Genomic DNA, 144179 nt, shown 5'->3' with positions numbered 1-144179 from the left:
ACACTGAATCAACACGACACTGATCAACCCTCTGCCTTTTAATCATGTTCACTTCTCCCTATTTCTGTCTGTCTGTCCTCAGTCTACAGCCAGGGTGCTGTGTGTGTGTGGCTTCCTCACCGCTGAAGTTGAGCTGGGAGCAGGTACAGAGGGAGTGGATTATGTTGATGACCAGGCCGTGTGTGGAGGCTCGTAGGGACAGGGGACCGGTGGCCACCAGCAGCGTGACCACATGGAACAGGTAGGGCAGGTGAGTGGCCACGTCCAGAGAGTTGTTGAAGGACAGCATGAGCATGTAACGGGCCAGGATGGCGATGTCATCCCACATCAGGTGCTGCTCCAGGGTGGGCGTGGGAGACAGACACGTCTTATCGATGATCTTACACATGCGGATGATCACCTGCCAGACAAACACAGGTCGGGGTTAAGGTTACATCAAAGGTCGGGTATGTTACCACATTTTACATCCTATCTATTATCTGTCCCTTCCACCCAAGGGAAAGAACAGAATGACTCAGGACTCTCATGTCACCTAGCATCTCTGGGAAGATCCATTATCCCTCCTGTTTTTAAAGGTTACAGGCAGAACTGGGAATGCATCAAGTAATGCTTTATATCCCAGTCTGGTGTTGATCCATTGTACAATCACAATATCTAAACGTGTGTTCAGCTTTTTGCCTTGACATATGAGAATAGATAGAAGAGAAAAGAGACGTCACCCCGACAGACTGGCCTTTGTATTCAGAGGCTATACTCTTCCTGGCACTAGATCACATGATCAGCATTGTACATTTTTTTAAATTATTTCACCTTTATTTAACCAGGTAGGCCAGTTGAGAATAAGTTCTTATTTCCAACTGCGACCTGGCAAGACTACTTCATTGGGCAATACATTAAACTCCCTCTTTCTTTCTGAGAAATCAGCTCAACAGTCAAAAGGAAATGATAAATAACGCAGACCACCAAATGACAGAAATAGTTGTGACACAAACAGCACTGTTGTTGAGAGGTACTGTGGTCATGTTAACTGGAAGAGTTGTTCAATGTCAGCGTGACAGGGTAGGCACTTGGAGATGTGTCTGCCTGCATGTGCAGTTTGTGAGATTTAAAAACAGGCTTCATTCATACTGTAGGAGTACAAATCCTAATCTGTAACAATATGTAATATCATCTATAACATTGGATACTGTATTAGCTACTATTAATTTAGTGACATTACAAGATCACAACTTGCCATAAAGAAGTATAAGGAATGCACAGAACAGACTTTTCATGGCATTTGATAGGAAAACGGACATCCGGAAATCCTTTATTCATCTGTAGAGGATCTGTATTGATGCTTGCAGCAGATATTCTTGTCTAGACTCAAGTCACAGAATCAACCTTTGAAGGGAATAGCCTGTGCAGGGTTCAAACTATGAAGGGAATAGCCACAGTGGTAATTCCTGAGGTGTGTGTGTTGCTTACCTTGCTGGACACCAACTTGACATTCCCTGAGGCCAGAGCCACAGCCGTGTCGGCCATCACCTCAGCCTTGATAGATCCCAGGCCTCCTGTAGCGCTGGTCTTGATGAAGCTGTCCAGCACCACGTCCAGCAGGTCCGTTATCTACAGAACAAGGATGCAACAGGACCTCAGCTCAGAGACTAAATCAATTCCCCTCCATTACTAACTAGTGTATTTGTCTCAAGTCATTTCTATTTCAGAATGCCAGCATCTTTTTCAGTCAGACCACAACATCCCGCTCAACAGAAACACGCAAAGATACGCGTTTCATGATTTTCAGGTGGCTAGCATGATAACAGGTTGAGATCTGAAAAGTACAGGGACGCTGACAAAGAGAGTTATTTGTAATACCTACATAAGGGGATAACACACTCTCATAATATCTGATAAGGCCTCTATAACATCCTGAACAGTGAGTCCACTGAATCCTTCAACCATTTTCCAGATCCTAAATCAGCAGTAAAATAAAGCCAACAGCAGACTGGGCTGATGGATGGAGTACTGTACGGCCTCAATAACAGCAGACTGGGCTGATGGGTGGAGTACTGTACGGACTCAATAACAGCAGACTGGGCTGATGGATGGAGTACTGTACGGACTCAATAACAGCAGACTGGGCTGATGGGTGGAGTACTGTACGGCCTCAATAACAGCAGACTGGGCTGATGGGTGGAGTACTGTACGGCCTCAATAACAGCAGACTGGGCTGATGGGTGGAGTACTGTACGGACTCAATAACAGCAGACTGGGCTGATGGATGGAGTACTGTACGGCCTCAATAACAGCAGACTGGGCTGATGGGTGGAGTACTGTATGCCCTCAATAACATCCAATATACTGGTTGGCTGATACATGGGCCAACACCCACACAGAGCAGAGAAGAGAGATCCCCACCTGTCCCAGACTACCCCAGATCTTAGCCTGGATAGAGGGGTACATCTGCTTCTCGTTGATGGTCATGGTGATGAGCTTGTCCAGGATGGCAGTGACCCGCTGGCGCTTGGCGTCGTCGTTGTGCTTACAGAACCTCACCAGGTTGAGCAGCCAGGGGGTCATGTACTCCAGACACAGGTGCTTCAGCTCAATACCTACACACATCAGAGAGGATGTTACAACGTGTGCGTGTGTGAGCACACACACACACACGTGTGTGTGGAGGGCAGGAACAAGGATACTGACTGGATTTGCTGAAGCCAGAGATGCACTCCTCCAGGAACTCCAGGGTGAGGTGTGGTTCGTTGGCGGCCAGCGTCTTGCTGATGGACACTATGAAAAGCGTGTTGTTGGCAGGGATACACAGCCCTGAGGTCTCCAGCAGCTGGCCTTCTATCTTCAGGTTGAAGGTGCAGGTTAAGGCACACAGCAGGTTGTAGGCTGCAGACCTGCACACAGCAGACAGAGAGAGAGAGGGAAGGAGAAGAAAAGGGTTATTAGTAAGCATAATCCATGTATGATTCAAATATCCCTAAGAAGACTGTCAGCTCTCATAGTCCCACCAAAATCTAAACATGTATGACTATTTTCCTCAGCTGTGTCTGACCTGAGGCTGGGGTCAGAGCTGCCCAGGTTGAGCAGGGCGATGTTGAGCAGGGTGCCTGGCACGTCTTTGGGCCTGATCTTGGTGTGCTGGGGGATGGAGTCTGGCTGGGACAGCTCCCAGCGCGTCCTGATGTGGATGATGGAGTGGACGATGGCCTCACACTCCTGGTGCATGAAGGTGAGCGGTGTGCCTTGGTTGGCAATGGTCAGGGTGAACTGGTTCTCGTCCACCAGGCAGATCTCCTCGATCTCCGAGGCGTAGTAGATGTCGTTCAGGAAGACCGACTGGCCCAGGACCCGGGTCCGCTCTGCTGATGTCACCTGGACCGCTGTGGAACCCACCTGGGTACATAAACACAGAGACATTGAGAGGGAGTTACTATGCTAGCTGGCACACAAAATGGTACCACTGTTCAAAAACGTTGACGCTCCCGACTCCAGACCACATATGCCTCCTGGGGACAAGGATTCAATCTGTCTCAGCCATTTCTGTCATTCTTGTCTGTGTCTGACTTACTTTCAATGATGTCCCACAGCCCCAAGAATATGTAAGAAATGCATTACATTCTGAATCTACTGACTCCCTCATGTCCTAACCTTGATGGAGACCTTGGTATCCTTGTGGGCCAGTTTGAGGGCGTTGTGGAACACCTTGAGGTCCTCCTCCAGGGCTAGCGTGGCCGCAGGCAGCTTCTGCTGGTCAGGCTCAACGTGCTCCGCAAGCCGCGCTGGTGAATCAATGAACAGCAGCTTCTTGCTCCCCTTCAGGCCTGTCAGCAGTCTCTCGTGATACTTGGTGTACTCCCTCACCCACGTGTTGCAGTTGTAGATGTAGATGGCCGCCACGTTCTCGTAGGCGAAGCCCGGGAACACCACGAACCACTTGGACAGGAAGTCGGTCTTGAAGCGGTTGCTGGGTCCGGCGTGGGTCAGGTCCACAACGATCTCATAGGGCTTGGCGTAGTAGGGCTTCAGGGTCAGCAGCACGTGGTAGATGAGGAGATCACCATTGATCTGGCCAGTCTTAAATCTGGGAGGGTGAGGAGGGAGAGAGGGAGGCAGAAAGGGACATCACAGAAGCATTTTTAAGTCCTTGTAAATTGAATAGGGTGCAGGGGACAGGAAATGTGTGTGAGTCATGCCAACCTGATTGAGTCACAGTTCAACACTTGACTCGGTTGGAAAATTACACACTGACAGTGTGGGCTAATAAGCAGACAGCCAGCATGTTTTCACTTCCTCTCAACCCCCCACCTGTTGTTGTGTGTTAACCATAGTAATACTGTACCATAGTGCTAACCATAGTACTACTGTACCATAGTGCTAACCTAACATAGTAGGCGTAAAAAGACACCTGAGCGTAGTCCCCACATCTGTTTTTCAGGGGAAACAGAAATTTGGTTGAAAATATTGGATCCCTGAAAAATGGAAACATCCACTTTCTTCCAAACCCACGGAGAGTGCCATAGTGCTACCCCTCTGAGTGACCAAGCTAAACATCACACAGGAAATCAAGTAACTAGCTTCAAATAAATCAGCAAAGGAGAAGTGAGAGAGGAACAGGAAACTGGTCATTACTGAATGAGTATGCTGACGTCGAGGGTGTCTTTCACACCTCTCTTCTCATTAGGCATTTCTCGTTTCTGAAACTGGTCACACATACGACTGGGCTTTTTGAATCTCTGCCTGGATTCTCTCGTGTTAGGAAGTACCACACAGACTGGTCAACTCCATCAAGGTAAGTGATATCAACATGTTCAAGAAAATAAACAAAGTTTGAAAATAGTCTACCTTCACAGGGTGGAGGGTACTGTGTTGAACTGAAGGACAAGTATCCCTGAGGGAAGTGGTTTTTTGTAGTGTATTATTTTGAGATCCTAACAATAAGGAGATTCAGTCTTGAGATTTTGTACATCATACATTATAAAATCCAGTTTATATTGACCAGAATCACTTGATTTACATTTCTGGGAGATGGAAATTGCACAATGAAATACAATTGTATTTGTCACATGTTCCAAATACAACAGGTGTAGACCTTACCGTGAAATGCTTACTTACAAGCCCTTAACCAACAATGCAGTTAAGTAAATAGAGTTAAGAAAAGATTTACTAAATGTTTTAGTTTTTAAAAGTAACACAATAAAAACAATAAATGAGGGGGTACCGAGTACAGAGTCAATGTGCGGGGTACAGGTTAGTCGAGGTAATTTGTACATGTAGGTAAGGGTAAAGTGACTATGCATAGACAATAAACAGAAGTAGCAGCAGTGTAAAAACAAAGGGGTAGTCAATGCAAATAGTCCGGGTGGCCATTTGATTAATTGTTCAGCAAAGGCAGTTTTTTTTAAATTAATTTAAAAAAAATAAAATGTATGTACTGGCGTAAATTGGAAGTGAATATTGATCATCAACTCTCAAATGCATTCTGGGCAAAACAAATTAATAAATGGTTTAACAAGAAAGCTAATTCAATGAATTAATATATTTTAAATCTCAGATTAATACCAATCATCATTGTCACTCAGATCTCGGACTGCTGATCAAATGACATCAGACAGTATGGAAACTGACACTCACACATGAAACCACAAAGGAACTCAATGTGTAAGAAAAAGCAGAACTTGAGACGCTATAATACTTAGAGGGTCACCAGTAAACCTCACTATGATCTCTTTTTTCCCCTTTTCCCATAGAAATATGAATGGCTCCCGGGTCTGCCTCTTGCTGTACTATGTGGTACTCATGGGAACATCAGTACTTGCTAATGACGGTAATATTACTTCTGATAAAATCTTCACAAGGGAGCTTGAAAAGGGAGCTGAGGCTAACCCTAACGCAACCATGGGACCTTCTGGAACTACACATTTACCACAATTCAACAGTTCAACAATTTTTCAGGCAGAATCAACAACGCCAGCTACACTCAACACCAGAGAAACATCTGGAACCAATAGCCCAGTGAACACCAACAACACACCATCCAGAGCCAACACCAAACCTAGTGCCTACCCTCCACTTAAGGCCCAAACCAGCCCCACGTCCAGCCCCTGCATTGACTGTCTGTTGGATAAGAAGGAGGCCACCATCCTGCTGATGGTGGCAGGTGGCCTGGTGGTCCTGTGTACCATCCTGCTAGTCTCCACCGTGGTGCTGTCATGCCAGGTGTGCCACCTGAAGCGCCAGCCCCGCATCAGCAGCCGCCCCACCCGCAGCAACGTAGACCTGGTGAGTGGTACTGGGTACTGGGGCACTGGCCAGAAGACCAAGGAGAGACCTGACTCTGAGCCCAGTGAGACCAGCCTGATGATGGCAGAGCTCAGACAGACCCAGGAGGGGGAGAACGGCAAGACAGACAAGGGGCAAGGGAAAAATGAGATGGCGAAAGACACACCCAAGAAGGAAGAGAAGAAGGAAGCCACGGAAAATGGGGTGGCAGCAGCTGCAAACCCTAGCCAGGGGAGCCCAGTCACTACCACCACCAAACAGCCTGCAGAGCCTGCAGAGCCCTCTGACCCCACAGCCACAGCAGTCTCTCCCCAATCACAAGCCTCTAGCGACGTTGTTGTGGTGGTGGGGTGAGGGCTCTCACATGGTGACCTCCTCCTCAGACCTTGGACCAGAAACAAGCTCAAACCACTGGCCAAACTGTCCTCAGCTGCCTACTGATGATGGGAACAGCACAGTTTTATACAACAGCTTCTATTGGCATGCTGTAGAGATTTGCTTTTGCACTGAGTGTTTGCTTAGAGTGATTGTTTGGTTTTGTATTTTATGCTCGCATTCTCATTCAAAACGTATGAAATAATTACCATTATGATCATGTCTATACAAATGAATGTACCACAAGAAGTTGAATATCATGTGAATGTTTAATATTTGTATGAATGTATTTTTGTGTAACAAAAATAGTTATTAGTTAAAATGTATAGCCATCATCAGTGTCACTGATAAGAGGAAATGACTCCTGTTTTGTCTAGTGGTTGTATCACAGCTTGCTTGTTGTCACAACTCATCTGACATTTCCCTCACTTCTCCATTTTTAGACATTCTAAATTCTGCAAAATTACAAAACAGAACCAACCAGCACTAAACTGTAGTATCAGCTTAAGTAGACAATTTAAAAGGAACTGTTTTTAAGCCACAAACCTCTTCCAGAAACACTCTCACAATGTTTTCCTACAAGTCAACATCACTTCCTTGGTCTTTTCGATACAGTAAAGAAGAGTTCAAATGTTTCTGCTCTAGCTTTATCTGCCCTTCCGTTTCCAAGCCTTTCTAACAATAAAGACTTAGGACACTTCCTGAGTGTTTCTCTGCTACTGTGTGTCTGAGAGACAGCTAATTGCATGCAAGTGTGCATGTGGATTAATTACAGCGAGAGGGCGAGAGAGGCTGGGCATTAGTAAGCAGTGTGTCTGTGGGGCAGTAACACCTGTTTTCACTGACCAGAGAGGGGAACTACAACAAAGCAGCATAACACCACATTCAAAACTGCTGCACCGCCACCGATCCGTTTTATGTTCCCATCCTCTTTCTCAGATATTTATTCATCTACTTATGGCTGACAGCATGATGAACGTGTGGATTTATTGCATGTCAAGTCTAAAACGGGTTGTCCGTGAAGAGGGCATAATAATGACTACTAACAATTTCAAACCAAAATCAAATGTTATCCATTACTGCAATACGTATATGGGGTACATAACTATTATAGCAAAATATGAACATCTTTGTGCCAGAAAATAAATTCCCTTCCGTGGTGCATTGAGTCAGTGGATTTTCATTGACAGTCCTAGCTAAATCCAGATACATGGAAAGAGGATTGTGTTGGGAGAGAGAGAGATTGAAGACATTTCTTTGAATGATAGTGATTATGAAACATTGGAGTCAGCAGCCCCCCCCCCTCGCTCCTCGTCATCAGTAGCTACGGGCCGCTCTGCACTGCATCCCTACTCCTCTCCTACACCCCTCCCACTTTCCCCTCTAACTCCCTCCCTAACACACACACACACACACTCTCCCAGTGTTAAAATGCAGAGCCTGCAGTGGATGCTCAAGCAGTAGGAGCTTATACCATTTAATGCTACCTGCATCACTGGACCTAAAAGGGCAGACTAAGAGACATATACTCTTAATGGTCCATCCTTCAGAGGAAAACAAGAGGGATCAACGACAAAACCAGGGGGAACAGAACAGCCTCAGAAGGTAGGAAAGGAAAAGCAAGAGGGCGTTAAAAACAGTGAATGAGCAAAAGAAACATCAAACCCTAGAAAATCCCTCTTCAGCAAAGCAGCTGCCACTCCAGTGTTTTAGGAGACAGAGGATAGAAAGCAGCCTTGGGCTGAGGACCATAGAGAGGAGACAAGTGACTGGAAAGCAAAGATGAGGAAAAGGTGAGTGTGTCTATTCTCTCTCACACACACGACACCCCCCCCCCCCATGGAATCCAAGACAAGAAAGCAACAATGCACACACACACAAACATACATGACTAGTTGCTACAGTAATTGAATCTTTGCACTACTCCCTGTGCATCATTTCTCTGACTCCGCTTGCTACGGGACTGGACGGTGTCCCAGTCCTCTCCTTGGTCATTAACAAAACCAATCTATTCAGCCAGTTCTAGTAGGAACAACTCCCTGCTCAATAGCTGACACTCACTGATTGGGCTATATATCGAACAGGCTAATTAACATCAGTGAAATGGGACAGCAGGGAAGTCGCACCTCTAGTGATGTACAACCATCTTCTAAAAGGTATCCTCTACAGCCTAATAGCCCAAGCCAATCAGAACATCCTCTTCAAAACAGACTACAAGCCATTCTAGTCAAAGCATCACACTGCCCACTAGTCTGTTGCTAGGGAGGTTAGGGGAACTCCCTTCCTAAATAAATAGGACTGGCTGTAGGGGTTAACGCCAAACGTTTAAACCCTACTCACATACTCTATTGTATGCATAATCATGCTGGAGAAGGCACATCTGCAGCACTGTGACGAGTGTATATCTACACATGCTTGATAACTATACCTGCATATTTATGGGGGTCACATTTGCAGGTGTGTGTAAGTACTACGGTCGTGAGCCAGATGTTAGAGAGCCTCCATGGGGGAGAAAGAGGGCGAGGGTGGAGCAGAATGGGGGAGAATGAGTTCTTAACCGTTGTCTCCAGTGTGTTCAGCACAGCTCACTGCAGTAACACAGCCTCTCCTCCACTACTGGTGCAGAGAGGATAGTCTCAATCTGCATCTCATTCACCGTGCTCTTTGTCTACTACCTATGTGGACTATAAGCTTTTACTAATACATGTTACTGCTTTGATATGTAGCCTAGCTAATAGTGGGTTTGCTATCATGTTTCTAACTCATTTATCCTGGCATTTCCCCTGTGTTTCAAGGCGTGTGTTACTGATGCCCCCCAGCGTCCCTCCCCACTGTGTGGCCGTGCTATGGCTGTTGATGCTGCTGGGTCTCCAGGCCCTGGCTGTCTGCCCCCCAATGTGCACCTGTAACCACAGCCACAGGGAGGTGGACTGTTCCTGGAGGGGCCTGAGGACGCTGCCCCTGGGCCTGCAGCACAACCTGCACTCCCTCAACCTGTCTCACAACCGCATCCACGACCTGGACGGCCAGCTGAGTACCTTCGTCCACCTCCGCACCCTGGACCTGTCCCACAACAGGCTGGTCCGCCTGCCCACCGCTCTGCCCAGAGCCCTGTGGGAGCTCCACACTGCAGCCAACGGCATCCACCTGCTGGACAAGAACGACACAGCCTACCAGTGGAACCTGCGGGTCCTCGACCTGTCCAATAACAAGCTGGAACGGGCCGTGTTCATCAACAACACCTTGACCAGCCTGCGCCTGCTCAACCTCAGCCACAACCGCTTCTGGACCGTGCCTACCAACATGCCTGTCAGCCTGGAGACCGTGGACCTTTCACACAACTCCCTGGTGCAGATGCTGCCTGGCACTCTGGCACGGCTGTTCAGGCTGACCACATTCTACCTGCACTCCAACCGCTTCTCCTCTGTGGGCCCCGGGGCCTTCAGCCAGCTGGGCAGCCTGCGGCTCCTCTCCCTGGGGGACAACCCCTGGGCCTGTGAGCACCAGACCAACATCACCCACCTGCTGGCCTGGCTCAAGCATACCTCCACCCGTGTGCTGGGCTGCCCCTGCCACACTCACTCTGTCTGTGGAGAGCATCCTCTGGCCAGGACTGGAGGGTGGCACTTTGCCTCCTACACTCAGCCTCCCCTGGCTGCTGGTACTCAGGAGGAGCGGAGCCACCCTCCTCCTCCAGAGTCCCTCACCAGGTGGCCTTGGTACCTGTCCGAGTCTGCCCTGCTCAACACTCAGCTCCACAGCAGGAAATCCCCAGGACACCCCAGTGGATCAGAGGACCACGACCTCTTCACAGACCAATACCCATTCACCTCCACCCCTCTAGCCATTTCCACCGTGCCCACTGACAGGTCCCACACAGACAACAGCTTGACAAGCACAGGCGACCCCTTCCTAACAGACACTGCATTTACTACTGACAGCTTCTATACCACTGACAACCCCTCTACCATCACAAGGAGAACAGCCACCCTCCGCACCAGGAGTGTCAAGAGGCCTAACCAGGGTGGCTCCCCGGTACGCAACACCAGCCCAGGCCCCAGCCCCAGGTCTACACTCCCACTACTACTGAAACTGTGGTTCTTCCTGACTCACACCCGGTATGTCCTCTGAAAATTGAAGGAAATGTCTGGAGTTGGAGTAATGTCCTTGTCAGACTTTGGACATACAACTGCACAAACACACAGAAATGAGTATCATTAAACCAACTTCGTCGTTTTCTTCCCATTTTGAATACTGTAAGACACTTACTCAAACTAACTCTTCTGCATTACTTTAAATCAATAACAATATACTGTATGACATGCACAGGCAGCATCCATGTACACACCCTGCACACTAACACTACTATTCTACCACTATATGGCCAGTATCATTTTTGGGATACTGAACAAATACTTTAGTACTCACTATCTGCATAACTCTGTTTTCATCATCAACTTTTAATACTTAAAAAGGTCCAAAACAGCCGTTTTTATCTCAATATCAAATCATTTCTGGATAATAATTGAATAACTAATTGTTTTCAATTAAATTGTTCAAAAATAGCTTCTTAGCAAAGAGCAATTTCTCAAGCAAGAATGTTGCTAGGACTGTCTGGGAGTGGTCTGAGTGGGGAGAGAACAGCTGAAAACGAGCTGTTCTTTCCAGGGGAGAATGACTGCCCCCTCTCATTGAGCCACGGCAGTTCGAGGCCGACCATGGTACTGCAGGTAATGACTGGAGTGGAATAGTATCAAATACATCAAACACATGGTTTCCAGGTGTTTGATGCCATTCCATTTGCTCCTTTCTGACCATGTTTATGAGCCATCCTCCCCTCAGCAGCTTTCTGCGCTGCAGGCATTGTTTGCAGAAAACAGGATCCCCCATTATAGTGAATGGAAAAATTGGCATCTTCGTGGTCAATCTTTATGTAAATAAAAAAAGTTTTGAAGACAAACATGGTTCCAGTAATTGCTTCTAATACACCAGATGTAGGTCTTTGAAGCAATTATTTTAAAATCGCACACAGAAGTTAAGGATAATTTAGTTGCTAATGGCAGCCGGCAGTACCCTGGTCGTCCTTCAATTCAACTTGAGTTAATCAATGAGAGCGTTATTGAGTCTTCACATAGGAATGAATAGTGCCACGTGATCGATGGATTTGTCCATTCATATATACACTGCTAAAAAAAATAAAGGGAACACTAAAATAACACATCCTAGATCTGAATGAATGAAATATTCTTATTAAATACTTTTTTCTTTACATAGTTGAATGTGCTGACAACAAAATCACCAATGGAAATCAAATTTATCAACCCATGGAGGTCTGGATTTGGAGTCACACTCAAAATTAAAGTGGAAAACCACACTACAGGCTGATCCAACTTTGATGTAATGTCCTTAGAACAAGTCAAAATGAGGCTCAGTAGTGTGTGGCCTCCACGTGCCTGTATGACCTCCCTACAACGCCTGGGCATGCTCCTGGACAGTCTGTGGTGCAACGTGGCGTTGGTGGATGGAGCGAGACATGTCCCAGATGTGCTCAATTGGATTCAGGTCTGGGGAACGGGCGGGCCAGTCCATAGCATCAATGCCTTCCTCTTGCAGGAACTGCTGACACACTCCAGCCACATGAGGTCTAGTATTGTCTTGCATTAGGAGGAACCCAGGGCCAACCGCACCAGCATATGGTCTCACAAGGGGTCTGAGGATCTCATCTCGGTACCTAATGGCAGTCAGGCTACCTCTGGCGAGCACATGGAGGGCTGTGTGGACCCCCAAAGAAATGCCACCCCACAACATGACTGACCCACCGCCAAACCGGTCATGCTGGAGGATGTTGCAGGCAGCAGAACGTTCTCCACAGCGTCTCCAGACTCTGTCACGTCTGTCACATGTGCTCATGTGCTCAGTGTGAACCTGCTTTCATCTGTGAAGAGCACAGGGCGCCAGTGGCGAATTTGCCAATCTTGGTGTTCTCTGGCAAATGCCAAACGTCCTGCACGGTGTTGGGCTGTAAGCACAACCCCCACCTGTGGACGTCGGGCCCTCATACCACCCTCATGGAGTCTGTTTCTGACCGTTTGAGCAGACACATGCACATTTGTGGCCTGCTGGAGGTCATTTTGCAGGGCTCTGGCAGTGCTCCTCCTTGCACAAAGGCGGAGGTAGCGGTCCTGCTGCTGGGTTGTTGCCCTCCTACGGCCTCCTCCACGTCTCCTGATGTACTGGCCTGTCTCCTGGTAGCGCCTCCATGCTCTGGACACTACGCTGACAGACACAGCAAACCTTCTTGCCACAGCTCGCATTGATGTGCCATCCTGGATGAGCTGCACTACCTGAGCCACTTGTGTGGGTTGTAGACTCCGTCTCATGCTACCACTAGAGTGAAAGCACCGCCAGCATTCAAAAGTGACCAAAACATCAGCCAGGTAGCATAGGAACTGAGAAGTGGTCTGTGGTAACCACCTGCAGAACCACTCCTTTATTGGGGGTGTCTTGCTAATTGCCTATAATTTCCACCTGTTGTCTATTCCATTTGCACAACAGCATGTGAAATGTATTGTCAATCAGTGTTGCTTCCTAAGTGGACAGTTTGATTTCACAGAAGTGTGATTGACTTGGAGTTACATTGTGTTGTTTAAGTGTTCCCTTTATTTTTTTGAGCAGTGTATATATATATATATATATATATACACACACACACACACACACAGTCATTGGTTCTTTTACAACAATTTAGAGGCTATGACCTTGACTCAGCAGCAGGTGGCACCATACTGTACCTTTATGTTTCCTACTGGCACTACAGTGGGCTACATCACTCAATCACATCCACAAATACGTGTGTGTGTGTGTGTGTGTGTGTGTGTGTGTGTGTGTGTGTGTGTGTGTGAGAGAGTGAGTGAGAGAATGTTCATGGGCTGTAGATGGGCTGATCTCAGCTAGAGACTTGGAAACAAACAGTTTTGTGATTTTCCATGGGTACAGCTAAACAGAAACACCGGCCACCCCCGTTGTGGTGAGTTGCCAATGCCTACAGTCAACTATAACGATGTCATTAGCCAGGTGCAATAAAATACCTCCTCCCAAACTGTTGGCTTCTCACAAATCATCACCACTGAAGCTGAGAGGGTTTATCTCATAATAACCGGTAAGTGGCAGATCTTTGAATGGTGTTGGTGGTCCCGTTGTTGTTATAATTGGTCAGATGTTTATTGAGATCAATTTGCTGGCATTCATCGATCAAATCAGTTTACTAAGATTAACTTATTTAGAATGTACAGTGACCTTAATACAATACAGCTTTAATATGGAAACAGCTCATGAGAAATGTACTAGATTTACAAATGAAAGAGTGTAAAAAATGCTGTTCTACCTGGCATGCTGGTGACTGTGGCATGTTGGTTGTCTTATGTCTACATTGGCAGTTTGACCACAGAAAGAGAATGTATGTTCGTAGTGGTGTGCTGCAAATGGTTGCGATGGCCATTTTCTTGCTGGCTCAACATGGGACTGTGATCGGAACCAACTGCACCAATTCCACGCGCAGCAGCACCAACTCCTCTCCCCCACTCTCCTCTCTGTGGGGGTTTGGCCTCATGCTCCTGGCTCTGTCCCCCACTCTCCTGCAGCAGATAGCTACTCTCTGATGGCAGCAAGGCAGCTGTATTCACCATGTACTTCCTCAATCTGGGATGTCCAACTATTCTTTAACTACATATATTCTCACCCTAAGGAAGAACACGATGACCTGTACTCATTGGACACTTTATAAAAACCTTTTGTTATCTACTAAAATATAGCACACATGTTAAAACAACTATGTTTCTGAATAAAAGCATCGTGATAAACTGAATACAGCGTTTTGTGACTTACTGTTGAAATGTGACAGTCTGCATGCCTCACCTGCGTGTGATGTAGTAGAAGACAGGGTTGCCGTTCTTGGAGGTGCCAGCCTGGTAGAAGATGTTGAGGGTCTTCAGGGCTTTGAACTCATCTTTCTCATGTACCTGGTGTCTGAGGGAGCAGGAGCAGGATCAAGACAGGGAAATACTTTCAGAGTACTACTAAAACAACCTCTGCCTCAGATGCTTTCATATCCTGTTTTATGAGACCGCTTTGTGACAGTGAGATCTACAGGTAACTGCCGAAATAAAGGAAATGCTTGAGTAAATAAGGGATACAAAGTACACCGAGTGTACAAAGCATTATGAAAACCTGTTCTTTCCATGACAGACTGACCAGGTGAATCCAGGTGAAAGCTATGATCCCTTATTGATGTCACTTGTTAATTCATTGTTAGTTCTGAGGGCAAAAGGAGGGGGGAGCAACTCAATATTAGGATGGTGTTATTAATGTTTGTACACTCAGTGTATATTGAAAGCAGGTGCTTCCACATAGGTGTGGTTCCTGAGTAAATTAAGCAATTAACATCCCATGCTTAGGGTATAAAAATGCCTACCCATGTATAAAAACGCCCAGCTGCCCATTATTTTGGCTACCATGGCTAGAAGACATCTCAGTGACTTTGAAAGAGGGGTCTCAAAGGAGCATAGGGAGGTTAAAGTGTGTGTGTGTGTGTGTGTGTGTGTGTGTGTGTGTGTGTGTGTGTGTGTGTTTTGGTCCCCACAAGGATTGTAAAACAAATGTGTGTGTCAAGTCACCAGATATCAACCCAATCTTCTCCCAATTATGGGAGATTCTAGAGCAGCGCCTGAGACAGCGTTTTACTCCTCCATCAACAAAACAACAAATTAAGGAATTTCTCGAGGAAGAACAGTGCCACATCCCACCAATAGATTCTACAAGTGTCTAGAACTCTATGTGAATTGAAGCTTTTCTGGCCCAATGCCCTATTAAGCCACTATGTTAGTGTTTCCTTTATTTGGGCAGTTACCTGTATGTAATAGTAACTTGATGTATGTACCTTGTCATAAACTCCTCGAACTTGGAGCTGGTGAGGTTGAGGCTGGACCAGTGGGTGTCAGCCACAGGTTTGTGCTCTGGGGGCCCCAGGTAGGCCAGGAGGGTGGCCATCTTGTCAAAAGGCCGTCTTCCCACTGCCTTATGATCCCTGATGAAGAACAACAAAGTTAGCAATAATTTCAGAGGTTACCATAACATCCAGTCTCCTCTTTGATGCACATCTGCCACATGCAGAAGGTACAGATGTGTACAATAGTATCAAACAAAGCCTCCTGTGAGATGGGCATTTGTTTATTCTAAAGATCTGGGTTATGTGAAACATCTTCCTTATCTCTTGTAACATCTAAGCCATACATGTTCCATTCTGCCCACTCACCTGTTGCTAGAGAGGTACTGTCCTATCTTTTCCTGGTTGTTCCACAGCAGCCGGTGCAGGGCCAGAACGTTGCCATCACTGATGAAGGACAGGCTGTGGTTGACTGAGTCACTGGCAGGGCAGTCTGATGCGATGTCCAGAAAAAACCTACAACACATAGGTCAAAGGAACAAGATGTAGCTACGCCTGCTAGGGTAATTAGTATCCAGTGAAAACATCCAATACATATCAATGTATTCTCAGAGACGGAAGAGATCCTTCTGTTATCATACCTTCTAGCTGCATCAAAGTTGCTTTTGACAAAGTCATTAAAAGGCCTCATGTGCTCCTCTTTGGTGAATACAACATGGTTGGCAATGCTCTGCTGGATCTGTAAGAGAACATTAAAACCATGTTAACAACAAGGCCAGATCCTCAAATAGAATATAGCATATTATTAAAACATATCAGCTTTGTATACATGTGGCCTGGGTATCCTGTCCACTTACCTTGGACATGAGCTTAAGGCCCCTCTCAATCCTGGGAGGAGGTTTCTTATCCAGGATGCCTGCCTCATAGGGCGACACTATGGCAGGGTTGATAAAACGTAGGAACATGGCACTGCCCACCGCCCCTATGCTGTTCTGGGGGAAACGCTGGCTGACCACCTGTGTGTGAGGGTGTTGGAGGGATGGTAAGAACAGGGGATGATTCATTGTTAGAGAGAGGGAGAGGAGGCGAGGGCATGGGTTGGAGAAGATAGAAGGGTAGAAAGAGTGCATGGCGGAGAGTGGGGAGGGAGACAAAGTATTCCACAGTCTAGAGGACAAGATGGCCACATCATCACCTCCAAACCACATTCACAACGCTAGGCCCGCTTCAAAACTGAGTTAAGAGATTAAAAAGGAAAGCAAGGTACTTGGGAATCTTGAAAAAGGGGAGAGGAGAATCTTAGACCAGTCCTAACTACTAGGGTAGACGTGATACTGTACGCTTCTGAAAAAACAATGGGCGATGTTCAATTAAATCAATGTCCTAAATTGATCAAATGTTCTGCATGTCCGCATACTAAAATGGTATCAGTTGTAACACACGTGTGTTTTAAAAGGGATATTGCAGCAGTGGAATTACTAGGCTGTAAGATAATGCAACCTCATGAAAAGTCTTGTTTCATTGCTGCTGTAATAAGACAAGCTGTCATTAATGACCTGCAGTATTAGAGTACTTTGAAAGGTCAGCCAATTACCAGGCCTCCACAGCTTACCCAGTCCCATCAACACAGGATATTTATCGCTAGCAATTTTGACCATCATGCCAATATGACATCAGCCTATGATGGATGCACAACAATAAGCTGCAGATTTCAGATACGGTAAATGCAGTATAGAGAACTGAGGGTGTGGAGGTATTTCTGCACTGCGAAACTTAGCTAGTAATGAATTTCAGAGAAAGCCTTAGGACTTCACAAGTGTTACACATTCCATGAGAGCTTTCAAAAAAGCGGAGTGGATCCTGAGTCACACAGCACAACTATGTGCCAAAGTGCTCCTTGACCATCTGCAACATGAGCCTGTTTTCATCGACCCCCAAACTCCTTTCAACACCAACCAGTAACAGCAGTGTATAGGAATACTGCAGTTTCACCAGTGCCAAGAGTTTGTTTGTGGTGAGCGTAGATTAAAATCCATATAAACTCATTTGAAAGTAAAAGTATTAGTAGTGGGATTTCAGGTGAGGATTGTAAGGAGGGCAGGAGTATAAAGTAGTTTAAGGTGATAGAACAGCAAGAGGGTGAATGACCTTCCCTTTCTTTCAACAGAGTGGCCAGGGAGAACGTTCTCTGAACTTACTGCTTTTTTGCTTTCCTTTTTCTCTTTAACTGTGGCTTTATTCAGTAGAGAGTGGCAAGTTGCCTACAGAACAGAGATGGGCACAAAAAAGGTCACGGCAAACACACACACCACAAACACGCACTGCACAAATACTTCTACATTCATATACAGACACTGCACAAAAGTGCAAATCTTACCTTTTGATGTACATTTACCTAGTTCATAAAAACCCCCCTGAAAAATTATGTGAAAACATAATGGTGGCCATTGCAGAAAAAGTTAAAATATTCAAATAAATGGAACCCTGTCCGTTAAGATGGGGGTTTACAGACTGTGGAGTGGGTTGGAGTTGGCAGTAGAGGTGTGCAGTCTAATATGTACCTGGAACAGGCAGTGACAGACACTGCGCAGCTGAGGGGGGAACTCTGTGGAGGAGTTGATGATGGCCAGGAAGAAACGGTTGGTGATCTGCAGCAGGTTCCTCTGGTTCTCCTCCAGGATCTCACTCTGCTCCAGCCTGCAGCCAGAGACATGGAACCAGCCAGTCACAACCACAGACACAGTAGGAGATACTGAACCAGTCAAAACCAGAGACAGCATCGAACAATGCAACAGGTCATGTACCGTACAATTCTTCTTCCATGTTGCAAAAATAAATCTAAGATGGTAGGGAGGGGGCTGCCTTGGTTTAAATAGTACAGCTGGAAAACAAAGTGGGTGAATGAGTGAATGTGTTGTGTCTGTGGGGTCAGGGGGTAGGGTACCTGGTGGGGTCCACCTCGAAGCTGATGAGCTGCCACTCTGGGGCGGTGATGACCCCTCTGAGAAGAGGCTCTAGAAGCTTCTGCAGGTATGTGGCCCCATACACCTGAAAACAGCAGAGGGGTGGATACACAAAACACAAACTCAAAACTAACATTATAGAAAGCAGGCACCATGCTTATTTGAAAGCCAAAGACCACATACAGTTGAAGTCGGGAAGTTTACATACACCGTAGCCAAATTAATTTAAACTCAGTTTTTCACAATCCCTGACATTTAACCCTAGTAAAAATGCCCTGTCTTAGGTCAGTTAGGATCACCACTTTATTTTAAGAATGTGAAATGTCAGCATAATAGTGGAGAGAATGATTTCTTTCAGCTTTTATTGCTTTCATCACATTCCCAGTGGGTCAGAAGTTTACATACACTCAATTAGTATAAGGTAGCATTGCCTTTAAATTGGTTATCTTGGGTCAACTGTTTTAGGTACCCTTCCACAAGCTTCCCACAATAAGTTGGGTGAATTTTGACCCATTCCTCCTGACAGAGCTGGTGCAACAGTCAGGTTTGTAGGCCTCCTTGCTCGCACACGCTTTTTCAATTCTGCCCACAAATTTTCTATGGGATTGAGGTCAGGGCTTTGTGATGGCCACTCCAATACCTTGACTTTGTTGTCCTTCAGCCATTTTGCCACAACTTTGGAAGTATGCTTGGGATCATTGTCCATTTGGAAGACCCATTTGCAACCAAGCTTTAACTTCCTGACTGATGTCTTGAGATGCTGCTTCAGTATATCCACATAATTTTCCTCCTCATGAAGCCATCTATTTTGTGAAGTGCACCATTCCCTCCCTCAGCAAAACACTCCCACAACATGATGCTGCCACCCCCGTGCTTCACGGTTGGGATGGTGTTCTTCGGCTTGCAAGCATCCCCCTTTTTCCTACAAACATAACGATGGTCATTATGGTTCCAAACAGTTCCATTTTTGTTTCATCAGACCAGAGGTAGTCTGGCTTTTTTCTGGCGGTTTTCGAGCAGTGACTTCTTCCTTGCTGAGTGGCCTTTCAGGTTGTGTCGATATACACTGCTCAAAAAAATAAAGGGAACACTTAAACAACACAATGTAACTCCAAGTCAATCACACTTCTGTGAAATCAAACTGTCCACTTAGGAAGCAACACTGATTGACAATAAATTTCACATGCTGTTGTGCAAATGGAATAGACAAAAGGTGGAAATTATAGGCAATTAGCAAGACACCCCCAATAAAGGAGTGGTTCTGCAGGCGGTGACCACAGACCACTTCTCAGTTCCTATGCTTCCTGGCTGATGTTTTGGTCACTTTTGAATACTGGCGGTGCTTTCACTCTAGTGGTAGCATGAGACGGAGTCTACAACCCACACAAGTGGCTCAGGTAGTGCAGCTCATCCAGGATGGCACATCAATGCGAGCTGTGGCAAGAAGGTTTGCTGTGTCTGTCAGCGTAGTGTCCAGAGCATGGAGGCGCTACCAGGAGACAGGCCAGTACATCAGGAGACGTGGAGGAGGCCGTAGGAGGGCAACAACCCAGCAGCAGGACCGCTACCTCCGCCTTTGTGCAAGGAGGAGCACTGCCAGAGCCCTGCAAAATGACCTCAAGCAGGCCACAAATGTGCATAGTCAACTTAGTGTATGTAAACTTCTGACCCACTGGAATTGAATTATAAGTGAAATAATCTGTCTGCAAACAATTGTTGGAAAAATTACTTGTGTCATTCACAAAGTAAATGTCCTAACCGACTTGCCAAAACTATTGTTTGTGAACAAGAAATTTGTGGAGAAAACAAGTTTTAATGACTCCAACCTAAGTGTATGTAAACTTCTGACTTCAACTGTAGTGTGTCATATCCTTTGTCAGAGAGCAGGGGTATTTTGCATAGTAAAAAAAGTTTGTCCACATTTTCATGCCTGGGCACCCAGCCAGTCATGTTGTGTACCTTAAAGCAGAAGGTCATGATTTTACTGGCTAGACTGTTTCCTCTGAAAAGTGTCTGCATGGAGTCAGCAAGCTCCACCTCCTTGGAGAACATGTTCCACAGCAGCTGGTAGAGGAGGTGGCGTGAGTCAAACAGAGTCACCAGCACCCGCGCCAGCTCATCCTGACATGAGAAATTAATTGTTACTGACACAGCTCACACTCTGACACCTGCAATCTACACAACACTGGCACAGCACTGGCGCAACACTAGCGCATTCATTCATATTCATACCTCAACAATCTCAGTGTGGTACGGTTGTGTAATATAAGCTAAAACAGTGAACACTATTTGTTTTAAAAGTTATTCCATTTTCACCCCCAGGTGTAATATAAATGTAAAGATGTCAGGTCCCAGAGAAAGGACAGTGGGTGGTGAATAGACTACATACCCATTGGGAGCAGGGCACTACGTTGGCCAGAGCCATGGCAATAGGCAGCTCTCCCTGGTCTCCCATCATGGTGACCAGCTCCACCAGCCTCTCAAAACGGTCAGCAAGCACTGTCTCTGCCAGTGTGTCAAACTCTGTCCCCTGCTGCAGGATCTTAGTCAGCACCTCCATGAAGGTGGCCCTCGTCTGCAGGTCCTTATGGTAGCCCAGACCTACACACACAGAAAGAGAGAGACATGTATTGTAATCTTACCTAAGTCTGACAAGAGGGAAGAACATTGACCATGGGCAAGTATTGTTTTAACGACCCTACACTAATGATGAATTAGATGTAATGAACAGAGATCCAATTAAAGCCACTTCCACTATTACATCTTATTTCACATGTTAAGCACTTTAAACATGAAGCAGCCAACCAAAGAGTGAGCCTAAGCCTCATTCCTGATAAGTTGATATGTTAGGTTTCCAGACTGACCAATGGAGTGCATGAGGCCACTGTCCACGTTGGCGTTGAGGAGGTTGGACATGGCCAGGACGGTGCAGTGTCTGAGGGAGGCCAGGCGTCGAGACATGCCCCTCTTCCTCCCTGCCACCTGCTGCCCATCATCCTCCACCTCACTGCAGTCATTCAGCAGGTTCATGAACAGGGTGAAGTACCTGGGAGGAGGAGAAGGAGAAAGATACTCTACTCTTTCTCTTTTAGAACACTTTATGACGTAAGCCACATTGCATAAGTAATGAACTTCAATAGTAACAGTGAGTAAAGAGAGGATAGCTGACGTACTTGAGGAAGAGCTGGGACTTGGCCTCCATCAGTTCCACTCCATCTCCCTCCTCAGGCTGGAGGGGCAGGCCAGCTAGCAGAGACACCACCGCCTCCATACTGGCCTGGTCCAGGTCCCTGTATATCACACAGCACAAAGCATAGTTCAGGGGTTAGAGGTCAGATCAAATCACATTTTAATTTCACATGCTTCGTAAACAACAGGTTTAGACTAACAGTGAAATGCTTACTTCACAATGACGCAGAATACAATAAAAAAAAATTTAAGAAAGTAACATAAGGAATAAATACACAATGAGCAATGATAGCTTGGCTATATACATGGGGTAGCAGTACCGAGTCTATGTACAGGGGTACTAGGAAATTGAGGTAGATATGTACATACTGTATAGGTAGAGGTAAAGTGACTAGGCAACAGGATAGATAATAGACAGTAGCAGCAGCGTGTGTGTATATATATATATATATATATATATCTGATGGAGTGTCAGTAAGTGCAAGTGTGTGGGTAGAGTCCAGTGTGGGTGCATAGAGTCAAAGGGTCAATGCTGATAGTCCGGGTAGCTATTTGGTTAATTTAGTACAGGTAGCTATTTGGTTAATTTAGTACAGGTAGCTAGTCGGTTAACTTTTGGCTTGGAATTCAACCCCAGTTATGTACTGGGCCGTATGCACTACCCTCTATAGCATCTTGCGGTCGGATGCTCCTTTGTCTTGCCGACATTGAGGGAGAGGTTGTTGTCCTGGCACCACACTGCCAGGTCTTTGAACTCCTCCCTATAGGTGGTCTCATCGTCGATCAGGTCCACCACCATGTCATCGGCAAACTTGATGATGGTATTGGAGTCGTGGGCGGCCACGCAGTCGTGGGTGAACAGGGAGTACAGGATGGGGCTAAGCACGCACTCCTGATGGGACCCTGTGTTGAGGGTCAGTGTAGTGAATGTTTTGCTGCCTAACCTGACCACCTGGGGCGGCCCATCAGGAAGTCCAGGATCCTGTTGCAGAGGGAGGTGTTCAGTCCCAGGGTCCTTAGCTTAGTGATGAGCTTGAGGGCACTATGGTGTTGAACTTTGAGTTGTAGTCAATTAACCGCATTCTCAAGTAGGTGTTCCTTTGTCCAGGTGGGAAAGGGCAGTGTAGAGTGCAATAGAGATTGTGTCATCTGTGGATCTGTTTGGGGGGTATGCAAATTGGAGTCGGTCTAGGGTTTCTGGGATGATGGTGTTGATGTGAGCCTTTCAAAGCATTTCATGGCTACAGATGTGAGTGCTACGGGGCGGTAGTCATTTAGAAAGGTTACGTTGGCGTTCTTGGACACAGGGACTATTATTTTCTGCTTGAAACATGTGGGTATTACAGACTGGGTCAGGGAGACGTTGAAAAAGTCAGTGAAGACACTTGCCAGATGGTCAGCCTATGCTCTGACTACGCGTCCTGGTAATCCGTCTGAATGTTAACGTGTTTAAAGGTCTTACTCACATCGGCTGCAGAGAGTGTGATCACACTCATCCAGAACAGCTGGTGCTCTCATGCATGGTTCAGTGTCGCTTGCCTCGAAGCTAGCATAAAAGGCATTTAGCTCATCTGGTAGGCTTGCTTCACTGGACAGCTCTCTGCTGGGTTTCCCTTTGTAATCCGTGATAGTTTGCAAGCCCTGCCACATCCTGACGAGCGTCAGAGCCGGTGTAGTAGGATTCGATCTTAGTCCTGTATTGATACTTTGTCTGTTTGATGGTTTGTTGCAGGGCATAGCAGGATTTCTTATAAGCATCCAAATTGGTGCCTGTAATTCATGGCTTCTTGTTGGGATATGTACGTACGGTCACTGTGAGGACTGTGGCGGAAGAATCAGAATTAGTTAGGTAACATAGATAATTAAGATGTCTTATCTGCATAATATGCTTATTATAAGAATGTATCCCTTCGGACTCTGGTGTTGGCAGTTGCACTTCCTCCCTCAGCTCGGGCTTAGTAACCTGGGGCCCAGAGAGGGGAGAAGTCAGGCTCGTCTTTCACATATCTCTGGTGCTATGCAGCATATCAGAAAGATTAGAGGACAGGGGAGAACATTGTCTTCATATGTGAATGTGTCTTTACCTATTCTAAACCATGTGAAGGGATGGTGTGATTGATGGGGAACCATGTACTTGTCTCCACAATATCTGTGAGCCAGTCACTCCCTCCTTGGGGGAGATAAGGTCTGAGAAAAGATATGTGGGGTAGTGTCTGGAACCATTGTATGTCATCTCTGATGTTGCACCTAACCTGGGGGAGTGTATGACCTAGAGGCTCACTCCCCTCAGTGAGCTTGTCCAGGCTTGCAGTCAAGAAGGGGGGGGGGGGGGGGGGGGGGGGGGGCGGGGGGGTAGTAGTACAGTACCTGGTAAGACACTTGACATCATCATCAGCCGCCTGGTTTGAGGTGCCCATCACCCAGTCTGTTAGGTACTCCACCATCTTATTCCTGCCAGGGACAAATGGACATTATTTGACTGTATGTAAATGCAACGTCATGGTCTTTGTATTACTCCGTATCAGTTGATATGTTGCGGTAAACCTGGACAGTACAGAACATGTTTGACTGACAGTCTAGACTCCAGGCGGACATTCTCACCTGAACTTTATCTATTGGCAGAAGGCCAGGTCGTCTCGATCTCTCACCTGAACTTTGTCTCTTGGCAGAAGGACAGGTCGTCTCGATTGCTTACCTGAACTTCATCTCCTGGCAGAAGGACAGGTCGTCTCGTCTCTCCATCATCACCTCCACCAGCTGGCACAGCTTGGTCTTCATCTGGATGGCATGCACCATGTTGCCCAGGATACGCACGTACCTGCCAACACAACACAGGGCATGGGGAGAATGAGAGTGGGCAGTGTACTCACAGCACCAACGGTCTCATAGTCCAGGATAAGCATGCCATGGAGGAGAGGAGCGAAGGCTTTTACCTGACCAGGTTGAGCATCATGGTCTCTATGCTGGCCTGTCCCAGGTGCTCTGAGCTGCCCTCAGTGTTGTTGTCCAGTAGGTTCTTCATGATGGCAATGGTCTGCTCCACAAACTGGGTGTTAGTGTCATTGATGGGAACCTAAACAGATACAAAAAATTATACATTTTACCACACAGGTTAACAGTGTCTTTTTACAGGTACAACCCTTTTCACTGTACATGTGTATGTGTTCCTCTCACCGGCCCCTGTGCGTCGAAGAAGCGGCTGATGCTGTTCTTCAGTTTGTTGAAGAGCATGGGGTAGAGAGCTGGGCTGAGCTCCAGGCCCACCAGATCCTTAACATTGGTCCGGATCTGAACACCCTTTTCATGGCTGCAAACCATGAGGGACAGCAGGCGGTCCAGGAAGCGGCCCAGGGGCGTCTCCGTGTTCCCCTCACAGGAGCCCATGGAGATCATGGAGCCCTTCCTCTCACTGAGAGGCCCCATGGGGGGGCTGTAGGTGGCCAGGCCTGGGGCGCTGCGCTGCTGCAGACACACACCTCCCAGAGCACACAGGAAGCCAGTCATGTTGATCCACTCCTGGACACAGATAGGAGCAAGATCAATCCACAACCAAATAATTTGTGAAGTGTATTTTGATGTGCGTAAGGAGAATGCATAAGAACAGGCTCATGGATGTCTGCTTACCTGGCCATCCTCTAGCTTAGTTTTGGGATGGGTGAGGATTAATTTGGTCGCCTGCTCCCATTTTGCATGCGTGTCTTCCCATGCCTATGGGGAAGATTATAAAACAAAACAAATGTTGAGTTGATGTGAATATCGTGCTTAACAAACATCCTTCCATATTGAAGCATCTGGGTATGAACAGAAGCACAGCAGCAGGCCACTCTCACTTCTGTGTTTCCTGCAGTAGGATGTTCGATCCTCCTCAACAGAGCCATCACTCTCTTCTGCAGGGCTGACCGGCCTGAAAACACACAAACACACCATGACAGGAGCCTTGGCCTCAGACAGCCCCGACGTCATCACCTGCTGAGCTCTCATGCTGTGACTGCCCTCTAGAGGTGGTACTCTGTCTATACACCATAAGACACAGCACCGTCAACTCCAGGTTATAGGTCATTAGCACGTTCATTCACTACTAACCTGTGGACATCATGTTGCTGACGGATGCAAACTCGATGAAGGTGTTGTAGTTGGGCAGGATGGTCTGGACCGGGACCTCGTCCACTCCACAGCGGACCTCAGCCTCCTCACAGAGGTGTCTGAAGCAGGACATGGCCACCAGAACGGCCTCCATGTCAGGGCTCCACAGGAACATGTAGAGACACACCTCCAGCTTGGTCTGGGCCTGTCTGCAGATCGGGATGCCGCTGCCCACCGTGGCCCGCTCCTGGGGGAGGAAGACAGGACAGAAGGGTTAGAACAATGGAGATTAGTGAAACAAAGGTCACGTTCAGGAGGGGGTTCTGAATGTTATAGATATACAACATGTCATGCATAGAGCTACCTTTTTGCTTTACTCAAAAAGACAAATAAATATGCCTAAATATAATTCTGAACATTCTATAACCTTGTGCCCTCCTGGATGAGACCCACAGGTATAAGGACTACAAAACCCACAACACTGTGGCTCACCTTGTTCCTGAGGAGGAACTTGTTCCTGCAGATGAGGATCTCCCTCAGCCACTTAAGGATCTCTGTACTGTTGATCATCTGGTGGCCAACCAGCTTCTTACAGATGAAGAAGAGCACCTGGGAACTGTAGGGTACAACAGCCAATCACAGTCAAACTGGTGACCTCCATCTGTGCTAACCAATCAGCATCAACGAACACTCAATTTTACCTGGCATCTAAGGTAAGAGAACATCTATAAAACAAGGTAGATAAAAAGGAAGGCTGAGGCTACCTGATGTCCCAGAAGGTTTCAATGGGAGCATCTGGGTTCCACAGCTCTATGGCCTCAGGTTGATGCAGGACCAAGAGGGCCTATAAAAAGGAAGAGAACACAAGGAGTATGTTTTAGCTACTGTGGCAAAATGTAACCATAATGGAGAAAAGGAGAGCGAGAGAAAGAGAGATGGGGCTCACCTCCATGGCCTCCTGTGAACACTCTCCCATGTTGGCCAGAGGCACCAGCTGCACCAAGCCGGTGATCAGCTCTGCTGTACTGCTCTGGATCTCCTGACCCTGCTTACCCGGGTTCTGACACACACACACACACACACACACACACACACACACTAAACAAACGCGTATACAACTACACAGCAATGTACAAACATACCAAGAGTGGCTTTCCCAGTCTAGTCTGCCTAAAAGTCTTTGCAAATCCCAAACCAGTTTAAAAGGGTGGCACACATCACACCGAATGTGGATCTCCCGTTCTTCTACAGATTATTGAGTGTGCTGTTGACGTCCGACATTTTCGCACAATTCTACATGTAAAATCGGTTTGAAAGTACTCTCGGCAGGCAAACGCTATTGGTGTGTTCGAGCCCTAAGACTTTCTAACAAGTCTCTAACCTAACACTTGGCTAATTTGTCTAAATCTAACCCGGGAAGTGGAATTAACGATAAATCGCAACACAACAAATGTAGAATAAAAGGATAAGTACAACTACTGTGTTACACGGCCATCCTCAAACAGTAAAAGACCCATTATTTCTGTCCAGGAGTCCTAAAGTAAACAGAGCAAACACTAACATGTAGCATGAGTTTGGGGTCAGCATGGATGAGCTTGACGAGAGCCAGCAGAAGGTACTTGTGGCTACGCGTGTCCAGGTCTGTGGTCTTCTCCTTGAACTTCAGACTGGTCATCTTCTCCTTGAAGGTCAGACTCTGAAGGAAACAAACAGTAGAGACTAGCCATTAGCAGGAGCATTATTTTAAGATGAGTGAGAGTGATAGAAAAGAGCAAGGTAAACATTGAAAAATTAAGTAGAGGAGAGGAGAGGGAGAAACAGATGCAGAGTATCTCTACTGTAATCAGACAAACAAGTTCCCACCCTCAGAGCAACAGTGACCCAGCGCACAGGGATCAGGAGAGCCACCAGGAGAGAAGGAATCAGGGGTCAAACAGGGGGCGCGATTAGAGAGAGAGAGACACTGTTTCATAAGTGCCCTTCATTGGTGAGCCATGAAACAGGAGGTGGACAAACAGACAGGAGCCTAAGGGGCCATGCCTAAACCATCATGGGCTGGCCACCATGAGGGAGTCAGGCCCACACACAAACACCAAGACACTGCAAACAGGAATTATGGATGAGGAAATAGCATTTTAGTTTCGTTTGAAGGAAATATTCAACTATGCACCAACACAATCTATAGGTCTCTCATCCGTTCACAGGTGATAAACACAACCAAGTAGCCATCCATAGAACCTAGTTTGAAGGCATATCAACGCTGTGATTATATTAAAATCCTCCATTTAGGAGTTCAAATAAAGATGATGAACAATCCAAAGTATTTGTGAGTGTGCAAGTAGGACTCAGCCTCAACAGGCTGTAGTGCTGAGCAATTAACCAACAAGTCCGTTGTTTTTCTTTTTTAAAACAACTAATTGACCAACATTTGTTCAATTACTTTAACTTCTATTTGTTCAGTTTCAATGTGCAGTTTCTCTAGAAATAAATCAGATCAAGCCCGAACTGGGCGATTTAGTAGAGTTTAGTTTCCAACAGGCCAATGTTCCACATGGTTTAGCGCAGAAAACGTGGTAATTAACTACAATGACCATAATCCATTGCGTGCCTATTTGTCCAGTCTGTGTGGGGCAGACACTGAGGGAGAAGAGAGAAGAACGTGCGAGAGAGAGCAGTTGCTTTGTGAGTTATCTACCTGAAAATACACAATCTAAGTGATTGATAGTTGGTATTCAGCAGTAATAAAAGTATGCCTCATTGACTTTAAAGAACTACTAAAATAGTGATTTTGTCAGACAGCATAGGCAGCAGATCTATAGAGATGAGATGACTTGGAACTAAATAATAAAGTCATCACATAAAACAAACTGAAATATTTTAGTAAAGTATTGTGAATAAATTATGGTTAATAGGCAGTAATGGTCACAAACATTGGCCTTTTATTAATTGTTGTATTCTGTTTTGTTACAGCATTCAACCCACATAATGCATAGTGCATTTAATGTTGAATTATATCTTAACGAAAATCGAAAACCGTGGTTATTTTTTAATAACCGAAACGACCTCAAAAAGCACTACAAATCGCTCAGCACTAACAGACTGAGAAGCATGCTCCAGGAGCTAGCCTAGCATACAGATGAGATGGAGTGGAGGGAGGAGTTGGACGCAGGCTCACTTCAACCAGAGCACAGAGGAGGTGGAGGACGACAGGGGCTCTCTCTTATCTGTGGTAGCCTGAGGGTGGGGTCAGGGGTTAGAGGTCAGCTGCAGAGGAGTCGGAAGGAGGAAGCGTGGGGAGTGGTCGGGGTGGCAGTTATACTTACAGCAACAGACGCCCACTGCCATGCAAAACAGTGACTGTGACAGGTTGGCATCTGAGTGAGTGAGCGGCAGCAGCCAGGTCAAAGAAAATGGAGGAGAAGGAAAGAACGGGGCAATATGAAAAGAGAAAATAAGCAGAAGACAAAGAAGCACCACCGAGTCAATGATGTCAGAGAGTTCCCTCTGCCGTCCTTCACCTCCATGAGATGAGTAGACCAAACACACAGATAAGAGCGAGATGACACGCGCACACACAAAATGAGAGGGAAGTAAGTGGTTATCAAAGATGGTTATCAAGAGAGTTACTAGATTTATATACAGTACCAGTCAAAAGTTTGGACACCTACTCATTCTAGGGTTATCCTATATTTTTACTATTTTCTACATTGTATAATAATAGTGATATCAAAACTATGAAAAAACACACATGGAATCATGTAGGGGGAAAAAAAATCGAAATATATTTGAGATTCTTCAAAGTAGCCATCCTTTGCCATGATGACAGATTTGCATACTCTTGGCTTCACCTGGAATGCTTTTCCAACTCTTGAAGGAGTTCCCACATATGCTGAGCACTTGTTGGCTGCTTTTCCTTCACTCTGCGGTCCAACTCATCCCAAACCATCTCAATTGGGTTGAGTTCGGGTGATTGTGGAGGCCAGGTCATCTGATGCAGCACTCCATCACTCTCCTTCTTGGTCAAATAGCCCTTACACAGCCTGGAGGTGTGTTTTGTCATTTTCCTGTTGAAAAACAAAATGATAGTCCGACTAAGCGCAAACAAGATGGGATGGAGTATCGCTGAGGAATGCTGCGGTACCCATGCTGGTTAAGTGTGCCTTGAATTATAAATAAATCACAGACGGTGTCACCAGCAAAGCATCCTCACACCATCACACCTCCTCCTCCATGCTTCACGGTGGGAACCACACATGCAGAGATCATCCGTTCACCTACTCTGCGTCTCACAAAGATACGCCGGTTGGAACCAAAAATCTCTAATTTGGACTCATCAGACCAAAGGACAGATCTCCAACGGTCTAATGTCCATTGCTCGTGTTTCTTGTGCCAAGCAAGTCTCTTCTTATTGTTGTCCTTTAGTAGTGGTTTCTTTGCAGAAATTTGACCATGAAGGCCTGATTCATGCAACCTCCTCTGATCAGTTGATGTTGAGATGTGTTTGATACTTGAACTCTGTAAAGCATTTATTTGGGCTGCAATCTGAAGTGCAGTTAACTCTAATGAACTTATCCTCTGCAGCAGAGGTAACTCTGGGTCTTGCTTTCCTGTGGCGGTCCTCATGAGAGCCAGTTTCATCATAGCGCTTGATGGTTTTTGAGACAGCACTTGAAGACACTTTCAAAGTTCTAGAAATTTTCCAGGTTGACTGACCTTCATGTCTTAAAGTAATGATTGACTGTCATTTCTCTTTGCTTTTTTGAGCTGTTCTTGCCATAATATGGACTTGGTCTTTTACCCAATAAGGGCTATCGTCTGTATACGACCCCTACCTTGTCACAACACAACTGATTGGCTCAAACACATTAAGGAAAGAAATTCCACAAATTATTTTTTTAACAAGGCACACCTGTTAATTGAAATGCATTCCATAAATAAAAATAAGAATGGCTCAAAGGTTTTGTATTTATTTTCTGTAATACCAACTACCCCACCGAAGACATTCTTTAAAAAAGTATACTCAGTCATAAGACTTAACGTGGGCAAATAAAATTCATAGAATAAAAAGGAAAGTTTTACATCATCTAAATCTGAGGGTGGTTTGAACCTTCCAGACTTGGAACTGTATGAACTCCCTACCCAAGGCTTTTACTTGCGACATATACACTATATGGCCAAAAGTATGTGGACATCCTTTCAAATTAGTGGATCCGGCTATTTCAGCCACACCTGTTACTGACAGGTGTATAAAATCGAGCACACAGCCATACAATCTCCATAGACAAACTTTGGCAGTAGAATGGCCTGTACTGAAAAGCTCAGTGACTTTCAACGTGGCACCATCATACAATGGCACCTTTCCAACAAGTCAGTTCATCAAATTTCTGCCCTGCTAGAGCTGCCCCAGTCAACTGTAAGTGCTGTTATTGTGAAGGGGAAACGTTTAGGAGCAACAACGGCTCAGCCGCGAAGTGGTAGGCCACACAAACTCAGAACGGGACCGCCGAGTGTTGAAGCATGTAACGTTTATAAATCATCTGTCCTTGGTTGCAACACTCATTACCGAGTTCCAAACTGCTTCTGGATGCAACGTCAGCACAAGAACTGAAATGGGTTTCCATGCCCAAGCAGCAGCACACAAGCCTAAGATAACCATGCGCAATGCCAAGCATCGGCTGGAGTGATGAATCACACTTCACCATCTGGCAGTCTGACGGACTAATCTAGGTTCGGGGGATGCCAGGAGAACGCTACCTGCCCCAATGCATAATGCCAACTGTAAAGTTTGATGGAGGAGGAATACCGGTCTGGGGCTGTTTTTCATGGTTCGGGCTAGGCCCCTTAGTTCCAGTGAAGGGAAATCTTAATGCTGCAGCAAACAGTGACATTCTAGACCAGGCATTCCCAAACTGGGTATGGAGGTACGCGCAATGCCGTTGGGGGTACGCCAAATAAAAATGTAAATGTATTCACATTTTCAAACAGTCCATTTATATTCAATGTGCGGGACAAAATTGAGGCTGATTAAGAAGTTGGACAACACACAGGTCTTTCCATCATTGTATGATTTTTTTGTGTGCAAATGAACTCAAGCTTCCGGACAATGTCAAATGTGATATAGCGAAGCACCTGAGTGAGTTGGGTGTGCAGTTACGCAGGTACCTTCCCGAAACTGATGAAACAAACAACTGGATTCGTTATCCCTTTCATTCCCTGCTTCCAGTCCACTTACTGATATATGAACAAGAGAGCCTCATCGAAATTGCAATAAGCGGTTCTGTGAAAAATGTATTTAATCAGAAGCCACTGCCAGATTTCTGGATTGGGCTACGCTCAGATTATCCTGCCTTGGCAAATCGTGCTGTTAAGACACTGATGCCCTTTGTAACCACGTACCTACAGTATGTGAGAGTGGATTCTCGGCCCTCACTAGCATGAATACTAAATACAGGCACAGACTGTGTGAGGAAAATTATTTAAGTCTGAGACTCTCTCCAATACAACATTGCAGAGTTATGTGCATCCTTTCAAGCACACCCTTCTCATTAACCGGTGGTGAGTTATTCACACTTTCATTTAACAAATAAAGTTTTAAATGTAAGATGGCGAAATAAAGAGCAAAATTATTGATTATTATATTATTTGTGCCCTGGTCCTATAAGAGCTCTTTGTCACTTCCCATGAGCCGGGTTGTTACACAAACTCACACTCATTCTTATGTTCAATAAATGTATCGTATAGTGTGTGTGTGTGGCAGGCTTACAATTACAAAAAAATACATTTGAGAGTGCGCTGACCCTGGTGCTAGAGGGGGTACGCAGCTGGAGGTTGAAAGTTTGAAGGGGTACGGGACTATAAAAAAAATGTGGGAACCACTGTTCTAGACGATTCTATGCTTCCAACTTTGTGGCAACAGTTTGTGGAAGGAGCTATCCTGTTTCAGCATGACAATGCCCCCGTGGACAACGTCCATACGAAAATGGTTTGTCGAGATCGGTGTGGAAGAACTTGACTGGCCTGCACAGAGCCCTGTCCTCAACCCCATTGAACACCTTTGGGATGAATTGGAATGCCGAATGCAAGCCAGGCCTAATCGCCCAACATCAGTGCTTGACCTCACTAATGCTCTTGTGGCTGAATGGAGTCCCCGCAGCAATGTTCCAACATCTAGTGAGTGGAGGCTGTTATAGCAGCAAAGGGGTAACCAACTCCATATTAATACCCAGGATTTTGGAATGAGATGTTCGATAAGCAGGTGTTCACATACTTTTGGTCATGTAGTGTATCAAAACGTTTCGATTTTAAATATTTTCGACATCAGAGCAACCTTGAAGGAATCTTATTTGAGTTAGAGAAAAATAAACTATTGAAACCAAATGATGTTAGCACAAGATGGAGGGAAAGTTGGAGCACAAGTAACGAAATTACACTTAACGAAAATGTATGTTTAATCCAGTATAAACTAAATGTATAGAATTTATTATACACGAGAGAAAACTCAAAGTCTACAGCACAATAGCAGAGTCATGTCTTAAGTGTAAAACTAATAGCTTTCTGGGAATGCTATGAAGTCCAAAATGTTTGGACAGAGCTAGAAAGTTGGCTGTCAGAAGTATTACAATGTAAACTTACTTTTAATCTATCTGTCTGCATATTTCATGACATTGCATATAGTGGTGTAGTGAGATACCCAATGAGCTGGACGATTCATCACTCATCTTGAAAAAAACATGTACTAAAAACTTGGAAATCAATCAATCCGCCATCATGAACACAATGGAAAAATTGAATGATTTATTATTAAAATAGCATGGGAGACCACGAAAAACAAATTGGTACAATTTAAGGCCAAGTGGCAAACAATAATGCACTAAGGATGGGGGTGTGAGCATACGGGTCTGGGCAGAGGAGATGTAGTTTTTGTTTGAGTGCGTCTGTAAGTTGTTGTTTGTATGTATAAGTTTGTATTTGGAGGGGGGGAGAAAAAGAAAGTGTCTTGGGGCGCGGGGGGCTGATTTGCCTCCCGTTGCTGTGAAGCTCCTGCTCTCCACAGTAAAACCACACACAGACACTGCAGTCTGGCAGTAAATAACATCTCATCCCAACATGGCCCATTCATTAAAAAAAACAATCATGCACACTCACACACACCGGTAAGATTTTGGGTTTCTTGAGTATTATTTTTGTTTCCAAGAGTGTGTGTTTTGTTGTGTGTGTGTGTGTCTTACCGGAGTCATGCGGAGGGGAGCGTGCGTACTGCAGCCCCTCATCACGTGACCCAGCGTCTCAGAAACCATGATCCTCAGCTCTCCTGAGTAGCAGTACACCGCATCAATCTTAGGCCACCAGTCCAATGGAGACTGCAGCAAAGGAATGGACAGAGGGTTAAACTCAATCCTCTAAACAAACCTACTGTAGGCTTCATTATAAAACATTTGAAACAGAAACGTAATCCTGTAGAGAGACTTGGATAATACACGGCTTGTAGGTTAAATAGTAATAGTGGGTGTTGAGTCTTATCCCAATCGAAAGTCATTCAGAAAATGACATGGGGCCTTCAGCCCAGTAGGATTTGTTAGGGTGGAGAGATGGGACTTATCCAGTTTGCCTGGAGGGGAGAAAGATGGTGGCTGTAGTCTGCTACTCTCTGTTACCCACCCACCAACCCAGACAGACAGAGACATGCAGGAACAAAAGCAGCCTCTGACTTCTGCTCACAGACAGGAAGTGCTTTGCGTGAGGGGGGTGAGAGAGAGACCAGTCATACTCTCACTCCCTCACACACACACACAGTCTCCCAGGCACATGGAGAGCTAATAAAAGGGTCTCTGTATGAAATCTTCCCTCAGGCACTTCCTATTGAAACACACAAACACACACACACATAAACCACATGAGTGTCTGCAGCACTTCCTCTCCCTGCATGGCTCATCCAGAGTGAGATGGTAGTCCATCTAATGGCTGGGTAATAGAGCCAGCCCAGTGTATACAGTAGTGACATCATCTACACAAAGTCACCACAGATAAGGTTACCACTGGTCATTCTAGACGTGCACACAGCATTGGTCACTTCATATACTTTGAATAGTGGCACTGGACATTGGCATTTGGTGTGTTGATTGATCCCTTAACCCTATGTTGGGCCATGACAACACACACTTACATTGGTGATGATTCTGTGTAGGGAGTTGACCAGGACGAAGTGGAAGGTGGGAGGGGAGGATGACGCCAGGCAGACCTGAAATGGAGGAGAAAAATAAAGAAAGAGAGATAACCCAGAGATCACAGAGTCCTTACTTCAACACACCAGTATGTGGTTAAAAAGTGTGCATCAACAACCATTTCTATGAAATACTATACTCCAAAACTCAGCTCCATCATTCATTGAATCAGACGGCTCATTCATCACAAAACCCACTGACAATGCCAATTACTTTAATGATTTTTCCATTGGCAAGATTTGCAAACTTAGGCATGGCAGCAACGACATTACACATCCAAGTATAACTGATCAAATTATGAAAAACAAGCATTGTAATTTTGAATTCCGTAAAGTGAGTGTGGAAGAAGTGAAAAAACTATTATTGTCTTTCAACAATAAGCCACCGGGGTCTGACAACTTGGATGGAAAATTACTGAGGATAATAACGGACGATATTGGCCCTCCTCTATTTACCATATCTTCAATCTAAGCCTAGAGTGTGCCTGGAGGAAAGCAAAAGTAATTATGTTACCCAAGAATAGTAAAGCCCCCCTTTACTGGCTCAAATAGCCAACCAATCAGCTTGTTACCAACCCTTAGTAAACTTTTGGGAAAAATCGTGTTTGACCAGATACAATGGTATTTTACTGTAAGCACGCTTATAGGGAAGGACATTCAACAAGCACGGCACTTACACAAATGCCTGATGATGACTGATGATTGATTGGCTGAGAGAAATTGATGATAAAAAGATTGTGGGAGCTGTTTTGTTAGACCTCAGTGCGGCTTCTAACGTTATCGATCATAGTCTGCTGATGGAAAAACGGATGCGTTACAGCTTTACACCCCCTGCTATATTGTGGATAAAGAGTTACATGTCCCCCCCAAAAAATTTACCCCTTTTTCTCCCCGATTTCATGGTATCCAATTGGTAGTTACAGTCTTGTCTCATCGCTGCAACTCCTGTATGGACTCGGGCGAGACGATGGTCGAGAGCCATGCGTCCTCCGAAAAACGACTCAACCAAGCCACACTGCTTCTGATACAATGCCCACTTAACCCGGAAGCCAGCCACACCAATGTGTCGGAGAAAACACTGTACACCTGGCAAACGTGTCAGCGTGCATGCGCCCAGCCCGCCACAGGAGTCGCTAGAGCGTGATGGGACAAGGACATCTCTGCCGGCCAAACCCTCCCCTAACCCGGACGACACTGGGCCAATTGTGCGCCGCCCCATGGGTCTCCCGGTTGCGACAGACAGGTAACTATTTCCAGGCTCTAACAGAACACAGAGGGTGTTCTTTAATGGAAGCCTCTCCAACATAATCCGGGTAAAATCAGGAATTCCCCTGGGCAGCTGTCTAGGCCCCTTACTTTTTTCAATCTTTACTAATGACATGCCATTGGCCTTGAGTAAAGCTATGTATGCGGAGGACTCAACACTATACACGTCAGTTCTACAGCGAGTGAAATCACTGCTTAACAAAGAGCTGCAGTCAGTTTCAGAACAGGTGGCAAGGAATAAGCTGGTACTAAATATTTCAAAAACTAAAAGCATTGTAATTTGTGACAAATCATTCACTAAACCTCAACTGAATCTTGTAATGAATAATGTGGACATTGAGGTGACTAAATTGCTTGGAGTAAGCCTGGATTGTAAACTGTCATGGTCATAACATGTTGATACAACAGTAGCTAAGATGGGGAGAAGTCCGTCCATAATAAAGCACTGTGGTCTTTTTAACAACACTATCAACAAGGCAGGTCCTACAGGCTCTCGTTTTGTCGCATCTAGACTATGGTTCAGTCGTCTGGTCAGGTGCCACAAAGAGTAACCTTGGAAAATATTAATTGGCTCAGAACAGGGCAGCACGGCTGGCCCTTAAATGTACACGGAGAGCTAATATTAATCATGTGCATGTCAATCTCTCATGGCTCAAAGTGGAGGAGAGATTGACTTAATCACTATTTGTTTTTGTAAGAAGTGTTGACATGCTGAATGCATTGAGGTGTCTGTTCAAACTACTAGCACACAGCTTGGACACCCATGCATAACTCACAAGACATGTCACCAAAGGTCTCTTCACAGTCCCCAAGCCAAGAACAGACTATGGGAGACTACAGGGAACTCTATTTCACATCAGGTAAATGATGCAAGCAGATAAAAATACACCATATTGAACAGCAGGGATTGTGAAGAAACACACACAGGCACACATGATAAGACATGGACATACAGATGGATGTGGTATTGTAAATATGTGATAGTGGAGTAGCGGCCTGAGGGAACACACTAAATGCATTGGGTAAGTGTTATGTAATGTCATGTAATATTTTAAACTGTATATATAACTGACTTAATGTTGCTGGACCCCAGGAAGAGTAGCTGCAGGGATCCTTAATAAATACAAATAAAAACCTTAAAATGCTGGTTGTTGTGGGGATTGATGCGGAAACAAGAGACAAAGCAGTCGATCATGAGGTCTACGTCTGCGTTCTGGCTTCCCGCCCCTCTGGAGAAAGGCTTGGCTGGGTTGAAGAGCAGGGCCTGACAGGAGCAGGGAGAAACAAAGTCCATAGCATCAGCTGTGACTGGTTACCACTGGTGACTAATACTGGATACTATGTTTATAATACCTTCCCATAACACTGATGATCAGAGGCTGAGATCAGAGGCTCAGATCTGTGGCTGATGCTCACCTTAAGGTCCACTACGATGGACTGCACCAGGAGGAAGATGACAGAGTGGTCCTCCCAGTTGATGTAGGTGGAGGCCTTGCAGAGTTTGACACAGGCGATGGCAGCACTCTCAGTCAGCTGTTTACTGCCCCCGTGGCCGGCCAGGGCCTTCCTCAGGTTCTCCAGGAACAGTTTCTGTTAGGGACAGAGAAGAGTACTGTATGAGAGAAGAGTAGTGTACTGTAAGACATGGCTGATTAGAACCCTAGTGTGTGTGCACTGCCCCGTGGGTGGGTTGTGTCTGACCTTATTGACCTTGGTGTCCTCTACAGTCTCTCTGGAGATGTCCTGTGTGATGTCGGGACAGAGGATGAGGAGGATGATCTGCAGTGGCCACACGGCTGCCTTCCTCTTGGCACTCTCAGCAAAACTGTCCACCAGGTCAAACAGCTTCTCTGCACAGTCTGGGAGAGACCGGGTCAGGCAACAACACAGTCAGGGAGAGACACAACCAAGCAACAACACACAGGTCTGGGAGACACACAACCAAGCAACAACACAGTCAATAACACACAGTCTGGGAGAGACACAACCAAGCAACAACACAGTCAATAACATGGACATACAGTACCAGTCAAAAATTTGGACACACCTACTCATTCCAGGGTTTCTTTATTTTTACTATTTTCTACATTGTAGAATAATAAAGGCATCAAAACTATGAAATAACACATATGGAATCATGTAGTAACCAAAAAGTGTTAAATCAAAATAGATTTTATATTTGAGATTCTTCAAAGTAGCCACCCTTTGCTTTGATGACAGCTTTGCACACTCTTGGCATTCTCTCAACCAGCTTCATGCGTTTGAGCCAATCAGTTGTGCTGTGACAAGGTAGGGGTGGTATACAGAAGATAGCCCTATTTGGTAAAATACCAAATCCATATTATGGAAAGAACCGCGCTATGATGAAACTGGCTCTCATGAGGACCGCAACAGGAAGACCCAGAGTTACCTCTGCTGCAGAGGATAAGTTCATTAGAGTTACCAGCCTCAGAAATTGCAGCCAAAAAAGAAATGCTTCACAGAGTTCAAGTAACAGACATCTCAAATCAACTGTTTAGAGACAGCGTCAATCAGGCCTTCATGGTCAAATTTCTGCAAAGGAACCACTACTAAAGGACACCAATAAGAAGAAGACTAGCTTGGGCCAAGAAACACCACAATGGACATTAGACTGGTGGAAATCTGTCCTTTGGTCTGATGAGTCCAAATTTTAGATTTTTGGTTCCAACCGCCGTGTCTTTTTGAGACGCAGAGTAGGTGAATGGATGATCTCCGCATGTGTGGTTCCCACCGTGACGCATGGAGGAGGTGTGATGGTGTGGGGGTGCTTTGCTGGTGAAACTGTTGTGATTTATTTAGAATTCAAGGCACACTTAACCAGCATGGCTACCACAGCATTCTGCAGCAATGCGCCATCCAATCTGGTTTGCGCTTAGTGGGACTATAATTTGTTTTTCAACAGGACAATGACACAGCCTGGAGGTGTGTTATTTGACCAAGAAGGAGAGTGATGGAGTGCTGAATCAGATGACCTGGCCTCCATAATCACCCTCTCTCAACCCATTTGAGATGGTTTGGGTTGAGTTGGACAGCAGAGTGAAGAAAAAGCAGCCAACAAGTGCTCAGCATATGTGGGAACTCCTTCAAAACTGTTGGAAAAGCATCCCAGGTGAAGCTGGTTGAGAGAATACCAAGAGTGTGCAAAGTGGTCAAAATATATTTAGATTTGTTTAACACTTTTTTTGTTATTTCATAGTTTATGTCTTCACTATTATTCTACAATGTAGAAAATAGTAAAACAAATAATGAAAAACCCTTGAATAAGTAGGTGTCCAAACTTTTGACTGGTACTGTATGATTCATCACTAAGTGTAACATTAGAACTGCAACTGCATTCTCACCAGCCATGTCTGTCTGTGGCCTCTGGTACAGCATGGTGAACTCATCAGGGTAGTTCTCCACCCAGTTCCAGAAGGCCTGAGGGGGGAGAAAAGGGGGTCACACCACCTGCCTGGGAAGCACTGTACCCATCTTCTACTCACAAAGAAGACTATCAACAACACACCAACTTGCAACAATATTTCCAATATACACCAACAATATTTTCCAGACACTGCACTAGAGCAGGAGGAGCAGGGCAACAGAAAGTCAACAGACACTGCACTAGAGCAGGAGGAGCATGGCAACAGAAAGTCAACAGACACTGCACTAGAGCAGGAGGAGCATGGCAACAGAAAGTCAACAGACACTGCACTAGAGCAGGAGGAGCAGGGCAACAGAAAGTCAGACACTGCACTAGAGCAGGAGGAGCAGGGCAACAGAAAGTCAACAGACACTGCACTAGAGCAGGAGGAGCAGGGCAACAGAAAGTCAACAGACACTGCACTAGAGCAGGAGGAGCAGGGCAACAGAAAGTCAACAGACACTGCACTAGAGCAGGAGGAGCAGGGCAACAGAAAGTCAACAGACACTGCACTAGAGCAGGAGGAGCAGGGCAACAGAATGTCAACAGACACTGCACTAGAGCAGGAGGAGCAGGGCAACAGAAAGTCAACAGACACTGCACTATAGCAGGAGGAGCAGGGCAACAGGAGATGAGGACCAGAGACCACTAGGTGGAGAAAGTGAGTCTGTAGATAGATGCGTGAGAGAAACAGAGCGAGAGAGACAGAGTGGCAGACAGAGAGAGAGAGAGAGATACTCACCTTCTCTAAGCTGTTGATGACACTTAGCTGGGCAGGCTTCTTGAGGGCTTTGAATTTAAACACTGTCTCTGCAGGAGATGACAACCAATTGTGAGTCCACACTGAACCTCAACAACGGTGCACAACTCAAAAGAAACAGAACATCTTCGGCTCTATCAAACGGATAACTTCAAAATGGGATGACTGTAGTCCAAAATAAAGCAATGAGACTGATAAGAATATGGAAATACCTTGTAGCAGTTTCTTTAGCTTGGCACAGTCCACATTAATGTACTGGATGAGCTCGATGTCATGGACATCCACTGTGTCCTCCGAACACACGGTGAGCTCCTGCAACCTGAGGAGAAACACCGCAGAGATGGATATTTAATAAAGATGGTTATTTTAATCTCCTCGAATATTCATATTCAATAGAATCACATCATCACAAAATTGTAGAGAAGAAGCAGTAGAGCATCATAATAGATACAGTAATCAAATGGTAAGCCTAGGTCTCATTTGACTACCGGTAATAACGTGACATCAAATAGGCTAGTCTGGATGAATGGGAAATGCTTTCAAGGTAAAAGCTGAGGACAAAAAGAGAGAGAGAGAGAGAGGCAACACTGGGGAGTGGCTGAGGTCAACTCTCTCTCCCTGTTTTAACATCACATAACCAACTCCTCAGTCCTCATGATTTAATAACCAGCCACTTCATCAGTCTGGGCCTGCCAGTCACGGACCAATAAGACCACAACACAGCTCGGTTAACAAGTGCAGACTGCAACTCACAGACGAGTGGAGCAGCACTCTTCTGCCTCAGAACCAACTAGTACACCAGTGCAACGAGAAGGAAGACAAAATATGTGCTTTCTGAGCTTCAACAAATAATTAATATACCCGAGTGGTTAATATTTACAGATGTTTTCTCCCCACTCCAAACCACTCAGCTCTGACACACACAGGTCAACACACAGGTGCGCGCACACACACACACGTGAGTATGCCTCCATGTCTTGTGCAGGTCCAGGTCCTTACGGGGGTTGGTTTCACAGTGGAACATTACTCCACGAGACACAGACAAAGAGACTCTTTATGAAGGCTGCTGACAGACTCCCTTTCTCCCTCTATTTATTTCTCCATCTATCGGAGGTAGATGATAACTCCAGCTTCTTTTTTCCTCCTTGCTCTCACTGAAGCCCACAGGCCTGAACTGGTGTACACTTAAAGGTAACCCTTCCTCTACGTACAGCCTGAGGTCTACTACTGTGGCCTGTCGCTTCTCAGAGCAGTTTGGGCTGAGGGTTAGAGTTATGGGTGTTTATGATTAATGTCACCTGGTGGAGATGCGGCTGAACACGGCATTGAAGTTGTTGCAGCTGAGGGAGAAAAGGACCCCGGAGGCGGAGCTACGTAGCTCAGCGGCATGCTGGTGGCCCTCGCGGTACGTGTGGATGAAATGACAGATCTCTGGCAGCAGCTGTTTCACCAGCATGGTCTCATCCAGACGCATGCAGTCCTTCGGTTGCTGAGGGATGGAGGGAAGGAAGGAGAGACCAGGAAGGGAGGGATTAGAGGAAAGGTTAGAGGTCAAACATGAGAAAACCTTTGTCCTCACTGCCCGATTAGCCCAGAGAGGAGAGAATAGACCAGAATAAAACCCTGCCACACAGAGAGAACGGTCAGTCAGGTTCCAGTCACAAGGCGTGCATCCCTGAAGTCACACATTCCCTCTCATAGATGAAGATATAAAACATACTAGGTCTAAAACATCCTTACCAATAGGTAAGATATCACAAATCGGTAGGCTACAACTTCGCATCACATATTTTAGATACAGTGCATTCTGATGTCTCTCACAGCCATGAAACAATGCTGTAAATCTAGCTGAGATAATGGCTCTGGACAGAGCTATCCAGACTAATGATTCTACCTGCTGGATTTGGACCTGCTGCACTGCAGGCCTGGGACCTGTAATTACCCCAGCACACTGTGGAGGGACTGGGGACAGAGAGCTCTACTGCAGGCCTGGGACCTGTCATTACACCAGCACACTGTTGGGGGAGTTGGGAAAGAGAGGGCTCTACTTGGGGACAGTGGTGGATCATTAAGTGAAATATTTCATTGAAAAGAGAAGGATTTTCTGATTACTAGTACGGGTGTAATATGTCAATTTTAAATGAACTTGCAGGGACATGGGCTACTGAAAGAAAACATCAACGAGGCAAAAATAGTTAGAAAAATGCATTCAGATTTCAAGAAAAAGGATGACTTGAAGAACCAAACAGCTGTCCTCCATCCGCAAGCTCTTAGTAAAAAAATGAATACAAATGTCCATAAACTCGGGGCAATCCCATTGGAGGCTCAGAATGCAAAGTCAAGATGAGCAAGCACCTGGAAAAGAAATCTTCAGTGAGCACATCTTTACTAAGAAGAGGAGAGAAGGGAAAGGAGCCAGGGGACAACTGGCTACTAACAGAGTTCCCCAAGACTGAAAGAAAGAGACAGGACTCAAACACACAGTTCATGTGTGGGGAGGGGAAAGGGCTCAGATCCAGTCCAGAGCAAAGACCACTGTCCCCACTGAGACAAAACATCTGGACCACAGACAGCCCACCACATTCTATTGTGTTATGCTGATATGTAATGGAGATGTGCTGATAAAAACCAGAATGCTGCATGAGGAGAGCAGGGAGACAAGGAAACAAACCAGGAAAAAAACAGAGGGATGAAAGGAGAACGAAGGAGAGTGAGCGAGGAAGAGAGCCGGAGATATAAAAGCCACATGCATCCATCATTTCTGTTTTTGATGGGGAATGATCCTTACCCCAGCAAGGCACTTCTCCAGTGTGTCCAGGATGATGAGCTGAGAGAGATACAGGTTCTTCTCCGCAGCCTCCCCAAATATTCGCTAGGAGAGAAAGAGGAGAAGGAGACATGGTTGAGACATCTCCAACATTTTACCTGGCTCCATAGGCTTCAACTGACATCGTTTGCACATACAGCACACACACACACACACACTCACCATGTTGTTCACATTCTTCAGTATGTTTGTGAGGCCACTGATGACCAGTGAGAACTTGTACTTGGAGATGTGTATCAGACAGTCCTTGTTGTGCTCTGTGCTGACTTTGGTGTGAGTGTTCTGTTGGCCCACTTTGACTGGAAGCTGTAGAGGGGAAAAAGTGACAGAGTAAGGATGTTGGGTGTTGTTACATGAATCTAAGTTGGTAACTTTTCTTCGTGTCCAATACAAATAACCCTAACATACTGTCAAGAGCATTGAGTACAGGAATAGCCTTCTGTATACATTTCCTGTCAATAAGTCCATCACTATGTTTTCAAGGAGATAGCCTATTCTAGGTCTGCATGACTGAATAACAATACATTTGGTTAGCAGCGCTCCTTGAGCAGTGATCTCACAGTCTCTTTCTCTAGAGACCAACATGTCTGCCTCTAGTGAAGCCTCCTCTGCATCCTGAGCAGGGGATGTACTGTATAGTAGACTACACTACATTCAGTGGATGTGTCTGAGAGAGCCTGGCTGGCTGGGCTCTCCTCTGCCTCCGACTCCAGCTCAGACAGGATGGCTGACCCAGCCTTGCCTAGGCTCCGCTCCATCTAGCCTAATAACAGCAAATCACAGCTCCATGTGACACCCAAACACCATTAAATAACACAAACACTCAAAGCAACCCGACTCTCCCACTTCTTGGAAGAATTTTCCCATTTGGTGAGGGACAGCAGTACAGAGGCATGGGCTATTATAGAGCTAGCAGGACAAGACTCCATGCATTACGCTCAGTCTCTACCTTTCGGGCTACAGTTGCACGACCACACACACACAAGTTTACAAGTAGGACTACTAATACAAACAAATGTACTTAGTCTGCAAAGTGCAGAGGAAGTCCAACTTGACAGTTTTGTATAGCCTATGGCTTCTTATAAGTAAGCTAAACAAATAAAGGTTTGGAGATCTTTGAGGTTGACACACTCCCAGTCCCAACCATCCGACAGGTCCTGAAGAGGTTCCTCCCCCTACAGCAGGAGGATGACCTAACACCCTGAACCCCAGTACAGGCCAGGGAAGGGCCGCTCCTCTCCTGGATTAGAGACATGCGTATGTGTGAGGGGACGGAAATGAGAGTCCTGAGACTTGAGCATCTTCCCTGCAAACACACACAGAGAAACCCGCATGCAGATACGCTGGTTGACATCCATATACAGGCCAGGCAAACAGACAGGGCCACTTTTTTCACTGGCACAGTCTTCAATTCCTCTAAGGTCAATCCCTTTCCTTAGGAGTGCTTTGGCACTAGCCAACAGGGCACTGCACATAAAGAGGGGAGAAAGGAGTACACTTCTCTTGTTGACATACTGCCAGAAGACACACAAACGCCTAAGTAATGAAGTTTTTGCTGAGTGCCAACATAGAAACAATATTTAGGCGAGCACAGAAAACAAACTGGAGGTTGGGATTGTTGTGAATCATGGAGATATTTATGAGCTAACATCCAAGATTCCATCTAAAAGAAGCATGGCTCCTCTTCACGTGGATGAGCTTCTCTCTCTAGGTCAGGGCTTGTAAGCAGCATCAGGTATCAACGTCACATTTTCAATGAAAAGGTCAAAGATTTCCTCCTCTTTTCCTTAGAAGCTTTGGTTTCACAAGCTCAAGCACAATACATTCAATCACTAGTTTAAGACAATGTTAGAATAAATGATAGGGTTTAATGTTGTTTACACAAATGGGGGAAATAAATGGAATCCTATTCAAACACACTACATTATCCTTGGATGTGGCACGACGGAAGTAGCCCACCTTTCGTTGGATTTTGAAAAGGATATTCTGAATGAACTCTAGTGAGGGTTAGATTATTTGTGGGGTAATAATCTCTAATGCTCTGCTTTGACCTCAATGGGTCAAGCTCGAGGAAAGGTGATATAGCCAAACCTATAATATCACAGAGGTTGAGCTGCTAATCTCAAAGCCGATTCTGACTAAAAGCAGTCCCAATCCCACCAGAAGCCAACATACACAATCCTGTTTAATGAGTACAAAGCACTATCAATAGGCTTAACAGTCAAAAGTGGATTTAAAATTAGGCCTAATCTCCATGAAAACTTCATCAAAGTACAATGAGCCACACCCAGCCACTTCCAAGCCAGAACAGTTAGCTAACGGATAAGGGGGCACAACTTCAACTGAATATCTGCTACAAGGGACAGGTAGGCCTATCGACCTGGAATAGTCTGAACCCTTGAAGATGGAGAAAGGTTACTGGGGAGCCGGGACATTCGACTATTAATCACTATGCTACCACTGAAACTTTCAAAACTATAATAGCGGATCTCAGAAGCTAAGTGTTGTGATACAGTCTCAGTAACCTAGACATCTGGACTGTTGCATACGGTCTAGCCTCCTCATGTCATGTACTGTATGAATACTTCACTGATGTGGTTACCAACACCTTAGATGGAACTGATAAGATGAACCGGGTCCCGCCCCGCCCCCTCTCCAAATACTACTGCTGCACCATCGAGAGATCGTCATGACCGGTTGCATCACAGCCTGGTACGGGAATTGCTCCGTCCACAACCGCAAGGCCCTCCAGGTGGTGGTGAATACAGCCCAGTACATCACTGAGACCACGCTCCCACCCATCTAGGATATCTACTCAAAACAGTGCATGAAAAGGCCTCCCGGGTGGCGCAGTGGTCTAGGGCACTGCATCGCAGTGCTAACTGCGCCACCAGAGTCTCTGGGTTCGCGCCCAGGCTCTGTCGCAGCCGGCCGCGACCGGGAGGTCCGTGGGGCGACGCACAATTGGGCTAGCGTCGTCCGGGTTAGGGTGGGTTTGGCCGGTAGGGATATCCTTGTCTCATCGCGCTCCAGCGACTCCTGTGGCGGGCCGGGCGCAGTGCGTGCTAACCAAGGGGGCCAGGTGCACGGTGTTTCCTCCGACACATTGGTGCGGCTGGCTTCCGGGTTGGAGGCGCGCTGTGTTAAAGAAGCAGTGCGGCTTGGTTGGGTTGTGCTTCGGAGGACGCATGGCTTTCGACCTTCGTCTCTCCCGAGCCCGTACGGGAGTTGTAGCGATGAGACAAGATAGTAATTACTAGCGATTGGATACCACGAAAATTGGGGAGAAAAGGGGATAAAATAAAAAAAATAAAAAAACAGTGCATGAAGAAGGCACACAGCAACAAGGACCCACACACGAGCTGCTCTCTCTCTTACGGTCGGGCAGGCGGTATCGGAGCATGGTCTGATACAGTTTCAAATCTACAAGCCATAAGACTAATGAACACATGAACCACCTGCTCTGATTCTCCTCACCTCAGCAAACATGCATGCAGTCACTCACACACACACACACACCGAATCTACAAAACATTAAGAAAACCATCACCTCTTTTGCCCTCAGAACAGCCTCAATTAGTCGGGGCTGGACTTGACAAGGCATTCCACAGGGATACTATTTGCACCCAGGGGGGGGGGGCCACAGGACCGAGTTTGGTAAACCTTTTGCTAAATGACTCAAATGTAAATGTAAGTAGGGCCTAACCCAGGGCTCTCCAACCCTGTTCCTGGAGAGCTACTTTCCTGTAGGTTTTCACTCCAACTCTGTTCCTGGAGAGATTCTAATAATTAGCTGGTTGATAAGCTGAGGTTGGAGCGAAAACCTACATGAGAGTAGCTCTCCAGGAATAGGGTTGGTGAGCCCTGGCCTAACCACCTACCCAAAACAAGCCACAGTAGTCTAAACATCCACAATTACTAATCTCTCATCTCCACTGAGCTATTGGGTAAAAATGTTTAAAAAAAAAAAAAAAAAAAATGGGCTTGCTTTAGACTTAAGATATTTGATAGAAAATACATGTGTTAACAAATCATGTTAACAGTGAATGGCAATATGCCCACAAGTCATCTTTCCTCTTGCAACAATGAACAGACCCAAAAATTATTGTTTTCCGGTAATTTGATAGGATTCATTAGCCTTTATTTATTTTTACATATAAAACATGGCATTTCCCATTCCATAGGTTGATCATGTAGGCATTACATCTAGGCCTATACTGCAACATACTACAAACTTTACCGATCATAATCATACAGACTGGGCCTATAAATTTGATGACATCAATTGTATGAAAAAAGCAACACATGCAAGGGAGACACAATGAAATCACTGCTTGCATGTAAGTAAGCAATCAAGTTCAATCAATCAAGTTTATTTTATATAGCCCTTCGTACATCAGCTAATATCTCGAAGTGCTGTACAGAAACCCAGCCTAAAACCCCAAACAGCAAGCAATGCAGGTGTAGAAGCAGCAGGGTAGCCTAGTGGTTAGAGCGTTGGGACTAGTAACCGAAAGGTTGCAAGTTCAAATCCCCAAGCTGACAAGGTAAAAATATGTTGTTCTGCCCCTGAACAAGGCAGTTAACCCACTGTTCCTAGGCCGTCATTGAAAATAAGAATTTGTTCTTAACTGACTTGCCTAGTTAAATAAAGGTAAAATAAAAGTGTAAGTCGCTCTGGATAAGAGCGTCTGCTAAATGACTTAAAATGTAAAATGTAAGCACCTGTACAGTACAACCATAGCCCATACTGCATCAGGTAGGCTGGGGGCAATTCCAAGGTAACAGAATTACATTTGACTCCGTTTTTTCACATTAAAATGTATGCCAAACAAAAACCATTTATTTCAAAGTTTAACAAAACATACAAATATATGCAAAAGGACTACTTTGAACAATTTCCACTGAAAAATGTACAAAAACGAATTAAGGTGGAAGATCTGTGCAGATGCAAATTTTGGTAACAGAATTGTGGTAAAATCTCCCTCAGGTTTTTATGCCACCACGTTTACCAAAAATTCTTAAATGTCTGCTCCAAATTAAGATTCAAAGGCGTCTGCAGAAAGAATGGGGTGTCAGCTATGAGATGGCACCTTGAGTTTGGAAATAAATCTGTTTTGGTTATTGAACTAGGCCACATTAAGTGAAGTGGATTTACACCCGGTAACAGTGCAGTAGAGTTCAGGTCAGTAAAGTAGAGTATAGATCAGCACAGTACAATATACTGTAATACACTTTTCTTTACTGTAATGTGCTATCCAAACTTGTGAAAGATAGGTTCAGATTTGGTGCAGCCCAGTAGGTCTGTGAACGTTAAAGGAATAGAAAAAAAATGTCTACTTCATGTTCATCGTCTCCAGCACCACCCCAACACTTCAAAAAGGTGTGTTTCTATGTTTCGTAGTAAAAAGATGGAGGAAGACAAGTGTTTCCAATGATATCGGTGAGCATTGTGTGATTTTAACCAATTATGAGTAGGCATTGTTTACTAATTGGTTGATGATGTCATTGGATGATGTCATCATCCCTTCAACATCAAGGCCAGGGTGGACTGACCAAACTACTTTTCAACGTCCCTGGACGTCCGGTGTCAGTGGGTGCTCAGTCGGTGAGGATGCTGGTTACAGAAAATGAAAAGACAGGGGGCTCATGGTGTAGGTGTCAGTAACAGCTGGGAGAGATGACATTAACTGGAGAGAGAGAGACAAACAGAGAGACGGAGGGAGGGTTTGTCCAAACTGTTTGAACACTCTTAACACTCTTGGTTTGACCAACAGAAAGACAAAGAAAACAGTTATGAGCTCAACATAACAGTATGCAGTGGAAAGGAGTACAGTAGCAGGTGACCCAACTGTGGGTTGAAACTATTATGATTTCCCATTGTAGCCAATTCAGTTGCAGTAATTCCATTACTGATTTTTCTAATCACTTAATTCATAAACAGAATTGATATCAGTAAAATCACTATAACTAATTGGTAGGTCTACCATTACTTGTTACTTTTGTGAACTTTCATTATCCTCCCTCCTTATAAGGGAGAGACATCAGAAAATATCGTAAAGATGTGGGTTTTTGGTAATGGAATTACAAGGCACAGGGCAATATTTATTAAACTTCCAGAAGGTAAACAATTTCTCCAAAGCTATATAAAGCTTAAGTGTTGATATTGGTTGGCAGGGGTCTTTATGTCAACATTGTGTTTTGATGCATTTCTGATGCCTTTTAAGACTTTCTGGTCAATGTTTTCTAAGCCTTTAGTAATGCCTAATTATGGGAAATGGTTGATGGTATCTATGCCTTCATTTCCCAAAAATACAAACTCATAGCTTTCATTTGACACCCAATGTGATATGCTCCTATGAACTTCACATGCTGGTGCTCATGATGGGTCCTTTTCAATGGAAATGCCCCTAGCCCTGCTTTAAAGTACGACACGGATGAAGACATTTGTGAAATTGTGCTTGTCAATGACATCAGTGAGGGGATTAGAGCAGGTCAATAAAATATTCTATCTCCCATGTTTTCCAATGCAATGAATGGATGGGACGTGAATGTCAATCTGCATAGATAAATCCACACATACTGTAAACAAACTGGACGCAGCTCAAATAACACAGTATATGACTAGCTACACTAAACAAAAATATAAACATAACATGTAAAGTGTTGGTCCCATGTTTCATGATCTGAAATAAAAAAAATCCCAGAAATGTTCCATACACACAAAAAGCTTATTTCTCTCAAATTTTGTCCACAAATGTTCACATCTCTGTTAGTGTGCATTCCTCCAATACCAAGGTAATCCATCCACCTGGCAGGTGTGGCATATCAAGAAACTGATTAAACAGCATGATCATTACACAGGTGCACCTTGTGCTGGGGACAATAAAAGGCCACTTTAAAATATGCTGTATTGTCACACAACACAATACCACTGAGGTCTCAAACTCTGAGGAAACTCGCAATTGACATGCTGACTGCAGGAATGTCCACCAGAGCTGTTACCAGAGAATAGAATGTTCATTTCTCTACCATAAACTGCCTCCAATGTCATTTTAGAGAATTTGGCAGTATGTCCATCCAGCTTCACAACCGCAGACCATGTGTATCCACGCCATCCCAGGACCTCCACATCCGGCTTCCTCACCTGTGGGATTGTCTGAGGGGGTTTCTGAGGATTATTTGTGTCTGTAATAAAGCCCTTTTGTAGGAAGAAACTAATTCTGATTGGCTGGGCCTAGCTCCCCAGTGGGTGGGCCTGGTTGTCAAGTAGGTGGGCCCACCCATGGCTGCACCCCTGCTTAGTCATGCGAAATCCATAGATTAGGGCCTAATTTATTTATTTCAATTGACAGATTTCCTAATACGAACTGTAACTCAGTAAAATCTTTGAAATTGTTGCGTTTATATTTTTGTTTAGTAATAGTTAGCAGCTAGCTACTGTAGTAGCTAAGTGGCTATAAAGAAACAATGCTTTGTAGTCCAAGGTGAGGCTACTAGTTAATGGAAATGACATTAACACACTAATTACTGGACACTTGCTTCGGGTTGACAAGCTGGCTAGCAACAAGACTCGCAGGGGCTAGCTAGTTAGCACAGTGTTATTGGCAGAAGCTAAATGCATTACAGTAATAACCACGCAAGCTAGCAGCTCGCTGCCCAATTCAACATCTAGTTAGTTCCTCCTTCTTGACAGTAAGAGGCGTGTTCTGTCGATTCCTTTGTTTATATATTGAGGCTACATCCTCGTGGTTTCATCCAAAGGGATTTTAAATGTTATTTCAAATGTTAGGGACAGAATTGGTCCATGTGTTATTTCGTCCTCTCTCTCTCTCTGTCGCTGTCACTTGCTCCTGTGTGATGATGCGGCTCTGCAGGAGAACTATAAATTCTAGAACGGCTCAAAACATACCACTCATGACAGTGCAGCTTTCTTTAAATGATCCCGTCGCTAAACCCACGACCTCTGATGTTACTGGGAAAAAAGCAGCGGCACAATTTCTGATACGATGTGTTATTCTTACCTGCTCGTCGAATCTACTAATTACGGCCTGAACCCATTCCACGGGTTTATGCGCCGCCATGGCCGGCCGGGTGCGAGCCGCGATGGGCCACTTGAATTATCCGTATAAATAATGATTCCTTTGCTATTTTCAACCAGTTAATCCTCAAATTCCGATGTTGATGGGGTTATTTTTTCTTTCTTTTATCAGACACACCACAATATCCCCATGACAGAACCGGAAGTTTGAATCCTCCTCAATGAACAGTCGTCATTAGTTACCACAGCCACAAAGTCATAATTATGGATAAACCCCGCCTATTTCTACCATTTATTTTCTTAAAATCTGTTTTTGAACGTAAGCCTAACCTTAACCATACTGATAACCTTATGCTGAACCGTAACCTTACTTTAAGACCAAAAAGTGCATTTTTGTTTTCATGAATTGGTACGATAGAGCCACTTTGACTTTGTGGCTGTGGTAACTAGTAACAACCTCAATGAAGCAGGCACTGATGCTGTTTTGAGGAGCAGCTACTGCGCGTGCGTTGCAAGAATCTTTGCAGCGTCCAGTATGAATACAAAAAACTGGACATTGGACCAATGCCGTGTGTTTTCATCAATGAGAGGTTTTAGATAACAAACTGGTGAGGTCACACTGCCTTAGGATTTTAGATACAGAAGAAACAGTAGCGGTAGCTAACCTTTTTCAGGACCCTGTCTTTCAAAGATAATTTGTAAAAATCCAAATAACTAAAGGGTTTAAACACTGTTTCCCATGCTTGTTCAATGAACCATAAACAATTAATGAACATGCACCTGTGGAGCGGTCATTAAGACACTAACAGCTTACAGATGGTAGGCAATTAAGTTATGAAAACTTAGGACACTAAAGAGGCCTTTCTCCTGACTCTGAAAAACACCAAGAGAAAGATGCCCAGGGTCCCTGCTCATCTGCGTTAACGTGCCATAGGCATGCTGCAAGGAGGCATGAGGACTGCAGATGTGGCCAGGGCAATAAATTGCAATGTCTGTACTGTGAGACGCCTAAAACAGCGCTACAGGGAGACAGGACAGACCGCTGATCGCCCTCGCAGCGGCAGACCACGTGTAACAACACCTGCACAGGATCGGTACATCCAAACATCACACCTGCGGGACAGGTACAGGATGGCAACAACAACTGCCCGAGTTACACCAGGAACGCACCATCAGTGCTCAGACTGTCCACAAAGGCTGAGAGAGGCTGGACTGAGGGCTTGTAGGCCTGTTGTAAGGCAGGTCCTCACCAGACATCACTGGCAACAACGTCGCCTATGGGCACAAACCCACCGTCGCAGGACCAGACAAGACTGGCAAAAAGTGCTTTTCACTGACGAGTCGCAGTTTTGTCTCACCAGGGGTGATGGTCGGACTTGCGTTTATCGTCAAAGGAATGAACGTTACACAGAGGCCTATACTCTGAAGCGGGATTGATTTGGAGGTGGAGGGTTCGTCATGGTCTGGGGCGGTGTGTCACAGCATCATCAGACTGAGCTTGTTGTCATTGCAGGCAATCTCAACGCTGTGCGTTACAGGGAAGACATCCTCCTCCCTCATGTGGTACCATCCCTGCAGGCTCATCCTGACATGACCCTCCAGCATGACAATGCCATCAGACATATTGCTCGTTCTGTGTGTGATTTCCTGCAAGACAGGAATGTCAGTGTTCTGCCATGGCCAGCGAAGAGCCCGGATCTCAATCTCATTGAGCACGTCTGGGACCTGTTGGATCGGAGGGTGAGGGCTAGGGCCATTCCCCCCAGAAATGTCCGGGAACTTGCAGGTGCCTTGGTGGAAGAGTGGGGTAACATCTCACAGCAAGAACTGGCAAACCTGGTTCAGTCCATGAGGAGGAGATGCACTGCAGTACTTAATGCAGCTGGTGGCCACACCAGATACTGACTGTTCTTTTTGATTTTGACACATTATTCCATTTCTGTTAGTCACATGTCTGTGGAACTTGTTTAGTTTATGTCTCAGTTGTTGAATCTTGTTATGTTCATACAAATATTTACACATGTTAAGTTTGCTGAAAATAAACGCAGTTGACAGTGAGAGGACGTTTCTTTTTTTGCTGAGTTTAGATAAGTTAGCAATCCCTTATAGTGTAGGCCTACATCATCACTTGACACTTGTACAATATGATAGGACTCCAGTCCTTCATCTGGCAATATGTGCTGGTATTCTAAGCTGACAATTTATTATTGTCCCTCCCTCCCCTTTTCTCTCAGGCAAGAATTCAATATTAATAGTTAAGAAAGTAAGCCTATATAAACGGCTTACCTATAAATGATCTCTTAGCAGATTGTCCCTTTGAAAAATATTTTTCTGGATGGCCAAATAAAACCCTGGGGGAACCCTGGTGTATAAGATATCAGTCCTAATGTGCTTAAAATTGTCATCCAAATGTGTTGACATGTAAAGTTGCCATGCTTTGACCCTGTGCCACCTCAGAAAGAATTGCTGCAAAATTAACTAATTTCAATTATCAAAAGAATGTTGAACAGTTATCTTTTTTTTTGCATAGAAAGAAAGTCTAGCTTCTGCAGCACTGGTCTACATTATATTGGTACAACCAGGCAGTCATGGGCGGCTCCAGGGAGGGGCAAAACGGTGCTGAAGCCCCCTCAAGAATAGGCCTAGCACCCATTAGCACCAAGAAATAAGTTTTGCGTATATGCAATCATGTACACTGTAGATTGCAAGCACCCCTACACAACGACCAAGCTACCCCAGTGAAAAATGCTTGGTGCTGCCACTGCAGGCAGTAAGGATGGTAAGGACAGTAAGTGGAGGCCCACATGTGAAAGCAGTTGCTAAGAGGCAGTCTTAGTGAGAAAAAAATATATATCTCCAAAAGCCTAACTGATGGCTTCAGATTGCTTGTAGCAGCAAGTGAGGTGAATCTGTACCGCTTGCTTGTAGCACCAAGTGAGGTGAATCTGTACCGCTTGCTTGTAGCACCAAGTGAGGTGAATCTGTACCGCTTGCTTGTAGCACCAAGTGAGGTGAATCTGTACCGCTTGCTTGTAGCACCAAGTGAGGTGAATCTGTACCGCTTGCTTGTAGCACCAAGTGAGGTGAATCTGTACAGCCTTCTTGTAGCAGCAAGTGAGGTGAATCTGTACAGCCTTCTTGTAGCAGCAAGTGAGGTGAATCTGTAGGTGCGTATCAGTCCATACATCCGAGACCCAGTCAAAGCACTGTCGACCAGTCTACAAGCCTACTTCTAACCACCTGGAACTCCCTGAGTGCACAGTCATTCGAATGCACTTCATATAATTATAATGATCCACAACACCGTTCATGTCATCAGTATTTACTTGGTGAAAATCCTTAGAATGCTTTTAATATAAAATCTGAACCTTCCCACTACAATCTAAAACAGGGCCAAGTTATTAATTTTACCAGAACCTCTCTGCCCCCTAGGGGTGATGTAGAATTATGACAACATCTTAGTTCCAATATATTGCTGTTTATTTGCTGTGGAAACATTGTTGTGACAGAGAGCCCAGACATACAGTAGGCATCATGTGGGCTGTGTGGAATATGATCAATAGAAGACAATATTTCCTATAATTGTTTATGGAAGAGAGAAATGTAAAACGTCTCGCCATCAGCAACACAGTAAAATGCCACAGTTTTTCAATACAGAAAATGGCCACACACAGACACATAAGATATGATTTCTCACACATTGGTTCCTATAATGCACTGACTGATCAGACCCTACTATCGCTGAACTTTGACCTCAGTGTGTTTGCAACTCAGACCAGCACAGCGGACAGGCTCACGTCCCCCTCAACCTCCAGGATATCAATCTGCTGGAACAGGAAGTGGCGGTGGTTGTAGCTGAACATCAGGGCTCCATTCACCATCACCCTGTAGCACTGGGTATCACACATGATGATCATCTGAAACACAGGGCCTGACATGAGTGCTGAGCTCATCCCAGGAAAAGCTTAAGGTATCATTGAAGCTAAAACACATTCAGATGCATTTCAGCTGAAATTGTTGTCAATGCACAACACATGCAAATATCCGTTCAAATATATTTACTTGTTCCATCCTACAGTATGCAGTTAGCTATAATGGAGTTTATACCGTAAAAGGCTGGCCTCTGTAGAAGGGCATGCCACCTGTCCTTTCCTCTGGACCCCACTGTTCCTTCAGGAGACTGTTACGAACTACAACGTTCTCATTGAACCTGGGGTTGAAGTGGAACGCCACCCCCGAGTTGAAACGCAGGTTGATACAGAACCTAGAACCATTGCAACCATAATCATGGTTATAAAGCTCGACCAGGAATGTCAGGTTAGATTACCCATTAAACTAATGCTCTGTGGTAGATGGTGGAAAATGTGTACAGAGGTAAACAGTTTATAACATCAATAAGGCACCTCGGAGTTTGTGGTATTGGGCCAATATACCATGGCTAAGGACTGTGTCCAGGCACTCCACATTGCGTTGTGCACAAGAACAGCCCTATATTGGCCATATACCACACCTACTTGGGTCTTATTGCTTAAATATACCACGGCTAAGGGCTGTTCTTATGCACGATGCGAAGCAGAGTGCCTGGATACAGCCCTTAGCCGTGGTATATTGGCCATATACCACAAACCCGAGGTGCCTTATTACTATTATAAACTGGGTACTAACAAGATAGAACAGTAAACAAGTATTTTTGCCTCAAACCTGTGGTATATTGTCTGATATAAACAAGGCTGAAATGCATTTTTAGCCAATAAGCATCCAGGACCCAAACAACCTGGCTCATAATACTGTATAGCTCTGTAATGTACTGCTTGTAGAGAGGGATAACTTTTCTGGACTCTGATGGTGAGTGTTACACAATCGTGAAATAAATCATTTGGAGGGTGACAGGCTAATCAAAAGAGGACCTTTTCCTTACTATTCATTTGTATTGTCTGTAATGTACAGGTATACAATTCATAGTACCAACTCTGACCCATAGCAGGTGAAGCAAATGCATTATATAAGATGTGCTCATATTGAATAAGTTACTTACTTATCAGCGTTGTGGTTGACCACACCCTGGATGGTGATGTTTCTGCCTTGGTAAAGTCCACCTGCCATTATGTTTTTATACGGCACAACCTGAGGACAAAGGATCCATAACATCACCATGTCAACCCAATAATCTGTTTCGATACATAAATTAATGTAATTATGCAGTCTGCAATTAGTCTGTAGGTTAAAGAAGGGGTGCTTACAAAGGACGGCTTGGGGGTGTATGGAGGCTGGGCAGTGTATGGAGGGGGTGCCTATAAAATAAACATTATACATCACCACAGTCTCTACAAAAAAACGACTTTAAGCTTGTCAGAACTTAATTTTCTTAACATTCATTTATATAGAAAAAGATTTATCAAACTTCAATGCAATTCCTGATATTGGCCTCTATCTACACATTTTAAACTCTGAAAAGTTGATTCATTGGAATGCAACTGACCTGAAGAAATCCTGCAGCCGAGAAAGCCTACAAAACAGACAAACAGTTGTCAAATATATATCAACCTTAACAAGGAAAGCAAGCAAAATCTACCCTCAAAGCTAACGTTGATTGAATGGAATGAAATGCAGTCACCTTACTAAAACAACCACCACCAGAAAAAAAGCTAAATACACGAAATTAGCTGTCAACCCAGCATGGTAGAATCTACCTGTGTGGCGTTAGACCATTGAGGAGGAGTTTTGGGGCCAGTTTTGCTTTGACGAGATCTATTTCGGTTTCGTTGACCCTGTAAATAAATTGTCCAGCTTGGATTACGACCTATGCTACTGTTTTGTGAAGCCAGATATGTAGTACTGGGTTTATTACTAATTATAAGTGTTTCCAGACCTTGTTCTTGAAGTAACTCCAAATATAATATGTTTTTAACTTGTATAACTAAGAATCCTGTTCATGAGTCTGTCTGTCATATGAAGAATACTCACACTGTGTGGATGGCCAGGATATCCTGGTTGGGGAGGAGGTGACTGGAGAAAAGACAGGACATAACATTTCATTTCTATGTATAGGATATGAACAGACTCTCTTAGTCAGCACATGCAAGTCTGAATAATGATAATAACTTAATTTGAAAAAGCACTTTCAATACAGGTAACAAAGTGCTTCACATCATAAAATAAAAGTACTAACAAAGAAATAAAGACAGGAGGAAGGACAATGAAAAAAGATAGCTAATTAAAATCAAACATTAAAAGATCTTTATAAAAGTGTGTCTTCAACATGGATTTAAAAAGAGGCACTGAATCTGCAAGCCTGATCTCCTCTAGCAGACCATCCACAGTCTACATGGGCTTAAAAATTTGTTTTATTCATGATAAAATTATGAAAAATATGAGTAGCATTCCACCCATGAGGCCACTAGGTCATTTGACTGCAGGAAAGGGAACTGGGGGAACTCCGTTTTTCTGGATGCCAAAAATATGTCTACAACATCCTTTTACAATCATTACACCACCTGACCATGACCACTGCCCACTTGGTTGCATTCCAGACAACTGATTAAGATGAGCAAATCTGTCCAGTTGCTTGCTCAAAGCTGATCCTACTGAACGCGAAAATGAACTATATTCTGCCATGGGGATGACCTGTCAGATACTCACGGTGACTGCAGGGTTGGAGAAGGCAATAGACTGGACTTCCACTCCCCCATCCACAGAGATGGTGTCCACTCTGGAGAATGACAGCCGGTGCAGGTACTCCATGAAGAGGGCACCATTCACAATAATCTGTGATAAAAACAGGATTTAGGAAAGACAAAAAATTATATATAATATATGCCATTTAGCAGACGCTTTTATCCAAAGCGACTTACAGTTATGCATGCATACAATACATTTTACGTACGGTATGGGTGGCTCCAGCTGGAAACCAATGGCACATGGAGGAAAAATAATAAATAAGTGAATAGTTATGATACTTTATGCTCTAGAGAAATGTAATAAATTCATAGTCAAAAAACTGCTCTAGAGATAAGGTTCAATTCAATAGGAATGCTATGATTCCAACTGATGACTCCATGTCATATACCCGTGTAAAAGATTGTATCATGAAGGAGAGCCAATGCATGTTCGAATTTCAACAAGTAGAAAGGGAAGAGGTAGAAAGGATGCTGTTGTCTCTTTCGGATGACAAGTCACCTGGTACAGATCATCTTGACGCCAAATTGCTTACTTACAGCTAACCAAATATCTACCCCAATCTCTCATATTTTTATTAAGTGCTTGATGTATGGGGTGTGCCCAGAAGTCTGGAAAGAGTCAAAGGTTATTCCACTACCTAAGGATAAAAAAATCTGCATTCACTGGTCCTAATAGTCATCCTATAAGCTTGCTGCTTGTGTTAAGTAAATTATTGGAAAAAAATTGTATCTGTACAAATCAAGGATTATTTCTCATGTAATGGTCTGATAACGGGTTTCCAGCATGCATACAAAGAAGGGCATTCTTTGTAGCCATCTATTTACCACCACAAAGCAAAGCTGGCACTAAGACCACTCTCAACAAATTCTATAAGGTCATAAGCAAAGAAGAAAATGCTAACCCAGAAGCGGCTCTCCTAGTGGCCGGGGACATTAATGCAGGCAAACTTAAATCAGTTTTACCAAATTTTTACCAGCATGTCACATGTGCAACCAGGGGGGAAAAATCCTAGACCACCTTTACTCCACACACAGAGATGCATACAAAGCTCTCCCCCGCCCTCCATTTGGCAAATCTGACCACAATTATATCCTCCTGATTCCTGCTTACAAGAAAAAACTAAAGCAGGTAGTACCAGTGACTCGCTCAATACGGAAGTGGTCAGATGACGCGGATGCTACACTACAGGACTGTTTTGCTAGCACAGACTGGAATATGTTCCGGGATTCATCCAATGGCATTGAGGAATACACCACCTCAGTCATCGGCTTCATCAATAAGTGCATCGATGATGTCGTCCCCACAGTGACTGTACGTACATATCCCAACCAGAAGCCATGGATTACAGGCAACATCCGCATTGAGCTAAAGGCTAGAGCTGCCGCTTTCAAGAAGCGGGAGACTAATCGAGACGCTTATAAGAAATCCTGCTATGCCCTCAGACGAACCATCAAACAAGCAAAGCATCAATACAGGATTAAGATTGAATCCTACTACACCGGCTCTGATGCTCGTCGGATGTGGCAGGGCTTAAAAACTATTATGGACTACAAAGGGAAACCCAGACGCGAGCCTACCAGAGGAGCTAAATGCCTTTTGTGCTCGCTACGAGGCAAGCAACACTGAAGCATGCACGAGAGCACCAGCTGTTCTGGATGACTGTGTGATAACGCTCTAGGTAGCCGATGTGAACAAAACCTTTAAACAAGTCAACATTCACAAAGCAGCTGGGCCAGACGGATTACCAGGATGTGTACTCAAAGCATGCGCGGACGAACTGTAAAGTGTTTTCACTGACATTTTCAACCTCTCCCTGACCGAGTCTGTAATACCTACAGTCGTGGCCAAAAGTTTTGAGAATGACACAAATATTAATTTTCACAAAGTCTGCTGCCTCAGTTTGTATGATGGCAATTTGTAAATACTCCAGAATGTTATGAAGAGTGATCAGATGAATTGCAATTAATTGCAAAGTCCCTCTTTGCCATGCAAATTAACTGAATCCCCCCCCAAAATTCCACTGCATTTCAGCCCTGCCACAAAAGGACCAGCTGACATCATGTCAGTGATTCTCTTGTTAACACAGGTGTGAGTGTTGATGAGGACAAGGCTGGAGATCACTCTGTCATGCTGATTGAGTTTGAAAAACAGACTGGAAGCTTCAAAAGGAGGGTGGTGCTTGGAATCATTGTTCTTCCTCTGTCAACCGTGGTTACCTGTAAGGAAACACGTGCCGTCATCACTGCTTTGCAGAAAAAGTGCTTTACAGGCAAGGATATTGCTGCCAGTAAGATTGCACCTAAATCAACCATTTATCGGATCATCAAGAAATTCAAGGAGAGCAGTTCAAAGAAGGCTGTTGTTGTGAAGAAGGCTTCAGGGCGGCCAAGAAAGTCCAGCAAGCGCCAGGACCGTCTCCTAAAGTTGATTCAGCTGCGGGATTGAGGCGCCACCAGTACAGAGCTTGCTCAAGAATGGCAGCAGGCAGGTGTGAGTGTATCTGCACGCACAGTGAGGCGAAGACTTTTGGAGGATGACCTGGTGTCAAGAAGGGCAGCAAAGAAGCCACTTCTCTCCAGGAAAATAATCAGGGACAGACTGATATTCTGCAAAAGGTACAGGGATTGGACTGCTGAGGACTGGGGTAAAGTCATTTTCTCTGATGAATCCCCTTTCCGATTGTTGGGGCATCTGAAAAAAAGCTTGTCCGGAGAAGACAAGGTGAGCGCTACCATCAGTCCTGTGTCATGCCAACAGTAAAGCATCCTGACATCATTCATGTGTGGGGTTGCTTCTCAGCCAAGTGAGTGGGCTCATTCACAATTTTGCCTAAGAACACAGCCATGGATAAAGAATGGTACCAACACATCCTCCGAGAGCAACTTCTCCCAACCATCCAGGAACAGTTTGGTGACAAACAATGCCTTTTCCAGCATGATGGAGCACCTTGCCAAAAGGCAAAAGTGATAACTAAGTGGCTCGGGGAACAAAACATCAATATTTTGGGTCCATGGCCAGGAAACTCCCCAGACCTTAATCCCATTGCGAACTTGTGGTCAATCCTCAAGACATTGGACAAACAAAAACCCACAAATTCTGACAAACTCCAAGCATTGATTATGCAAGAATGGGCTGCCATCAGTCAGGATGTGGCCCAGAAGTTAATTGACAGCATGCCAGGGCGGATTGCAGAGGTTTTGAAAAAGAAGGGTCAACACTGCAAATATTGACTCTTTGCATCAACTTCATGTAATTGTCAATAAAAGCCTTTGAAACATGAAATGCTTGTAATTATACTTCAGTGTTCCATAGTAATATCTGACAAAAATACTGTACATGTTTCAAGCAGACCACCATTGTCCCTGTGCCCAAGGAAGCGAAAGTACGAAGCTCATCGCTAAGCTAGGGACTCTGGGACTAAACACCTCCCTCTGCAACTGGATCCTGGACTTCCTGACGGGCCTCCCCCAGGTGGTAAGAGTAGGCAACAACACGTCTGCCACATTGATCCTTAACACTGGGGCCCCTCAGGGGTGTGTACTTAGTCCCCTCCTGTAGTCCTTGTTCACTCACGACTGCGTGGCCAAACACGACAACAACACCATCATTAAGTTTGCTGACGACATAACAGTGGTAGGCCTAATCACCAACAACAATGAGACAGCTTATAGGGAGGTCAGAGAACTTTCAGTGTGGTGCCAGGACAGCAACCTCTCCCTCAATGTGAGCAATACAAAGGAGCTGATCGTGGACTACAGGAAAAGGCGGGCCGAACAGGCCCCCATTAACATAGACAGGGCTGTAGTGGAGCAGGTCGAGAGTTTCAAATTCCTTGGTGTCCACATCACCAACGAACTATCATGGTCCAAACATACCAAGACAGTCGTGAAAAGGGCACGACAAAACCTTTTCCCCCTCAGGAGATTGAAAAGATTTGGCATGGGCCCCCAGATCCTCAAAAGGTTCTACAATTGCACCATCGAGAGCATCCTGACCATTGCATCACCGCCTGGTATGGCAACTGCTCCGCATCTGACCGTAAGGCGCTACAGAGGGTAGTGCGAACAGCCCAGTACATCACTGGGGCAAGCTTCCTGCCATCCAGGACCCATATAATAGGCGGTGTCAGAGGAAAGCCCATAAAATTGTCAGAGACTCTAGGAACAAAAGGCTCCTCAACAGCTTCTACCCCCAAACCATTAGACCGCTGAACAATTCTTAAATATCACCACTGGACAATTTACATTGACCCCCCCCCCCCCCTTGTACACTGCTGCTACTCACTGTTTGTTTGTTACCTATGCATAGTCACTTTGCCCCCACCTACATGGACAGATTACCTCAACTAGCCCCTGTACCCCTGCCTCGTTATTGATATCCTTATTGTGTTACTTTTTATTATAACTTTTTATTTTAGCCTACTTGGTAAATATTTTCTTCTTCTTGAACTGCACTGTTGGTTAAGGGCTTGTAAGTAAGCATTTCACGGTAAAGTCTACACTTGCTGTATTCGGTGCATGTGGCAAATAAAGTTTGATTTGATTTGATTCTACGAGTACGGCCTTAGCACAAATGACAGATGATTGGTTAAAGAGTATGGATGACAGGAAGTTAGTTGGTGCAGTGTTGCTAGATTTCAGTGCTGCTTTTGATGTAATTGATCATGAACTGTTACTAGCTAAACACAAATGTTATGGTTTTAAGTTTGCAGCTCTATCGTGGATGGAAAGCTATCTATCCAGGAGAAGGCAAAAAGTGTTATTTAATGGTAGCCTTTCAAACAGTAAAGATATACACTGGGGTGTTCCTCAAGGACGCTGTCTAGGCCCCCTTATCTACTCTATCTTTACTAATGATTTATCTTCGGTAATGAACAAAGCAAGAGTGGTAATGTATGCTGATGACTCTACAATGTATAACGCAGCATCAGAATGTAATGAGCTAACAGATGTACTGAGCAGAAAATGGTGTCTGAGTGGGTTGATATGAACAAATTGGTGTTGAACATTTCTAAAACTAAGTGTATTGTATTTGGTTCAAGATATATGCTTGCTGATGATCCCCAATTGAATTTGTCGATGAATAGAACACATATAGAGCAAGTGACAAAAACAAAACTACAGGCGTCATGTTGGACGCAGGTTTATCATGGTCAGAACACATAGATAATATTGTTATTAAGATGGGTAAGGGAATTGCTGTTACAAGAAAATGTTCAGAGTATGTAACATCTAGCACTCTGAATCAGGTCAATCCCTGGTCCTATCACACTTAGAGTACTGTCCAGTTATATGGTCATCTGCAGCAAAGAGAGATAGAAAAAAGCTCCAAATGGCTCAGAACAGAGCTGCCAGATTAGCTCTTCATTGCTCTATCTGTATGAATATTATCCAAATGCATCAGAATCTCTCATGGCTTCACGTTAAAACAAATTACTATCTAGTCTTCTGATTTTCTTCAGGGAAAACCACAGTATTTTTCAGGCCAGTTAGTACATACTAGCAACATGCATAACCACCAAACCAGACGGGTCAATTCAGGGCATCTACTGTAAGACAACCGAAGCCAAGGACAAATCGCCTTAAATCTACAGTTTTATATAGAGCCATAGCTGAATGGAACTCTTTACCAATCCATATTTCTCAGGCAAAAAGTAAATCCAACTTTAAAAATAATAATAATGCGATAGACCATATGACTGGGCAGGAAATAGAAAACATCAACTGAATGTTAAATGTGTTTCCTGTCAGATATTTTAATTGTCTGTATTGTCTACTTGTTAAATGTTTGTGAAGTCTTAATTTGTAATTGTTTGTAATGTCTTATTAATTGGTGTTGGACCCCAGGAAGATTAGCTAACGTTACGGCGTTAGCTAATGGGGATCCAAATAAAAATGTACAATTTCACAAATAAGTCCACAGTCAAAAAACTTATCTAGAGATAAGGTTCATTCAATAAGTCAAGAGTAAAACAAATGTTGTAGCCTAAGCATCAGCAATACAAATCTCCTGACCGAATATGAATCTCTGTTGACCAGGAACATGAGGGTAAAGTTGGACCCCCGGGTCATGGTTGCAAAGTATTCACGCTCCTCTGAACCCCACTTGGAGTGCTGCATGGTGTTGCAGACCACAACGTCTAGGAAGCTGTCATATCGGGGGTTGAAGTGGAGTGCTACGTCAGGATTTCCTCTTGAGCCACATTGCAAATTCACATGAAACCTATACGGACAAAAGGAAGGGGCATATTATATTTTGATGTACAATTATGGCCTATACAATCATGTTCTGTCCTGTGTGGCTCAGTTGGTAGAGCATGCAACACCAGGGTTGTGGGTTCGATTTCCATGGGGGACTAGTATGAAAAAAATACGAAGATGTATGCACTCACTACTGTAAGTTGCTCTGGATAAGAGTGTCTGCTAAAATGTAAACGTTGCATTCAATGATTAGGTTAAACAAGATCCCTTCTGTGCTTATAGTGAGTGACAAGACTGTGCTAAAGGAGTGTGTCTCTAGGTAGGGCTACCTCTGGGCTCCTGGCAGGACTCTCCCTGTCACAGTGATGGTCTTCCCCTCATGCAGAGCTCCCTGGATACAGCCAGTGAACGGCACTCTCTAGGGGCACAGAGCACAAAAGAACATGTGACCAGGGCTGGGTAGCTAGTCTTGTTCACCATCTGTTAAGAGCCAGGCAAGCTAGGGACTTGGCAAATAGAGACTTTGAAACATTAAGCTCTCACAATGGCCACATCAAGCATTTTCTAATAACAATCTAAAAGGTTATGGTTTCCTTCCTTCTTTTCTTTCCTAGTTAAAAAATCCTTTAGGATTCATTTCCAATAGAATCATATAAGACTCTCGTAAACCTATAGGATTTTGTTTCACCTCTATCAGAATCCTATTGGACAACTTTTTTTTCCTACAGGAAACTCTTGCAGGATTTTGTCACCACAATAATTTGTTGTAATTTGTTCCAGTACAATACAACAACATTAATTACAACATTTTGGTTGATTGGAAACAGTTCTATATTAATTTCGGGTTTTATTCACCACAATATGGGAGTGAGTCAAAGCTGCAAGTTCATTTGCAGTATGACCACCATACACTACACCTTTTTCCCCCAAAAATGGGGAAATTACACCAAAAATAAGTAACAAAATGACACCCAAACATCACATATAACGGGGCCTGATGAAATAAATGATGTGAATAATATCAAAGTAGAATTCTTACCGGATTGAAGAAGGGTTGCTGAAAAGACATGCTTCAGTGTTACTCTGATCTGTCTGTTCGAAGTACGTAGACGTGATGTGGTTCTCCTCAGTAAAGCTGCAATGTCACTTTTTGGGCGACCCGACCAAATTCACATAGAAATGTGATTTATAGATCTGTCTTTCTAATTGAAAGCAAGTCTAAGAAGCGGTAGATCTGTTCTATGTGCGCTAGTTATATGCTTCCTGTTTTTGTTTATTTTACCAGCTTCAAACTGCTGAAAATACAATATTTTTGGTTACAGGAAATATATTTCACAGGGATGGTACAATGATTCTCTACACTATACTTGCTTTCTTTGTCAATAAACTGGAATTAGGCAAACTATTAGAATAGGAACTAGGAAATGGCGGAGCGATTTCAGCACAGTGCACCGTAAGTTTCGTTTCTCATTAATGCCTCCACACACAATCGAAAACCGTGACCCTTAGATAAGAGAGCAACGAAAATGTAGCACACCTTTTACACCAAGTAGCCTACGACTTTGCTGACTGATTACCATTAACTTACCACTTTTAAATGGTTTAGTTTTCTTGTATCCATTAATTTATTACTTTCACTAAGTCACTAGCATCAGATGTATTTTGTAGTGAATAGTAAATGGAATCAAACAGCATACATAGCTATCCAAGTGCCTCTTTCACTAGGTGTTACCTCATCATACCTATTACATTTATATCTGATCAGATTTTGTATGTGTCCTCAAACATACAGTATATCTATGGTGTCTGTTATTTATAATAATAATGTATTCTCTATACTATTTAAACATAAACAATGAGAGCCTTGATGAATTGGGAGGTGGCTACATAAACTAAACCATGAATACACACCAAATAAAAAATAAGTAATTTGAATGAAACATACTACACTAGTGTACAGATAAGTGAATCAGTAGATATGAGTTTTTATGGCCCAATGTCCTTACTCCATCATATCTTGTGTTAAAGATTACCATATCACACCAAGGGCACAGATCAAGTTACCAGTGACACCACAGAGAAAGGGAGTAGTTCTAAATATATTTGGTGACACTAACCGTAAATATAACTGTCCATAGCATAACTAAAATACTTTATTAAATTCAGCTCAAACATACATTTTCACATGACAAGCATCATTTTATTGTCTTTCAAGGATGAAAACAGAAACTGTTTACAGAATGGTAGCCACATGCAATACAAAAATATGAATTTTTACATGACATAAAAAACATTCAAAAAAAATGTACAGTATTTTTACAGTATTTTGTACATGAAAAAATATAAATATATATACATCTGTAATAGGGGGGCAGTACCTATTTAAAAATGCAATGATGTATAGTACATATAAAATGTTTGTACAAATATTACAATAATCGTGTTAATTAGCTGTACATTAAATAATGTATATACATGTCTATCTTAGATACCACTGATATCGTCAATATAACATTTACTGCAGTCTTTCACTAAATCAACCCTACATGTTCCAATACAATACACTCACTCGCACATACACACTCACAAACACCAGCACACCAACTGAGGCAAGCAATCACAAACATAATACACACAAGCGCGCACAAAAGGTCATGTTTAAGGAGTAAATTATAGGATACTTTTGCGCCAGGCTCTTGTTCTATTATTTTTGCACTGTGAATGAATCTACTAAACTACTTGAATGGTCTACCTCTACACCACTCACAGGCTGATAGAAGGCATCTCTTGCTTCTCTGTGGCGCCCTCCTACGTCTTTTAATAATCAGGGCACTCACTTCATCATCAAACACCTTCAGTCATAAATAACCAACATATTTCCATTTCCAGTGGGTAGTGAGATGATGAGAGGAAGGTCCCATTGCATGCTGACACCTGTGAACTGTCAACATATTCATTCGTCATTCATGCACTGAGCCGTTTTCAAATGTATGGTTTCATCAGATTCTACTCAGACAAGCAACACGGAGACAAGAGTCAATTAAATCATGCTCTCCCAACTCCTGAGACATTTGTCCTTTCAAATTTCATGGAACAAAAACAGAAACACTACAAAAATGATTACTTTAAATAGGAACCAACAACCAAAGGTGACAGTTTGTTTCTTATAGTTTTTTTCTCCTGTTGAAATAATGTGTACAGGTAATGAGTGACCAGAAGGCAGACATGGGCCAGCACGATGACAGTGTCGCAGCGCATGCCATCAAAAAACTGCAGATAGCTGAGGGGTAAGAATCAAGAGGCAGTTGGATTACATCACTCAAGCAGCCTGAAGCATCAAGACCACAATGAGAAAAGAGGAGGGAGTGAATGCAGAGGTACATTTGTGATAGGAGTTAAAACCATTGTTTTGGCCCAGCGAGTGTCTGGGCCGCGTCGTCTGGGAGCCCCCAGCAGGAAGAACCACATCACAGCAGCACAGAGAGGAGAGAGAGCAGGGCAGGCTGCAGACGGAGCAGAACACAGTAGAGCAGCCGTCAGCCACCAGGCACAGGCCACAGCACACCAGTCAGTCTTATCACAGACACCACAAACCAGTTAGTCACAAGTCTCAGATAGTCCAAAAAGCAAAAAATAAATAAAATAAAAATGAAGGCAAGAAGTTTTGAGATGAAGGAAGGAAAGTTGAGGGGAGGTAGCGAAGCACTACCCTTAACCTCCTCAGTCCAGCACCCTTCACTCCCACACAACCAAACACTACAGTTTAATAGACATGGAAGATCAGGCTGTGGGTTAGTGGAAGCAGTGTCTGTATCAGGCTGAGTCAATGTTTTGATCAATCCTAAGAGTTAAGGATTTCAGGAGCATGCAAGGCAGACCCAGGCTTTGTTTGTTTTGCATTGCTTATATTTCATAGTGACAGCTACAACCTATATTAGGAAGACAGAAAACACAAAGAGAGAGAGAACAAAGGAAAACATGGAGGTTAGAGACTGTTGGTGAAACTATGCTAACAGGTGTAACATTGAGAATAAGACCAGTGCAGTAGAGTAGACAGGTAAATACTTCAACATGAAACAAGGGTCCAGATTTATGTACCACAGAAAACTCAGATGAGCTTTCTCACAGAAAGCTTTTTCAGGATTCACAAGCCCATGCAAAGTGTCCCAACAGACCATGGCAAACACCATGCAAGCTGGTAAGTGCTTCTCTTCCCATTCAAGCTCTGGCATGCTATGCAGACAGACTTTGTTGGGGCATCTGTGGTATCATTCCTGATAGTGTTGGAAGAGGCCAGCGTGTGTTTGCATACAAACAGAAGACCAGTAGTTAAGCCAGTTCCACTAGCAGAGAGTTGTTGAACTGATGGTGGCTGTTACTGGACAACAGGTTCATGTGAGAGAAGACTCCACCCATGGGCCTTTGAGTGACAGACATGCAGTATGTAGTGAATGAGGAAGTTACAGAGAACGAGCAGGAGAGAGATGATAGGAGAGGTGGAGAGAAATCTGGACCAGGTACTGTATATCTAACATTTGAGAAGAGGAGAGGGGTGTGGAGATGTAGGGGTACAGAGCAGGTCAGGAAATAGTCCAGGAAAGGGAGGGACAAAACAATGCTTTTAAACACAAAAGTGCATTCAACTCACAGTCACATCCTGGGGGAGATAGAGTTTGGAAAGCAGAAGATAAAACAAAGAACATTCCCTTAGCATCACATATGGTTCATTTCTAAATGATAAATGATTCACCATTAGAAATCACCATCCCTCATATTACAGCGGTCAATGTATTTGTAGTGGACCATCAGATGCTAATGTGGCTCATGAATATTATGAACATAAACTACTACCAAGAGTCTACTCAGGCATACCCTGCCTGGTCCCCATTAGTTTTACATCAGTGGGCCTAATACCTCACAGCAATCTGGGGGTCATCCTTTACAAGCCTTCAGTTGAACCCCTTTGTTTTATACACAAGTCCATTCCAGACGAGTCAGAGCCCAGTCAGGGGTCAGAGTGCATCTCAGGGCAGGCAGGACATATACTCCTCCCATGCTTCTACCTCTACCTCCATCTCTAGGATACGTACTCTGCAGACTTCCAGAAGTGTCCAGGGTGGGACAGTCTCCGGTTGAGTTTGGGAAGCTTCTCCAGCATGTCAGCCAACTGGGTGAAGGTGGGCCGCTCCCTCAGGTCATAGGCCCAGCAGGCAGACAGGATCTCCTGCACACACATACACAGGAGGTATTAATGTCTTTAGTTCGTGCCAACACAATGCAGAGATTTATCCTTTACTCAGCTTTAATGTCTCCTCTATTCTAACAAGGTCATCCCGTAAAAACATAGCATTCGTCTAGAAAATATCCTCACCTGCACCACGAGGATACATTTTTTTTAATGTGCATAAATTTCTGCATGATTCCACCACAATGTGATCTGGCCCCCTGAGGTGCTTAACCCCTCCACTCACCGTGACCTCCTTTCCCAGGCTGATCTCAGCCAGGACCTTCTTGATGCCCTCACCACTCCCCACCTGCCAGATGGTAGCCTCCACAGGCTGGTTGGTGATAGGCCAGTCCCTGGCTTGGAGCTCGTACCAAATGGTGCTAAAAGGGGGCAACCAGCAATATGGTCATTCCCCAGAGCCAGTTAACTGTAAACTGATGCATTCTCAGAGAGAAAAAACATTGTGCTGCGAATGATAAAGAAAAGATACATCAGAATGTGTTAAGATCGTACCCAAAGGCGTAGACGTCTGCAGCGTTGGAGAATGGCAGGTGGTCCTCATTGTTTCCAGGACTCATCCTGCGTACGATCTCTGGCGCCAGGTAACAGATCCAGCCATGTGGAAGCTTCAGCTCATTGTCTCGCCTGTGAAGCAAGACACACACACACAGTCACCCACTGAGCATCCACCAGCTGAGACGATAGCTGTAGGAACCAATATGCAGAGTCCTTACCTCCCCTCCTGAACCACTCCAGAGATTCCAAACAGACCAAAGTCTGTAATAATCACTTTATTGGTGTCATGAAAGACGTTCTTCGACTTCAAGTCCTTGTGGACAATGCCTTTGGCATGCAGATAGCCCATTCCCTGTGTAGATTGAAGGATGCAAATAAGGACATAGAGTAAATATACATTACACATTTATACTGAACAAAAATATAAACACAACATGTAAAGTGTTGGTCCCATGTTTCATGAGCTGAAATAAAAGATCCCAGGAATGTTCCATACACACAAAAATATTATTTCTCTCAAAATTTGTGCACAAATGAGTTTACATCCCTGTTAGTGAGCATTTCTCCCATGCCAAGATAATCCATCCACCTGACAGGTGTGGCATATCAAGAAGATAATTAAACAGGTGATCATTACACAGGTGCTGGGGACAACACAAGGCCACTAAAATGTGCAGTTTTGTCATTGCAAAATGCCACAGATGTCTCAAGTTTTGAAGGAGCATGCAATTGGCATACTGATTGCAGGAATGTCCACCAGAGCTGTTGCCAGAGACTTGAATGTTCATTTCTCTACCATAAGCCGCCTCCAACATCGTTTTAGAGAATTTGGCAGTAGGTCCAACCGGCCTCACAACTACAGACCATGTGTAACCATGCCAGCCCAGGACCTCTACATTCACCTGCTGGATCGTCTGAGACAAGCCACCTGGACAGCTGATGAAACTGTGGATTTGTACAACCAAGACATTTCTGCACAAACTGTCAAAAATCGTCTCAGGGAAGCTCCACTGCGTGCTCGTCGTCCTCACCTGGGTGTTGACATGACTGCTATTCGCCATCGTAACCGACTTCAGTGGGAAAATGCTCACCTTTGATGGCCACTGGCATGCTGGAGAAGTGTACTCTTCACAGATGAATCCCTGTTTCAACTAGTTGGAATCGGCTAAACTTTGAACATTGAGATATTAAATGAATGATAGGAAATGAAAGAGACTGGGTTATGTTAGAAGTTAATGGTTTTCAGAAGAAAGAAGAAGGCTTTGGAATGTGTTTGATGGAGAAAAGGAGAGCGATGTGTTGATACAGGGGAGACAGATGGACATCTGTGTATTAGATGAAAGAGGGGTTGAGGTCAGAGAACCTGTTACCCTCTTTATTAGCTTCCTGTAGAGCCATAAAATGTAAGGATTGGAGAGAAAGGGGGATGCATGTAAACTGTGAAGTCTGAAATATTTTGCTGTCTGATTTCAGCTGTACAGAACCTTTGGGGATGATTAAACTTGGTTAAAGATTCTCTAGTGTCCGTGAGTTATTTACTCTGAAAAATAAGAACCTAACAAACTGTACCGGCAGATGGCAGGTACGTAGTGTGGCGTAGTGTGGGCGAGTGGTTTGCTTATGTCAATGTTGTAAACAGAGTGCCCCATGGTGGGCAGGCATAAGCTATGGACAACAAACACAATTGCATTTTATCGATGGCAATTTGAATGCACAGAGATACCGTGACTAGATCCTGAGGCCCATTGTCGTGCCATTCATCCGCCGCCATCACCTCATGTTTCAGCATGATAATGCACGGCCCCATGTCGCAAGGATCTGTACACAATTCCTGGAAGCTGAAAATGTCCCAGTTCTTCCATGGCCTGCATACTCACCAGACATGTCACCCATTGAGCACGTTTGGGATGCTCTGGATCGACTTTACGACAGCGTGTTCCAGTTCCCGACAATATCCAGCAACCTCGCACAGCCATTGAAGAGGAGTAGGACAACATTCCACAGGCCACAATCAACAGCCTGATCAACTCTATGCGAAGGAGATGTGTCGCGCTGCATGAGGCAAATAGTGGTCACACCAGATACTGACTGGTTTTCTGATCCACACCCCTACTTTTGTTTTTAAGGTATCTGTGACCAACAGATGCATATCTGTATTATCAGTCATGTGAAATCCATAGAATAGGGCTCAATTCATTTATTTCAATAGACTGATTTCCTTAAATGAACTGTAACTCATTGAAATTGTTGCATGTTGCATTTCTTTCGTTGGTAAGTGTGTGTGTGTGTGTGTGTGTATATATATACTGTATATATATAACACACACACACACGTACAAATGTGAAAGTATTGAACAGGGACAGAAGTTACCTTTACAATTTCTTGAGCAATTTGCCTCGTCTTGTTTATATCCAGTGTGTTTTTGGTGTCTCGAACGACAGAGTATAGTGTCCTCCCTTTACAGAAACTAGAGAAACACTTGAATTAACAAATGGAACTAAACAAATAAACAACAGCTATGGTTGACTGAATATAACAAAAGGATAAGTTATTATTCTAGATGCGATTTAGCCCCTCCTACCTGGTGATGATGGCAAGGTGGGGAGGGGCCATGCATGCCCCCATGAAGAGGACCACGTTCTCATGACGGGTCTGTCTGTAGTTCATCACCTCCTTCTTAAACAGCTTCAGGTGGTCCTGGTTGTTCCCATCTATCTCCAGCAGCCTGATGGCCACCTCTCCATGCCAACGGCCCTTATGCACCTTGCCCCAACGGCCCTGGAGTGAGTGATTTAATGACAGTTTGAGAAACAGACTTTAGATGGGTTTAAAACTGAAAACACTGATAGTTTGATGCAAATATAGCTCATTCTATATTTTAGATCACCTTCCCAATGAGCTCTCCCAGGTCCAGCTGTTCGAAGGGGATGTCCCACTCCTGCAAGTAGACACTGGTCTGGCTGGCCTTACGGGAGATGGGACCTTTCCAGCGACCTCCCCTTGAGTTGGGCAGGTCATCCAACTCATCACCATCACACTCACCATCCGAACCCCCATTCATCTCACTCCCACCCCCATCTTCATCATCATCATCTTCCTCCTCCTCATCTTCTTCCTCCACTACTGGGTCTGGGTCGATCTCAGGTTCAACCACCTCCTCATCCTCTTCTTCCTCCTGTAGGACATTCATGCATGTTGGGTTTTGGGCATGTGTCTGCATGTGTCACAGTTACTTCGCACGCACATACTCAGTTTTTACCTCTCCGTCCTCATCCTCGGCCAGTTCAGAGTGTATGTCATCTGCTGGTTCAGTCTCACTGTTGAGACAGGGTAAACCACAGTCACAATGTCAGAGTATGCCGAGTATTGTACCATTAAAACACTATTGATAAATTAAATAGACAGGCAAGCCTTACACTGTGTCATGGAGGGCTTCAGAGTGCAACGTAGAAGAACTGGACACATCTGGGAGAAAAAATACAAATGTTCAGTATGTAATAAAAATAATGTGGCTTTTTGCTTGTAAAGACAAAATTGCGTCCCTCATGTAGTTCCTTTGCCCACTTATATTGTCGCTTTGCCATAGCAATGTGTTGACAACATCCACCATAACGAGACATGCAATTCCCAAACTCCCCAGCAGGTGGCACAGAGACCCATCTCCACATGAGACAATGCAGTCTAAATATCACACAACACATTATTCTAAAACATTCACAAATGCACAACTTTGTCATGTAATTCACTAAGCCTGTGAGTACATGCAGGAGATAGAGAGAATTGACAAGGCTGGGGACGTGGGCAGGTGTGAGCGCAGCACAACAGTCTGTCTGGGACCGTACTGTAAACTCACCAGGGAAGATAAACTGCTGTCTATGCTGAAAGTAGCAGGCAGCTTAGGGAAAAGACAGGGAAGAACCAACAAGCATGGAGTGGAGAGAGAGACTCTGGGTTAGAGTAGCCGTTAAAATAACCCCAGTCACTCCCACCCCCCTGAGGAGTGGTATTAATGCAGAGAGGGAGAGAGAGGGAGGACGACCACTGCTGCCCGGCCATTACATTCCACGATTAACGTTCAACATTCGCTAAACAGGAAATGTGACTCAGGGAGACCTTCTGTGTAATCAAGAACACAATGCAAGCATGCGCTTTGATAGTGGGAGTATGCTGGCTTATTTTTGTGCAGTGGACATGCTTGTGTGGTTAAGTGTATATTAATTTGTGTGTTTGCATGTGTGTATATTCATTTGTGTGTTTGCATGTGAGAGAGTGTGAGAGAGAGAAAGGGAGACACTCCAGGTGATTGTGTGTATCTGTTGAGGTGATTGTGTGTATCTGTTGAGGTGATTGTGTGTATCTGTTGAGGTGATTGTGTGTATCTGTTGAGGTGATTGTGTGTATCTGTTGAGGTGATTGTGTGTATCTGTTGAGGTGATTGTGTGTATCTGTTGAGGTGATTGTGTGTATCTGTTGAGGTGATTGTGTGTATCTGTTGAGGTGATTGTGTGTATTTGTTGAGGTGATTGTGTGTGTTCCTGTATTTGCATAGGCGTGTGACTGACGGTCAGGGACCTACCTGGGAAGTGGAAGCGGTTGTCCCGGTGGACCTTGGGTGAGGAGTTGGGGGGCGGGGTAGCACTGGGAGGGTTCTGGAAAGGGGCAGGGGAGGAGGGTGTGGAGGAGGTGGTGGAGGACGGGTTACTGCTGGAGTCCAACTGGTTCAGCGCAGGGGGGTGATCCTGACCGAAGGAGAAGAAATACACACTTGTCTGTTCTAACAGCACCATGCATATCATTATCATCAAAGGTGTGATGTAATATCCAATATCTACCTTTTTGGTGATGGCCTTTGGCAGTGTGCCAAACTGTGGTGTCTCTAATGGCCGGTCTACAGGGTTGTTGATGTCAGACGGCACAGACTCAGTCCTCCGGATTTTGGTGACTGGAAAGAAGAGATTGGGACCATTACACTAATGCTTGTTGAATCAAATGGGTAAACCATGAATCCATGGATGAACATGAGAAGCAAGAAAGGGCTTACTTGGCAGGAAAGAGATTCTGCAGGAGGGAGCTTCTTTAGTACACTTGTTATGGCACTTTAACCTGCAGACAGGAAACCACCAATCAGAGAACAGTAGAGAACAACTGATCACCAAAAGAAGATTACGATCGATGCAAAAAAAATACAACTTCGAGACACTCAATCCAACACCAGAACATCTCAGAGACTCCTCCATCTCCTCCTCTCCTTACTCCACTCACCTGCAGTGTTTACACTTCACACCAAACATCATGTTCTTCTGACAGACCTGACACGTCTGGGACAGCCACGACTTGGTGGAAAACCTTCACACAGAATCCTCAATTACTTAAACCATCAATCCTTTTTTGCTCTATATACTGTGGATTTAAAGTATATTTGACATTTGTATCATGGTAGTCTCTGGCCTAAAGGCCCCGTGTGGCTCAGTTGGTAGAGCATGGCGCTTGCAACGCCAGGGTTGTGGGTTCGATTCCCACGGGGGGCCAGTACAAAAAAAAAAGTATGAATGTATGTACTTGTTAGTCGCTCTGGATAAGAGCGTCTGCTAAATGACGTAAATGTAAATGTAAGGTGTATGACATGAGGTAGTTGCCAACCTGTGAGTGACGGCCAGGCCTATGTCTCTCCTCACTGCCTGTGGGGAGCCACGGTGCAACCCCATGTTATCTGGAGAGAGAGAGAGATGTCAAACACTAGTAGTCAAACGAACCTAGACAGAGGAGGATTTGCCTAAACATTAAGTATTAGCACAGATATGGCAATTTATTTATGAAGTTTAGTGGCTACTATCAAAAATGAAATCACTGGTGCTTAGAGAATTGCAAAATGTTGTTACCTTTCCCAAAATTCCCAGGATTTCCAGAAATCCCTGCTGGAAGACTCCTGGAAATTCCCAGAATTTTGCAACCCTAGTGTTGATGTTGCTTATAACTTGCCACACTATGTGCCAATCCAATGAAAAACATTTACTGTTCATTTTACAAGTTAAAACAAATTTGCGTGAGACCTAATGACGTTGGTTTGGTAGGTGAATCTCCTACACATGAATCATTATGGACAAATACACTATGTGCCAAACCAATGAAAAACATTTACTGTTCATTTTACAAGTGAAAACGAATTTGCGTGAGACCTAATGACGTTGGTTTGGTAGGTGAATCTCCTACACATTAATCATTATGGACAAATACACTATGTGCCAAACCAATGAAAAACATTTACTGTTCATTTTACAAGTGAAAACGAATTTGCGTGAGACCTAATGACGTTGGTTTGGTAGGTGACGCTCCTACACATGAATCATTACAGACACGAAACGGCACGCATGCAACTGCACACACACACGACTTTGTGGGAGTGTTAGATTTCTCTCTAAGCTGTCGAATGAATTGGAAGAGTAATGTCATTTCGCTAGAACCAATGGAACAGAAAACGCTCCCTCCAACACATCACAGCCCTCAGATGGAACAATCCCAGCAATCTACTGACAGAACCACTCTCAGCCAGACTGGGACGGCTACTGTGACCCTACAGCCAGCTACTGGGAAATACATTCGGCTCTTTACAAAGAGCACACATACAAACGGTCTATTTCATCTGAGTAATTCACCATGCATTTACCAATCTATTTCAGTGAAGATTCCTTACATATAGCCTAAACGGGGTAAGTCAAAATGTATTTGTACTCACTCTTGAGGTGAGATGAATGCTCCTCCATCAGTGTAGGGGTGCCAGGTAGGGTGTAGGGGGCGGGGGCAGGGGTGGAAACCCCAGGGGTGCGGGCAGCCCGGTGGGGGGAACGGGAGGGTGAGTCCTCACAGCCATTCCCATTGATCTGAACATTGAGGAACAACTTATTCTTCTTTGCACACCTGAGGGGAACAAACAACTCTGGGACGTCAGTACAGTGGCCCACTGCTGCCCTCACACCCTCATATCAACACACAGTCAACACTGGATTACTCAATGACAATCCAAAATGGGCCTCCATACAGATCATCTTTCACCAGAGATAATTATTTAATGGCCATACTGTATGAACAATGTTATGTAAGTGTCAGAGAGGTGAGGAAGACAGGCAGGGAGGGAGGCAGTAGCAGCATGCCTTGGCATACAGCAACACGTATATTGAACATTTGAGTCATTTAGCAGACGTTCTTATCCAGAGTGACTTTTAGAGTTAAGTGCCTTACTCAAGGACACAGACACATTTTTCACCTTGTTGACTCGGGATTCGAACCAGCAACCTTTCAGTTACTGGCCCAATACTCTAACCACTAGGCTACCTGCTGCCATTTGGAGGACAATACAATTAAATAAATAAAAACAGGCACAGGGAAGACTGAGCCACACCCTCCACCACAGGGGAGTAGAGCTTAGCAGAGCACAGGCCAAAGGGCTTTGCGTCCTCTTCCTGGTCAGGAATAAAGAGGGCTGATCCAGAAGCACACAGCCCCACTGCCTGCCCGCCTGCTTTCTCTGGGCTCCACACAGTGGAGAAGGCCACGTCTGTCTGTAACTCCCTATGCCTCCGCTCACACTCATCAGTGTCCTCACAGGCTAGGTCTGGGGTCATAGGGTATACTTCTATATACATGTACATAATGTATGTATCATTAAGCTGTAGTATCAGTCCTGTTTAAATACTTCTGTCTAGTCAGGTTTCATTATGGCTGAGCTTTCCATCACTAATGCAACATCATTACAAACAGGATATTACTGATATGCGTTAGTAAACTCAGGAAAAAAAAGAAATGTCAGGACCCTTTTTCAGGACCCTGTCTTTCAAAGATAATTTGTAAAAATCCAAATAACTTCAAAGATCTTCATTGTAAAGGGTTTAAACACTGTTTCCCATGCTTGCTCAATGAACCATAAACAATTAATGAACATGCACCATGGGAACGGTCGTTAAGACACTAACAGCTTACAGACGGTAGGCAATTAAGGTCACAGCTATGAAAACTTAGGACACTAAAGAGGCCTTTCTACTGACTCTGAAAAACACCAAAAGAAAGATGCCCAGGGTCCCTGCTCATCTGCGTTAACGTGTCTTAGGCATGCTGCAAGGAGGCATGAGGACTGCAGATATGGCCAGGGCAATAAATTGCAATGTCCGTACTGTGAGATGCCTAAGACAGCCCTACAGGGAGACAGGATGGACAGCTGATCGTCCTCGCAGTGGCAGACCACGTGTAATAAAAACCTGCACAGGATCGGTACATCCAAACATCACACCTGCGGGACAGGTACAGGATGGCAACAACAACTGCCCGAGTTACAACAGGAACGCACAATCCCTCCATCAGTGCTCAGAGTGTCCGTAAAAGGCTGAGAGAGGCTGGACTGAGGGCTTGTAGGCCTTTTGTAAGGCAGGTCCTCACCAGACATCACCGGCAACAACGTCGCCTATGGGCACAAACCCACCGTCGCTGGACCAGACAGGACTGGCAAAAAGTGCTCTTCACTGACGAGTCGCAGTTTTGTCTCACCAGGGGTGATCGTCGGATTCGCGTTTATTGTCGAAGGACTGAGGGTTAGACCGAGGCCTGTACTCTGGAGCGGGATCGATTTGGAGGTGGAGGGTCCATCATGATCTGGGGCGGTGTGTCACAGCATCATCGGACTGAGCTTGTTTTCATTGTAGGCAATCTCAACGCTGTGCGTTACAGGGAACACATCCACCTCCCTCATGTGGTACCCTTCCTGCAGGCTCATCCTGACATGACAATGCCACCAGCCATACTGCTCGTTCTGTGCGTGATTTCCTGCAAGACAGGAATGTCAGTGTTCTGCCATGGCCAGCGAAGAGCCCAGATCTCAATCCCATTGAGCACGTCTGGGACCTGTTGGATCAGAGGGTGAGGGCTAGGGCCATTCCCCCCAGAAATGTCCGGGAACTTGCAGGTGCCTTGGTGGAAGAGTATGGTAACATCTCACAGCAAAAACGGGCAAATCTGGTGCAGTCCATGAGGAGGAGATGCACTACAGTACTGAATGCAGCTGGTGGCCACACCAGATACTGACTGTTATGAACCCCCCTTTGTTCAGGGACACATTATTCCATTTCTGTTAGTCACATATCTGTGGAACTTGTTCAGTTTATGTCTCAGTTGCTGAATCTTGTTATGTTCATACATGTATTTACACATGTTAAGTTTGCTGACAAACGCAGTTGACAGTGAGAGGACGTTTCTTTTTTTGCTGAGTTTATGTGTGTTTAATAGGTAAACTCATCTAGTACCCCCTTTGCTTCCAGAACAGCCTGAATTACTTTGGGACATTCGGACATTCGGAAATGTCGGAAATGTTCCAGTTATTGCAGATTGGACGGCGGTACATTCAATCTGCCAACAGCCCGTTCCATCTCATCCCAAAGAGGCTGGGGACTGCGCAGGCTACTCAAGTAAACTGAACTTGCTGTCATGTTTCAGGCAATGTTTTTACACTCCTCAATTGTCCAGTGTTGGTGATCGCGTGCCCTCTGGAGCCACTTCTTGTTTTGAGCTGATAGGAGTGGAACCCGGTGTGGTCATCTGCTGCAATATCCCATCCGTGACAAGGATTGACAAGTTATGAGTTCCGAGATGCCGTTCTGTACACCACTGTTGTACTGCGCCATTATTTGTCTTTTTGTGGCCCACCTATTAGCTTGGTTCCAGAACAGCAGGATTCTTGCCATTCTCCTTCGACCTCACACATCAACAAGCTGTTTTGGCCCACAGGACTGCCGCTGACTGGATGTTTGTTTGTTTGTCCACCATTCTCGGTGAACACTAGACACTGTCTTGCATGAAAAGCCCAGGAGGGCGGCTGTTTCTGAGATGCTGGATCCGGCGTGCCTGGCAACGACGATCATACCACGCTCAAAGTCGCTTAGGTCACTCGTTTTGCCCATTCTCGTTCAATTGAACAGTAACTGAATGTCTCGATGCCTGTCTGCCTGCTTTATATAGCAAGCTACGGCCACACTTTCGTGAAGGGGGTGGTGTACTTAATAACCTGTATGTGTGTGTCTTGCCCTGCTTTGAGAATCAGGCCATAGAAAAGCTTCCTGTTTTGGCATTACTCATCATCTCTGGGAATCTGTGGGGATTAGCTCTGGCCGTATACACATTAAGGCAGCAGCAGGCAGGATATGATGTGTGTGTGTGTGAGTACAAGTGTGTGTGAAAAGCCCTGCCCTTAAACATCCAGTTGTAACATCATAATAGGGTGGAGGTGTGTCCTATATTCAACACTGTTCCAAGATTTTGAGCAGTGTGGAAAACTGCCCAGACACTGGTCACAATGACCTCACACACGCAAGCAAAATAACTTTTTAGAAATCTCTCGACAAGGGGACCACCATGATTACTCTAGGTCATAAAGGACTGGAAGTCACACACAAAGCCTAGGGCACGGGAACAAGAAGTGACCTACTTGTTGGTTGGCGGCTCCTCGATGCGGTTCCCCAGCTGGGACTCGTGGCTCTTGCTGCGGGTCAGGGTGATGTTGGGCAGAAGGTGCAGCACCTTGCGGGAGGGGGGCGGCGGGGTGCAGGGGGGCTTCAGCCTGTGGCGTCTCTTGGAGGGCGGGGTGAGGGGCGGGGTGGAGTTGTGCCCGTGGAGTCGCCCCTGTCGGGCGGCAGAGAGGGGGAAGGGGTCTGTGAGGGGGCTGTCAGCGTAAACGTACGCCCCGTGGGCCTCGGGACCAGGCATTGTAGACACGGAGAAGGACCGGGGATGGGCACAGGCGGTGCAGGGGGTGGAGGGAGTGGATGGGGTGGTGGGGGGCCGAGCAAGAGGAGAGGGGCTGTGGGGGCGCATTGGACCCCCCATCCCTCCCAAAAGCTGGTCGGGAGGCAGCAGCAGAGAGCCACTTTCTCGCCGGGTGGGCTCAGAGAACCAGGGCCCCCCATCCTCTCTTAGCTCTCCATCTATAGGGGAGACACAGAAAAGGGTTACAGACCTGTTAGTCATACTAGCACATTCCACCCCACAACCCCTTAACCTAGTGTCTTTTGTCCTACAACATAACCTTACCCTGGGTGGCAGCCTGCTGCTGCTGGCAGGGCTAATAGAGCAGAACCAGCCTGGCGCTGAGACTAACAGTCAGTAAACCTCCACAGAGACAGGTCAGATCAGGCAGATTCTCCAAGGGACGGACAGACAGAGACAGCCTACCAGCCAGACAGACACCCACCTGATTCAGTGGCACTCTTCAGGCAGGAGAGGGCAGCGCTGAGCCTGGAACACTCCTCTAAACTGGAGCCCAGTCTCCTCATGGTCTCCCGCACGTGAGAACCTGGCATCTGCAGCAAGGCATCCAAGGACAGCTTCACCGGCACCGCCTGGCGAGAGGAGCAGAGAGAGACAAGGTCAGGAGGAGGTGAGTGATCAGTACCACCACACACTATCCAGTCGGACCTCTCCATACAGTACAACGTGATAGAGCACGGATAAATACAACATAACCACGGATAATTTTTAAAATAAAAGAAAACATTTATACCCCTTTCTCTCCCCAATTTCGTGGTATCCAATTGGTACTTACAGTCTTGTCTCAACCCAGAATCTCTGCAAGTCCCGTACGGAGTCGGGAGAGGCAAAGGTCAGGAGAGGCGAAGCCGAACTGCTTCTTGACACAGTGCCCACTATACCCGAAAGCCAGCCGCACCAATGTGTCAGAGGAAACAACGTACACCTGGCGACCGTGTCAGCGTGCACTGCACCCGGCCCGCCACAGGAGTCGCTAGTGCGCGATGGGACAAGGACATCCCTGCCGCTGGGCCAATTGTGTGGCGCCCCATGGGTCTCCCGGTCTCGGCCGGCTGCGACAGAGCCTGGACTTGAACCCAGAATCTCTAGTGGCACAGCTAGCACTGCGATGCAGTGCCTTAGATCACTGCGCCACTCGGGAGGCAGACGTATACATCTTACACTAGTATGCTAGTATCCAACTCGCCTATGCTAGACACAAAAGGTGATCGTTGTTCATTCTCATCAACCAGAACCAGCCAGCACAGACAGACATCTATCTCCAGATATATCCACAGAGCAGGACAGGACAGGCCAGAACAGGAGCTGAGACCAGCAAGTACAGACTGACTGACTGACTGGCCAAAGCCCCCTGGGTCCTTCCACCTAGAGGAGAACAAAGAAACTCGGAACAATGAGGGTCTTCGAACAAATGCTCCATCTTCTGGCTAGAAATAGAGATTTGATTCCATTAGTAGGTGGTGGCACAGCAGCGTGACTGTGTTTGTGTCGCAAACAGTACACACCTTCCATTCCCAGTAGTTTCTCTGTGCATCACTCACAGTCTACTTGTGTGCACTCAAATCCACCACACAAATGAGAAATTAATGCAAAATGGTGAGAAAATGTATTCCATGGTCAATAGAACATAACTATTGTGGCAATAGTTTTGGAATTGAAATTATTCGCAAGCCTGTGAGTTGTTGCCTGTATTGGTTTAGGACTTTCAGTCACCTTCTTGAAGTGTGTCATTCTAACATTGTGTACCTGGATATACATTACGCTGTCTAAAAACATGAGTTGTTATGCCCGTACTTCAGACATACCTTTGTCCTCTCATCTATGGGTTGACTACCCTATATTACAGCCTATTTTACCAGCCACTCCCGACTCCCCGAACCACCCTATGTCTCAAAGGTGAGCTGTAACCAATAACTATGTCCTCAGGACAAGCTGTGCAACCAGGAGACATGACAAGGAGAAGAGATTCACTAAACAGCCGGGTCTAGTGCTTCAGGCTGGATCACCACTGGCACAAACCATCAGGAAACCTTCATCTAAACAAACAAACCCAACACTCTGCAGGCTGCCCAACACAGTCCTGGGATTAGACATGCGCAGTCAAAACCCAAACAGCTGTGTGAAATGACAATGTCCAATGAGCAAAAAACAGTGGCACACCGCCAAAAATTGGACGCTTTAAAATGGCATGAAGGTCATAACAGCAGGAAAAGCCATGTTGTTTCTGTACCATTTAAGTTTTAAAAAAATTCTGCCTCCAGAAACCATTTTTTTTTTACAACCGGATAGAACACGTTTGATTTAAAATATACTTACAGAATTATTGAGCTGTAGCTTTGTTTACATACCATGTGGAAGAGTTAACATGATGAAGAGATCTACTCATTCCAGCGAGAGGAATCCACTACTTCCACAACCCTCAAGTCATACACCACCAATAACCCCACTATCCAGCCATCTCTCCCTCCCTCTTAGCCAAGCCATTGGCTCGTCCTTCCCCTCCCTTCCTCCTCTCCCTCCCCCCCTCTTAGCCAAGCCATTGGCTCGTCCTTCCCTGCCCCTCCCTTCCTCCTCTCCCTCCCCCCTCTCCCTCCCCCCTCTCCCTCCGTCTTAGCCAAGCCATTGGCTCGTCTTTCCCTGCCCCTCCCTTCCTCCTCTCCCTCCCCCCTCGCCAAGCCATTGGCTCGTCCTTCCCTGCCCCTCCCTTCCTCCTCTCCCTCCCCCCTCTCCCTCCCTCCCTCTTAGCCAAGCCATTGGCTCGTCCTTCCCTGCCCCTCCCTTCCTCCTCTCCCTCCCCCCTCGCCAAGCCATTGGCTCGTCCTTCCCTGCCCCTCCCTTCCTCCTCTCCCTCCCCCCCTCTTAGCCAAGCCATTGGCTCGTCCTTCCCTGCCCCTCCCTTCCTCCTCTCCTCTCCCTCCCCCCTCTCCCTCCCTCTTAGCCAAGCCATTGGCTCGTCCTTCCCTGCCCCTCCCTTCCTCCTCTCCCTCCCCCCTCTCCCTCCCTCTTAGCCAAGCCATTGGCTCGTCCTTCCCTGCCCCTCCCTTCCTCCTCTCCCTCCCCACTCTCCCTGCCTCCTCCAGTACAGGTCTAGGCACACAGCTCAGTCAGTCTGTGAGGTAGCCAGAGACACAGAGAGAAGAGGGGATACTGAGGACCTGGCTGGGTTGGGGTAAGTGTGTGAGTATGACTACAGTGGGCTACAGTCCGCCTTCTCCCCATAAAGTGCTGATGTCAGCCTGGCTACTCCAGGGTCTGTGACTCACTGGCCAGGTCTAACCCTCAAGTTCAACACAGGTGTGATCACAGAGTCAGGAGGAGCCCCTGCTGGCCTGAAGCACATTGTGTGGATGGGAATGAACCCTGTAACCTTACAGAGCTAAAACCATTGTCTCACCAGCCTCAACAAGCTAAGAAGATATTTCTGGAAATACTGTATCTAAGACAAGAAAATACTCATTTTCTATGTAACAAAAAGCATTTTCAGTTTCTCGGATATGTTCGGTCTGGGTTACATTCACGTGTAGAAGCAGGCTCATCCAGTTGGATGGCTTCCAGGAGCGCTGTCACAATGAGGCTTTTGGCATTACTTTCAATTAAGACCATAAGATACACACAGACCTGCAAGAGGCTCCCAACTTGATTTCCACAGATTTGGCTGGTTATGTAACATTATGTAAGCCTTGCTTGTTAGGCTAGTGGCCAATCTTCAAAAAGGGCTTTAGCTTTTGAGATACTCCTACCTGTTGTAAAACAAGTGCAACCATGCTTTTCCAGATCTCTAAGGTCTTCCATATAATAAATGGATGGTCGTATAAAAATATATTTTACTGCAAAAGTGGTTAAATTGGGGGTGTGGGGGGGGGTTACATAGGCTCATGTAACAGAATATTGCTAGCTCTGATATTGCTCAAATTTGGAATACAAGAAGTCAATTGTCTGCCCTACATACACAAACAAACAGCATTAGAATATCTTACATTTTAGTCATTTAGACCTGTAAACACACGGATACAATAGGCAGAAATATCAACTGTTAATATTTATGACTCCTGTAAATGTACATTTTTGGTAGTTGTTCAATAGATCACTTTTCAAGTCAAATTTGCTCTCATTCAGTGCTGTATGGTCTAGCCTGACAAAAATGCATACTGTTACACATGTTTTTTTATGTAGTGGCTATAGAGCCTCACAGTGGAGGTGTCATAATACCCATAAAATCTAGTGTGCAAACAGGGAAATGGTTCCAATCGTTTTTACTCCATTCATTTTTCCCATACGGAATTTTAGAAACACTTAAGTATAGACTTACCCTGGCGTGAAGTTTTTTAACCATAAAAACCTCTCTCGCACAAGGTGACCATTGGATTGTTCCGGTGCACTTTTATCCTGTTTGGATTGAGCTGGCACATTGCTTCTTCCAGACAATCATGTCCACCATCCTGCCTGTCTGCCCAGGGGTTTCTGTGTATTTTGACTGGGTGATGGTGAATGCAACCACACAAGTGCATAAGGCAGGAGTTCATTATAATGAACCAACACAACCTGACACTCATTTACAATAAATGCTATCAACTTACAGGGCGTGCATTGTCCTCATATGTACACATTTGGCTACCAACCATGGCTGGCCAGCCCATGTGACACCTGAACTGGACTTATGTGAAGAATGAGCTTTCATACTGAGGTGACTCATGCATTGGTCTGGGAAACTGCAGCAATCACAACATCCCTATATGGACATTTATGGCAAACAAGAGGCACCTTAGGATGGTAAAACTTGAAGTATGCTTGGGGTCATTGTCCATTTGGAAGACCCATTTGCAACCAAGCTTTAACTTCTTGACTGATGTCTTGAGATTCAATATATCCACATCATTTTCCTCCTCATGATGCCATCTATTTTGTGAAGTGCACCAGTCCCTCCTGCAGCAAAGCACCCCCACAACATCATGCTGCCACCCAGCGCTTCACGGTTGGGATTGTGTTCTTCGACTTGCAAGCGTCCCCCTTTTTCCCCCAAACATAATGATGGTCATTATGGCCAAACAGTTCTACTTTTGTTTCATCAGACCAGAGAACATTTCTCCAAAAAGTAAGATCTTTGTCTCCATGTGCAGTTGCAAACCGTAGTCTGGCTTTTTTTATGGCGGTTTTGGAGCAGTGGCTTCTTCCTTGCTGAGCGGACTTTCAGGTTATGTCGATATAGGACTCGTTTTACTGTGGAAAATGATACTTTTGTACCTGTTTCCTCCAGCATCTTCACAAGGTCCTTTGCTGTTGTTCTGGGATTGATTTGCACTTTTCACACCAAAGTACGTTCATCTCCTGAGCGGTATGACGTCTGCGTGGTCCCATGGTGTTTATACTTGCGTACTATTGTTTGTACAGATGAACGTAGTACCTACAGGCATTTGGAAATTGCTCCCAAGGATGAACCAGACTTGTGGAGGTCTACAATTATTTTTCTGAGGTCTTGGCTGATTTCTTTTGATTTTCCCATGATGTCAAGCAAAGAGGCACTGAGTTTGAAGGTAGGCCTTGAAATACATCCACAGGTACAGCTTCAATTGACTCAAAAAAAAAGCCATGACATCATTTTCTGTAATTTTCCAAGCTGTTTTAAGGCACAGTCAACTTAGTGTATGTAAACTTCTGACCCACTGGAATTGTGATACAGTGTATTATAAGTGAAATAATCTGTCTGTAAACAATTGTTGGAAGAATTACTTGTGTCATGCACAAAGTAGATGTCCTAACTGACTTGCCAAAACTATAGTGTGTTAACAAGACATTTGTGAAGTTTTATTGACTCCAACCTAAGTGTATGTAAACTTCCGACTTCAACTGTATATGTGTGGAGCTGTGCTACATCCCTCACAGCCAACGCTTCTTAGTCATAGCCTATGACCTAGCTACATTCTAACTAACATTTCAGTAACCCGAGGTCACCCTCACAGGTTCTGTCACTCTCCACATCTCCTGCTGGGCCTGCCCCAGTCCGTAATCAATGCCAACCACCCACGGCCAAATGTATTACGGTTGCTTTCCTGTAACTTGGTTACGCTACTTTGTCCTTGTGTCGTGAACAGTAGTGTAAAGTACTTAAGTAAAAATACTTTGAAGCACTACTTAGTTTTTTTCAGTATATCTACTTTACTATTTATATTTTTGACAACTTTTACTTCACTATATTCCTAAAGAAATGAATGTACTTTTTACTCCATATATTTTCCCTGACACCCAAAAGTACTCATTATATTTTGAATGCTTAGCAGGACAGGAAAATGGTCCAATTCATGCACTTATCAAGAGAACAAACCCGGGTCATCCCTTCTGTCTCTGATCTGGCGGACTCACTAAACACAAATGCTTTGTTTGTAAATTATATCGGAGTGTTGGAGTGTGCCCCTGGCTACCCGTAAATAAATAAAAAACACACAAATTGTGCTGTCTGGTTTGCTTAATATAAGGAATTTGCAATGATTTATGCTTTTACTTTTTAAGTATATTTAAAACCAAATACTTTTACTCAAGTAATATTTTACTGGGTGACTTTCACTTTACCTGAGTAATTTTCTATCAAGGCATCTTTACTTTTACTCAAGTATATCAATTGAGTACTTTTTCCACCACGGGTCGTGAAAGGCTTGTTATTATGTTTTGTGGAATTACCCATAGTTGATATGCTGTAAGTGTGTGAATGAGATTAAAACATGAATACACACATTGAAAAATTTGTTGGCGTCGGCTATTCAAACACAAAAGAGGTATGGCAGTGCCACTCACAGTCCTAGATATATCAAAAGCCTTAAGAAACAATTTTAAAGACAGAATAACACAATCAAAATTAACAAGGGCTACTTATATACAGGTTAATGTGTTTGAGTGTAATCGTGTTGGCCTTAATGGATTCAGAATAAAATTGATTCACACCAACAGTCTTTATAGGCATGAGTGTTGTACACAATTCTGAAAAAATAGCCTCAGTTGCAAAATTCTTATTGAAAGGTAATTTAACCTCCATCAAATGTTATTATTGCAGCCAAATTTGATTTTGGACACCATATTGGATTTGAGGCAAAATATCATGATAATCTGTGATTGCCCATTTGACTTAATTGCAAAACTAACGGCTAAAGATACAAAATCCTTTAAGGAACCTTGGACCCCCCCAAAAAGTAATGTTGATGTCTAAGCCAACTTGTTTTCCTTAGAGCAGATCACAATAGCTACAACATCAAAAATATGTTACTGTATGCATTTCTGTCAGGCAGAACCATACAGCAGAGAATGAGAGCAAATTTGACTTGGAAAGTTGTCTATTGAACAGCTTCCAAAAAGTGAAGTTTGGAATACAAACTTCATATGCTGTGTGTTTACAGGTCTATATTTCCAAAATCGGTTCACAGGGCACTGACAGATCACTCACTGGCCAATGAGTAAAAATAGAGCAATGATGAGAGCTGGGGGGAGTGAGAGCGCGATGGATTAGGGGTGGTGCCGTATCTGGGGTCCATCCAGAGTGTGTGGAATGTGACGGGAGCCTCTCAGCCAAAACAACACTAGTAAGTAGACAACAGAGCACCACTCTCCTCTGACCTGCCCCCTCCAGGCCTGGCCATAGCTAGGCTACAGCCTAGCCTAGCTAGTAGCTTGTATCCAGCCTGGCTGGCTGGGACAGCACATGCCTGAGGGACCTAATGAGAGCTGAGGACATGCAGACACAGAGCAGCAGCCAACAGGGGTCTAGCCTCTCTGTATGGGCTCCTGCAGTGGATTTCAGACTGTTGATTTGGACTGTAAAATGGTGAGTCAAGGTCACACACAGTAGCAGCCTGTTCTCTGAAATGTGTTAAACATTCCTGGTTTGTGGCTTCAAAACTGAGACAAAAAATGCATCATCTGCCATTTGAAATTGCTCTTGGTTACAACAGTATAATTTCTTAGGACACTAAATTGCATGATTTAAGATCCATGAGGCTGCAAACCCACGAGACTTGGATGGCTATATTCCACATTTGCTATCCTAACAATCCTTTCACATGAAGAGTCACATTTAGGCATGTAATTCCCCATACAGCATTCAACCAGTACATTTTATTGCAAGATACTGCTAGAATTGATCAGACCTAAACATTAGTGCTCTATGACAAGGAAGGAATGGGTTTATCAGAGTCTGTCATTACAAAATAAGCCCTGTACACATACTTACATTTGCACCAACATGCACACACACACACTTCTAAAACCTACCTCTATGAGCTCAGGTCTCAGGTTGACGGTCCGCAGCCAGTCCCCCAGCCGTGGGTAGCTGTCCAAGGCCTGAGGCCTCTCTGTCTCCGGCACTTTCTGCTTACACTGCAGCTGCTTACAAATGTACTTCATCAGCTTCACCTGCAGGGGGAAACAGAGAGGAGCACCAACAGAGAAAGGAGGGGCAGGTTAGTGTGATGATTTAGAGCACCAGTTCTGGCCTGCAGGATACCTGCTACTCTTCACTGTGTTGTCAAGTGTGTAGTTTAGTGTGACAGGGAAATATAGGTGAATTGAAAAAAGCCATGAACCCATTGGACAGTGGAAGCATAACTACAGAAATTATGGTATGCAAAATGTGAATGCACAATCGTTCTTTGCGGAAATAGTACATAGTAAACATTAAATACCAGGGATACATTCATTGAAATGTTAATCATTCCTTTTGCTCTGATTATATGTTGCTGAATTATTCTTTGTGCGTTATACTTCCATAACTATTCCTTGCATATTCAAATCATTGAATAACTGATTAACTAAACAGAAAACCTACAATAGACAGTGTACATATTAACTGGTAAATGAAAGCCAGAATAAGACGGCCACTGACAATGTCAAGTCATGTTTATAGCATGGGCTCTGTGCTGGAGATTTAGCAGATGCAAAGCCCCTTGTCAAATATTGGACAAGGACAAAAAAAAAAAGAATCCTATAAAACAAACATGGCTGCCCCAGAGACAACGAGGTAGCGTGCTGTTCTCTTTTATGTGTGGACTGTGGTAGAACAGTGGGGAGATGAACCAGCACCAGACACACACGGACACACACCATCCTTCTGGTGCTTTCTCCCAGAACATGAGGAGAGGCCAATCTGACACAAATTATCCAATCACGCAGACACATTTATTCATTCTACAACGTGGCATTTCTCTTCCATCCATGTTCCCACACAGGCAGTCAGAAAAGCAGGGCTGTCAAATAGATATAAATAGCTGTTATTATATGGAAGGGAACAGCAAGCTGGCCTTCTCATGAGGGTGTCTGCACCGCTGGCATGACAACCAAGTGTCATTTGAACATTGCAGCGGCTGAAAGCAGGAGAACAGTGACATCACAGTCCTGGGAGACACAAAGTTCACAGTGAGGCTAGCAGACAGCCTCTCAGACATCACATAAAAAATACCCCCCCCGGGCTTTTGTTTTTCTAGGTGCTAACCCAGGTATCACATTGTTCTTTCATCTGTCTGTCAGGACCGTGGGGTCCATCTTTTATATTGAAATATGTAATAGGCTGTTCAAATAATAAACAATAACAAGGAGGACGCTTACATTGCAGAATGTGTGAAAGCACTCCACCATGATCCTCTACAAACAAACAGAGCGCTGGCTACCACATTCATTTTCCAGCTCTGCAGAGAGGAAGCTGCAGAGCGGCAGGCTGGACACTGAGAGACAGGCAGCTAGGGGTGAGGATCTGCCCCTCACAACCCCCTCCAACTTGCCTATCTCTCTGTCTTTCTACATCTCTTGCCCCCTTCTCTTTGTCTCTTCTCCTCTCGGTCTCTCTCCTTCTCTCCCTCTCCTTTTCCCTCCCTCTCTGAGAACAGTTTGTGGCAGCACTGTGTTGTGGTGGCTGATGATGACGCAGGGAGCAGTGCATACTGAGGGGAGAGGAGAAAGGATGAGGCCTGTGCTGCTGACATCAGGGAGGAGGGCTCACCCGCAGAGATGGCCCTTTCACCAGTGCCCAGGGGAGCAGCTCGCTGACGCACAGCACGCCCTGTTACCATGCAGCTGCTGACCATAAAGCCAGTCATCCTTTTCACACACACACACACACACACACACACACACACACACACCAACCTTGCCGCCACGCCCCCAGCCCTCCGCCACCTGTGTCTGCTAATCAGCACTTTAATGACTGAAGCCTCAGTCACTGACATGCCAAGTCCCCCCCCCCCCCCCCACACCAAGCTGTCCAAGGCCTGACATGCCCCCTCACCTGATATCAGATGTACTGATATACATCACAACATCACTGCTGTGTACCATCCAAACAGCACACCTGACACTGCTGCCCTGGTGGTGATTGTGCAAATGAACACTGGGATATCAAGTCTTTGTATGGGACATGACAGTGGAAAAAGAAAACAGATGAGGGACGTGTTAAGTTAATGACAACAGTCTGAACATACAGTGGTCTGTGATTTAGAACTTGTTCAGAGAATTCTAAACTAGAGCATTACCACGACATGAATATAGCAACATTATAAGGACACAGCAGGCTCCACCCCCTGCCCCAGCCTTCCCAGACCACTACCAGATACAGTGGTCCTATGAGTAAATCTCCCAGCACTATGGTATTAGTTTGCACTGGCCTTCTCAACTGAGCGTAGCGCTGGGCTCCAGTATACTGTCTCCTTATCTCCCTTTCCATCTGAGTGTCCATTACAGCAGGCTGCAAGCAGCACCACGCCACACCACCAGGTATCACTCCACTATACCCACCAGTCACCTCTCAGGAGCCGGAGCAACAATGAGCAAAACATGCCTTTTTTTTTAGCTCATTCACTCACACTCTTGTAGTACACACCGCTCAGAAACATGCTCAGCCACACTATTCGGCGAGAGAAAATGTGGCCTTGGGATGTAAGAGGCAGCTTGGCTCGGCGGCAGCGGTTAACAAAAGCCTCTCCACTGCAGGCGAGAGGAGACAGTAGGGGGGGAAGAGAGAGAGAGAGAGAGCCAGCGAGCGAGAGCATAGAGGAAGAGAGAAAAGGAGAGAGGGCATCTGGATGAGGACCTAAGGAGGCGTCAGGTCAGGTGTGGGTGAGGACGGGGCACATATTAACACCTCACCCCGGGCCAAGGGGCTCGCCATAGACCACTCCAGCTCATCGGCTGCCAAATGCCAAGCTCTAAATTGTACTGAGTGCATAGATTGCCCTCCTCAATAAGCTCAATTTCCATTCTTCCCCTGGTCGTGTGACTGGGAGAAATAAACACGGCCTATTTGGTATTTTAATGACATGAAAAAGTGTAGTAAAGAGAGTTGACTTGAAGAGAACTTGATATGATCTTTAGAAGCAACGAACTCAGGGACCGCAAAGGGAAAAGAGACAGAAGGCCATATATGAATGGGAAGCAGGATCTTCTTTGTGACTAGACACATTGAAGCCTCAATAGTACCATGACCACTGAAGGTAATAGTATTTTACTGAATCACTTCAAATATAGACTGCCTGACAGGACTGGTTAAAGGGAACCCTATCCTATTCTATTCATATATGTTACTATGCCCACTCAACTCTGCATACTGACCCACTGTGTCTGGACTGTGCCCATTGTTTTAGGTGCAAGCATTTGACCTTTGAAGTTAGCCAATTAGAAGAGCTCATGCTGTGGGTTGACAAGAGAGCCAGTAAGCTTCTTCTTCCCGACAACTAGCTCTCTTCATTGTATCTATGGGTCTTCCTTTAGCGGAGAGACCGGATGTAAGCTTTAGTTTTTAAGCTCAATATTACTTTTCCACAGAGCAGGAATGAGACTGCATTATAATGTAGACTTCTGTCAGCACTTCTCTCAGTATAGCTTGAATGGTCATGAAACATGAGGTACAACAGTAGTACAGGAGTGAGTAGGGCGGCAGGTAGCCTAGCAGTTAGAGTGTTGGGCCAGTAACTAAAAAGTTGCTGGTTCGAATACCCGAGTCATACATTTTATTAATGGTTTCCCTTCTTATTGTTCAACTGTGAGTTGCAGAGACAGCAGTCTCATTGTGGAACATGACGTTGTGTAGTTGGGCACCAGAGACACCTGTCACGAGCACCACACATTCACCCACACACAGGTAGATGGGGATCACGCAGGCAGCACAGTGAACAATACACTGGTGCAAGAGTGACGTCATGTTACCTAGCAACCTCACTCCAGAGTCGTCAGCAGCATTTTGTAGAGTGGGATTTTCCCATAGACATGAAACACAGAGGGTCAGACAGTACACATCGACGTGCAATATCCATTAAAATTACACCTCAGACTAGAGACAACTGCAGTTTCATACTATTAGATTTTTAGGTAACATCTGAATGACAGCTCAATTCCTATAGAAAGACAAAAAGCTGGAGTAGTGTTGCACCATTCTACAGATATGTGTTCAAATAGGGTTGTATTACTGAGTAACTTAGTGGGATTCAAAATGTACCAGTTAGATTTAGAGACAGATTCTCCAGTCAGTCTTGTGATCAGTTAAGGAGGATGGAACTCATGGACTCAGACTGGAGCCTGGTGGGGGATGAGGTGGTCTGGGGGATGAGGTGGTCTGACTAGCCCCAGATCCCACCTGTTAGTCTGAAAATGGAGATAAAACAACACCATGGAAATGCTTTAGTGCCTTGAGGAGATGAGTGACAGCCAATATGAACCAGAGAGCAGCCAGAAAGACACCAGCACACCGGTCTGACACAGGGGACAAAGTCCTACTGTTCCACTTGTTTCCTCCAAATTCAGCTAAACCATCTTGTACTCTAATAAACGTTGGATGACAGCCTTACATCGACATCTTTACCAATGACATCAATGCCTCTCTGCAGGAGAATTGTGCAATATTTATTTTACCCCAGGGAAACAGAACTTAGACTATGAGAAGGTAACAACAGATTTCTCAGAGCTAAAACATTTGGAGTCATCGGTGGTAAAAGAAGACTTTCACGACACTTAGCAGTTTCTATTGTCACCTGTATTACGTATCATTATCCTTTGGTTCCCTCAGAACTGTACAGCAGTTAAGGCCTCTACCGTCTGTGGTCAGTGTTCTGAATCTTCCACCCAGAAGCCCACACATTTTAAAGATGCAAAATAAATGTAGAAGTGTTTAATTGTGTCTCTTCCAACATTTTTTTGTGTCTGTCTTTATAACTGGAGGAGGCACAAGAACACATCACTACACAATAGTATCACCATCAAGCACACAGGACCATGTGAAAGCTTTGTTGTGGATTGTCTTTACGCTTATAGCCTCATCTGTCCTTATCTGCTGGCCCCATGCTGTCCATGGTAGTGATAATAAAATGTGGGCGCCCGGTCAGTGTCACCGTGTGCACTGGGCTCAGGGTAGACGCAGCACTGTGATCTGGGAGATAATGATCATGGAACATTAAGGCCTTTGTAGTGGGCCTTAAATGTTAACAAAGAGCTGTAACGTGTTGCCGCATATTAAGCAGCCCCTAGGTAATAAAAGGAAGGTGCCACAAATCACCCCCGCCCACCACCATGGTGACACGATGGACAGAGGCACAGTTATGGGTGGTGCAGGGAGGGAGGGTCACACGAGGGTGACCCGAGGGCTATGTGACGGTGCTGAGCGCCCATCACCCTGGGTAACTATCAGAGACAATGGCCCGCTGCGCTGACCCCTCCTCTGTCATCACTGGGGCTGACTGACCCCACAGAGAGGGGAAGGGGCTGGCTGGCGGCTGCCATTAATCCTCTGTCCTTATGTTTTAGGTCAGTCCCTGGCCTGCTCCAGCCACCGCCCCAGCTCCCCAACAACATAACCCTGGCCAAAGCATGGACTACACACACACACACACTTCTTCACAGTTCTTAAAAGGTCTGTGCAGTTAAGTGTGTGTACAGTATAGAGAAAGACACAATATCATTAAAAGTGATGTACTGTAAGTGCAGGTGTGCTCCATCTAGATCTGCAGTATGATAACCTACAACAGTCAGTGGCACACAGCTCTATTCTGGGAGCCATTTCTCAAATGCCTGATACTAGAGTTCCGGAGAGGTTTTTGCATGTTATCTCCTGGTATAGGCTACATGTAGGCGTCTCAGGAAATACAACACAATAGCACAACCTAGGGCTTGCATTTGCATCAAGCCCCTGAATCAAGTGTAGCCTCATCGCATCAATTAGAAGATCATTGTGCAGTGTTATGGGTTACACATTGACATGAGTGAGTTAGAACAGCACGGGGGCGGGCTAATGACTGTCTTCCCCTGAGTTACATTTGAAACCAAACATGCATTATTATCTAACCAGGCAATTCCCATAGAACTTTGAGTTGGTGTTGTATCATTCTCTAAATCGGGCCTCCTAATTCTCTTTTGTGCTGCACAGAATTTTGGAATTGACATTAAACTGAATTCAATTGAGAAACATATATAGAACCCTTCTAACAAGAACGAGGAATAGGGACTGTTCCTTAGTGCACATGAGTAATAATAATATCTCTAAAGGCTGTTAGTATGCAATTACAACGCAACTACAGTGTTATTACACAGGTATAGGAGCAACTGCTCTCCAAATATAATACATGCGATCTGTAAATAATGAATGCTCTCACCAAATCTAATAATGTCATATCAGGTTCCCACTTCAAGGAAGGAAGGATAAAAGGAAGGAAGCTTGTTTGAATAGGGCAAAGAAACCCCTTGCAGCCTACTTTAAAAAAATGTATTCAACCTTTACTTAACTAGGCAAGTCAGTTAAGAACACATTCTTATTTTACAATGTCGGCCAAACCCGGGCCAAACCCTCCCCTAACCCGTACAACGCTGGGCCAATTGTGCGGTGCCCTATGGAACTCCCAATCATGGCCGGTTGTGATACAGCATGGGATCGAGCCTCTAGCACTGAGATGCAGTGCCTTAGACCGCTGCACCACTCGGGAGCCCATACAGCCCTCCATACATTGAGGAGCCATTTCATGCAAATCCTCCTTTCCTATTACACAAATACTGCAGACTTCAGAATTACCAGACAAAGAGCAACGCTGCATCCTCAATACGTTTAAGTATAGCTCAAAGGCTGCCTGCTGGGCTAAAACCACCATGATTTCCACACCATGCAAGCTGACTGCTGGATTACACAGTTTGCTTTACCAATAATAAAATAGGAAACAGAAATAGGGTGGTTATTGCTGCAATCATTTGCTTGTGTGTCTTCTGTGGTGATAGCCATATTCTCCCCGGTCGTCTCCTAGGCCTCTGACAGACACAGCGGTTGCCATGTCAAACGAAGCAGCCCAGCTGATTTGCTTTGATCTCCCCCCTTTCCTCCCTGCTCTCCCCTCCCAGCACGTCATTTGATTTTCTTACTTAACAACCAACACTGAAAATGCGTAGGAAGAATGCTGCCTAAATATAGAAACAGCCACAATAGCTTACACCACAAGCCGCAGAGCAAAACTCTTTCCAACATCATGAGAAGACAAAACAGATAATGATGCATGTCAAGCTGCTGATTGGTAGGTAGGCTCAGGGATGGATTATCTGCACATAAGATGGAGATGCATTCATCCAAAAGACTCATTGATGAAAATTGATATCAAGAGACATTAATTAGCTACAGCCGGTAAGCTATCAACTCTGTTCAAGCTCTTTAAGAGTAAAGTTTCATGTACATACAGTGTCTTCAGAAAGTATTCACACCCCCTGACCTTTTTTCACATTTTTGTTGTACAGCATGAATATAAAATGGATTAAATTGAGATTTGGTGTCACTGGCCTACACATAATGTCATAATGTCAAAGTGGAATTATGTTTTTAGAAAATTTAGCAAATTAATAAAAAATGAAAAGCTGAAATGTCTTGAGTCAATAAGCATTCAACCCCTTTTATGGCAAGGCTAAATAAGTTCAGGAGAAAAATGTTTGCTTAATAAGTCACATAATAAGTTGCATGGTCTCACTCTGTGTGCAATAATAGTGTTGAACGTGATTTTGAATAACTACCTCATCTCTGTACCCCACACATATGATTATCTGTAAGGTCCCTCAGTCGAGCAGTGAATTTCAAACACAGATTCAACCACTGCCTCGGTTTTCCAAATCCTCGCAAAGAAGAGCATCTATGGGTAAAAATAAAAAAGCAGACATTGAATATACCTTTTGAGCATGGTGAAGTTATTAATTACACTTTGGATTGTGTATCAATACACCCAGTCATTACAAAGATACAGGCGTCCTTCCTAACTCAGTTGTCGGAGAGGAAGAAAACCGCTCAGGGATTTCATCATGAGGTCAATGTTGACTTTAAAACAGAGCTGAATGGCTGTGATAGTCAACAACTGAGGATGGATCAACAACATTGTAGTTACTCCACAATACTAACCTAAATGACAGAGTGAATAGAAAGAAGCCTGTACAGAAAATGAACTATGTCCTGAATACAAAGTGTTATGTTTGGGGCAAATGCAACACATCACTGAGTACCACTCTTAGTATTTTCAAGCATCATGTTATGGGTATGCTTGTCATCTGCAAGGAATAGAGCTTAGCACAGGCAAAGTCCTAGAGGAAAACCTGGTTCAGTCTGCTTTCCAACAGACACTGGGAGACAAATTCACCTTTCAGCAAGACAACAAGCTAAAACACAAGGCCAAATATACACTGGAGTTGCTTACCAAGACAACATTGAATGTTCCTGAAAATCTATGGCAAGAATGAAAATGGCTGTCTAGCATGTCTAACAACTAACTTGACAGACCCTGACATTTTTTTAAAAGGATTATGTGCAAATATTGTACAGTTCAGATGTGCAAAGCTCTTAGAGACTTAACCAGAAAGACTCACAGCTGTAATCGCTGCCCAAGGTGATTCTAACATGTATTGACTCAGGGGTGTGAATACTTATGTAATCAAGATATATTAGTATTTTATTTTTCATACATCTTCTACAAATGTTTTTCTTGCACTTTGACATGAGTATTTTGTGTAGATTGTTGACAAAAAAGACAACTCCATTTTAATCCCACCTTGTAACACAGCAAAATGTAGAAAAAGTCAAGGGGTGTGAAAACTTTTCTGTCACTTGAGGCTGTTTGGTAGAAGATTATTGGGAGTGGAAATCCTCTCCTGTCAATTACTGCTTAAGTGTAACAGTCAGACAAACTGCTTCAGAGCCACAGAGAGACAATGACAGGGAGACATGGCAAAGGATAGGCCAACATGGAGACAGATGGGTCAGGTGTGTGAGAGGATATCATGCTTCAGACAGGGATTAGTGTGTGAAAACTGAAGCACCACCTTGCGGTACTCCACTTGGAGAGCAAAGCACCATTATCTTTTCACCGGCAAGGCACACTGCAAAAAAAACAGCCATGGTTGGAGTGCCATAATAAAGCTCTTTCAGTAAGAATCTAATGTGAGTTCAAGCCTCTTGATTGCGCTCAAGTGAGGGTCTCTGGGAGAGACACCCCTGTTTAGCACCACAAGTGTGACAGCCACTTTCACCCGTCGCTATTCACTTCTCTCATTCATCACACAAATTAACTGAGCCGTTAGGCCATTTAGCTGTATTGACAATTTATATTTTCCACTCTGCTGTCGTACACGGTACTCATGGGAACACTTGTGGACCGTTTTGGGAGTGTCAAGCTGAGACAGGCTTGTCTGATTTCTTCCAGTTAGGATTTCATGGTCAAGTCCAAGACAGATCCGGGGGACTTGTGGTTAACAGCCCCTCTCTCTGTTCCAATTGTCACTACAATCTTCTCATACAAACAGATGGGTGGGATTCAACCAGATGGTTATGGCTTTTGTACCTGTGAAATACTGTGACTAAAACTAGCACGTAAATTTGATGCTGTAATACTACCCAGATTCTTACAGCACCCCCACATTTGATTGGTTCAGGGTGTGTGTGAAGATGGGATCAGGGCATGGACAGCCTGGAGGAACGTGGCTTCTGAATGACCATTTCCGGTTTTAAAGTCCTTTTTCTTCAGCGATAATGAGCCCTTACCAGTGAATCCTGAATGAACAGGAAGCCTGGCCCAGAGTGAAGGAAGAAATGAAAGTGGCAGTTTGAATGGTGCAGTGATAGGCCTACTGTAGAAAGCATATATCACCCACTCATTGCTTTCTATTTCTAACACTTACTTACATTTACATTTAAGACATTTAGCAGACGCTCTTATCCAGAGCGACTTACAAGTACATACATTCATACTTTTTTTGTACTGGCCCCCCGTGGGAAACGAACCCACAACCCTGGCGTTGCAAGCGCCATGCTCTACCAACTGAGCCACACGGGGCCTACTTGAGGTCTTTCTTTGTCCTGAAACAGGTTAATGAGAACTAGTGATTCAGTCCAATAACCACTCAAATAGACCCAGCCTTTTAACAACTCAAATGTTGAAGAACTACGAAAAGTAAATGCACTATTCAAAAACATCTGGGGCGGCAGGTAGCTTAGCAGTTAGAGATGCGAGCCAGAAAGGAAAAATCTCAAAGGAAGTGAGCTGGCAACCAGAGATTCGCTGGTATCAAATCCTAGATGCCATTGGCTGCCGTTGTGCCATTGAGCAAGGCACTTAACCTCCCATGACAACAGCTCCCCAGACGCCAAGTGTGGCAGCCCCCGCAATTCTCCAAAAACCTGTATATGTACCTCACCATTCCAAGGTTTCTCTTTATTTTTTACTATTTTCTACATTGTAGAATAATAGTGAAGACATCAAAACTATGAAATAACACATTTGGAATCATGTAGTAGCCAAAAAAGTGATAGAAGAATCTAAAATATGTTTTGATTTGTTTAAGTAGCCACCCTTTGCCTTGATGACAGCTTTGCACACTCTTGGAATTCTCTTAACCAGCTTCACCTGCAATGCTTTTCCAACAGTCTTGAAAGAGTTTCCACATATGCTGAGCACTTGTTGGCTGCTTTTCCTTCACTCTGCGGTACAACTCATCCCAAACCATCTCAATTGGGTTGAGGTCGGATGATTGTGGAAGCCAGGTCATTTGATGCAGCACTCCATCACTCTCCTTCTTGGTCAAATAGCCCTTACACACCCTGGAAGTGTGTTGGGTCATTGTCCTGTTGAAAAACAAATGATAGTCCCACTAAGCCCAAACCAGATGGGATATCGCAATGAAATGTTGCCCAATTGGTAAAGGGACCTAACATGTGTAAGGAAAACATTCCCCATACCATTACACCACCACCACTAGTCCGTACCGTTGACACCAGATAGGATGGGGCCATGGACTCATGCATGACGCCACAGGAACCGGGATTTGTTGGACCAGGCAATGTTTTTCCACTCCTCAATTGTCCAGTGTTTGTGATCACGTGCCCACTGGAGCCTCTTCTTGTTTTTAGCTGATAGGAGTGGTAAAAGGTGTGGTCGTCTGCTGCAATAGCCCATCCGTGACAAGGATCGACGAGTTGTGCGTTCCGAGATATCGTTGTGCACACCACTGTTTTACTGCGCCAGTATTTGCTTGTTTGTGGGCAGCCTGTTAGTTCCCACGATTCTTGCCATTCTCCTTCAACCTCTCATCAAGCAGCTGTTTTCGCCCTCAGGCCTTCCGCTGACTGGATGTTTGTTTGTTGATCGCACCATTCTCGGTGAACACTAGACACTGTCATGCATGAAAAGCCCAGGAGACCGGCCGTTTCTGAGATACTGGAACTGCCACGCCTGACACTGACGACCATACCACGCTCAAAGTCACTTAGGTCACTTGTTTTGCCCATTCTAACGTTCAATCGAACAGTAACTGAATGCCTCAATGCCCATCTGCCTGCTTTATATAAAAAGCCAGGGCCACGTGATTCACTGTCTGTAGGAGCGAACTATTTTTGTTAACAGGTGGTGTACCTAATAAACTGGCCACTGAGTGTATGTATGCGTGTCTTTCGGAAGGGTTGGGTTAAAAGTGGAAGTCAAATTTGATTTGGACCTTTTGTGCAATTGACCAATTAAGTGATCTCAATCTGGAGTGGAAGAGTAGTAGCATGTGCTTCCCTCAAATTCAAACACCAACCTGAAAATCGTATTCAGATGTTTAGATCATGCATATATCACTGATATCAGTATTTTATTTAATTTGCATGCAGAGTATGGCTAGATTTATACAGTATATATTTGTGTGTGTTGGTGACTGAATGCAGGCCGGACCAATGTCACGACAGTATTCTCACCTATCTAAACCCACAAACATGATATTTCTGTATAATACAATTTCCCTATTCTATTATTCTTATGATAATATTTTCCAAGTGCATACTACAGTAAACTAGTGCACACTACCATATTATAGGCCTAAAGACCGGAGCCTATACGTAGGCCATCACCCTATGCACAATTTAACCCCTGGTTGGTTCATCAGAATTGTTTACACATGCTAACCAAGTCATCCCCGACACGACTGAAATTCATTTGGATCCACAGACAGGTGCACGGAACGCATTAGGCAGTGAACACTGTCAATATCGACACCTTGGCCTTAATTGGCTCAGAGTTATGGTCGGGGAATTGATCAGGATTATTGGCATGAGGGGTGTTTACCATTGCCGAGAAATGCTCTGCCATTTAATTCTGCATTTTGTCTTGTACCCAAGCTTGGCTTGTCTGATGCCGAAATGCGGAATAGTGACCAATAATATAATGAAAATAAAAAGAGGAAGACAATGCCATCATGAGATTGATATGAGGAATTTGGCCCGTTTGATTTCAACTGCACCATCAGCTAACGTTACATTGCTGCAAAATATCCGGGGTTCCAGACAAATATTTAACCTACAGAAAGAGGTCACAATAATAACCAGATAAACGTCAGTGACAAGTCTATTTATAGCATATCAATAGCCTAGCCTATGTGGGAAGTCACAGTATATATAGTATGTGTAAACGTAGGATTATTCTTTAAATAATCATGCATAGCATCGCGCAATACAGCTGCAGTGTATTGTGCAAAATAGAAGGAAACTGATGGGGCGCCTCGCATACAGACACCAAAGAGCTGCAGCCCAGAACTGAGCTGAACATACATGACTCCGCAGTTTGGACCGCAGTATTTATCCGTGTTCAGTAGTTAATTACCTCTAAAGTACGTATCTCTTGCTGTGTGAGGTCGTTGGACGCGGCGCATTTCGTCCGGAGCCCCTGTAAACTGGATATAGAGATTTCAATCATGTTCTGGATGAGTTCGCATTGGTGTAGAGCTGCCATCGCTGCGCCACCGCCACTATCCCTCTCCGACTGCTCATCACTCTCGACCATCTTTCCACCTTTCTCAGACACACTATCCATTCCTCGGCATTGGGCACGGGTTTAGGGGGTAGATGCAAACTGTAAATGTTCAAATGCACCAACGACGCAATATTATTGAACTTAACAAATGTCTCAAAATTCGGACAAAGCAATAAAAATAGCTCGATATCAATATCCTGGTTCAAAGCAATCCAAAGTCCAACAGTGCTCGGGTTGTGTATTCTGCCCGTTCCGCGGAGACTCCGATCTCTCCCTCCCTGACAGCTCTCGCCCAGGCTTTCACCGTCTGTCAGCTGTTGGAAACATCATGGGACGCGTTGCAGTTTGGGAAACGAAGTCCTTCACTATGGCTGGGCACCGCACTCTCTCACACACACACACACACACACACACACACACACACACACACACACACACACACACACACACACACACACACACACACACACACACACACACACACAAAATCAACTTGAGTTGAAATATGTCGCTCCAGAGAATAAGGGATGATGCCGAGATCCACTGCAGTGAACTACCTAGTCATATTCGAACAATATCACAATACTCCACAACCTGTGAACTTGACATGCTTTAACTGCAGAATTAGAACAAACCGCATTGTGGAGAGAATCATTGTGGATCGTTGTTCACTCTGGATCTGTAAGTACATGTGATGTGTCCCTGGAGTCCTCCCTCCTCTCCTCTCCTGGCTCTGACGCAGCACTATGAGCAAGGCCTTGCTTTCCTCACATGTTCTGCCTGCATCCCATCTCAGGGTGCAGGGTTTACTCCATAATGTTATGTTAACTCTGAGTAAGATCCTCTCTATTGGCAACCTGTCCACAGGGCCGGAAGAGAGATGGTCTCATCAGCACTCAGACCATGAGGAGCCGAGAGAGATAATGACAGATGGAGGGGTACAAGGCTAAGGATCAAAGAAGTTTGAGCTTCTAGTCTGGTGCATGTAAGCCCTTCTGAGTGAGACCTGTCCTGCAAAGCACCTGCAGGAGCATGCTTCACTCCACACTCAGTACATCAAGAGAAATCGCACAAAATAATCTATTTTGCCATACAACTAACTCTAATTAGTAGGCAGACATTCTGATACTCATCTTTTTAAAGTAATATCTTAAAATGCAGATAACAAGGTAACCCCCTCTAAGGTCCCACTCTCACCTTTGAGGTGTGTGACTGCCCTCCTCTTGCTCAGTGCCACATAGTGTGTCTCTAGACTTCAGCATTGCTGAGTGAAATCAACATGTGTCCTGGCTTTGACTCAGGTGACTCTGCCGCCTTTTACGTCACCTACACACTCAAAAACTAAGTTCCATTTCCAGAAACGTGCTCCCCTTCTTTCTTGCGTATTGGACTGAGCTTGTTACAGTCTTGCCAAGTGTAAGGCACAGACAGCATCAAGGCAAGCAAATTTATTTCATGAAATTAGAATTCCCCCAAATTCAGCAAGGCCTAATTTACAGGAAAGCTTACAGCAATTGAGTGGGGGAGGGAAGAAGGTACTTGTCAGCTTGTTGACATGGCTTGCTAAGCTGAGGATAGACACACACATCCTTTGCCATGCCACCCGGCCCAGCGGCCTCTTAAGCTGTTTGTACTGCAACCTCATTGGCCGGCCAGGCTGCTGCATTTTAGTGTAGACCATAGGAGCAAGTCTCCCAGGAAGCGGTGTATCAGATCAAATTGGATTGTGGACAATCTGATTGCGTGTCCTTTCGTGCCAGGGGATCTCCTGAGCCAACCCTGCAGGTCTGAGGAGGGAGGATGAGACCAGGGAGGGTCAAGTTAGACAGTGGGAGTGCTGCTCCATAAAAACACAGAGGTTGGTATTTATTGTCATGAATATCTGGCACAGCCACAAAGTCTTAAAATCAGATTTGAACCCAAACCAAACCACACTGCTAACCCTAATCTTAAATTAAGACCAAAAGTACATTTTTGTTTTCATACATTTTTACGATACAGACAACTTTGACTTAACAGCTGGCCCATCTAGTGGAAATCACTCAGTTCTGCCTCCACGACAAAATGAATGACAATAAACGTCAACCTGCTAAAAACACAGCCTGCCTGGAAGGACTGCTGCACTGAAACAATTGCATTCATAATGTACCACCACTGTCTGCATTGTCCTTACAGGGCCTTTATATTGCATTGACGATGTTCAAACAAGTACACTAGAAATGGTTAGTTAGATTGTCAAGTCTTGAGTGTGATGTTCAGACAAAACAGTCTATGTAAAACGTGGCATTAAACATCCCAATCCTTGGACAGGGAGGGGGAGACCAGACCCAGGCATGATCTGAGGAGCAGGGTAGTCAGCCAGACTTTGAGCTTTCATCTATCTACAGTCGCCATGCAATTAGCAGGTTAAAGGCATGCCAGGTTTATTCATCCCAACACGCATGTCATGCAGCCACAACCATCCCTGCCTGCCTGTCTACCACTACAACACATACAGGCTGGGGCCCCCTTCAGGATAGGGGTGGCAATGACTACAGAGGGAGGCCATGCATAAACGGAGAAAGACTGACAGCAAGGGAGGAATAAAGGACTGAACTACAAAACAGAGGCGGCAAGCAAGGATAATCAAGATACTATGGTAGAGATGATCAGGACAACAAACAAGAGAAAACACTGATGTGTCATACTATCTGAAACAGAGGCAATGAGAGGAAAAAAACTAAGCATGGGATGCAGATGCAATAAAGTGGAATACATTTGTGAAGAACACCATCTAGTGGACAAAGTAGGTTTGCAGTTAGGACCCGGTCTAAACTCCTTTCGTGATCAAAAAAGTTCAGGCAGTGATATTGAATCATTTCACTGAGCAGCATTGATTACTATCACATATAGTCCTAGTCAAGTCATGAAATGCATAGGACAAGAGAAACAATGAAATTGCAACCGTTAACATTCCTTAGGCATATTTTGGATCAATACCCTGTGTAATTACTTTGTACCAGGCATGAAAGAACACACCACTTTAATTTCTGTTTTGTCATGTCTTTCATACCATATCTAAGATAGGAGTAAGTAAACATGTTCTAAAATTAAGTGCTGTGAAATGACATCAGTGGCAGTGCTCAGTCAGTGGGTTGATGTCACTTCCTGGGAACTCTTTAAATGAAGGCACATGGGAGCACACACACTGCCACATACAAACACATTAAATAGAGCAATTAGTAGGACATGCTATATGTGGAGTTAAACTCTGGCACACAATAAAGACCATGAACACAGAGTACAACAACTGTATTATTCAAGTAGCAAAGAAAATGCAGTACAAGAAAATATTTGCTTAAGAAGTTATCCTGAAAGTGATTTTTTTAATAGCTATTTTTGGATTGGGTTGAGTAGTAAGAGATCATACTACATGTATACTAGATTACATAATTTCTCAAGATCTATACCAGCATTTCTCTTACAGATAGAAATACATTGTACAAGTCATAAAAAAGCATTAGCATTTCTTCTTTCTTTAACCTGCATTTGATAACATGAGTTGTAATGTAATTTGATGATAGGTTTCTAGCATGTATGCTTTTTCAAATAAAAAAATAGAGGAATACAGTATGAGACTTTCACAAAGATAAATTCTGTCTTTTGATTGGGTGATGGTGAGTCATTCAAATAACAAGCCCAAAGAGGAGCACTGTAAATGGTTAATGTTTTAATCAACATTGGCTCTATACTGTACATTCATGTAACACAAAATCCTTTGGAGGGACCTAAGGTAACATGGAAGACAATATAAATATACCAAGTCTCAGGTGCCCCCTGACCAACACACAGGACAACAGAATATTTCATCCATCACACAAACCCAGATAAAGAAAATGTTCAGACTGAAATGAAATGCTTACGCACCTAAGAACAAGTCACCCTCTAGTTTAGTTTTTTTGGTCCATATCCTATTTCAGTGTAAAACAATCTATAATCTTAAAGGTTCATTTACAGGTTCACTTTCGTAAAAGTGGAGGTAAACTACAACTAGACAGGGTGACAGATTACGTTTGTGATCTGATGATAAGAAGCAATTGTAGTCTAAACTGCATTTGCTAAAATAGTATTTTCTAAAGGATAGGACTGATATTGAAAAGTCTTGCCATTTGTACTGAATTGATGTATTCCACAAAGGCCAACAGAGTGCCATCTTCTCTCTCTAATATAGCCAGAGAATGCAGTACCAAACCAATTATAATTGGTCCAAAACTCCACCCACAAGGATTATAGCATAGTAGGCCATGGAACGCTGCAGAATATAAATATCAGAAACATTTTAGCTGTGTTTAATCAGTTGGGGAGAAAATGGCGGAGAAGAGGGTCGAACACGACAAGAAAATGGTGTTTGAGTAAGATTCCCTGAGCATTGATTATTTTCTTGCTAACTACAGTACGTATATCTACATAGTTTATGGCAATGATTTCCCCAAGATCATAAATCATTCAAACCATTTCAATTTATACACATCTAGCTAAATACATAGCTAAGTGATGCAGATACATACAGTCTAAACCAGCGTGAATATTATCAGGAAGTACTGGTATTCTCAATTTTAAAAAATGATGGTACTCAAAATAAAAAAACTTCTATCAACTCTTATAGGTCTCATTTACAGCAGGATCACATAAAGCCAGTGAATCATTGTGATACAGTCATGAGATTCCTTTCCTAAGCATCTACAAACAAGACAAGAATTAACTATTATCTTCAAATAAAATGTAAATCATTTATTCTCTACATAACAAAAACAAATGATTTTAGTAAAACTGAGCTGCAATGGGGGTGTAGTGTCCTCAGAGGCATGGAAGAGACAGTCACCGGCAAGAACACATGGTAAAATATGAAAATAGCAAGCAGAGTGAAATTCGGGAATAAATCCTCAATTTAAGATCAAACTTCTCTTCTGTTAGCAACAAAGATGTAGAAGCCACAAACAGAAGAAGAAAATTCATAGTGTATCAAATACTGTACTATAAAGTTGTATGAGAAACAGTACATAAATGATTTACTGAGTAAATAGGTGTATGCATGCTAAAGGAGGAAACCCTAGCCACATGGCTACTGTTACACTGATGGTCCCGATTCTGATTCAAACCAGTGCTCTCTTGTTACACTGGAAACAGTATTCACCTACATAGGTCATCTCTGGGAAGATACCATAGACCAACAGGAAGAATTAGCCTATCTGGACCTTAAAATTGGACCTCAAGGCAGACTATTTTTGGAGAGATTATAATATCAGATTGAGAATATGGTTGCATTGGGGTAAGAATAAAATATAACAATATTTTGTTCCACACACACAAACTCACATGGGGTCAGAAATTGACTTGAATGGTACCGAGCTATACTGAACAAAAATATATCACGCAACATGTAAAGTGTTGGTCCCATGTTTCATGAGCTGAAATAAAAGATCCCAGACATATTCCACACGTACAAAAAGCTTATTTCTCTAAAATGTTGTACACAAATTTGTTTACATCCCTGTTAGTGAGCATTTTGCCAATATAAGGTGTGGCATATCAAGAAGCTGATTAAACAGGAAGATCATTACACCTTGTGCTGGGGACAATAAAAGGCCACTTTAAAATTTGCAGTTTTGTTAAGCAACACAATGCCACAGCTGTCTCTCAAGTTTTGAGGGAGCGTGTAATTGGCATGCTGACTGCAGGAATGTCCAACAGAGTTGTTGCCAGAGAGTGTTCATTTCTCTACCATAAGCATCCACCAATGTTGTTTTAGAGAATTTGGCAGTACGTCCAACCGGCCTCACAACCGCAGACTACGTGTAACCAGGCCAACCCAGGACCTCCACATCCAGCTTCTTCACCTGCAAGATCGTCTGAGGGGATGTGTGGGGAGATGCTGAGGAGTATTTCTGTCTGTAATAAAGCCCTTGTGTGGGGAACAACTCATTCTCCCCAGTGGGTGGGCCTGGGTACTCAGTGGGTGGGCCTATGCCCTCCAAGGCCCACTCATGGCTGCACCCCTGCCCATGTGAAATCCATAGATCTGGGCCTAATTTATTTACTTCAACTGACTGATTTCCTGATATGAACTGTAACTCAGCAAAACCTCTGAAATTGTTGCGTTTATATTTTTGTTCAGTATAAATATGTTCAAATCCATTCATATGCAAGTAAAATGCACTAGACTCCTGAGTCGTATCGGAATTACAACTCCAGCTTTCACTGTATCACCCAGATATTATCAGGAATAATTCAAAATGAGTAATACATTAAAATAAAATCATAACATTATTAATATTCACCATCAATAACAATATATATATTATATTAAAATGTAATTTAAATCATACAAAAAAGCATCTAACTAGCCAGTTTGTTGATTTCTGAAACAAGAAATCAAAAGACTGCCTTCAAATGCTACTCGGAATTGGGAAATACAATGTTTCGACTGGGAAATAAGCACTTGAACGACCCTCCCAATTTGGAATTCGTAGTGGGAAAGTCGGAGATGGAGATGATACCCAATTTAAGAGTTGTGACGTTTCATCACTGACCGATCACCTTTGATGCCGTCAAACTTATCAATGTGGATAATAGCTAAGCAAGCTAGCTAACTTTATCATTTGCAATATTAGCTAGCTCATTTTGCTAGCTAAAATCTCATTGGTTGAAGAATTGCTCTGACTTCCAAATCAGTCATGTTGGACTTACGACTTGAAATTTCCCAGTCCTGAAGAGCATCTAAAGGCAACAATATTCCATGGGAGTTCGGACGGTCTGGTTCAGGTCCAGAGGTGTAGTGTGAACCATGTTGTTCTTCCATTGTCACAGAAGAAACTATATGAGAAATCTATCAGAGAAATAGGTAAGATAAATGTTAGTTGAGGAAATCCAAAACATACAAATGTACAGTTTAAGGCATGTTTTTTGTGGGTGGTTACTGCTCTCTCACCATGACAACACTTCCTGCTGGGGCACCTCTTCTTCCTGAGGGCCTGGTCTCTTAAGTTGGCTGTCCTTCTCTGTACAGACACATAGTTCATACAAATAAGCATGTGGTCCACATTCATCTCCCCACTTACAATTGGACTAGGCCTAAATGAAACAATCGACCAATCAATGTCTCATAGCATTCAATGAAGTTTCTTCACTGGAATGATATTAAAACATCGATAAACGTACCATTCAGGTGTCCGGCATCTTCGTCATCCAAGAGGTTGGCAGTGGAGGCAGCATTACCCAGTCTGATAGAGAATGTTAAGAGGACTGGCAGTGGTTTAAACATAATACTAAGCCTGCGGGACCAGAGTCAAGGCCATGAGAGGACCTCCTAATTCAGCAAAGCCCTAATAAAGCCAAAATGGATACTAAATGGGACATTCCCTGGAATTCAAACTCACATACATCAGAAACAAAGGCAGACATTACAGCCACTCATCAACATACAGGGATGTCTCTCAGGGATAGTTAATTACATCTTTACAATGCAAGCGCATCTGTTCAGTTCAATTGAAGCTCAAGGTCACTTCTGGCAAGGACAAAAGAACCATTGGACAATGGAGGCCTGTCAGGGAGAGGAGGGAGAGGTGATGGGTGGGGTACGGGACCACTAGTGAAGTGGAAGGATACGAATTGTGTTTCAAGAGGGCTCTCCTTTTTGTTTTTCTTCTTCTGGTCTTTTCAGAGAAAGCGCTAGCGACTTCAAAAAGCTTCTTCCGTGTAGCTGTGGAGGATTACAGGATCAAATAGAAAGTGGAGAGAAAACAGACAATTGGTTAAGTGAATACAAATTTAACAGTTTGGGCTGAGTTTGTTTTAATTAATATGACTGATTGGATTTGAGAAAGCATATGTCCATCAACACATAATTATATATTTCAGAAAACATTTTATTCTTAATATCTTATTTGCAGTTTTAAAGAGCAGGAACGGTGGAGACTTTTACTACTGTATACCTTTCTGGAGCACCAACTTTAAGAGGGTAATGTCCTACAAATGTATGTTGATTTCTAATAATGACCTTGCTGTATATAGACACCATCCCTCATTTCTAGTTCCATGCACTGCTAGAACCTCCTAGAACCATTTCATGCTAACTGGACATTCCCAACGTGGAAAGTTCTGATAACATTTGGAATTTGGGAGCGACAGAGAGACACATACATTGAGAAAAATATTTAGTTATACCCCAGAGAGCAAGCCAGAGATTGGGAGTGTTCTTACATTTGCCCATGTGCTTGAGTTTGTCACGGAACAAGGCATCGTCTGTAACATTGGTGCAGGCCTCCCCAGAGCCTGAGGCACAATTATCTCCTAGAACACAAACAAGCAGCGTGAAATAGACCCCACAGAGACGCGCAAGAACAGAGAAAGACACACACATCAAGACATGATAAGACGCACACAGAGACATGTGCTTCTACATCTGCATTGCTTGCTGTTTGGGGTTTTAGGCTGGGTTTCTGTACAGCACCTTGTGACATTGGCTGATGTAAAAATTAAAAAATGGCTGATGGCTGATGTAAAAATTAAAACATTAATACATTTGATTGAGTGATTGATTGATAAACAACGAGTGAGATGCACACCGAGTCACACTTCCTCTGTGTGCCTTTAAAATAAGGCATTTCACTGCAGGAGCCTACATGAAACCTGGACCTTTTCAGAGCGAGAGTACTAGGATGTAGCTGAATGCTATGGAGTGCAGATGAATGATATCTACCTGGAGTGGACATCCCCATGAAAGCTGTTGAATGATGGGACTTGGATGTCTTTGACTCATACTGCAGCCGATCTAAAACAGAGAGAGCCGATGTCTCAGCATCAATAGGGTTATGGGCATAGAGGCACGTAGCAGGACAACCTGCAAGCCTTCCTTCATGCATTACTAGTACAGAAGTGGTGAAAATTAAGAGAAAAGCACTGCCATGACAGAGACCCTTCTTCTAATGACTCTTCATACCTTGATTGGGATGAAAGCATAGTGATATCATCGCTTAGTACTGTATAAAACATTTGGAAACGTTGCAGAAAATAGTCAGTGTGAGGATGTATTACTGAGTGTGTGCTTGGACGTGTGTGTGTACACACCTCTCTCAAGGGCGATGAGGAACTCGCGGTTGCGCTGCAGCTCCCTCATAAACTCCTCGTTCTGCAGGAAGAGGGCGATGCGCTCATCTCCCAAGTACTGCTTCAGCTTCCTCTCCTGCTCAGTCTCCATGCCAACCTGGCCTGCCCTGGCCTCCGTCCCCGGCTGAACTTGCTGCGTCATGGACGACAGGGATGAAGAGGAAGAGGGCTGGGTCAGACTACTCTGCGTTAGGCTGGTGTATGAGCGCTGCAGGGAGGGACCAGAGAGAACACTGTTAGACATGTCAAAGTCCTATGTGGAAATACTTCAGTTTTTTATAAAATTGCACCATGAATTGAAAATAATATCTAGTTTTTTGGGTGGTGTCTTCATTTTTGGAAGACTACCAGGGAACTGATTCTGTATAAATAGCTAAACTGTATTTTCCTTAGCGTGCAGCCCGTTGCAGAGGCTGGTAATTATCCAGCCAGTTGGCCATCAGAGCAGAGTGCCAGGCAGCCAGCAGTCTGTAAGTAATGGCAGTGTGGGTTAATGGTCCATTAGGGGCTGACCCATAAATCTACCTACTGGCAGACTATCCAGCTGCTGAGGCAGGATCCTCAGGAAGTCATCAGGGAGGTTGCCTAGTAACGGTGGGTTCCAGTTCCTGTAACTGCCAACCTGCCATTGACTGGCGGGAGGGGGTGGACAAGGAGGGGGCTGGCAGGGAGGAGTTTGACTGGCATCAAAGCTGGCAGAGAGATGGCAAAGGATATTGTTAGTTCCATTGATGCTACGTTCTGTAACCGTAAATATCAATAATGTTGTGTTGGTCATCTTCAAAGGATCCATCTAACATAAACATAAACTGTTTCTTTCTTCTGAAAGGTTCTCTCCTTGGCACACATATACAACATTGTGTTCATATAACAAAACTATCACTAGTATTAGGTCTACAGATCTACCCAAGTTAGAGCACAGTTAAGAACATGTACCTCGCATGGATTTCATAGCTGCTGCACTAGCATTCATTAGACAGCAGGTGGAGCATTGAATGCATTATGAACCTCTTAGCATTCAAAGCACTCACAGCATGAATCGCTGACCAGTCATATCATGTATTAGATATAGAGAAAGCACCAAAGTAGAATATGTATCTCAACACTCATGTAAAGTATGGTTTCAGAGAAAACGTATTCACTAATTCACATTATCCCAACCATCTATTATTCTCCTTTAAGTGAAATGAGGTCAGAGCCAGCCAGGTGGCCCTGAGACCTCCCCCTTCCCTCCCTCTCTTATCTTATCTTCTCTTCTCTTCACTTCATTTCACTTGCCTGGGAGGTGGTGAGGCTGTGGGCAGGACCTCGTCTGGGTACTTCCTGTCGTAGATGTGCATGTCATAGGAGGGCGGGGAGTAGACCGGCGGGGGCTCCTCGTCAGAGCTGTCTGGCTCCAACGTCCTCTCCCGGATCTACAAGGTCAGAGGTTAGAGGTCAGGGGAGACATTGAGAATGTTCTAAAGGACATGACAGCCCCTTCAGATGGCACATATGAACACCTCAAAGAGCAGATGAAATGAATAATGAATCTGTATTATAACTGCTCATTGGAAATGCAGCTCAGCCTTTATGCTCTTATTAAGAGGCAATGTGAGGGCTTTCATTGGGCTGTTTTACAAACCTCAAGCAGCATGTTTTCATCCTGTATTTAATCAATGTAAATTAACTTCACTTTCCAAATAACAGCCTAGCATGCGAGGTAGAACACGCTCCACTATAAGTACTAAGATCAGCTCTTCATCATTTATTAAGATAAACATCTCCTCCTCTCTCTCAGGTCATTCAGAGTGATAGGGGGAAATAAACTAAACAAAGTTCAATAATATCCTGTGTGGAGCATGGTGTCATTGGTGGAATACAGCCAGAGTGGACTGAGGCTAATAAAAACACAAAATATGGTTGGAATTGAGAGACCTGCAGTAATTTAATCAAATACAAAGCGAACAGCTTGGCAGTCCAATAAGGCACTTGATACAACCTTGTTACTACTCAGAAAGAGTTGATGCATCAGTACAAAGGGAGGTCATGAATGTCCAAAGGAATGGCTTGTCTTGGCTGTTCACAGCAGTCAACACATATAGAGCATACAGTGTATAGCCTATCTCTGGGTATTGGCAAGCTTTTGAAAACCGCTTTAGACAGCCTATCAAAGCTTTCTGTCCACAATAGCAGTGTATAATCACAGTGACCTCCAGAGAAATGCATGTCATCCATTACAACCGCATATTAAAAGCAACATCAAATACTTTTCCCTTCCCAGGAGCAACCATCTGGTTTGAAGAGGCAAACAAATAAATACAATGAAATAAGGTGTATGAATGAATATGGGGTGAAAAAGTAGCTGACAACTTTGACATGCATTTCATGATAAGCTATAGTCTCAGACGGTCTTAGGTTGTGTTCACTTAGTTTAATCTGGGTTACCCACTAGTTCCTATACAAGTAGCCCCTAGACGTACCTCAGGAGGAAGGCTGTCCTCTGAGTCAGAGCTGTCGTTAGAGCCGTGTCCGTCTAGGCTCATCTGGAGCAGCTGGTCGATGGTGGAGTCCACGGCTCCGTGGTTGGCCCGCAGAACACACTCTATCACCTCCTGTTCCATGCTGGGGAACATGGTCCTGAAGTCCTCCATGGCCTGGTTGAACTCCAGACGCCGCACCGTGCGCCCACCCCCACGACTGTTGTTGAGTTCGCCTGGAACAGGGCTTTCCTCGTGCGGCGCCACGTCACCATGGTTACCACTGCTGTTGCTGTGACGGCGGAAGAGGCTGGTCATCATCCAGAGAGCCTCCAACCTCCGAACGGCGCCCCTCCTCCGCGCCGGCAACACCACCCGAGAAATGGTGGCTCCTGGTCCTTGGACGGTGGGCGCCCACCGCCTGCCTCCCCTCCCCTGGCTTAACCCTGGCCTGCTGCTTCAACTGTGCCAGTCCACCTCAGGGCCCTCAGCGCTCGGCCCCGTTATCCCCTCATCATCACAACACCACAGACAGCCGGTCACGGTTCTTCCTCTGTTTTTGAGCCAGCTGCATCCAATGCTGTGAGGATGTGATGGCTGGTCTCCCCAGGCAGGCAGGCAGGCAGTGTGTTGAGGACACAGTGCTGCGTTCTCTCTGAGCAGAGGTGGGCTAGCAGTGCCCTAGGACTTCCAGCCCACGCATCCCTTCAGCACCTGCAGTGTTGGGAACAGGAAGAATGTCAGGAACAGCAGCCATGTTGTGGAGAAGCAGACAGACATTATGACTGAGCATCACAATGAGCAGCGGTGGAAATTAACATGTTCCTCTCGAGAAATAGCCGAGGTGTGTCCAAGGAGGCTATCGAAAGATAAGGCTATACATTTCTGGGACACACACACACACAAAATGCCGTTACAATTCAGCTTGGGGGCCGTCTCAATCAGAGTCGCTGTCTGATAACATTACTTCCCCGACAACGACACCCTGCACCAGCCCAGTCACCCTAGGTGTCCGCATTCCCACAGCAACGCTTGTGTCCCCAGGCACCAGAAAAGCGTCAGCCAGTGCCAGCAGAGGACAGAGCAGGGGCTAGAGGCATCACCCGCTGCCAACTGCACCATGACCCAGAGGGCCACCACATGCACCGCCTAAGCAGGTCACAAGAGCTGAATGAAAACACTCCACACCAGCACAGCCATGCAGAAGTTTTTCACACAGACGCAAAAGCAGTGACGCCCGCGCAGTGTGACTATGAAGTCAGCCTAGCCCAGCAGCACCTTATCACAGTCAGTCAACAGGCATTAGACAGTGTCAAATTTGGGCAAATTTTTAAGCATTCAACAAGAACCGGAGGGCCGCACTATAAATTGGTTATATTTCCTTGCCTTCAAAATGTGCAAAAGAAAAATGGTCCTCTATCCATTGTTTTTGATGCTCCCGGACTGTGTAGCTATCATTTGGGTGATTATTAGCTAGCTGGACACAGTCAAAATATTGTATGAATGTAGGAGAGGCCATTTGAATGGAGCACACAAGATGAAATGGGGAAGTGTGACGCGAACCTGTGAATCACAGTGCCGCACCAAGGACACAGTGCTCTGCCCTGTCCTATGGTCTGGCTGCTAAGAGTTTCTGCAAAAACATATTTTCTAGATGTCATGGCACACCATATGATCTGACACAAACATACAATGCATTCAGAAAATATTCAGATCCCTTGACTTTTTCCACATTGTTAAGTTACAGCCTTATTCTAAAATGGAGGTTTCGACAACTTTATTGGAGTCCACCTGTGGTAAATTAATTTAATTGGACATGATTTGGAAAAGGCACACACCTGTCTATATAAGGTCCCACAGTTGACATGGCTTTGGTTTTTGCGCTGACATGCACTGAGGTCAAAGGAATTGTCTGTAGAGCTCAGAGACAGGATTGTGTCGAGGTACAGATCTGGGGAATTGTACCAAAATATTTCTGCAGCATTGAAGGTCCCCAAGAACACGGTGGCCTCCATCATTCTTCAATGGAAGAAGTCTGGAACCACCAAGACTCTTCTTAGAGCTGGCCGCCTGGCCAAACGGAGCAATCGGGGGAGAAGGGCCTTGGTCAGGTAGGTGACCAAGAACCCGATTGTCTCTGGTCTGATGAAACCAAGATTGAACTCTTTGACTTGAATGCCAAGCGTCACGTCTGGAGGAAACCTGGCACCATCCCTACAATGAAGCATCCTTTGGCCGCCTTTCCTTCCAGTTCTCTGCTGCCAATGACTGGAATGAATTGCAAAAATGACTGAAGCTGGAGACTCATATCTCCCTCACTAACTTTAAGCATCAGCTGTCAGAGCAGCTTCCCGATCACTGTACCTGTACACAGCTCATCTGTAAATAGCACAGCCAACTACCTCATCCCCATACTGTTATTTATTTTTTTGACTGACAAGGCTCTAGAGTTCCTCTGTGGAGATGGGGGAAGCTTACAGGACAGCCCTCCATCAATCAGGTCTTTATGGTAGAGTGGGCAGACGGAAGACACTCCTCAGTAAAAGGCACATGAGAGCCTGCTTGGAGTTTGCCAAAGGGCACCTAAAGGACTCTTAGACCATGAGAAACAAGATTCTCTGGTCTGATGAAACCAAGATTTAACTCTTTGGCCTGAATGCCAAGCATCACGTCTGGAGGAAACCTGGCACCATCCCTACGGTGAAGCACGGTGGTGGAAGCATCATGTTGTGAGGATATTTTTCAGCGGAATGGACTGGAAGACTAGTCAAGATTGAAGGAAAGATGAACGGAGCAGAGATCCTTGATAAAAACCTGATCCCGAGCGCTCAGGACCTCAGGCTGGGGCGGAGGTTTACCTTCCAACAGGACAACGACCCTAAGCACAGAGCCAAGACAATGCAGGAGTGGCTTCGGGACTAGTCTCTGAATGTCCTTGAGTGAGCCTGGACCACTCAAAAATAGCTGTGCAGCGATGCTCCCCATCCAACCTGACAGAGCTTGAGAGGATCTGCAGAGAAGAATGGGAGAAACTCCCCAAATAAAGGTGTGCCAAGCTTGAAGCGTCATACCCAAGAAGACTTGAGGCTGTCATCGCTGCCAAAAGGTGCTTCAACAAAGTACTGAGTTAAGGGTCTGAATACTTATGTAAATGGAATATCTGTTTTTTTATACATTTGCAAAAAAATATATATATACTTTTTGTTTTTCCATTATGCGGTGTGTAGATTGATGAGGATTTCTTTTTTAATCCATTTTAGAATAAAGCTGTTAACGTAGCAAAATTTGGAAAAAGTCAAGGGGTCTGAATACAGATTGGCAGAAGCCATAGACCAAAGAGTCTGAACATACAAAAGACATAGCCTATCTTTACATTAACACTTACTCCTTAGCATAATTGATGCTATGCTAAACTGACTGAGAGGATTGACTTACAGCAAACAATCCACAAAGTAGAATCACTCGTCATGCTCTTCTTCCAGATACCTCTCTAGGATAGGATAGGTCTTATCAAACATCCTGCAGGCAGACATCAATTGAAGCCAGTGAGCTGTCTGGGGGAGAGCCCACGTTGTCATATCAATCATTGCCGAGCTGGCTGAATGATATTCCCCACACACTGATCCCTCACTTTTCACTATTCAACACTAATCTGTACCTAGCGCCCAGCTATATTTAGCACCACAATCCACCACAGCTCTTTGTCCTCATGTAGGCTGCATAGCTGGAGCTGCTTACCGATACGGGAGCCAGGGGAGGACTGCTTTGCCCTTGTGAATTACATAGAGCATAGGGCTTGCTTACGTCACCCATAACTAATGCCTGCTGGTCAGGCCCTGAGCTGATTACAGATACTGGGAGTAGGCAAAGGACAGTTTGATAAATCTCTGTGATGAAAGAGACAATGCACAACATATGGTGCTAGATACACACAAATATTATTATCTTTGGCGAGCTAGGCCTAGATGTTTTGGATTTAGCCAATCAATATGAAAAGAGGGGATCTCTTCCAGGAACCTCAATTCTCCTGACTAGGCTAAGGTATCATTGTAGGCAGCGAGGTTATCATATCATAAGACAATTACTACCTGGTATCACTATGTATGAAGTTATTTGCAGTATGGCATCCTCTTCTGCAGTGAAAAGCTCAATAGAAGTATGACACTCCCCCTACCATTCTAATCATTGCCAACACAATTAAAATTCTGTCAGACCCCAGTTCCATGGCAATGGAAACGGAAAACAAACCTCCTGCCTGGTGCCGTAGGCAATGTCAATCTGATTTGTGCAAGTAGCCAGAGACAAATTCAAGACGCAGAACAGCTGTGAACATACTTGATGAAAACAACGGTCTTACCTTCATGCAAAGCAAAGCAAAAAGGTAAATGCCATATACAGTGCATTCGGAAAGTATTCAGACGCCATGACTTTTTCCACGCTTTGTTACGTTACAACCATATTCTAAAATTGACTAAATTGTTTTTTCTCTCCTCATCAATCTATACACAATACCCCATAATGACAAAGCAAAAACAGGTTTTTAGCAAATGTATAAAAAAAAAATACTGAAAAAATAAATGTACATACAGTACCAGTCAAAAGTTTGGACACACCTACTCATTCCAATGTTGTTCTTTATTTTTACTATTATTCTACAGTGAAGACATCAAACCTATGCAATAACACACTCTCAAGCAGCTTCTTGAGGTAATCACCTGGAATGCATTGCAATTAGAAGGTGTGCCTTGTTAAAAGTTTAACAATCAGTTGTGTTGTGACAAGACAGGGGTGGTATACAGAAGATAGCCTTATTTGGTAAAAGACCAAATCCATATTATGGCAAGAACAGTTCAAATAAACAAAGAGAAATGACAGTCAATCATTACTTTAAGACATGAAGGTCAGTCAATACAGAAAATGTCAAACTTGAAAGTATCTTCAAGTGCAGTCGCAAAAACCATCAAGCGCTTTAATGAAACTGTCTCTCATGAGGACCGCCACAGGAAAGGAAGACCCAGAGTTACCTCTGCTGCAGAGGATAAGTTCATTAGAGTTACCTGCACCTCAGAAATTGCAGCCCAAATAAATGCTTCACAGAGTTCAAGTAACAGACACATCTCAAAATCAACTGTTCAGAGGACACTGCGTCAATCAGGCCTTCATGGTCAAATTGCTGCAAAGAAAACACTACTAAAGGACACCAAAAATAAGAAGAGACTTGGGCCAAGAAACACGAGCAATGGACATTAGACCGGTGGAAATCTGTCCTTTGGTCTGATGAGTCCAAATTTGCGATTTTTGGTTCCAACCGCCATGTTTTTGTGAGACGCAGAGTAGGTGAATGGATGATCTCCGCATGTGTGGTTCCCACCGTGAAGCATGGAGGAAAAGGTGTAATGGAGCTTTGCTGGTGACACTGTCTGTGATTTCTTTAGAATTCAAGGCACACTTAACCAGCATGGCTACCACAGCATTCTGCAGTGATACGCCATCCCATCTGGTTTGTGCTTAGTGGGACTATCATTTGTTTTTCAACAGGACAATGACCCAACACACCTTCATGCTGTGTAAGGGCTATTTGACCAAGGAGAGTGATGGAGTGCTGCATCAGATGACCTGGCCTCTACAATCACACAACCTCAACCCAGTTGAGATGGTTTGGGATGAGTTGGACCACAGAGTGAACGAAAAGCAGCCAACAAGTGCTCAGCATATGTGGGAACAGCTTCAAGACTGTTGGAAAAGCATTCCAGGTGAAGCTGGTTGAGAGAATGCCAAGAGTGTGCAAAGCTGTCATCAAGGCAAAGGGTGGCTACTTTGAAGAATCTAAAATATTAAAAACACTTTTTTTGGTTACTACATGATTCCATGTGTGTTATTTCATTAGTTGTGATGTCTTCACTATAACAAATAAAGAAAACACCTTATATAGACAGGTGTGTGTCTTTCCAAATCATGCCCAATCAATTTAATTTACCACAGGACTCCAATCAAGTTGTCAAAACATCCATTTTAGAATAAGGCTGTAACTTAACAATGTGGAAAAAGTCTAGGGATCTGAATATTTTCCGAATGCATTGGATGATCAATGGAAACAGGCTGCACATGAGCTCAAATTCAAATCTCACAGCAAAGGGTCGGAAATACTTACGTAACTAAGGTATTTCTGTTTTAAATGTTTTATACATTTGCCCCCCCAAAAATATGGCATATTGTTCTTAGATTGATGAGGAACAAAATAATTTAATCCATTTTAGAATAAGGCTGTAATGTAACAAAATGTGAAAAAAGTCAAAGGGTCTGAAAACTTTCCAAATGCACCGTATCAGGTATCATGAACTACATTCAGCTGCGGGCCAATTTTTCTTGAGCGGAGGCTTGGGGGGCCGGAACATAAACAACAAATAATTGTAGACCGCAAATTGACCGCAAGAAGCCCAAACAGATCAATTTGACTAAAACATAACAATTTCAAATCCCGCTTACATTTGTATACGATCACATACATCTCTCTATTATGCTTTGGAACAAAACAATTGCATATATTATTATATTATAGTAGAATGGGCCGATACTGTTGATGTTGTTGCCCTAAGCAGCTGCAGATAGTTGATGCTGCTACCCTTGGGATAGCTACTGTAGCATAAGACTTCCTCATTTTACACCCACAACTATGATGAAATAATATTAATCTGCAAAAAAATGTCATGCCCAAAAATTACAAAAGCCAATTATGATGAATTCAATCACTGTCATGAGTTAAAAGCTGATAATTTTATTTTTCAGATTCTCATTTTCCATGCTGACAACTTCCCATCATTCCTCAGAGACTTTTGGAACCTGATTAAGACGGGCCTGGAGAGCAGCGAAATCCCTGTCAGAGAAATACAGTGTGTAAAGCAACAGAATAATGGCCTAATAGCAGTGGATTGCCTAAGCCAAGCTAACATGGGACCAGGCTACTGCCCTCTTCATTCAAAAGTGCTAGCCTGCAGCACCAGAGGCTTCTCATCACTGGCCAAAATCACTGTGGTGTTCAGGTGAAATGGACTGTGTGCTGGAGGAATAAGAATCTCTCCATCCCCTGGAGCATTCTGAAATTAAGCCAATTTGAGCAGCTTCTAGAGCTGCACTGGCCCTTGATATGAGTAGCGGACTAGCGGTCATAAGTTCTCTTAGAATGATTATGTCCGCCTACACAAAGGACTGCATGTCTGTTTTCAGTTAACACAATACTGTAACCCTGAGTGAACACACAGTCTAACACTGAGGTGTAGGCTAGGCTAAAGCTCAGGCCTGGACCAAAATGTGATTACCCTGACATTGAATATGTCCCTGCCTTTTGTCTTTTTCCTCTAACTTAGGCCTAGAGACAGGAAAGAAAGCAACTGAGGCTCCAATAGGACATATTTTCGTAAATTAGCCTAACTCCAAAGACCTTGCACCAGTCTGCGGTGCCAGTGAGTGATAAAAGCACTTCACTTCCAATAAGATCTTATGATGAAAAAGCCCAATATTCATGATAGGTCCATATATTCTGGGCCTTCTGCCAAATGAGATAGAGAGCAGAAGTTCACTTCTCTCCCTGGAGAGGTTTAAAACACACACACAGGAAATTCTTAGCTCTCCCATATTCAGGAAAACAATGGGGATATATCTCAGACTGGCCAATAAAAAGAAAAGATTGAGATGGGCAAAAGAACACAGACATTGGACAAAGGAACTCTGCCTAGAAGGCCAGCATCCTGGAGTCGCCTCTTCACTGTAGACGTTGATACTGGCGTTTTGCAGGTACTATTTAATGAAGCTGCCAGTTGAGGACTTGTGAGGCGTCTGTTTCTCAAACTCGACACTCAAATGTACTTGTCCTCTTGCTCAGTTGTGCATTGGGGCCTCCCACTCTTTCTATTCTGGTTAGAGCCAGTTTGCGCTGTTCTGTGAAGGGAGTAGTACACAGCGTTGTACGAGATCTTCAGTTTCTTGGCAACTTCCCGCATGGAATAGCCTTCATTTCTCAGAACAAGAATAGACTGACAAGTTACAGAAAAAAGGTATTTGTTTCTGGCCATTTTCAGCCTGTAATCGAACCCACAAATGCTGATGCTCCAGATACTCAACTAGTCTATAGCAGGCCAGTTTTATTGCTTCTGTAAATCAGAACAACAGTTTTCAGCTGTGCTAACATAATTGCAGAAGGGTTTTCTAATAAATTTTTAGCCTTTTAAAATGATAAACTTGGATTAGCTAACACAACGTGCCATTGGAACACAGGAGTGATGGTTGCTGATAATGGGCCTCTGTACGCCTACGTAGATATTCTATTACATTTTTTTATTTTTAAAATCAGCCATTTCCAGCTACAATAGTCATTTACAACATTATCAATGTCTACAATGTTTTTCTGATCAATTTGATGTTATTTTAAAAAAGGACAAAAAAAGTGCTTTTCTTTCAAAAACAAGGACATTTCTAAGTGACCCCAAACTTTTGAACGTGTGTGTGTGTGTGTGTAAATTCATTGTGTAGGCCTATAGGCTATTCACTGCAGTATTATTCCTAATAATTCATCTTTTGCTCTTTGCTCCAAACTTTTGAACGGCAGTGTATATATAAAAAAGATAAATATGAAATGACAGGCAGCCAAGGATAAGCCAAGGATAAACATATTGCTTCAAAAAGGAGAACAACTCGTAGGCATACAGATAGCCGAGCCATCCACATGGACTGTGGTCTTCCCCATTCGGTAGCAACTCCTGCAACAACCGATTTCATCCATTCACTTTGTCCACATTGAAGAACCATCTCCTTTCGACTCCAAAATTCCATTGAACTTTTCTAATCTCTTCAGCGGACAGAGATTGTAAAGAAACCCTTACATTATTGTGAAAAGTTTTTTCATAAGTTAGTCTGTGTAATTCTGCGACGCCATGCTTGTTGGTGGTTTTAAGACAACTGGGAAAAGAGGTCAAGTCATGACTTCAGTGATCTTCAGGTCGGAAAAGTCTGAGCTCTATAAAGATGCCAGAGCTTCTGACTTTGAATTACTAGTTACTGTTCAAAATTATTTTCCCAGTCGGCCCAAATGTTATTCTGAGTTCCTAGTTGTCTTGAACACACTGAAGTCGAAGATTTACGAGTTCCCAGTTGTTTTGAACACTTACTTCATCACTACAAGCACTGTTTGATTCGCAAGATACTTGTTCTGGATACGCCATGCACAAAGACTGATCAAACAGCCAATGGATAGGAAAAGTGAAATGCCCACCCATCCGGGCAGAAGGGTTGTACACCAAAGTTAGACATACGTAGACATACGTAAATTCCAAAATGCTAACAAACACTGACATTTAATATTTTACAAATAACATGATCCTCCCCTGGACAATTTTTTTTATACTAAACCCTCCCTCTGACTGAAATTGAAAAAGCCTGAACCTCCCCCATTTTCCTCCGAGTAACAATTGCGAAAATTTCAACCGCTCCCTTACATCAACATTTCAAGAATAAAGTTCTATATGAGTGCTAAAATGGCAGCCGTTCTAAAACCTGGCCTAACTCTCTCTATATACAGTGCATTCGGGAAGTGTTCAGACCCCTCAACTTTTCCCACATTGTTACGTTACAGCCTCATTCTAAAAAATGATGAAATTGCTTTCACCCATCAATCTACACACAACACCCCACAATGACAAAGCAAAAACAGGTTGAGAAATGTTTGCTAATTTATAAAATAAAATAAACTGAAATATCACATTTACATAAGTATTCAGACCCTTTTTCTAAGTACTTTGCTGAAGCACCTTTGACAGCGATTACAACCTTGAGTCTTCTTGGGTATGACGCTACAAGCTTGATACACCTATCTTCTCCCAATCTTCTCTGCAGATCCTCTCAAATTCTGTCAGGTTGGATGGGGAGCATTGCTGCACAACTATTTTCAGGCCTCTCAAGAGATGTTAGATCGGGTTCAAGTCCGGGCTCTGGCTGGGCCACTCAAGGACATTCAGAGACTTGTCCGGAAGCCACTCATGCATCGTCTTGCCTGTGTGCTTAGGGTCATTGTCCTGTTGGAAGGTGAACCCTCGCCCCAGACTGAGGTCCTAAGCGCTCAGGAGCAGGTTCTCTTTACTTTTCTCTGTTCATCTTTCACTCAATCCTGACCAGTCCCAGTCCCTGCCACTGAAAAACATCCCCACACCATGATGCTGCACCGTAGGGATGGTCCCAGGTTTCCTCCAGCTGTGACGCTTAGCATTCAGGCCAAATAGCTCAATCTTGGTTTCATCAGACCAGAGAATCTTGTTTCTCTTGGTCAGAGTCCTTTAGGTGCATTTTGGCAAACTCCAAGCGGGCTGTAATGTGCCTTTTACTGAGGAGTGGCTTCCGTCTTGCCACTCTACCATAAAGGCCTTATTGCTGGAGTGCTGCAGAGATGGTTTTCCTTCTGGAAGGTTCTCCCATCTCCACAGAGGAACTCTAGAGCTCTGTCAGAGTGACCATAGGATTCTTGGTCACCAAGGCCCTTCTCCCCCAATTGCTCAGTTTGGCCAGGCGGCCAGCTCTAGGAAGAGTCTTGGTGGTTTCAAACTTCTTCCATTTAAGAATGATGGAGGCCACTGTGTTCTTGATGATCTTCAATGCTGCAGAAATGTTTTGGTACCCTTCCCCAGATCTGTACCTCGACACAATCCTGTCTGAATACATTCCCCTATTCTCCACACATATGCCGACACAGTACACTACGTTTAAATTATGCCCTGATCTTGTGCACTAACAAGGTACAGCCAGAACCGTACTGTAATATAGCTCCGGAGAAATTATAATTTGTAATCAATTAAATTCTATAATGCACAAAAATGCTTTACGATAATGCAATACAATAATAGGGAAAAAAATAAATGACAAAAATCAGCTGACCAGAGATAACATGATAGGTGATGGTATGCACCTGACATTGAAATAGAATTGACCCCAGCGATGGACATCTGAGCCAGGAGACCCTTGGGGCCTGGTGGGCAAGTCAGCAGCACAAGATAAATGGCACTGTGATTGCTCGTGCCCGCGGTGCACCCAGCGGTGTGGCTAGTGAAGCACGCGACACCACTCACCAAAAGGTCGCCAACTTCATCTCATAACACTCTTCAGGTGACAGTTAGCTGGTTGGTTATCTGCTAGCTAGCTAAGACGAGTTAATAAACAGAAATTGCAAACAGAAATATGCAAACCTGTAAAAAAAATATTCAGGACAGTTAACATGGAATAACTTAAGTATTTAAAACAAAAAACGACATTTGAAATGGTGTATGGTGCGCCATTGAAATGTAGCTAGTGAGCTAGCTTTAGCAAGCTACGTTAGCTTTGCTAGCTAGCATTTTTGGTGTGTGAAATGTAAACTCCCAACCCTTACCAGGCAAAGAGCGGACGCCAACATCTGCAGCTAGAAAAGGAAGTAGCTACCCCATTCCTACTATCGAAATTCAAAAACAATGATTTGTTTACCCAAGGGGCGATGGTAAACGTTGACGGAAAGTGTTTTCTCTGGGCGCAAGATGCAGTTGCGACGGAATACTGTGCTGTCTGACATCCAATGATGCTTTCTCCCACTTCTCCACGACGATCAAGCTATTGCACGCAAATTCAGTCGAGCATGGATAGCCTTGCTTGACAGTGGAGTTGGATAACCTGACCGCAGTCCTTCACTGTAGTTCCGAGTCACGCGCGGCGCAGACACATGGAGCCAGAGAGCCGCCTAGTGGAGAAATATGGGAATCACGGAGGCCAAGGGGCAACAATGATACTTTCATCAGGTTTTTGTAAATAAGGATGATATTTGGATAAAGGAAAACAGCAATTATGTAGCCGTCATGCTATCATATACTTTTGTATTATTTATAATCCCCAAATGCTTTATTTTTCATAAGCAAAATTGCAATAGCTGAATAACTGCTGTACTAAAGTTAATACATTTCTGCAAAATAATTGTATTCATTCATGAAAACAAGAGGCAACTCATATGTGCAACAGTGGCCTCTGACTTAATCCTCTTTGAGAGGAGGGGGGACAAAAGGCTCCAAACAAAAAACACCTGCTTCTTACTAGCTTGCTTTTCCCTTGGGGTACTTACAATTCAGATCTAAACTGAGCCTCTAATGGTCGTCACGCTCGACTTAAATTGGTTTTTCAGTTGGATCTCATAAATAATGTTGGCAGCAATAAAACACTGATTTCATCCTCTCATTTGGTCAGATGAGATAGCCTAATACTGCAACACTGGATAATGTTGGCCAACATTTAGGTACACTGAATTATTCTAATTAATATATATTTTCTTAATGAAAACACGTAATATCTAATATTCATCTCCTTTCTCTTCTTCATAGATTTTACCATTTTAAATAGGGTGCATCATCCAGCCACCTTGAACTGTGTGTACACATCAGAAGAGGATCAGTTGAAAAGGAGGGGGAAATTGACATTTGACCTGAATAAACAGCACATCAATTGTCATTTATTCTGCAGCAAGCCATACAGACTGGAAAGGTAATTTCCGTGACATCAGCAAATCAATAGAGCATCTATGGGTTGGTTTCACAGACACGGATTAAGCCTAGTCTTGGAGTAGGTAGCGGTTTCCATGGTGAATCTCTGTTGACAAATATTTTTTTGTCTAGGACTAGGCTTAATCTGTGTCCGGGAAACCGGCCCTTGGTGTCTCAATCGCTGAAAAAAAGGAAAGATTGTTTTTTGTGCCTAAAATCCAAAATGGCACAAAGCAATCTGACAAAAGATTAAACACTATTGCTGTCAATTAGGCTAAGTTTGAACATATTGTGGGGTGAGACTAAAAGCTCTCTAATGAGTGGAACAGTTAGCGTCCCACTGCAGGCTGACTAATCAGGAAATGGCACACAGCCACCCAACCATCATGTTTTAGTCATTTTATTTAGACATCCCAAATAGAAGGCAAATAAAACATTGCGCATGTTTACGTAATTTGACAAACATACATTTTAAAAAATGTAGGAATGTTTTACCTTTCTGCTAATCAGAAAGTCTTCATATATACAAAATTACCGCTGTTAATGTTCTAATACAAAAGATTCTTTCACATGTCTAGTATTTTAACTACCACATCCTCAGAACTAAAATTGTTTTGTACAAAGATATACATTCAACTGCCTTCACAGGTGTCCCAATAATTTCCAAATCATTTACATTTTTTTGTTGAAAACGCTTAAACGTTCAATTCAAAATATTCACTGAGTTGCATCTCATAATTATATAAAATTTGGCAAGCAGAATAGGCAATTACAGTGCATCTACTCAATGCATAAGAAAACACTTATCATTGGACTTTCTTTGAAAAAACTCAGAGGGAAATAAACTCACATGCATCTTGTGTGTGTGTGTTCTTTCAGGACAGAGTATACTATACCTCACACAGCAAAAAAAACTTGCAAAGGTGATATGGCATTCACCAAATAAAACTGTTAGAGAGAACATCCTTAGGTTTAGCTAAGTAAGAAGCCTTATCTAGTAATGGTAATCTATGGGTCTTAACAGCAATAATGTCAGAGATGTGCAGCCCAGGACATGCTGGCCTGACTTGCCTAAATCCTGGCCTTCCTTCGGCTGCAGCAACACTACAACATGATCTAGTAATTCATTATTTTCATACCCTTCTCAGAAATCATTAGTGTTTTGTTCTTCATACATCAGTCACCTCATCCATAAATCACCCTGACACAGGCGGAGACTGAAATGGATAATAAGAGTATTAAAATGGACGGCTATGTTAACAAAAATAAGAGTTCTTGGATCCCTAGTCTTTGAAGGACTTATTTTTTCTTTTAACAAACAAAGATATATGGTGAGTTAAATATTACAAAGTAACATGGGAAAGACCAGGATTAAGTTAGACATGTATTCAATTAACCTCAAATAAAGTTGACTGGGCTACTCTCAGCGAGTTTCCTGAGCAAAAGGTCCAAACTTTTGGGGTCCTCAAAAACAAAATTATAAAAGGTTATAAAATATTTCTAACAAAACTAATCTCTCCCCAACATGATAATAATAGTTTAAGAAATAAACATTGGTGAACTTTAGGACCATTCCCTCAATGGCATTTGTAAGCCACTAGATGGCCCTGTTATTATGTAGGCTGGTTACCTAACACTCCAATTTGATCTTTGATAATACTGCTGTTTAGTTACACATGGGATATGCTTTCAGTGCAAGACTCGTTCCTTTCTCAGTTTGTATAAAACAATTGACATCAACTGATGACCAAATAAAAGAAACACACCTCTGCCATCCCTAATAAAGAGAAAAATAACTATCCTAATTTTACATATTTAACAGTCAACAGGGACAATGTCCAGATATCCACTTCAACAAAATACAGAATAAATTGTTGACAGTGATAATACATTAACATGACAACTGTACAAGTTAGTCAATGTACCTCAAGAGCATACATCCAATTTTGAAAAACAAAGTTACACAAATGTGAAAAAAAGAATAACCTTCCGTCCAAATGGAAGTCTTTGTCCCTTTTGTTGAACTCATCTCCTAAAAACATTAAATACGGATTAACAGGCTATAGATAAAACATAAAACACATTGTCTTTGCAAGATAACTTGTGGAACAATAAAGCCAACAATTCATACTTATTGCATTAGTCCTTTTAAATGTTGAATTTTTTTCCCCCATTGCAAAGGTATGGGTGTTTACGTGAGGCTTGAGAGTCCCTCCCTCTTGTTAATCCTACCGTGACTGGAATGTTGACATCACTGTTTAACATTATCCGACTCACTACATCTAGGTTTGACATCCTTCAGATAATAGACAAAACCCTATCTAACTTCTACACAACTGTTCTGGTTCTCTCTTCTGTGATGTAACATTGGTTGGGGTGGAGCCATGTGACAGGGTAGTTCTCTCCACTGCATGGCACAAGTAGGCTAAACGTTAATTTCCATGTCTGAGGAAAGGGCACAGGGTCAGGGGCCCGAGGGCTGGGGAAAGATGGTTCATTTTTCTCCTTTTCTCTCCATCTCGTTTTGTTTTTACCAGGGTGGGGACGAAGGCAGGACCTGGGACAGAAAAGACATACTCTCCATGGATCTCATGGCGATGTTGAGGGGCCCAGACATTGTCATGGACATGGGGGTGCTGATGGCCAGAGGGTGGGCGATATTCATGTGTGCCGTGGTAGGGATGTTGACCGAGGCGATGTTGACGGGCCCAGTGATGGTGACTGGGTGTTGGAGGCTGACGTTAACTGTATTGGTGGAAATGTTCATTTGCGCCGCTATTGTGACAGGGTTGTTGATGGCGTTGCCCCGGTTCATCGTGGTGGTGATGGGGGTGGAGGCTGTTACAGGTGTGGCTGAGGCAGAGTTGTGAATGTCATTACTATCTAGAGAACAGGGGATAGAGGATATAGTATTAAAGATCTTGTCCTTTCCCTCACTGCTAAACCAATCGAACAAATAGCTTTACACTGATAGTTATTGGTTATTCTCCGTCATTAAGCAGAGGGAGGAATGCTCTCCATACAGTGCAAAAAAATTATCTCCACACTCAAATGTATGCAAAATAGTCCAGAGATTATTTTTGCAGTATATGCAGTCAGCATTCCTCTTCATCTTTACTGCTAATGCAGCACACTGACTGAACTATAATAACCTTTATATTAATAACCATTAACAATTTTAAATTTGCGGCAAATACATGCTCTTCTAAATCAAATACCGAAGCAGGTAATCACGTATAGGCAAAACATTAACTTGGTCATTCTTGCTGTGCAAAGTATAATAAAAATTAGAACAGAAATCTACAAGACAACATTTCCAGGGATGCAATGATGATGCAATGTTTGGAAACGAAGTGGCACACTGGCATAAGTTTACCAACAGCCTAACGTCTTGTATTTATCCTTGCCTTTTATTTGTGTGTGTGATGTGACTGTGTATTCTTGGGAGGAGGGGGTTAGATTCACACGATGCTATGTTATCATTACCTTTTCGTCCCCCTGAGGAGTTCCACTGCCAGTCCCCTATTCAGAAATACAGACACACAGGGGTTATAATGGACTGTCTGCAGGCCAGCCAAGGCTGCTCCGCTAGGACGCCTCTCAGTGCACTCTACAGGCCCCACTTCAGGTGGGTACACACTACCTGGCTTGCTAGTCTCCAGGGGGAGGAGGGAATGGGCCATACGCTTACTGTGGTGACAAACAATATCCTACTTGTAGTGTTCTCTGTGCTGTATGTGGCAGTGCTCATTCAGGTGGCAGCTAACGCAGAGTGAATACACAACACAGCAGTGAATCTTTCCTTTCAGTGGCCAGGGAAAGACCTTGTTGCATCTTCTGTCTATGTGTAACTGAAAGAGGAAACTTAGAACTGTTGATTAGGTGGCCTGAGCTAGGCTATACTTTGTTATTGACTACACCTCTGAGCAGTGATCCATGTGTAATATGTTATGATGCAGTGTTCTCTGGATGGGAAGAGATGAACAGGGCTGTACATGTTCCACAGGAGAATCACAAAAACACGTTGGCTAACGGCCTGAATCACCACAACTCCAATACAGCACTTTCACAAATGGAAATTCACAGATGAATAAACAAAACATGAAATACAGACAGTAATAGCACGAGGGCTGAGGAAGAAGCCAGTTATTGGGCTGAACTTGACCGCCATGTTATGTATTATACATTTATAGTATATTTAAACGGTTACAGTGCCAGTGATTTTTCTGAATTATTTACTGAGCAGTAATACAAAGTAAGAGTCAATACCACCAAATATATATCAATAACACTAATGAGAAAGACTAATGGAAGAGCAATACTCTGAGAAAAACCCTGCCCTCCCTCTTCTAATTATCTTGCAAGCTGCACAAATCAATTGAGTGGAGGAGCTGTAAGTTTGCTGTGGTTGGATCAGATATCATTGTCTATGTTCCACTTCCCTCTGCTCCAACACGAGCCAATTGCTGAAAGCGCTTTAAATTTAGAACATATTTCTGCCACAGGCCATTCACTTCTGTCAACGAGAATGCATGTCATCAGATTACATACCTCAAGCAGAAGACCCACAAAAAACAGCACAGCATATACATCTCTCCACTCAGACAAACATCCAATTCATGTTTAAAAACAGAATGGTACTCAAGGGAATTGGGGCAAAATGTAACCAGCGAAGAAGACATGGTAATGTCCATCATGGACAATGTACAGTGGGACTTTCCATGTCCTGTAGTGCTACTCTAACTACACAGAGAATGAAACCTGCCTAAGGATGAAGTCAGCACCAATCAATCAGATGATATTTTCACTGTCATGTGAGGTTTGCCCAGACACTGGCCTCTGGCACACTGTCTTGGTATGGAGTAAAAGACAACTTCTAGGAAAATGTCAGTTATGGATTGAGGAGTGTGAATGTTCAAAGTGTGTACAAAATAATTAAGTAAAATAACTTTTGAAGCCCTTTTAAGTAGTCATTTTAAAACAGTTTCTCACCTTTTTATTTTATTTATTAGGAATGTAAAACCTGAAAGGATTTTATTTGAGTTGGGAGGAGGGCAGTGGTTGGTGAGATAGGACTGACGTGACATACCTTTGTTACAGGAGTTAAAGTTGGTCTGGCCGTGTGTCTTTAGATGGCTGGTGATGTAGGCTGCGCTCAGCATCTTGCCGCAGATGTTGCAGGTGACCTTCCCTTCATGTCGGATCATGTGGGAGCGCAGTCTGTCTTTGGTGGCGAAGGCAGAAGTACAGGCCTGGGAGAGGACAGGAGGACAGGACAGGGTCAGAAGGTCAGGCCAGAGGCACACTACTATTCATAGGGCCACACAACTTCATGCTCCAGCTCTGTGCAGCCTGGATGGAACATGTCCAACTTTAAAGGCTTATAGATAGTCATAAATCTCTACTGGGGCCACAGGGCATACTGCAGTGTGGTGTTGTGGACAGACTGCCATTACAACACTATGACTAATGGGCTTATTTTAAAGACACTAGTCTAGCATAGGAAACTAACAATTACTGTCCGTGCTGACAGAAAGTGCAAAGTGGGAGAATTGATGCTAGACGACAGACATGCAGCTCAAGTTGTCAATAATGAACTGCTGACAAGTGGCCCTAATGAGGCCACACAGTACAGTTCTAGCTCTCTCTTACCGTTACTTGGCATTTGAATGGTCTTTCTGAGGAGTGGACATGCTTCACATGGCAGCTCAGGTGGTCTGGCCTGGAGGAGAGAAGAAAAGAAAAGTTACAATCTTGCTGTAGAATATTAATGGACACACAACACACTGTACTTTTGACCTTTTCCAGTGAGACTCAAATGTTCACTCAGCCCACTCATCGCAGCACCCAGAAGTACCATTAGTTAGTTTGATTGAAAACCTGGACTACAGCAGACAGGCTGGGAGCTAAATCATTTCATCACCGATGATGGTGTGGAGAACTAACACAGGCAGCTAGGCCAAAGCAAAACACTCACACTGGTAGTGGTTTTGTTACAAAGGAGAGGAGTCAATTAGAATATTTTCAGGAGTGCTGTGAACCGGAATGGCTGTTCTCCTCTTGTTTCACTGTTAACTGAGGAGGACAGCAGCTTCCAGACAGACAGAGTGCCTGCAGAACTGCCAGTGACTCAGAGTTGCGTTATTCTGCCAGCCGGCCTCTCACGTTTCAGTGTCCCGATAAACCTCTGCGTCACTGTGTTGGAACCAAGCCGGGCTCTGCCCTTAACTGCCGAGCTCTGAGATTATAGTTTGGACAGAGAGCATAATGTTTACATCAGTTTGAGACGCTGGAATATTCACTCACACCAAACTTCTGCTGTTATTTGAACAACTAACAAGAGCTCTTTGCTTCTTGGGTTTTCAATGGTTATTTGTAATTTTGCCATTACTCATGCCAATGAATTGCACATATGACTAATGATGCATAACTGGAAGTAGTGAGTGGATGTTGCTGTAAATGTTGAAAGAGGCCATCTTACAAGGCCACTGTTGGCTTTGCTTGGAAAGACAGGAATGCTCAGTCATTCCAGGTGGCTCTGACTTAAAACAAACAGGGCCCTGTAAGCAGCAACACTGGAGCAGAGTGGGAAAACTAGGTGCGAGTTAAAAGAAATCCCAGGCTGCTGCCTCCCAGGCCTGTTTTAATGGCATTCCCTGGGGAAGGGGAAGTGGTGACAAGCTGGCGGGAACCACAGCCTCCCCCAGCCTTACTCCTCTCCTTTGCCTGTCCTCGCAAGAGGGAACTCTCTGGGACACTGAAGTTGAACTGCTCTCTAAAAGCGCAACTGTTTAAACATGCAGGGGACCACAAAGTCACTGAGTCAAGATTATTCAACGCTCCTATAAATCCGTGAGCCTGAGGGCAGCTGCCAATGGGACATGTAGAATGTCACATTGAACAACAGATGGTCATACACTCCATCTCAGTGCTCGTCTAACACCACATAGAAATTGTAGACTAATAGCCATGTACTAACAGGATCAAAATTGGTTGATGTTTGAGTTCAAATGAGTTTGTAATAAATAGCAAGCACTTTTATTTGAAATATAAAACAGCTAGCCAGGGTTAGTGAAAGTGCATGGCTGGAGCCTACCTGGAGAAGCCTTTCCCACACACGGAGCAGACGTATGGCTTGTGGACTCCACCGTCGTGAGAGCGCACATGGTATGTCATGCGGTCCTTCCTCTTGAAGCGCTGTTGGCAGATGGGGCACTGGAAGGGCTTCTCGTCCGAATGGGACAGCTTGTGACGGTTCAGGTGGTAGACGTCTCGGAAGGCCTTGCCACACATCTCACAACCATGGTTCTTCTTCACAGGCTTGGCAGGCTTCTTGGGCTGGCTCTGCTGCGGCATGTTGGTCATAGAGGCTGGAGACATGATGCTGGAGGCTGAGGACACGGAGGTGGTGGCTGTCGTGAGGATGCCTGCGATGGTGGAGATGTAGGAGGGCTGCCCACTGTTCTCCCTGGGCAGGCTGGAGATGAAGGGCACCATGGTGGGGGCAGTCTGGGCCGTCTTCTTGGGCCGCGACACCATCTTGATGCCCGTGTGGCAGGCCTCGTGGCGCCGCAGGTGGTAGCTGTCACGGAAGGCCTTGTTGCAGTAGCCGCAGATGAAGGGTGTCTTGCTCTTGTGCTCCTTCTTCACCACGGGCATGGGTCCCCTGCCGCCACCTGCCCCGCTGGCCACGTTGTCTTTGAGGAGCTCTGCGGCGCTGGCGGGGGGTTTCTGGTCCAGGGGAATGGGCATCACAGGCTTCTGGTCCACTGGCTCATTCCCAGAGTTGAGCAGCGGCAGCAGGCTGTTCTGGGCCACCTGATGCTGGTGGTGGATGGCTTCATTGGCCTGCTGTAGAGACACAGCACAGCAAGTTTAAACACTGGTCAACAACATACAGTACATTCGGAAAGTAGTCAGACCCCTTGACTTGTTCCACATTTTGTTACATTACAACCTTACTCTAAAATGTATTATATTGTCCCCCCCTCATCAATCTACACACAATACACGATGACAGAGCAAAAACAGGTTGAGAAATGTTGAAAATGTATTAAAAATAAAACTGAAATATTACATTTACATAAGTACATAAGTACCCTTTACTAAATACTTTGTTGAAGCACCTTTGGCAGCGATTACAGCATTGAGTCTTCTCGAGTATGACACTACAATCTTGGCACACCTGTATTTGGGGAGTTTATCCCATTCTTCTCTGCAGATCCTCTCAAGCTCTGTCAGGTTGGATGGGGAGCGTCGCAGCACAGCTATTTTCAGGTCTCTCCAGAGATGTTAGATCGAGTTCAAGTCCGGGCTCTGGCTGGGCCACTCAAGGACATTCAGAGACTTGTCCCGAAGCCACTCCTGCGCTGTATTGACTGTGTGCTTTGGGCTGTTGGAAGGGGAACCTTCGCCCCACTCCGAGGTCCTTAGCACTCCGAAGCAGGTTTTCGTCAAGGATCTCTTTGTACTTTGCTCCATTAATCTTTCCCTCAATCCTGACTAGTCTCCCAGTCCCTGCCGCTGAAGAACTTCCCCAAAGCATGATGCTGCCACCAGGTTTCCTCCAGACGTGACGCTTGGCTTTCAGGCCAAAGAGTTCAATCTTGGTTTCATCAAACCAGAGAATCTTGTTTGTCATGGTCTAAGAGTCCTTTAGGTGCCTTTTGTCAAACTCCAAGCGGGCTGTCATGTGCCTTTTACCGAGTGGCTTATGTCTGGCCACTACCATAAAGGTCTGATTGATGGAGTGCTGCAGAGATGGTTGTCCTTCTGGAAGGTTCTTCCATCTCCACAGAGGAACTCTCAGAGCGACCATCAGCTTCTTGGTTACCTCCCTGACCAAGGCCCTTCTCCTCCGATTGCTCAGTTTGGCCGGGCGGCCAGCTCTAGGAAGAGTCTTGGTGGTTCCAAACATCTTCCATTTAAGAATGATGGAGGACACTGTTCTTGGCTGCAGGCTACAGACATTTTTTGGTACCTTTCCCCAGATCGATGTTGCGACACAATCTTTTCTCTGCGCTCTTCAGACAATTCCCTTGATTGGGCTGGGTTTTTGCTCTGACATGCACTGTCAACTGTGCGACAGGTAGCCTAGTGGTTGGAGCGCTGGGCCAGTAAACCGAAAGCTTGCTAGATCAAATCCCCGAGCTGACAAGGTAAAAATCTGTCGTTCTGCCCCTGAACAAGGCAGTTAACCCACTGTCCCTAGGCTGTCATTTTAAGAGTAGAACTACAGGTTGAAACTACCATGAGCCTTCCTCGCTCTGCCTGCTACAGGCTTGTTATAAGAGAGCGCACTGAAAGGTCAGGTTTTGTTTGTGTTACTCAACACAGCCAAATGTACCTCACATCCTTGTAGCTCTGCCTTTCTCCTTTATGTAACCCGGCACTTTTTGGAGATTAGCCTATGTCTTGACATTCCTCCTTTATATAACCGCTCTTGCAGTGAGAAAATAGTTTGGGAGGAAATTAATTTAGCATTAGGCTCTTTGTGTTGTTTTACTGGCTCACACAGCCTACTGGGAATAGCCTAATCTGGGAGCCATTCACATGCAACAACTAGGCCTATTGAGAACAGCTTAATCTCACTGCCATTCACAGGCCACATTTTAAAATGCTCCGGTGCTGCTAGGAAGGCTTTGCTTTGATGACTTGTCTGCCTCAGCCTTAAGCATGAAACACACAGAGAATCTCACTGCCGATAGACTGCCGATGGTTACTTATCACAGTGGGAGGCCGTTCCTTCTCTTGACAAAACAAATGTGATATCTACTGCGTGCCGATCAGGTAGCGACGAACCTACCGATTCTACTTGCAGAATCGCAATGCTAATCAGTGCACGTCCGTACATCCACAAATGAGCCAGTCACACTTCATATGCAATGTAGGCTATGGGATGGTAGCTAGCTAAGTGCACAACATCAAATACTTCCTCCAAGATAGCTAACCACTGTAGCTAGCTAGTACTGACATAATTAAATCACAATGGATTAGCTAGTTTCCATGAAGCTGCTGCCTGTGTTAGTGCAGTGTCCTTAGCTAGCTAACTCGGAAGCTATGTTGTGCTAGTTAGCGAAGATGCTAACGTTAGATAGCTAGCTAAACCATTGGTTTTGGGCGGGCACTGGCAGTATGGGATTATGGAGAGTGAATTAAATAGTTTCTTAATTTTGCTAGGTAGTTATCTAGTTGTGACCTTCCGGCTAGTATCAACAAGGGCTTTCGACAAAATAGCAACATCAGCGCAAATAGCTTGGAATCTAGACCATAAGCAATGAGCAGGGATATGCGTTGCCAAACAACGCTACTACCACTTTCTGGTTTGGAGTATTTTAACAAGGCTGACGAGTTCCAAGGTCTTTGCGGTATGAACATCAAATGTGAAATAAAAACATTTAAAAAACTGTCGACACTGTTCAGATGTGCTAAGTACTATACTGGCAGGCAAACGTTCGACAATCGTAGCGTTGTGTCTGAGCTTTTAGCCTAGTTACATGTGTTTACACAACACATGGAGATTTAACACTGGCTCTGTGCGGTGCCCTTTCTTAAGTGATTTCACAGCTCTTCCACTGAATTGACGCTGCAAAGAGTTGGAGTGAAAGCATGGCTGCATGCCAGTGTGATTGCGAGGCGAAAGCCACTGCGTCTGAAGCCACACCGAAATAGACACTGAGTCATTCTGGGCGCATGCGTGGCAGAGTAGACCACGGGGGCCAGAACAGAGCAGTGAGCAGACTGAAAGTATATCAGCGGGGGTTCTAGTCAGCACTTCCGCCCCTCTGCTGAATGACTAATGACATGCGAGAGAGACAGCCGAACAACACAACAAAGACAACCGGAGGAAATGTACTGGAAGATCTGAAAACATTCAGCCAGATAATCATCACAATAAACCTTTAGTCTAAAACCACACTGACTGGGAAAATCACTTGCTAAAACCCCACTGCAAGAAGTTGCTAGGCTCTATTGACTTCCAAGTCCCATATAAAGAATCATCTTTGTGCCGAGCCACAAGTATTGACGTTTGGGGCATCTATTTGACGAATCACGCAAAAAATGCAGGGTCAATGACTGTGGGTGTTTTACAGGGACAAAAATAGGCCCTGGCTGTGTCATTAGTGAGGAGGCACACAAACAGCCTGCTGCTGCTGAGGAATCTAAATCTGCTATATGAAAAATGATCCCCGTCATGGTGGTGCTCATTCGTCATGTGTGCAAAAGTAGTCTGCCAAAATAGAGACAGGCTGGGAAGAATCCAGCTTAGTGTCCCCAGCAGCAGCCTGTGCATGAGCTTAGCTAAACTAAACAAGGTGCTCCCCTGGTTAGCTAGTAACACAACATTTCAATGGACTTTATTCCAAATGTGTCACTAAAACATGAACAAAAAACATGAACAAAAAAACGAAAGAATTAACAGAAATGCAGTGGTGTAAAGTACTTAAGTAGTAGTTTAAAGTATTTTTACTTATGTCGTTTTTTGCAGTATCTGTACTTCACTATTTCACTTTACTACATTCCTAAAGAAAATTATGTACTTTTTACTCCATACATTTTCCCTGACACCCAAAAGTACTCATTACATTTTGAATGCTTAGTAAGACAATAAAATGATCTAATTCACACACTTATCAAAAGAACATCCCTGGTCATCCCTTCAGCCTCTTATCTGGTGGACTCACTAAACACATGCTTTGTTTGTAAATTAAGTCTGAGTTTTGGAGCGTGCCCATGGCTATCCATAAATGTTTTTAAAAAGTACCAAAAATTTGCCATCTGGTTTGCTTAATATTAAAAGGATTTATACTTTTTACTTTTGATACTTAAGTATATTTGAGCAATTACATTTACTTTTGATACTTAAGTATATTTAAAACCAAATACTTTTTGACTTTTACTCAAGTAGTATTTAACTAGGGGACTTTCACTTGAGCAATTTACTATTTTTAGGTTGAGTATACTTTTCCCCCACCACTGCAGAAATGTGTGCATTAGATACAGTCCACCCACTCTCTTCCTCAGCAGTGTGACTGCGTGGGCTCTGGGGCTGTGCAGGTTAAGCCCCGTCTCCGTAGCCACACGTCAGGAAACAGAGGAGAGCCACAAGATGCCTCCATGTCTTACCGCAGTGGTGAATCTCTGCCATATTACACTGAATACACTAAGTGAAACTTGCCATCCACATAAAGAACCAGATTCAGCCACCACCCAAAGCAGCCCAATTAGAGGAGCTGGCAGAGAGGGGAGAGGCCTTAATGTGCTGTTGCTAAATCAGTCAGTTTCAGTTTAAAGAGTACATGGTTGTGCTGCACAGCAGACAGAGCAGAGGTCCCCCGCTGTGGGAGAAGGTTAGTGACGTCAAAGCGGGAAGCTACCCGACTGACATTAATAAATAAATCACGCAGCGCTGGAATATGTTGTCTGCTTGTCTGCTCCTTGGCTTCAGCGCAGACTAAACAGTCCTCTAGATCAGGGATTAGCACTACACTTCAGGGAAGCACAGACACCACACCAGACAGACAGGGATGTTTTTAGGAAAAGGATGTGACTGGGGATCCTCCGAATGTGGCAGCACTGTCTGCTTACAGACCCACAATGTCCTGGAAAAAATGTATAACGTTTATCATAATTTAACATGTTTATCTAGCTAAATATACTAGGTTATTATGAGAAATATGACACTCAGGTGATCTATCATTAAATTATGCAGAACGTAGGTCAATGTATTCTCATCTAGCGTAGTTCAAACAGTCATGTGATGGTAGCCAGTGTGACGTCTGCAGAGCTGATAGGCCTGGCTGGGTGGATTTAACATCCCGCTCTAGAACATAATCGGCAGAATGGCACTAGGGCTGATGTGCACAAAGAGAGCCAAGCATGCCTGTTAAGGGTCATTATTGCTGTTCATTGGAGCTTCTTAAATTGGGGAGGAGGACCCCACAAATAGTGACCGTTATATTTAATAGCTCTGGGAATTGCCAGGGACCTCGCGATACGATATTGTCACAATACTTAGGTGCCAATATGATTATGTATAGCGATTCTCGCTATCACAATTCAATTACTGACATTTAATTGCAATTTGATGTTCCAAACATATTGCTTATGCTATGTCTGCTGCAGAGAGAAGAGAAAGCATGAGAATATGAGTTGATCAGTCAATTAAATAAAAGTGCTGAAAACATGTTGGCTCACTATTTAAAAAGAAGATAGAGAATAAGCTTTGGGATGAAATATAACGTATTTTGGTGCCAACTTTTGTATTTATGAATTATTTTGCAAAAAAAAATCAATCAACCCCCCCATCACTAACATGTAGGCTAGCCGACAACTTGATTGTCATTCATCAGCTTCAGAGCCCAGCTTGGGTGCTACTCAAATATCTTGACATCCGGAGAGAAAAAACTGTATCCAGTAAAAACTGCTGCCAGGTCCTACAAAAATGTACATTCATATTGGTCAGGTCACACTGACCATTTCCATCTGAGACCAAAGGCAGGCATAATAGAGTAGGATGGAGAGGCAAAGTCTTCTCATCTGGGTCTTTCTGATGTGAACACTTTATTGAGTTAATAGAAACATGGCCATTTCATCAGATGAAAAATAACTGGAAACAAACACACACACATCCTCACATTGACCAACTGAAATGAAGAGGGACGCTGCAATTAAGACAACTGCGTTCTCTTCCGCAAGTACGAAAGGGAAAGGTCAAATACCTGACCCTTCCCTTTCACGTTCAGCCATCCATCGATCCACCCACCAGGGCCAGCCGAGAGGGAGGTTGGAAGAGGGGGAGGAGAAAATAAAAATAAATCCCACATTCTCCTCCTTATTTCATCTGCCCCATTGTGGAAGACAAATCCGGCCAGTGATGCACTCAGTGCTCAACAAGAGGTCTTTGTAAGCACATCTTCACCCATTTGGCGCCTCTATTCATGGGCCAGGGTCTGCATTTCTACACACACACACCTCAGCCCAGACGTGCTCTCAGACCCAGGAACTCAGGGAGAACGCCACCGCACCCTCCCACCCCTATTGTCTGCGCACCTGCTCACACTCACAACCATCCGGGATTAGTCATCAATATCATGATTTTCTAGCCCTCTCTCGGTCTGTCTGAACAGGACCTACTGGCCCGGGGGGGGGGGGGCTGTACACTGCAGACAGCAGCAGACACAGCCACTGCTGCTGCAGACAACCTGGCCCCAAGAAAGACGTGCAGGGCCTGCAGCGCATTCACGCTGCTCTGACCATTTTGATACAAATATGCTCTGAAGGCTGGGGTCACTCCAACGCAAATAACATCAAAATGGAAGGCAGGGAGAATAAGCAACTCTGAAAAGACACTAACAACACTACTGATCGGTGACTGGCTTAGACTTTATTATGTAGCAAACAGTGATTCCTTTAATGGTTTATTGACTATTTGCTGTAAGAACAATTACATGTGAAATAGGAAATAACATTTTGAAAGTCTTTGTAGCATGGTTGTTCATTTCCTATGCAGCTTTTAGAAAAATAAACAATTTGTAGCCATCTGAAGAACATTGATGAATAACCTTAAATTGACTGCAAATGTATTGCCTTGCCACTGTTTTCAATGTCAGATTAGCTAACAAGTCTGTCCTAAAAACAGAAATGAACATCTTTATTTTTGGAACATTACATCTCTGCCTGGAGTTTTTCCCAGTAAGCTATCGCTGCTCAGGCAGTTCCAACATTCTACTGTGGGATAAGCTATAGGCATAACTGGAGGTATTTTACAGCTCTGGTACTTGCAGGACGTAGGTGGAGCAATAAAAAGACCCTAGACGTAGGCTAAACTAGACGAAATGAATACTTGTGGTAGCCTATTCAAGCATACTCCAGGGACAGATTGAGTCATATAGGAGAGGTTGTTGTGGCCATTCTCATTATCATGCTACCCTGCTGCCAACATCCTTGGGATCAATGAGTGAGTTAGGGCTCCAGAGGAGAGAGGCGTTTAGCGTGAGTCATACGGACGCAGAAGCCAGCGTCACACAGCCTTTCTGTCAGGAACAAGGCATCCAGTGACAGACGCACCTCTTATTATGCGCTGTTGCAGATGAGTAATGAAGGATTATGTGTACTTTAGCTCTCTCAGAGAGCACAATAGCCTTTGTCAAGCACCAATTTTTTTCATAAAAGGGGAATCAAAGTGAAAGTATTTTCCCCCCCTCTGCTCTTGAGTAGTGACAAGTGGTTGATCCCTCTGGCCCTGAGCTTCAACCGTTTGATTAAACAGTGGTTCATAGTCTGATGAGATGGGCTAAAAGAAATCTACACTGAGACAACAAAATAGTTCTCCTCCATAGGGGTGAAAGAATCTGATAGGATCAAGGATCAACGAATCATCAAGACAACTAAGATAATAATAATGTTAGGCTAAATAGACAGTATTTTGGTTTCCTGCACTGTCCGCAAGATGAGGGAAAAAATCCTTTAAAATCTCACTGAAAGTGAAAATGAGTCACATGAAATGACACAATGATTCATGGCAACTAGCAGTTGCATGGGAGAATTCAGCAAGAGGGCTGCATTTAACATCAACTTTCACCCCATTTGCCACTTCCTAACATCTACCGATCAATGAGGGACTGTTCACATTAGCATCATCACATCACACAACACCATACTACCCTCAGTAAAATTGCTGCACCGTGCTCAGTATTTGGAGACTGACTGCCACTTAGCCTCAACTTGGCCCTGCACACAGGCTCTAGGCCCACTCCAATTAGCCAGCAACAGCTGCACATTTCCAATACTTTGGAAATAGAACAGAGTTAGCTGCACCAGGGACAATTACAGCAATCACTTCAAAGCAGAAAGCAAGGCTAAAAAGGGCTTGCCCGTAGAATAAGAATTTTAAACACTCAAACAATCTGAGCTCCCATTCAAAAAAGAAAGAATCTATTTTTCAAGATGGAGCCATGTACCACTTGGGGGGGGGCTGCTCCGATTTCAGACTGTTAAACTGATCCAGTCCTGCTGGGGGCCTAGGCATACTTTTACGAGTGAGGTCAACTCCATGGAATGTTTATAATATAATGTATAAAACGTGTGTAATACTAATATTATGACGAGGACTATTTCAATTCAGGTGTGAACCAGGTTGCCCAATTGAACACAACCATCATTATTTGAATTGCAACATTGTAGGCCCAGCTCTGAGTAGGCCAAACGGATTGAATAGTTTTGTGGTTGTGGAACTTGACACAAAAAGGACTAGCTATGATGACAATTTATTCCAACAGTCCCCAAGGATCCAAATCAGATAAAATACAAGAAGCCAGCTAACGGATAAAATCTTAGCTGCATGAGGTTACCTTGGCCTTAATTTGTTGAAAAACAAACACAATAATCATTCCACTACAACTGTAGGCTAGACCTTTGTTTACCTGCTTGAAAAAACGATTTATCGCTATTATTAATGGCCGGCCCAATAGGCTAGCATAAATGTGTCCAATTTTATAAACCAAAGATGATACGTTGGTGCAGTGATGCAAATCTGTTAAGAAACTTAGATTGAATGCAACCCAAAGACAAAAATAGTAACGTTAACTTAGCTATAACCAGCTGGCCATGTTGCATAATATAATGGTTAGTTAGCTAAAACTGAGATAGTTAAATGGATTGAAATATCCTTTTCGCAAACTGAAATAAATCACTGTTTATATTTTGTCTGCAAATTGAATTCCTTCTTTACTTGCGGTCATATAATATTAGCTAGTAGGTCTAACTTAGCTGGCTATTTTGAATCATTGAGTGGGAAGGAAAAACTTAAACGCTGACTGGCGAAAAAGCAACGAAGTAAACGTCAATCGGGAAAGTATTTCTCGCTTTCTAGTGAACCGAGATCCGATTATTTTAGGAAACTAGCTAACTGGCTAGCCATTGTTTATAAAGTAAAGTTATACCGTCAGACAGTAAAAAAAAAACGGATCAACGGTTCCGGGCAAATAAAAAAAAACAAGGCTGGCTGTGGCGTTCTTGGAGCTTGCGAATGATCGATCTATGAATAACGTTTGCTGGCTTTGATCTAACAAGCTAACCTACATAACATAAACAAAGCTTTACGTTAGTTAGATAACTAAGCCAACTAATTTGTGTTTTTTTCCATCACCATAGTAACACAGAAAAAGAGAGAAAATAAAATGTTTCCAAACGTCATGCCCAACCTCTCAGCTGGAAGCCTGGATTGATGTACCATTGTTTTGCTTGGATAGCTTTACTTAAAATTATACCTTTGAAAAACGTCAGACTGTGAATGTCTTTAGTTTCCTACAGTTATTCCATCAATGACCTTACTTTTCGGGTATCAAAGTTCACTTACCTGAAATAGAAATGTACTCCAGCTCGGTTCCATTGCAACACCTAAAAAAATCTGCAGGAAACCTACAAGAAACCTACAACAAAGCAGCCAAACATGGCAGCTGCTACAACTTCCTGTAACCCTTGGACTGTTCCACTTTGAAAGCATTTTAGGGCGGCAATAATTGAGTTTTCATAAGAACGTATATCACTTATTTTCAGCACAACAAAGGTTTCAAATATCATTAATTTACATAACCTAAATATCCAACTTATATTAAGTAGAATATGAAATTGGGTGTTAATATTTCTGGTGTAGGCTACTAAATGTATCAAACACCCCTATGTCTGTGTTTCCCTGATTCTGCAGGGGGCATTCAATAAACAGCAGAGGTAATCAATGGCTCCGCAGATGGTATCATGTAGGAATACTGGGGAGCTGTTCTTCATAAATGTTGACTGATCGTTGAGGAACATTTTGACCTCTGAATCGCATTAGCTTACACATAATACAAGCACCATGGTAATACTTTTTGCTTAAACTCGTAATCTCCGTGGAAAAACTACAATAGATAGCCCCAAGGTTCGCCAAAGTACGTCGTATGGTCTAATACAATACGTAATGGGAGAACTACGCCCTCTAGGGGTCTCGGCGCTTGAAGTAC

General features: G+C 44.2%; 4 protein-coding genes and 1 pseudogene across 8 annotated transcripts; all 5 read right to left on the bottom strand.

Moving 5' to 3' along the window:
* The window catches only part of LOC120045072, a 62050-nt pseudogene extending 10645 nt beyond the window's left edge, over positions 1–51405 (bottom strand).
* Positions 51406–54824: 3419 nt separating this feature from the next.
* LOC120045071 (galectin-9-like) lies at positions 54825–65409 on the bottom strand. Of its 2 annotated transcripts, XM_038989922.1 has the most exons (11): positions 65280–65408; positions 64570–64658; positions 64055–64262; positions 58002–58127; positions 57327–57368; positions 57053–57130; positions 56842–56868; positions 56603–56653; positions 56398–56486; positions 55470–55626; positions 54825–55279 (listed from the first exon to the last, which is right to left on the bottom strand). In XM_038989922.1, the coding sequence occupies exons 1-11, from the start codon at positions 65307–65309 to the stop codon at positions 55133–55135; spliced, it is 1044 nt and encodes a 347-aa protein (XP_038845850.1). In that variant the 5' UTR covers positions 65310–65408; the 3' UTR covers positions 54825–55132. The 2 variants fall into 2 exon arrangements, with proteins under 2 accessions (XP_038845850.1, XP_038845851.1); XM_038989923.1 differs by lacking the exon at positions 57053–57130 and having other exon boundaries at positions 65280–65409.
* A 1015-nt stretch (positions 65410–66424) lies between these two features.
* On the bottom strand, positions 66425–102286 carry LOC120045070 (kinase suppressor of Ras 1-like). The gene is given in 19 exon segments (XM_038989921.1): positions 66425–67181; positions 69331–69464; positions 69712–69847; positions 69981–70112; positions 70202–70335; positions 72355–72451; positions 72566–72762; positions 72872–73159; positions 73244–73301; positions 73401–73449; positions 74561–74723; positions 74817–74926; positions 75026–75087; positions 75247–75330; positions 75625–75694; positions 80436–80945; positions 81212–81359; positions 89041–89181; positions 101886–102286. Coding segments are annotated over 19 exon segments (2820 nt in total). The 5' UTR covers positions 102096–102286; the 3' UTR covers positions 66425–67084.
* Positions 102287–108101: 5815 nt separating this feature from the next.
* Positions 108102–125294, bottom strand: LOC120044266 (CUE domain-containing protein 1-like). Of its 2 annotated transcripts, none has more exons than XM_038988871.1 (11): positions 125046–125294; positions 113642–114352; positions 112458–112594; positions 111709–111871; positions 111141–111387; positions 110773–110844; positions 110274–110363; positions 109680–109773; positions 109233–109294; positions 109003–109072; positions 108102–108900 (listed from the first exon to the last, which is right to left on the bottom strand). In XM_038988871.1, coding segments are annotated over exons 2-11 (1254 nt in total). In that variant the 5' UTR covers positions 113960–114352; positions 125046–125294; the 3' UTR covers positions 108102–108899. The 2 variants fall into 2 exon arrangements, with proteins under 2 accessions (XP_038844799.1, XP_038844800.1); XM_038988872.1 differs by having other exon boundaries at positions 125138–125294.
* A 1265-nt stretch (positions 125295–126559) lies between these two features.
* On the bottom strand, positions 126560–143631 carry LOC120045069 (vascular endothelial zinc finger 1-like). Of its 3 annotated transcripts, none has more exons than XM_038989918.1 (6): positions 143537–143631; positions 133274–134028; positions 131830–131899; positions 131267–131429; positions 129664–129699; positions 126560–129060 (listed from the first exon to the last, which is right to left on the bottom strand). In XM_038989918.1, exons 1-6 carry the CDS (start codon positions 143567–143569, stop codon positions 128708–128710), a joined length of 1410 nt encoding a protein of 469 aa, XP_038845846.1. In that variant the 5' UTR covers positions 143570–143631; the 3' UTR covers positions 126560–128707. The 3 variants fall into 3 exon arrangements, with proteins under 3 accessions (XP_038845846.1, XP_038845847.1, XP_038845848.1); XM_038989920.1 differs by having other exon boundaries at positions 128900–129056; XM_038989919.1 differs by lacking the exon at positions 129664–129699.
* Positions 143632–144179: the final 548 nt, after the last annotated feature.

The sequence above is a fragment of the Salvelinus namaycush genome, chromosome 3, assembly GCF_016432855.1.
Source record: "Salvelinus namaycush isolate Seneca chromosome 3, SaNama_1.0, whole genome shotgun sequence".
Lineage (NCBI taxonomy): Eukaryota > Metazoa > Chordata > Actinopteri > Salmoniformes > Salmonidae > Salvelinus > Salvelinus namaycush.
Note: the sequence above shows the minus strand (reverse complement) of the source record. Positions and strands in the feature narration are given on the sequence as shown.

Coding starts and splice junctions, on each gene's coding strand:
- LOC120045069 (XM_038989918.1), bottom strand. CDS start 143,569: ATGGAACCGAGCTGGAGTACATTTCTATTTCAG. Junction 131,900..133,273: donor TGTGGGAAAGGCTTCTCCAG/GTAGGCTCCAGC, acceptor TCTCTCCTCCAG/GCCAGACCACCTGAGCTGCC. Junction 131,430..131,829: donor CATTCAAATGCCAAGTAACG/GTAAGAGAGAGC, acceptor GTCCTCTCCCAG/GCCTGTACTTCTGCCTTCGC.
- LOC120044266 (XM_038988871.1), bottom strand. CDS start 113,959: ATGATGACCAGCCTCTTCCGCCGTCACAGCAACAGCAGTGGTAACCAT. Junction 111,388..111,708: donor AGCAGCTGGATAGTCTGCCA/GTAGGTAGATTT, acceptor CCCTCCCTGCAG/CGCTCATACACCAGCCTAAC. Junction 109,774..110,273: donor ACTCAAGCACATGGGCAAAT/GTAAGAACACTC, acceptor AATCCTCCACAG/CTACACGGAAGAAGCTTTTT.
- LOC120045071 (XM_038989922.1), bottom strand. CDS start 65,309: ATGTCTTTTCAGCAACCCTTCTTCAATCCG. Junction 64,263..64,569: donor GTCCTGCCAGGAGCCCAGAG/GTAGCCCTACCT, acceptor TTGTCCGTATAG/GTTTCATGTGAATTTGCAAT. Junction 56,869..57,052: donor AATGGTCTAACGCCACACAG/GTAGATTCTACC, acceptor TCTGTTTTGTAG/GCTTTCTCGGCTGCAGGATT.